At 51.2% G+C, this 113814-nt stretch overlaps 1 protein-coding gene across 5 annotated transcripts; it reads right to left on the bottom strand.

The window, feature by feature from the left end:
* Positions 1 to 7485: 7485 nt before the first annotated feature.
* On the bottom strand, positions 7486 to 103496 carry IGF2BP2 (insulin like growth factor 2 mRNA binding protein 2). Of its 5 annotated transcripts, none has more exons than XM_065410382.1 (16): positions 103319 to 103496; positions 102034 to 102094; positions 51087 to 51135; positions 49638 to 49689; positions 45850 to 45913; positions 41882 to 42154; positions 38603 to 38737; positions 37602 to 37724; positions 36998 to 37133; positions 36586 to 36714; positions 36207 to 36221; positions 21848 to 21952; positions 14272 to 14346; positions 12461 to 12592; positions 11404 to 11517; positions 7486 to 8753 (listed from the first exon to the last, which is right to left on the bottom strand). In XM_065410382.1, the coding sequence occupies exons 1-16, from the start codon at positions 103494 to 103496 to the stop codon at positions 8658 to 8660; spliced, it is 1737 nt and encodes a 578-aa protein (XP_065266454.1). In that variant the 3' UTR covers positions 7486 to 8657. The 5 variants fall into 5 exon arrangements, with proteins under 5 accessions (XP_065266454.1, XP_065266455.1, XP_065266452.1 ...); XM_065410383.1 differs by lacking the exon at positions 36207 to 36221 and adding an exon at positions 27350 to 27359 and having other exon boundaries at positions 21848 to 21957; XM_065410380.1 differs by lacking the exon at positions 36207 to 36221 and adding an exon at positions 26789 to 26857 and having other exon boundaries at positions 21848 to 21964.
* Positions 103497 to 113814: the final 10318 nt, after the last annotated feature.

The raw sequence follows: 113814 nt of genomic DNA, 5'->3' as shown, positions 1-113814 counted from the left end.
TGTGCATGTTCGTTGCTCTTTGCCTGGGTCCTGCCAGGGTTTCTTTTGCATTTGTTGTCTTTGCTTTCAGGGTACTTGGGCAGCTAATTCCTTTTGATTTCAATGGAAGTAGGGGCCTAAATACCTTTTGAGGAGCTGGGCCTGGTTTAAGATCTATTTCAAAAGCCAAGTGCAGACTCAAATTGTTCTGAAACTTGCTATGCCTCATCAGCAAGGCCACAATGTTAGCACAGCAATATTTAGCATATTTCAGGGCAGGGGTGTGGGGAAAAATGATTAGTTATGGAGAGGTCACCAAATGTAGTTTTCATGACATCTGCATACACAAGTATATAGTGGGGGCATTAGAGTGAGCCCTGCACCATGGGGCCTGGCTCCCCATTTCAGGCACTGCTGCCCAGGGTCACAGCACCTCTCAGCCTTGGCTCATCTGCGCCTCCTTCTCCATCTACAGTGGGGCAGATGGGCCAAACCAGTGTGGCATTGTGACCTACCGCAAGGAGTCATAACACCACTTGGATGAATCCAATGTCTTTTTACAGCCATTTCCAAGATTTCAGACTTTATTCAACTTCATGATTTCTGTGATATCTGATAAAACTCTAGCCCCAGCAGGGCCCTGGGTGCAAGTTTGGGGTCATGTGGTCCAATGATTACTCAGGTAAAGCTTCCCATAGCAGTAATATTCTAAAACCTGTAGGTGCTGTGAGATTTTCTTGAAAATTGTTGTTCCCCAACAGAGATGGGCTAGAGCTGGGACTTATTTACATGTGACACTTTACTGCTGCAACTCCTGTGTGGACACTCCTGGCTCAGAAAGTGGGATAAGCTATGTTGGACAAAAGAACTCTGACTGGTCCAGGGGATGTTCTCTCTATGTAACTGTACCAGTAAATTTCTCCCTGTACCCATGAGCTTTGTGAGAAGAACAGCCAGTGAGATGAATAGGTCAGTTTCCCACCTCTGCACTATTGTATGGCTGTATTCATCTCCAGCCTGTGGTTATTTGTGTGGGGATGTTAGTGAGTTGATACCTCTCAGAGCCTCATGCTGTGGAGGTTTGTGCAAAGCCTGTTCCCACTTGCTGCCTCTAGCTTGTAATTGTTCTCAGAGACCACCTCCCCCCATGAATCTTAGATGCTGCCATTGTCTTCCCTCTCTGGATGATATAATCCTAATCCTTTAATCAGCCCAAAACACTGGTGTGGCCACAGCCTCCTGCTCATGGTGAAGACTGACAGAGGGAGGCTATGCTGCTATCCCATAAGAATGGCCGTACGGGGTCAGACCAAAGATCCATCTAGCCCAGTATCCTGTCTACTGACAGTGGCCAATGCCAGGTGCCCCAGAGGGAGTGGACCTAACCGGCAATGATCAAGTGGTCTCTCTCCTGCCATCCATCTCCATCCTCTGACAAACAGAGGCTAGGGACACCATTCCTTACCCATCGTGGCTAATAGCCATTAATGGACTTAACCACCATGAATTTATCCAGTTCTCTTTTAACTCTGTTATAGTCCTAGCCTTCACAACCTTCTCAGGTAAGGAGTTCCACAAGTTGACTGTGTGCTGCGTGAAGAACTTCCTTGTATTTGTTTTAAACCTGCTGCCTATTAATTTCATTTGGTGACCCCTAGTTCTTGTATTATGGGAATAAGTAAATAACTTTTCCTTATCCACTTTATCTACATCACTCATGATTTTATTTACTTCTATCATATCCCCCCTTAGTCTTCTCTTTTCCAAGCTGAAGAGTCCTAGCCTCTTTAATCTCTCCTCATATGGGACCCGTTCCAAACCCTTAATCATTTTAGTTGCCCTTTTCTGAACCTTTAATAGTGCCAGTAGATCTTTTTTGAGATGAGGAGACCACATCTGTACGCAGTATTCGAGATGTGGTCGTACCATCGATTTATATAAGGGCAATAATATATTCTCAGTCTTATTCTCTATCCCTTTTTTAATGATTCCTAACATCCTGTTTGCTTTTTTGACCGCCTCTGCACACTGCGTGGACATCTTCAGAGAACTATCCACGATGACTCCAAGATCTTTTTCCTGACTTGTTGTAGCTAAATTAGCCCCCATCATATTGTATGTATAGTTGGGGTTATTTTTTCCAATGTGCATTACTTTACATTTATCCACATTAAATTTCATTTGCCATTTTGTTTCCCAATCACTTAGTTTTGTGAGATCTTTTTCAAGTTCTTCACAGTCTGCTTTGGTCTTAACTATCTTGAGCAGTTTAGTATCATCTGCAAACTTTGCAACCTCACTGTTTACCCCTTTCTCCAGATCATTTATGAATAAGTTGAATAGGATCGGTCCGAGGACTGACCCTTGGGGAACACCACTAGTTACCCCTCTCCATTCTGAGAATTTACCATTAATTCCTACCCTTTGTTCCCAGTCTTTTAACCAGTTCTCAATCCATGAAAGGACCTTCCCTTTTATCCCATGACAGCTTAATTTACGTAAGAGCCTTTGGTGAGGGACCTTGTCAAAGGCTTTCTGGAAATCTAAGTACACTATGTCCACTGGATCCCCCCTTGTCCACATGTTTGTTGACCCCTTCAAAGAACTCTAATAGATTAGTAAGACACGATTTCCCTTTACAGAAACCATGTTGACTATTGCTCAACAGTTTGTTTTTCTATGTGTCTGACAATTTTATTCTTAACTATTATTTCGACTAATTTGCCTGGTACCGACGTTAGACTTACCGGTCTGTAATTGCCGGGATCACCTCTAGAGCACTTTTTAAATATTGGTGTTGCATTAGCTAACTTCCAGTCATTGGGTACAGAAGCCAATTTAAAGAACAGGTTACAAACCTTAGTTAATAGTTCTGCAACTTCACATTTGAGTTCTTTCAGAACTCTTGGGTGAGTGCCATCTGGTCCCGGTGACTTGTTAACGTTAAGTTTATCAATTAATTCCAAAACCTCCTCTAGTGACACTCCAATCTGTGACAGTTCCTCAGGTTTGTCACCTACAAAAGCCGGCTCAGGTTTGGGAATCTCCTTAACATCCTCAGCCGTGAAGACTGAAGCAAAGAATCCATTTAGTTTCTCCGCAATGACTTTATCGTCTTTAAGCGCTCCTTTTGTATCTCGATCATCAAGGGGCCCCACTGGTTGTTTAGCAGGCTTCCTGCTTGAGATATACTTAAAAAACACTTTGTTATTACCTTTGGAGTTTTTGGCTAGCCGTTCTTCAAACTCCTCTTTGGCTTTTCTTATTACATTCTTGCACTTAATTTGGCAGTGTTTATGCTCCTTTCTATCTGCCTCACTAGGATTTGACTTCCACTTTTTAAAGGAAGTCTTTTTATCTCTCACTGCTTCTTTTACGTGGTTGTTAAGCCACGGTGGCTCTTTTTTAGTTGCATTCAATCTCCGGAAAGCTGCTGCGTACTGTTGCCACCTGAAATGTCAGCCTTGATTCAAACCTGGCCAAGAAAGGCCCAGGATCTCTGGAAACCGAGATGGCTGCTTTGTGGGAGGGGAAGAGAGCCTTGCTGCTGGTGGAAGAGTTTGACTTTGCCATGAGTTGCTCTTCTCTACATTGGAGCCTGGGCTGCTGGTTTATTTGTGTCTCATCCCTCTTCTTTTCTGAGCCCCTTTCCTCCTCAGAGGAAAAATGAAAGGAAGAGCAGTGCATTATCTGTCACAGGGCGGGTACCTGTGTATGTATTTCAGAGTAGCAGCCGTGTTAGTCTGTATCCGCAAAAATAACAGGAGTACTTGTGGCACCTTAGAGACTAACAAATTTATTAGAGCATAAGCTTTCGTGGGCTACAACCCACTTCTTCGGATGAAGTGGGTTGTAGCCCACGAAAGCTTATGCTCTAATAAATTTGTTAGTCTCTAAGGTGCCACAAGTACTCCTGATATGCATCCGAAGAAGTGGGTTGTAGCCCACGAAAGCTTATGCTCTAATAAATTTGTTAGTCTCTAAGGTGCCACAAGTACTCCTGTTATTTTTGTGTATGTATTGCCCCTCAGTGGTCCAGCAAGGGCACCCACTCAGGTTTCTGGCTCCCTTGGCTCTCACCTCTCTTGGATGCTGCCCCCTTCTGACTGGGGTACTTCCAGGCTGTACAGTTCCCTGGTCGTCAGCTGCCAGGCCTCAGCCTGTTTGTTGCGGGTATTTTAAGTATGTCATAGCCAGGGCAGGGCTTCTGTGACGTTTTGTTTATTGCCCACGTCATGTACATGTGACTTTTACTAAAAATACCCAGACAAAAACCTTACTCTTACTGCTCGTCATTATGACATGGGCTTGAGGGCAGGTCACAGCCCAAGCTGCTTGGGCACTGCCTCCCCACTGGCGGCCGGGGGCTAGCACAGGTGCAGCAGATGCAGGCTGGTGGCAGACACAGCTGTCCAGGAGTTGCTTATATCTTGAGGCCAACAGGCTGTGTGAATGAGTCTCGGCCGCCCTGGTTTTGGTCAGAAACACCTCGATGCCATTGCTGTCTGACTCAACCACAGTAAGTTTTGAATGCTGCAGCAGCTCGCTTCCAAACTGTCTGGGAATGGGTGCAGCTTCAGGGACCAGAACACCAGCAGGCGCCTGAAAGAAGAGAATGGCGGGGGTGGGGGACAGAGATGAACAAAGTGAGGGAGGGGAAATGGGGGGGACCCTGGTATGGGGGGCAGGGGAGAGGGATAGAGGGGCACACAGAGCCCCCTTGCATGGGGGGGGGGAGGAGAGGGTTTAGACTGGGCTGGGCATGGATGGAGAATGGGGGACCCTGGGATGGGGGAAATGGAAATGGAACTGGGGTGCACAGAACTAAGCCTTGGCAGAGACAGGTGTCTACAGGCCAGTGATTACTGCCTGTCCCTCGTGCAGTACCGGGGCAGCAGAGATCGGTGCTGGGATGGTGGGTGGTCCTGTATCATCAGGCAGCGGTGCCTAGGAGACCGGGATCTGTGCTAAGGTGATCTTAGGTGGGAGGCTGGCTGGTACCAGGAGCGCGAGGATCAGTGCCTCGATTCCAGCAATCTGTGCCTGGGGGAAGGAGAGCGCAGTGCCAGGGACCTGGGCCTTCTAGCCAGCGACCGAGGTTGCGGGACCAGTGTCCTAGGCTGTGGGGATGGGGACGAATGCCTGTGATCCAGAGACCAATGGTATTCCCCTGCCCTTTGGGGACATCCTATGACTGGCTTGCCCTTGGACTCCAGGGCCTTAACCATGGCTGGCGCCTGGCATGGCATTTGCAGTGCTGGCAGGCCTACCAGGTTTTTGGCTGCTTGGACTGGGGCGATGAAGATCCCCATAGGAGCTGGAATCCTCCACTCCTCCCAGGAGTTGGAGGAGGATCCCTGGCTGGACCAGGGGGTCTGTTTGTAGCAGTATTTCCCTACATTTCTGGGGCAGGCATGTGGCCTGAACCAGGTCCTTTGCCTAGCACCCCCCTTCCCCTCCTTGGATGGAGCCAGGGAACCCTTTCCTTTGGTTGCTTCTTGGGCACAGGTGAGAGGGAACAGTGCTGGTAGGATGCCGGTGCCGGCAGGGCACTTTGCACTGATGCCGAGGTGCTAGGAGCGGAGCCCTGGAGGGAGGGCTTGGAGGTTGCGCTGTGCCCGGTGCCTAGCAGGAGGGCTTTCAAGCACATGTCCCTCTCCTTTTGGGATGAAAATTCTTAAATCTGCACTTGTCCTTTATATGGGATTCCCCTAAGCTCTTCAAACAGCTGCTGTGGGGGGCCTGTTGCATGAGGAACACGCCTTGATGCCCTGCTCCAGGGCGAAGCCCCAGCTGGGACTCTTACCACTAAACTTACAATTAAATTGGCTCACTAAGTACCTAAGAACTATATACAAAGGGAATAACAATTGGCTGTTAAGAACTGCTAATGCTTTTGGGATGCAAGACAAAGAGCTCTGACCAACTGTCACGGGTGTAGGGCTGGTGGTGCGTAATATACTGCTGCATGGCCTATCAGAGAGTGCCCCAGATACTGCTAAGGCAAAAATCTCCAACTGCACGTGGGTGTGCACACACCTAGAATGGAAGTGACATGAGCAAGCACTTGAAGAAAAATGAGGGGTTCAGGGTGCAGAGGGGGCTCTGGGCTGGGGATGAGGGGTTTGAACTACAGGAGGGGACTCAGGGCTGGGGCCAAGGGGTTCAGAGTGCAGGAGGGGATTAAGAGCTGGAACAGGGGGTTGGGTGTGGACTCTGGCTAGGGGGTGTGAGCTCTGGGGCCAGGGATGATGGGTTGGGGGGGGGTGCAGGAGGAAGCTCAGGGTTGGGGCTGAGGGGTTCAGAGTGTGTTTGTGTGGGGGGGCTCAGGGGTGGGGCTGAGCGGTTTGGGGCAGGGTGTGGGAGGTGCAGGCTCTGGGGTGGGGCTGGGAATTTTGGGGTGCAAGAGGGGGTTCAGAGTGCAGGATGTGGGAGGGAGTTTGGGTGCTGGAGGGGGCTGGGGAGTGGGTGCAGGCTCCAGCTGGGTGGTGCTTACCTTTGGCAGCTCCAGGACGTGGCCAGCATGTCTGGCTCCTAGGCAGGAGCAGGGGGCTCTGTGCCCTCCCCCTACAGCTCCCATTGGCTGCAGTTCCCGGCTAATGGGAGCTGAGAAGCCAGCGCTCCAGGCGGGGGCAGCACATGGAGCCCCCGTGGCTGCCCCTGCACCTAGGAGCCAGACATGCCAGGAGCTGCATGGCGCCAGGGCAGGCAGGCAGCCTGCCTTACTCCCCGATGGTCTAATTGCTTTGGGGCAGCCACCAATTTCTCCCACTCTTATATCCCCTCTGAGTAATGTTGCCATGTCCCCTCTTTTAGGGCTATTCACTGCCTTACACAGCTCCTGGTGGACCCAATGGTGGTCTGGCTGTGGCTCTAGGGCGCAACTAGGGCCTTTTATATCCCACCCACTGCCCACCCTTCAGCCAAGCTGCGGCCCAGGCTTCTCAGCGCTTACAGCCCTAGTCAATTCCATGACATTAAATGAAAATAAATACCAAAGTGAGGCTCTTGTTAGCTGGATATATTTCTTTTTTTTCACAGAACACTGTTTGCAGTAGAGGAAACTGGCATTGCAGTCTGTTGGTACAATGGTATGTTCACGTAAACCAGTACATGGTCATCCTTTAGCGTAGAAAACTCTAATGGCGTGTGCCCTATCAAAACTCAGGAGTTCTACTTCAATCCTTTCTCTCTCGGGTTGTCTTTTTGTCAGTTTGTTTCTAAGAACATTTTCAAGGTTTCTCCAAAGGAAAGGCCATCGGCTCTCAGCTAGCAGAAAGATAATACAGAGCTGTCGTTGCACACGCGGGACGGCACCTTCTCCCGCTGGGCAGCTGACTTGGTCTAGATTTTTTTCCAACTCATTTTTATTAAAAAAATAAAAAAATGCTCCAACTATCAGTTTTACAAGGCATACAAAATCTCTAAAAGGGAAACACGAGGGCAAGGTGCTGAGGTACGAAAACACCTGAGGTAGTTTTTTTTTTTTTTTTTCTCTTCTTTAAAAAGAAAAAAAAAATTGCAATTTCCATGCCCTGGGCCAACAACATCTTGTAAGTTATTTTTGTCTCCCCTCCCCCCATTTAAAAAATAAAAAGAAAGAAAGAAGCCCCTTCCCCCAATCCTGATGCAGTGTCCTCCCCCCACAGGGGCTGAAGCTTCTGCGTGGCTCGGGGCGCTGAGGTTTCTTGTTTTTCTTTCTTTCTTTTTTTGCAAAAATGCTAGTACAAGTACCATGGTGGCTGGGTTGGGTGATAATCAAAGTGGAAGTTGTGGCTGGGTGTTTCTTGTGTTTGTTTTCGGTGGTGTGTTACTTAGAGCACAGCTGATGTGGTGGTGGAGAGAGAGAGAGCGAGAGAGAGAGAAAGTGAGAGGGAGGGAATAGGACAGGATGCAAAAACCAGTGTGGAATCTGTGAAGCAAAGAGAAACAGGTATGTGAGCTGGACAGAGATATAGAGAGAGATTCCTCTTCTAAGAGACGGTATCCCTTGTGTTGGCACAGACAGACAATCCAAATGCTGCTCTTCCTAAAGCCTTTACGGAAATTGCCACTTTTTACCCTCTTTTAATTTTGCTGCTGGCAGTATCTTGAGTCTATTGTATATTAGATATCCAAGTGGACTTGTTTCTTTCCTTAGATGTCTAAAAAAAGCCTGCTTTTTCGTAAAACAAAAAGCCCCAAAAAACAAGTAAAAAATAAAAAAATTACTTTTTTTTTTCAAAAAAGAAAAATCGGTTAGTTTCGTTAGATATATTAATTCTAAAATATATTAATGCTGCGAGTGCCACCTCGTGCACTGCAGCCCATGCACTGTAAAAACCTTCTCCTCTAGTATGTGCACACATGCACAAAGAGTGGGTCCTAAAGAGCTGTCAGGGGGTTGTTTGCCCCATCTCCGCCTATGTTAGTCCAACTAAAGGGATAGCGTCGCGCTAGTAAATAGAGGAACATGGAGGCTGTGGCCTGGAAGAGTCTGCAGAGCCCCTGCTGCGTGGCATCGTCAGTGTGAGTGGGTTGGAACCCTCCCCCTCCCCACTGTGAGTTCTCTGCACAGCCCAGCCGTGGGCAGACGTTTATGCCTCAGGAGGGTCTTTGGTTGGCTCCCCGATCTGGCGCTCTGGCAGGTGTTGGAAGGGCTACATTCATCGGTTGTTGCTGGCTGGCGTGTCGGAGCCTCACTTGCTGCGCTGTAGGGAAGGGGCTCCCTGAACATGTTTCTGCTCCTGCTGCTTCACCTGCTGTACGATTTCCCTGATCTTGCGCTGTGCAGTCTGCAGGCAAAGCGAGAGAGAGAGAAACAGCTGCAGAGATGGGCCAGGCGCGGTGGGACCCAGTGGGCCAGTGCAATGCCCCCACCTGGTGCAGAGAGGCCTGTGTCTCTCGGGCAGGAGAGAGTCAGGCCTGGGGTTGTGTTGGGGCACACACAGCGAGTTTGCAAACAGCCTTGGCCTGCAATGCTGCCCAGGACATGGGGTTTTCAAATGTGCTCAGTGCTGGGCTGGCTGGGGCTGAATTTCCATTCCTCAGTGCCCTGGCTCAGCTGTACGAAGCAAACCCTTGTGTGCTGGTCATGCCGTCACTTCCACACTGTGACGGTGGTGCCTGCCCCTCACACTGCCTACCCATGCCCTGTATGTCATGGCTCTTGCAGTGATAAAGCCTGGCATGGCCTCGCCTACAGCAGAGCAGGGTTCTACTGGGCCTAGCACGTCAGCCACTGCACAGCTGCTAAATCCTGACTCCCTGTGACCCCATAATTTGAAATTCCTGTGGGTAACCCCAGAACTTGACAGTACTGCAGTCAGCCACCTTGTGTGTCCAGCCACCACTAGCTGAAAACCAAATGCCACAGATCTAGGAATAATCTTAGGCCCTAAAGGGCAAGGCCGTGCAGCTGCATATTTGTGGTTTGCTAATCAGAATGGGAGAAAAGGGCAGAGAGTCAATGCACCATGAGAACGGGAGGCATGTTTGGAGAATCGACCTTGGTTAAGTGCCCCTGACACATATGTTTTGTTGTTGTTATGACTGGAAATACTAGAAATGTTATGATGATGAGAAATAATGAATAGTTTGCTGAAATTAGGGGTTACTATGGTGACCCACCAGGAATCACTATGAGTTATGTGCTTTGTTTAAGTTAGCTATAAAAGTTTAAGCAAAAGGATACATTTTGGAGCAGCCTGAGGAAGCTTTCCTTTGGGCAAGGAGCTGGCACCTAAATTCCCCAGCAGCTGGGTGGAAGGAGGGCACCCGAAAGGCTGGTAGCTGATTCCTGAAAACCATTCCAGACTTTGGGTAAATATAGATGTTTGGGATGCGCTAACCCTGCTGCTACACTACAGTATACGTGTGTATGTATGTATATGTGTGCTTAAGAGCTAATAAAAAGTAGTTTTAGGTAAAAGCTCTCGTTTGTACCAATCATTTATCAGATGGAGGAGCTGTATCCCCACTGATTTATTCCTGACACTACCTAGAGAGAAGCAGTTAAGTTACCACTGCAAGGAGTTCTGAAAACCCTGTGTAATAAATACCCCCCCTCTTCTATCCTGGGTTGTCCTGTGATGTGTGGCCAGGTGAGCAGGACTAAGGAGATGCTCTATTTAGCCTTTAGGGAAGACTCTAATGGCTGCCATTAGCCTAGAGACAGTCAATACAGTCTGGGTGCTGCCCGTGGCGATGACTGGGCAGGTTCTCTCCCCCTTTGCTCTTGCAGCACAAAGAGGCCACAAACTGGGCATCGGCAGGCACTTGTGTGCGCTCATCAGGCCCCTTATGTTTGAAAATCTCGGTTTTAGTCCATAGTTTATAACCAACAAAATCATATACCAGCACGTTCCATCCTTGTCAGCTCGGGTGCGCTCACTGTGGTGCTACGGAACAGGATCTTGCCAACCACGGGGCTGGAACATTCTAGAACAGTGGTTCTCAAACTATTGTACTGGTGACCCCTTTCACATAGCAAGCCTCTGAGTGCGACTCCCCCTTATAAATTAAAAACACTTGTTTATATATTTAACACCATTATAAATGCTGGAGGCAAAGCAGGGTTTGGGGTGGAGGCTGACAGCTCACGACCCCCCATATAATAACCTCATGACCCCATGAGGGGTCCTGACCCCCAGTTTGAGAACCCCTGTTCTAGAAGGATCAGGGAAATAACCACCCATAGCCCTGAGCTCTCCAGGTAGACAGATACGGGCACAGATCTGTATCAAACTAACACTGACAGAATGGCTCCAGTCAGCAGTTGGACCTGTAAGACCCCAGCTGTCACCTGGGGAGGGTGTGAGGGGTAGACTTCTTTTGGGGGGGGGGGGGGGGGGAGAGGAGGGGACGGAGAGGGAGGAAGGAAATTAAATGCAAAATCCTACCCAGATGCAATGTGACTGAGGCAAATTTAAGCAAACTAACGGTCAGGCAACAGAAAGGTTCAGGTGATTACAACTCTGACCTCTTTGCTCATGGGTTAGGTTGTGAAATGTGTGTACGCTGATATCCACAGTGGGACTGATCCAGTTTGCCTTGACATCAGTGCCCAAGTTCCTATTGACTCCAATGGGAACAGGGTGAGAGCTGATGTGTGCAATGTGGGAAAGTTAACAGTATTACAATGGTAACAATCATTTACAAATGAACTGCTTCAGTATCACATGAACAGAGCTGGTTACACATATAGGAAATGAAGTGACTCTGATGTGTGGTACGTACACTTTAAATCTAGGGACAACATACCCAAATGCATGTACTGAAATGGTTTTGTACTTATGGGAAGCCAGGCTTCACACCCTTGTGTCAGAACCAAGAAGGCAGGATTTGTATAGATAATACAGATTTTGTCCCTGATGTGAAGGGGCGGACAGATTTCCCTTCTGCCACAAAATACTTTGGAAATTGAAAAATATTCATGCCCTATACCTGACTGGCAAAGAAATGCCCAATGATTTTAACGACAACTTCCTCATTCTCATCAGGAGTTTGGTCACGGGGGACAATGACTTCTGCACTGGTTAAGTTCTGCAGTTCATTCACCTGTAGCAAGAGAAGTTTTAACAACAGTCTGTGTGCATTTTTAACCACTCCAGCTACTACACCTACCCCCAAGCCAATCCTGGGTTTTCCTCAAAGCCCAGCCAGCAGCAGGACAGCCAGCAGGGGTGTTCTGCTCCTCCTGTGTGTCTGCTCCAGCGGGCTACTCGGGGTGTGGAACAGATGGGCTAGGGCTGTGGTCTATGGATCCTGGACGGGCTGCACCATGCGGACAGACTGGAAGCCATCTCCCTCCTTAGCACCTCCAGGCAAAGCATGTTTACCGGGGCTTTGTTCACTGGAGACTGGACTCTAGACTGTTACCCATAGGCAGAGTCCAATCAGCCGACTGGAGGGATCTCTCCCCTCTTCCCACACGCCTTTGTGCCTTGCTGGGCTTCTCAGATCAGCAGTGGTATGAGCTCAGCTCTGCTTACCCAGTTGTGCCAGTGCCCAGCAATTCCAATACCCTCCCCCTAAGGAATTGGACCATCCCCAAAAGTGGCTGAAGGATGGGTAGCTAATGGCTCTGCAGTGCCTCCAGCTGGCCAATAGGTATAGGGAAGGACTCCGAGAGACACAGTTTTGGCTCCGGCATCAGCAGGACTGGCGCCAGAGGGGGTGATGCCAATCCAACCCAGCAGAGACTCTCCTGCCAGGCTGCTGGTGCAGCTCACTGGGAAAGACCTAATAGCACAGGACCACGGGCCATGTCTGCTGCGGGATCAGGGCTGTTTGTATTACTGAAGGCCCTGAAGTGACCCCGGCTGCTTTGCTGGGTGTGTGTGCAGGGGCATCCTGTCCCATGTGATTTTCTCTCCATGCTGGGTGGCTATAAAAGAGCTACAGAACAATCAGCAAACAAAGCCAAAGGAATTTCAGCTCCACGACTCCCCCGTCTCCTGGGTCTGGCTGGGGCAGACCGCCGTGCTGCTGGCTGACATACCGTTTTGCCACCTTTGCCTATCACGCGTCCAGCTGCAGAGGAAGGCACCTTGATGTGGGCTTCAAGCTTCACTTCTTCTTTGGGATTAAAGAAGTTTTCTTCCTTCAGTTTGCCAAATATCCGGCCCTGGGCCTGGAGAGGAAGAAGATCCCATGGTGAATTCCAGGCTCAAGCTCTGTATTTCTGTGCATGTGGGGCAGGGAAGGGAGAACTGGATTGGGCCACAGTGAGGGAGAAGAGTGGTCTATGGGCTAAACCACCGGACTGGGAGGCAAGGTGAGTTCTTGGCTCCCTCAGCACCCCTGGGGGGCCAAGGCCAGGGTTCAGAGGTGCCCGGCCCGCAGCAGCTCCCAGTTAGGCATCTTGCTGAAGTGGCCAGATTTTCAAATGCTCTTAGTGTCCAGTGACTCTAGATCAGGCCCCTATCCTGGGTACTGAGCACGCTGGGACATCTGGCCCTTCGCCTTCTGGAGCTCGGCTTCCTGCCTGCACAATGGGAACCACCACTCCCTGGGGCTGCCTTGTCTGTGCGGCACCTCGCGCTCCGGGGCTCTGTCCGGGCAGCACTTCACGCGCCGGGGCCCTGCGCTCCTGAAATCCTACATGGCCAGTTCTGTACCACGGGCCCAGAGGGCATTGTGAAGGCCAGAGGAGGATACTGGGATCCCGAGGCAGGACTGTTGGCAGTCTCCTTCCAGTACGTGCAGAGTGGAAGCGGGGGATCGAGGCAGCGCTGCCCCCTGCTGATAGCCCCACTGCCTTTTGCCGAATGCAAATGTTATAGCCCTGTAGGTCTGTAGCTCTTGTGAGTGCAGAGGATACAGCTCTGAGGTGTGCTCTGCCCCTGTTCCTTTCAAGGAGATGTTGACACAGAAGCATAATGACGACATGACACCCATGAATATGGTTAACTGTCTGAGGGCTTGTCTATACTTACCGCGCTGGTTCGGCGGCAGGCAATCGAACTTCTGGGTTCGATTTATCGCGTCTTGTCTGGACACGATAAATTGAACCCAGAAGTGCTCGCTGTCGACTCCGGTAATCCTGCTCGGCGCGAGGAGTACGCGGAGTTGACGGGGGAACCTGCCTGCCGCGTCTGGACCGCGGTAAGTTCGAACTAAGGTACGTCGACGTTGCGTACCTTAGTTCGAATTGGGGGGTTAGTGTAGACCAAGCCTGAGGGTTGATGCTTTTGCAGTGACACTCAGCTGCTCTGGAATTGTAGGGGGAGCCCGAGACTGCAGGCTGAACCCCAATCTGTCCCTATAATGCTGAGCTTTGGCTGCCTGCTGGGCAGCAGCGCCCTCTCCTGGCTGTAAAAGGGTCATGCAGCCCCCCTTCTGGGTGGCCGTCTGCAGGCAGGGGGCCTCCACCCCAGGCCGGGAGCACAGCTGGGCAGTTAGCTCTCTTCATACATGGAGCCTACATGGACGGGACAGAGCAGGCTGCCTCATTAGCAAAGCCAGGCAAGGCATTGTGCCCGTGGCACCCTGCCAGCCCTCCCCCCACTCCTCTGGGGCACAAACAGCCTCTCGGATAGGTGTGAGGACGGGCAGCAGCAGGGCCCCCAACAACACGGCCCTCCCACTGGCAAGGGGGAGGAGATGCTACTGCTGAGCCTCAGCTGCCTTCGCACAGGATCAGGCCCGTCAGTCTGCTCTCTCCCCTCCCTGCTAACCCGGAGTCCTCAGAGCTACTCTTTAAAGCATGTGTTTGCTCTGGCTTCTCCAGGGCTGAGCACCAGGGGGCTTCGAATCTGTACAGTGTCACAGAGCCCCTGCTTCGCTCCGCCCTACCCGCTTCCCACTGACCTTAAACTGGGCTTCCGGGGGCCCGGTGATGATGACCATCCTCTCGCTGGCATCTGGACCCTCTGCTGGTGCGATCTACAAGCCACAGAGAGGCAAGTGATTAGCAGCAACATGAGCCTGGCACTCTCTCCCCAGGCCCCCCGCACCTGACCCTGGGTCTGCCCCCCCATCGGAGCACTCAGACTCAGCGTGTCATGGGGAGCTCAGCCAGATCTCGGGCAGGTGTCAGAGCGTTCAGGGTATTTCATGTTCTTTAATGGATGCAGAGTGGAATTTGCTCGGTCTACAAAAAGCCTGATTTCACACTAGAGTAGTTCAGAACTGGAGCTGGCTGGGAAACGAGGATTTTCCCCAGGAAAAGTTTAGACAAAAATGAATTCCCTCTCCTTTTCATCGGCATTTCCCTTTGAATTTCTGAGGGTTTTCAGCAAAAGGGGACATTGCTTGCAAACTTTTCTGTTGTGCTGACAGTCCCATTCAGCTGGCTTGACAAACTCTGCCGAGATCTGAGCATTTGGATGCTGTGCAGAAGGGCTTGCAGACATGCCCAGCTTGCTAGATCTCTGCCTGCATGTTACTGAAAAAATAACGCAGGCTCTGAACATGCAATTGGCTGCGCTGGACTGGGCCCAGCCCTGTGCCGAGTCCTGCACAAACAGGGAGGTGTGCGGTCACAGTGCCCCTGATGACAGAGGCACCTGGAGGCTTGAGGGGGTCAGTTGCAAGGTGTGATAGCAGATGCTAGCGGGCAGCATGCCTTTATCTAGCCCCCACCGACTTCAGGGGAGCGGCACTGAGGGAAATGGGATCAGACAGGCCCAACACGAGAGTCCAGCAGCAATTTGCCATGGCACTCACACTGCCTTCACATGGGAAGAGTTAAACACTGATTCATGCCTGGAGACTGGCGTTATGTTCACCCTGACTCAGGAATGACACAGCGGCTGACCCATGTTGCGGTGGCCTGGAACCCAGCCCCCAAGTGGTTGTGTGTCTGTCTGCATCACTGAGTCACTGCCCATGAGTATCAGCTGCTCCCTACGGCAAGCTGCTTCCTTGGACCCAGCCACATTCCCCTGAGGGGGTGGTGTGTGTGGGAAGGGGGCACTGTTGTGGGGAGATATTCGGTCTTCGCATGTCAAAAGCCATGTGAACAGACGTGGCTCAGCAGCCGGGGGCTCAGCCTGCCCCTTGCTATGGGCTCCCCCCAGACCCAAGGGGAGGAGCTGTGTCCCCGGTTACAGTGGAATGGGAGCTGACGATGGTGTCTATGTTCAGTATATGCTGGCTCAGCCCAGAGAAGGGAGTGTTCGTTTTTCCTAGGGGAATGAACGAAGAGCAGCCGGTCACCGCTGTCTTCACCGCACAGGTCAGTCTGGTGATCGGCACCTGGGTCTGAGCACCTGGGTGAGCCCAGCCTGGGTGTGGGCACCCCCACGGCAAAGCTCTCCCCCAGCACTCTGTCGCCCTCCTCCTGTATTCCCCGCATCAGCCAGGAGTGATGCTGGAGGTGGGGTAAGCTGAACAAATGGAACCTTATTAAATCCTGTGCACTGTTCTGTCCACGTGGCTGTGTTGCGTCCAGCCCAGCTCCCTGCACTGCCTGGCTTGCTAGTGTCCCCTCAGTGACAGTCCCTCCAGGGAGCATGGGCCCAATGACTCCGGTCCCACTGGTCATGGTCCATCTTCCCGATTTTACAGACATTGTGATACAGCCTGACACCCAGCTCCGGCCCCAGGTCCCTCGGCCAGAAGCTCCTAGCACAGAGCCAAGCTGGGCTTGTCTTTACCCAGACTCAGCTGGTCACAGGCTCTGGAACACACTTTGGTCTCCTCAGCAGGCAACTGCACCAGGAGCGACCTAGCTCTGGCTTCCTGTCACCTCTCTCCAAGCCCAGCAAACTGTCTCTGGAGTCTCCTCCATCCCTGAGGGGTCGGCCTCTGCATGGTTCTGTCCCTCCATTCGGGGGGGATCTCTGTATCGCTGTGGGCTCTCTCTGGGTGCTGTCTCCTCTTCCTTCGGGTCACTAGTCCCTCCTGCACGGTCACCTTGTGTGATCTGTATGCCACTCCACCCCTTACCCCTCCTTGCTAGTACCTGCTTTCTCTGCTTCTTGGCCATCTCCTCTCACAGCATCTCCATTCTTCTGGCTGCAACAGATCTCTCTTTACTTGTAGCAGGGTTTTGGTCCTTCACCCCACTATTTCCTTGGTCTGGACTGTTTGGCACCCCTGTGCGCCAAAAATACTAACGAAGAGGAGGAGGAAGAGGAAACAGCCTTGTGTAACAGTCTCTTAGGTGGAATCAGCCATGAAAACAGCTTTCTATTACTCTGGGGGTATGCTGCATCTGAATAGCGCTGCTTTTCCTTGAAGGTAAATACGTCTGCTCCCACCTTTTCCCACAGGTAGGCTGGCAGCTCACATGGAACAGAGTCTCCTTCTGCTGGCGGCTATCATGTGACAGGCAAGTGTCACATCCTTCTATCCATGGGCAGAGTTGTGTATCCATTCACAACTAGTAAATACACTCTCAAGCCAGGCTCAGACAGCTGTCAATGCCCAGGCGTGAGGTGTGTATTTTTTGCCTGACATCCTTCCTTACTGTGGCAAGGACAACAGTTCTCTGTCCTCAAAATATGATTCTGACCTACACTCTCAGTTCATCTTTCATTTGAAAATTTGGTTCTGCTCCTACCAGAAGTTGGCTTTCGTCTTCTGGCCTCCCTGGTTGGGTGTCTTTTTCTGCAGCCTCTTTGGGAGACAGCTCTCCTGCCTGATAGTACTTCAGGGCGGGGGCATCCATTATCGTTTGTTTCAGTGTGTCCAATGCTTGCTGTTGGGGACCTGCCCAGTCCCACTCAATATCCTGCCTCAGGAGCTGTTGTACGGGTTCCGCCACTGCAGCCAGAACTTGGACAGAACATTTTGTCGTTCCTACAAACCATTGTAGCCCTTTCCCACCCACTGGAGCATGCCTTGAGCTTGTTGGGATCTGCTTTCAGTGCCCTTGCTGTGAGCTGATGTCCAGTGTATGGCACCTCATGCTGTTTGAGTGGCTTCTTTTCTAAGATGAGTTTTATGTTTTTGTCCCAGCATCATTGTAGAAAAGCCTGTAGTTTTCTGTCATTGTCTTGTTCAGCTTCTGTATTGTTGCTCTCTTCACCTACAATGAGGATATCTGCAATTATTTTCACCCCAGGCAGTCCTTCCAGCACTTGGGTGAGTCTTCTCTGGAACACATCTGGTGCTGGGCTTATGCCCATGCAAAGGTTGTCAGCCAGCTTATTTGCCAAAACCCATTCCTTAAATCAGAGACCATAAAGATTCGCCTTTGGAGAGTTCTAGCAAGATGGCATCAATGGTGGGCAGTGGATAGTGTCACATCTTTTCAATCCCTGGTTCAGTGGCTTTGGGTCTATGCAGATGTGTAATTTGCCTGATGGCTTCTGTACACCTCCATGCTGCTTACCGAGGCTATGCTGGCCTCTGCATGTGCTATGATACCCCCACTCTGCAGACTGTTGAGCTCCTTGTGCCCCGGATTACACAGTGCTACCAGAGCTGTCCTTTGTGCTAAGCGCATAGGTTCCATAGTGGGGTCTATTTCCAGGAATAGCTTTCCTGCTAGGCCCCCGTTGCCCTGGAAAACATCCCCATATGCTTTTGCCATTGCCTCCATCATCCATGGGACTCCCCCTTTTTCTTCTTGCTCTGCAGCTGTGAAATTCTGATGCTGCCCTCGATCACATCCAGGGCTTGTACGGCTGTATGCCCCAAGAGGGGTCTGTGGTGCTTGCCATCTGCCACCACAAACTTCAGCTGGCCCCGGCTGTTGTTTTCCAGGCTTGTTACTATGAGGTGACATATTTTTCTATGGGCTGCATTGTGCTCTGATTATTACATTTTAGATTGCACCTGCTCTTTCTGATGGGTGTGTGAGTCCAATTCACCCTGAGGAATCACATTCCAGGAGGCCCCACTCTTCAGCTGAAATTGCACAGGGTGTTTCCTTGTTAACATTGCTACATGCACGAAGGTTGGTACTGTCCGTTCCTGCTTTCCTGTCCCAACAGCCTGAGCCCAATATGCCCATCTTGTACAAGTCTGACTGAATCTTTGGGGACCTTTGTCTGCTTTGCCCACACTGGTTCAGTTTGTCTTGTTCCTTGCAGTGCAATCCTAGCGCAGAGCCCATCTCTACCTGCTCATGCCGTCTCCCTTGGTAAATTCACCTCATGGAGCCCTGGCCACCTGCTCGCCTTTGCTGTTGTCTCATTGTACGTACTTCTGGGGCTGTTGTGCCTCCTAGGGCTGTCATCCTTTCTCTTGCCGCTTCCATTGCACGTCCCATGTGTAAGCATCTGTCTAGTCTGAGATCGCATTCCTGGAGCAGCCGCTTCCGCAGGCGGGATCCCAAGTGCTGCAGACTGTCCTGTCCTGAATCAGGGAGTCTGACAAGTCCCCAGAATCGCATGTGGCAGCCAGTGTGCGCAAGGCAGTAGCATAGGGGTCCATCCCCTTCCCTTAGGATGGGTCTCTAGTCACTCTGCAGTTCTGCATTGGGGAGCAATAGGTTGTTGCTGTCAGGCTTGAGGCCATGGTGAGCTTCAGAGTGGTGCCGACCTCTCTGCTCTGTTCCCTAGTATGGTAAAGTAGCAGTTTCACTTTCCTGCTGTTGTCATCCTCCTGCTTGGCCAGGTCTGTGCACAGCTCAGCTCCTCCTTCCCCCGGGTCCATCGCTGAGCTAGGTTTGTGTCTGCACAATCCAGGGCTGGGGGTGTCAGACCGAGTGCCACGGCTCAGGCTGCCAGCTGCTGTGCTGCAGAGAACTCACCGCTCCGGTGCTGCCACCGCGTTTCATTTGCAAAGAGTGAGGTTGGAGGCAGGTAAGCTGAACCCTTTATTAAACCTTGTGCACTGCTCTGTCCACATGGCCGCGTTGCTTCCAGCCCAGCTCCCCGCACTGCCTGTTCTGCTGGTGTCCCGTCACTAATAGTCCCTCCAGGGAATATGGGTGCTCTGACTCCAGTGTGTCTGGAGGCACTCTCCATGGGTCTTCGTGCGGAGACTCTAGGATTAATTCCCAGGCAATTGTGATGAATGCAGACAAACTTGTCTGTTCCTTTTTTGGGGGGGAGGGGGCAGAAAGGGGGGATTGTGGGAAGGGATTGGAGGCCTATCAGCACTTGAGTGATTTAGCCTGTGTCCTCACTACAAAGCGGGAAGGTTCCAGCCTGAGCTAAAGTGGAGACTGGGCTCTACCTACCCCTGGGTCAGCTAGCCCGGACTTAAAGGACCTCCAGACCCAGGGCAGAGGTTATTGTGTGTGGTAGGGAGCCTGATTTAACTGTGCAGTGACGACAGACCCTCACGTAGTAAACTGGTGCTCAGCACCCTCTAGATAGCTGCCATGCATATTCCATGCCACCCCATGCAGCACTGCACAGTGGGCAGAGAACACTGCTCTGAGAGCATGGATGGGGGTGCTCCACAGGTCACCCCCCCAATGTAGGGTTCAGTAGGAGCATGGGAAGTGGATGGGAAGCAACTAAGAACATAAGAACGGCCATACTGGGTCAAACCAAAGGTCCATCTAGCCCAGTATCCTGTCTTCTGACAGTGGCCAATGCCAGGTGACCCAGAGGGAATGAACAGAACAGGTAATCATCAAGTGATCCATCCCGTCGCCCATTCCCAGCTTCTGGCAAACAGAGCCTAGGGACACCATCCCTGCCCATCCTGGCTAATAGCCATTGATAGACCTATCCTCCATGAACTTATCTAGTTCTTTTTTGAACCCTGTCATCCTCTTGGCCTTCACAACATCCTCTGACAAAGAGTTCCATAGGTTGACTGTGATTTGTGTGAAGAAATACTTCTTTTTGTTTGTTTTAAACCTGCTGCCTATTAATTTCATTTGGTGGCCCCTAGTTCTTGTGTTATGAGAAGGAGTAAATAACACTTCCTTATTTACTTTCTCCACACCAGTCATGATTTTATAGCCCTCTATCATATTCCCCCTTAGTCGTCTCTTTTCCAAGCTGAAAAGTCAGTCTTATTAATCGCTTCTCATATGGAAGCCGTTCCATACCCCTAATAATTTTTGTTGCCTCTTTGTGTACCTTTTCCAATTCCAATATATCTTTTCTGAGATAAGAAAAACTAAGAAAAAAAGAGATGGAGAGATGTCCTCCAAAAGTAGGGAGTAGGGGTGCTGTGCTGCCCCCCATTTTATTTGCGGGGTGTCCTGCCGGCTCTTCCACGGGTGCACTTTCACCATGAAAAATGTACTGGGTTGTACCCTATCCTTCTGCTGCAGCCTTGTGACAGGCAAAAATAAATGATTCCTGGTGAGCAAGTGGAGGAGTCCTTCACACCAGGAAAGGGGACTCCCTGTCTCCCATTACAGTGATTCAACCACGGCAAGCTATTTTATCTTCCAAGTGACCCTGCTTTTTCTAAAGGATCTGAGGGGGGCTTGACCTGTGAGTCAGAGCTCTAGAGCGGTCTTGGGCTGTGTCGAGCATTAAATATCCCTGTCCATTCAGCTTTCCTGATGGTTTTATAACTGTGCACTGGAAAGCACATGGGGGCTATTCCATTAGAGAAGTATTTGTGTTCACAGCCTTCTTGTTCAACCAGAAACACACACTGCACACAGGACGCCACTCTGAGGGGTTCACACGGGCATGCTTTTCCCCAAAGCTCCTTAGCACCCGGACACTGGTCAGATTGAACTCTGGTTTCTCCCCAAGCGGCTCCAGTAAAACAAGGACTGGATCGATGGGGAAGGAAGCGGCACTGAAGAGACAGGCGTCAATGGTAGCATGTGTGTGTCACCCCTGGTGTGGGTTAGTATGTCTAGTGGTTAGAGTAGGACTGGGAAGCAGGAGATCCTGGCCTCGTCACCAGTGGCCTTACTCAAATCACTTCAAACTTCTGGCCAACAATTTCAAATGGGGGGAATCAAATTAGGCAGCTAGGTCCATACTGTCAGAGTGGCTCAGTACCTGCAGCTCCTGTCACCTTCAGTGGGGACTGGCTGAAAATGGAGCCATTCTGACAAATGTCTCATTTTGAAGTGGTCAAGTTTGAATACTGCATTTCCCTAGCGGTGTGGTGGGGACCATCCCATTCACCCACCGGGGGCCAGCAGCGCTGGTACAATGGCCACCTGCGAGTAGTCAGCTAATCACCATTGCGGCGGTATTCCCCACATCAGAAGAGCTGTACAGGTTTCAGCACCACTCCCTGGAGCTCACGGAAGCTGAGAGATTTGGGGATGGCAGACGCCCTGGAGTGACATCCCCCTGCTGGCTCACGAGAGGATGTCGCCATCAACAGACGATGCGTGAGCGGAGAGATCAGAGCCCTCAGGGGGACAGAGATGAAGAAAAGAAGCATTTGGCACCAGAGCCTGAAATGGATTTAGGTGCCTGACTGCTGGGGTTCTGAGCCCCAGTGTGTCAAGGTACCGATTCCTTTCTCCATGTCAGCTTGGCAGTTGGCTGGCAGACACCCAAGAGGAGGAGGAGGGTGGGGATGAAGGCAGCCAGCCAGGGTCTTTGCTTACCTTGATAGAGGCGCCAGCAAATCTCGCCAGCTGTTTAATGTGTTGGCCCTTCTTCCCAATGATGGCACCCACTGCCTGCGTTGGGATGAATAAATTCACAACCTCCTGTGCTGGCAACTGAGAGGAGAGAGACAAACACAGAGATCTCAGTCGAAACCCGGCCTGCCTGATGCTTTCCCAGCCGCTTGCCAGGCAGGGCAGGGCAGAGCGTCATTTCACGGCTCTTGAATGCAAGCAATCGGGGTACAGCTGATTTGCCCCCTGCGGGAGAAATGAAATCTGTAAAGCTGAGCGTGTCTAAAATGCCCATGAAACCATGCTCCTCTCCTACGACGGGGGTGGGAGGGTTTCTCTTATTATTATGCATTTCACTGCTTATGAAGACCTAGATATTTGAAATGTCACACCCCAGGAAGGCATCTAAATATCTGAACAGGCATTTGAGTTTTCAGATGATGCGTAAACAAGCGGGCACACAGAGCAGCATGCAAGAGATGCGATCTGCGTGTGGCACAGTGCAGCGAGCGACAGGGCAGGAGAGAGAAGCGTGGAGGCAGCTGCGATGCAAACGAAATCCTCACTCACACGTATGTGGACAGCTTCCATGTGCTCTGACCCGCACAGCCCAGAAAAATGAGATTCCTGGGCTGGAAGGCTGGACGGGCTCAGCCCGAGCGCCTGCATAGAACAGACCAGAGACCCCTGTGGGTGCGAACTAGAGACGATCTCCTAGAAAATGCCAGTCTTGATCCTAACATAGGTACGAGGACAGCTAGACTGATCTCGTGACTTAGCAAAGAGAGGCTGGGGTGGGGGATCAGGATGCCAGGCTCCTCCTTGATCCATCACAGAGCTGCCACGGGTAAGACGCCAGCCCCTGGGTAAGACGCTAGGGCCCCCGGGATCTAAATGTCTTTAATTCTGGCTTTGAGAAAGGGTCTCTACTCCCCTACTGTGCTGCCAGGCAGGGCTTTGCTGAAAGACCTGGACGCAGGCTGGCGCTAATGCTGTACCAAAGCTGGGTCCCGTCCCCTCGCCAGCACCAGGGCCAGGCTAAAAAATTTTGGGGCCTTGTGCACTATGGTAATTGGAGGCCCCTTTTTCCCTGCCCCTGGGGGTGGGAGGCACGGGGTGTGTCGGAGAGTGAGCCTACCCCACGTTCACTGCACCATGGCTCCCCACTCTGGCCATCAGCTCTCACCCCAGCACGCAGGCAGGTCGCCCCCACCCACTGCCTGGCCCTGGGTTGGGTTTTGTGTGTCCAGCAGCTAGTCCTGACTCCGGTGCAGTGCCCAGCGGCAGAGCAGTAACTGTCCCCATGTGAGAATATGATGGCTCAGGCCCCATGTGAGAATATGATGGGAAGTGCTGGTGGAAGGTCTAGGAGAGCCATTTCCATAAACAATCATCTGAAGCACTGCTGTGTATGCCTGCGGAGCTAGCTGATGGCAGCCAAGCATATTCTGAGCATCGCTTAAATGAACCCCCTTGCTTTTCAAAGAGGCTGACTGAATCAGGGCTCATTTGGGAGGCTGAGCCTGACTGCCCTGAGCACACCTGTGTGTTACTCTGCAAACCCCCGAGAAATGCTAGAGCCCCCAGAACGCAGTGCGATGGCTAGAAACCTAGACCGATTCCCGGATACGATCATGCAGGAAATGCTGGGGTGTTGCTACGACTGGTCATGGAAACATGCGTCTCTGGACACATGGCCCTTCCCCCTTCTGAAAGCCCTGTGATGCACCTGCATTCTCAGACTAGCTGACCCAAGTGATGTGAATACAGAGGCCGCTGTGATCTACCCCCCGCCCCCAATTCCATGTCACACCACACTCATTCCCAGGGCAGCCAGGGGGCCACACTCACACACAGCGGGTGAGCATGGATGCACACATCACAGCCCTGCTCTCCTGCTGGATTTGCGGGGGGGGGACACCACCTTGCTCAGCAGGCTTTAACAGTGCCCCCTCTGCTGCTCTGGCTTAGAAGACCCTTGAAGATGCAGTGTCCTCAAGTACATGTGCATCCCAGCGCTCAGAGAAGGACGGGCTGGAGGAAGGGCAGTGTTGCCAGCTCCTGTGATTTTGGCATGGTGGTGAGGGAAATCTTAGCCTGCTACAAGCACAGCAGCCCCTGCCCTGGTGCTGAAGGGCTTTGATCTCCAGAGCTGGCAATTTCTGTTTCAAAAAGCAAAAATCACCTCTCTGAAGCAGAAGCCACACCCACAGCTTTGGCCGTGGTTTCTATGCACACATAGCAATGTGGCCTCCCCCTCTGACTGCAGCTCCCACCAGCCAATGGTTTTATGACCTTATTCGGGGGCCACTCCACATCCACCAAGGCCAGGCAACTGGTCCCTTTTCAGAAGTCCCTAGTTAGTGCTGACATGTTCAGCACAGAATCTGGAGCACACTTAATAGACCTGCCAGTTCTTAATCCAAACTTCCCTAGGATCCTCGAGATCCATCTAGTAGCACGTGGCCGCCCCAGGCCTGTGAACATTCTCTCCTGGTGGCTTCTTGGCTTTTACCATCTGCATTTCCCATCTCGGCTGCTTCACGCAACATTTCGATTTGGTAAAACCAACAATCCAATCGTGCCATGTTTAAAAGGTTCAACAATCCAACCCACCGCTGAGCGTTTCTCAAAGCCTCCTCCCCTAAGTGCTAGAAAGAAGAGCATTTGCCAGAGGATGGGTCCACTGTGTGTGTCTCTGACTGGCTAAAACACCATAATCATCATTAAACACTGCCAGTGTGGTGAAAGAGGGAGGGAAAAAAAGGCCCCCAGGTAGGGCTTACAGCAGATTTAGAGGCCATTTCTGCTGTCCTGGTAGCTCAGATGCCCCTGGTAAAAGCAAGTACGATTTGAGGCTGCTCGACACAGTTTTGATTCTGATTTAGCTATTTTGGGTAGGGCTGGGAGTTTATATGGGTGTAGTGAAAGCGCTAGGACCCCTAATACAGACGCAGTTGTACTGGCACAAAACCGACATGCAGAGCAGCCAGTGGTGCGTGCTGCAGGAAGACACCGAGTAGGTGCCAGTCCTGGTCTCCTCATCCAAGGGGCTGCACCCATCATTCACTCCAAGGCCCATTCCAAACCCAGCAACAATGGACACTGGCCCTTCTTCAGAGGGCTGAGTGGGGCTGTAGTAGTGAAGCGTGAGGCTCCTCTCTGGGGAAATGCTGACTCTTGGTCTTTTCCCGACTCCGCCAGGGCTCAGCACAGGATCCCAGGTCACACTCCTTTCCTCCCAGGATCTGCATGTGGCTCTACCCCCAATGGGCACAAACCCCCACAACTTCTCCCCCAGGTGAACAGCCTGGCCCAGAGGGGTGTGTCCATTATCTAGCACCTCACCTGGGGCAGCTCCCAGCCCAGGGTTCTGCCCCCCGGAAAGGGCACAGGCACAAAGACGGCAGCAGCAACAAGCTGCCCAGGAGAGCTGCCGTAGCAGCTCCCATGTGCAGCGGAGGAACAGAGAAACAGCCTGTGGCCACAGCCATGTGCAAATGCGCGCTTGGAGCCTGGAGCATGCGACAGCTTTACAACCTCCCCAGGCATCAGCTGGCTCAGGAGATGGAAGTACCCAGCCCGCTCTGTGGGGGCCATGCCTGATTCCAGCCCAGGCTGGTAGCATTAGGGGCCTACATGAACTGAGTGGGTGGGCTCGGTCCATCTCTCACTGGGGATGGGGGGGTGGTGAGTGTGTGTGTATGTGGCTGGCTGGCTCAGTGTCCCAGCCTGGAGCCACGCAGGGAAAGGGCCAGTGCCAGCAGGTGGGGTTAAGGTGCTCAGGGCGCTGTGTGGAGAGGCTGGCACTGTGCCAGGGCAGTAGATGAAGGGGCAGTGGCATCTCCAGACAGACGGTCCAACAGGGTAAATCGTGAGGCAATGGCAGGGGCGGCAGCAGGCCGTTTTCAGGGAGTCGCTTATCTCTGGTTTGTCTGTAAAGGCTGCGAGGCCTTCACGGAGCCCTAGGCCAGTGGTTCCCATGAGGAGAACACACACTGCCTTAGCCAGAGGTTGGGGCTCTTGCCGGGGATCTCTTGGCTTGAGGCAGACGGTGCCTCCTCCTGAGGCTTTGTCCTGCAGCCCAATATACAGGCAGAGGCGGCTTCAGCCCCCGTCTGTGTTTCAGCCTTGGCTGGCCAGATCTCCGAACTGCTAGCTCCGTCCTCATCCTGGGACCGGGTAGCGCTGGGGAAGGGGCTCAGGGTCAGGGAGAGCCTGGCAATGAACCACTCTCAGGGGCAAAGCCCAGGAGCATAAGCCCAAACCCACGCTCCGCACTGGGGCAGACTCTCGGGGAGGCCAGCACTACAGACCCTGCTCCGGAGGGGACCCCAGGGCTGCATAAGGTGGGGTGGGGGGAGGAGCCACCAGGGCTCCCCACCCATGAGTCTCCTGTGGAGGATCTGGGCTGGAATTGCCTTGCTGCCCACACGTGCAGAGCAGCAACACCAGGGACCCAGTGCTCTCCTTGCGGCTCTCTGCATGCTTGTCAGGAGCACCTGGTGCCGCACTGCATCAGCCATCCCTCCCTTGCAGCAGCCGTACCCGCATGCCCCTTGCAGGGAAAGGGCCCCCAGCACTCTGCACCCCGGCACGGGGAAGGTGCTGCCATGTGTCCTTGACCTGCCCTTTAAAAGGCTCAGTTCATCACCCCCCTTCCCCACTGCGCGGGCGCCGATGTGCTGGCTTGTGCAGAGGGGAGCGGGAACACACTCTGAAGAGGACTCAATGTTTCCCTGCAGGCGTCTGGATTCCACAGCCTCATTTCCAGCGGCCGCGTCACTGCCGCCGGCTGCCAGGAGGGCACTGACCTGGCACGCTCGCTGCAATGGCAGAGCAGCACCGGACAGAATCACAGCCAAGAGAGGAACGCGGCAGCCAAGCAGGGCGAGCGGTGCCAGCACGGGCAGAGTGGGCACTTACAGAGTGCTGCTGTGGGAAGGCGCCAATGGGGGAGGCTCCGTACAGACCCGAGAGGTATGCCGAGGGGCTCTACGGCAGGAAAGAAAACACAGTCAGTGCAGGTTCCCAGACAGCACGGTCCATACATACCGCGCCTGTGCTACGTCCGGGGGCTGGCTGCTGGGGATCTACCCACAGCACCTCGCAGCGTGCATGTACACCGGCTTCCCTGCATCCCCTGCCATTGCACATGCCGTACTTCCTAACACGGGGGCCCGAGACAGACCGAGAACCAGGCCTGAGGAACAACCAAAAACCCTGCCGGGGCCCCAGCAGAAATGTTGGCCCCCTCCCCCAGGCAAATCAAAGCTCTGGGGCTGATGTAAACGAGCCCAGCTCCACTGAAACTGATGGAGACGACCATGCAAACCTGGAGCATATCCTGACAACCCCCTGGAGGACCCCCATTCACAGCATGGCTGTGGCTGGTTTCTGCAGCTCTTTAGCCCTCAGTGGCTCACCCAATGGTACGCTGGGGAGGGTGCTCCCCAGTGACGCTAGAATCGCTGTACACTGCTCTACAGGGAGCTCTCTTGCGTTCCTGCTAGCACAATATTTCCAGGAAAATACACTAGTCAGCCACACCTGGCGTATGACAGCGTCCCCCTGGGGAGAGCCAGGCACCACAGGAGGGGTCCCAAGGCTGGAGCCTTGTTGTGAAGTGGAGAACGAGACAAGAGACAAAGAGAGAGAACAGCCAGGGTTGTGCAGGGGCTGGCACCCAGAGTCTGCAGGATGCTGCCCCATGAACACACCATGACAGCGCTCCTGGTATGAGGGATGTACGTGGGGGTAACTGATAAGGGCCTGACCCTGCTCCCACTGAGCTCAGTGGCATGGGACAGCTCACACTCAGACCTTGCAGCTGACCTGGAGTGCACAGCTAAGCCATGCGGTGGAGTTATGGCCTGGCTGCTGATGGGATCAGGACTGTAATAAAACGTATCACCAACTGGTCCAAAGGAGGCAGCAAAAGGCAGGAGGAACCTTATACTTTGGCGAATGGCCCTGAGGAGGGAGCAGGCTGCACTAGCCACCTGGTCCTGCAGAGAGGAGGAAGTTGGGCATGAGGACAGAGTGAAAACAGCGTGATCTCGATCACCTGTAGCACTCCCTCCCAGGAGGAAGAGATTCACACAGGCAGGTCTAGCCCTAGGCACAGTTAAACTTGGGGGACATGAGGAAAGGCAGCAGAACCAGAGAAGGGACCAGGGTTAAGGTGTGTGAGAAACTGAGGTCTGGGCTACACTACAGCTGCCTTACATCGACCTATGTCAGTGTCTACACTACAGCCTTGCTCCCGCCGATGTAAGTGCCCTGCTACACCGACATGATAACTCCACCTCCACGAGAGGCGTAGGGCTTATGTGGTGTCGTTAGGTCGATGCAGTGTCTCTGTAGATGCTGCCTTACCTCAGCTGTTGTTTGTCAATGTCACAGGTCCACACTGAAGCTGTGAAATTGACAAGAAAGGCTGGTAGGTTCCCTGTTGTGAACCCCCTGCCGGGCTCACAGCTGGGGCTGTCGCCCCAGGGCGTGTGGGGGCTCCAGCTGTGAACCCGGATACCGCCTGGGCTCTCAGCTCCCCACAGAGCTAACCAGCTGGAACCCGCTGGAAGCCTGATAGCCACCCCAGCTCTGGACGCTGAGCTCCCCACTGCGAGCCCCACTCCCTGCTGGGAGAAGGGCAGACACCTGGGCTCCAGGCACAGAGCTCCACACTTGGATCCTGGGCAGCTGCTGGACTCCTGAGAGCCAGGGGTGGGGGTAAGCTCGGGCTCTCAGCCCCCCACACTACCCCTCTTCAGTCAGTGGAAGTCTGCCTGGTGAGGACACACACCACCGACAGCAGGGTAGTGTGGATATGAAAAATAGCAGTAAACACTGCTGTAAATCGAACTAACACAGGTTGACTTAATTTTGTAGTGTAGACAAGTTCTGAGTGTGAATCTCCAGCTGCTGCAGCAGAGCCGGGGCATAGCAGGCTGGCTGGGATTACAGAGCTTTGCGTGTGACAGCAGCAAGGTAACCATGCTGTGCTCAGCACTGGCTCCCACCCTATCCGTTCCTGCCACACACTCAGCTCTCTGGGCCACAGGCCCAGCCCTCAGCTCCGCATGGGCCTCCTGTGCAGGCTGGGCGTTGGGTGTGCACTCAGGGGGAGACAGTCTGGTCCCTTGGCTGGTACGTTCCATCCCTGCTCCTACCCTGTCTGGTCTGTGTAGACTGCAGCCTTTTCCATCCAGATGGGCTGTCCATCCAGTGCCAGGTACAATGGGTCTGGGACCACAAGGCACTACTGCAAGCCACAGAACACACTCTACAGAAGGGAAACTGAGGCACAGAGTTGAAGCGACTTGCCTACGGTCACCCAGCAGGTGAGTGGCAGAGCCAGAACCAGAACCAGGACTCCTGATTTCCAAGCCACTGGCCTACCCACCAGGCCATGCGGCCGGCCGCCACGCTGTCCTACATGCTCACACCCATAAACACACACAGCAGAGGGGCCTGCTGTCCACCAAGGGTCTGTCTCCAAACACCCCACAGACAAACAGCATCCGAACAAAGCCCATAGCCATTCTCAGTGCATTCACCCTCCCGGGGGAAGCTATTAGAGATTGAATAGTTTGGAGGTATGTAACCCCTTTGGGGTTTAGAAAGCATGGCCCCTTTAAATTTTTTTTCTAGGGGGGAGGGGGAGAGTGAGGAAAAAAGGAGGGAAACTTCAGGGGGTGGCGCTGGAGCTCGGAGGGAGAGAGAGGCAGCAGCCCACAGGCCCTGGAAAAGGAAGCAGCAGAGAACCTGCCTGAAGCCTGGGAGGGACAGGGCGGCCGATCGGGGACACCCCAGGACAGGAGCCAGGAGGAGCACTGGGCCAGGGAGGAATTACCCAAGAAGGACAGGCTGGATCTGAACCCAGTATCAGCTGCGAGTACTGGGGCTTGTGACTCTGCATTGGGAACAAGGAGGGAGGCTGTAGCTAGTTAAGTGGGGAGGTGGTCGCTCTGTGTGGCTTTGTAGAGAGCGGCAGAAGAGGGCACCGGAGGGGTTTGTTGGGGGAAAGTTCACTGGTGCCGAAGACGACCAGGAGCACCCAAGACTCACCACTGGACTGAAACTTTGCTCAGGACTTTTGAACGTTGTGTGCAGACACACTGCTCAGTGTCTGCCCTTCCAGACTGTGCTACCACTGGGCCTTGGTTTGGATGCAACCCTGTTTTACTGCTCCCCCTATATTTTCCCTTGTTGTTTTTTTCCTCTCATTACTTTGTAAATAAATATTTCCCTTTCTTATATCCATTGTACTTTTCCTGTGGGTGTGGGTGTTTACTTTGGGGGTTGGAACAGGTGCCCCTGGGGTGGAAGGGATTTCTCCTGCTGCATTCCTGTGCGCACCTTCTCTTGGCCAGAGCTGCCTGCAGAGCAGACTCTATCTTAGCCACGAGGGCGTTAAAGTTACACTTGGTGGCCCGTACGGGGACTTTGCAGTACACAAACGCGCACACCTACGTTGCGCACCCTGGGCTCTCCTTCACAGAGCAAAGAAACTCCTGAGTGACTTTCATCTCCGTTTCAAAAAAATAAAAATAAAAATGGAGAGAGGATTACTAGAAGACCTGTGCCGAGGGGCACGAATCCTAGTAACCAAAGCTGTGCTGGTGGCGGGGTTCCCAGAAGAGATGGAACCAAATGAAATTGAGGAGAGCCTAGATGCAGCTGAAATACTGGGGAGGGTAAAGGTCCACACCCTTATTTACAACCACAAAGTGAAGGGCATGGTAGCACTATGTTCTCACTCCAAGGAAACAGATCTTGATAAAGTGCCCAAAGAGGTGCAAGTAGAAGGTATCCCCTGGACAATTCTGGGGGAAGAGCAGTCCCCTCCTAGTGTGCCTGTGTCACTTGAGGTGAATTCTTTAGTGCAGAAATTGCAAGCTCTGATGGTGGATGAGAAGCGGACAAGAAAAGAATTAATTTTGGCATCAGGAGGAGCTCCAATACCTGCAGCACCCAGCCTGGTGGGATGGGCCAAAGAGCTGGGAAACGCTCTCAAAGATGCATTAAAGCCGGCATATGAAAGTGCTCCATACAAGCAGTTACGTTCTTTCTCGGGGGTGTCACCTGTACCCTCAGGGGAGGATGATTACGAGACCTGGAGGGATTTTACGGTGCCACTTGTCCAAGAGTGGGAATGCTCTGATGCTGAGAAGCGGAAACGTGTGCTTGAGAGTCTGAGGGGACCTGCCATGCGAATTATCCGAGCCCTGAAAGACTCCCAACCAGCTGCCACAGTGCAAGACTATTTAACCGCTCTTGAGCGTGTCTACGGTGCTACTAATAGCAGTGAAAACCTGTATTATCGTTTCCGCTATACCTATCAGGAGCCCCACGAACGATTGTCGGATTTCATCAGGAGACTAGAGGATTTGCTAGGAATTTCTCCAGCTGCATTCCTGCGCGCACCTTCTCTTGGCCAGAGCTGCCTTCAGAGCAGACTCCATCTTGGCCACGAGGGCGCTAAAGTTACAGGTACAAGAAACAGACGACTTGATGTGTGCACGTATTGATGAATACAAGACATGTGTGTGCCCCACCGAACAGTGCTTTTGTGGGAGACCCGCACAGCTCTGCTGAGACATCCTTGCCTGCTCTCGTTATGTATTTCATTAAGTCCATTTTTGCAATACCCTCAACAGAAACATTGCACAGCTCTGTGGGGCTTTTGCTGATCTGCAGCAGCCTCAGATGGTGTCACCTGATATTACTGTGTGCGACTGACACAGGTGTCTGCGTTGCCTGCCATATCACTCGCTAGTGGAAGAAATCTCTGTCTGAACACGGGGAGTGCCTGGCCCTCCAGGAGCGAAGACTGCAAACAAAAATGGCTTCTCCATGTCCTGGCTTATTAGAAGGGATTTAAAGCCACCAAGTGAAACATCTAAGCTTTGATTCCAGGAGCATTAATTCCCTTCAACTTTTCAGTCACCCAAGCATCTCCAAGCAGGCATATTTGATATCAAAGTGCACATGGATGTATTATTTGGCCTTAATTTGCAATAGGATTTCCGCAGAGGATTCTCTCCCTTTTGGTTGACTGAACTTTATACAATAGATGTTTGCAAATCACCTTACAAAGGCTTTGATAAAAAACCAAACAGAGCCCAGTTCGTTGGGCAGGAGGGTGAATTTTCCATGTTTTAGCCCTTTTTCTAAAACAGCGTGCATCAGATCTTCGGGGGGCTGATCACGAGCAGCTGTCACCCTCACTCATCGCAGGAGATCTGCAGGGTACAGCCAGGCGTTTGCAGCTCTTTCACGTCTGCTATGACTGTACAGAGCGACACAAGTGACAGGCTCAGAATGCACAGTGACTAACGATGCTAGTTGCTTGCAGGGCAATTTGTCTGGGCGGATGGAGGCAGAACGGTACCCCTCAGACAGAAATGCACATGCACAGCACTAATACATAAGGCTGCATCCCCCCATCCTCCCGCACACACCACCCATGCACACACATGCACCCTCTGCTTCCCAGGTACATTCTTTCAATACTATGCCCTGTCTCTAATTTCACTCCGTTCCCCACCTGTTGTGCATATACAGCTAGAGGTTGCGTAACCTACAGATGTCAGACTGGGAATAGGGCTTTTTACCCTTCCTCCCCCTTTGCCCAAGAAACATTACAGAAGGGAAGGAAGTAGCTTAGTGTGAGAGCTCTCCACTCGTGGTTAGACTGACAAGGAGAGGGCAGGGAGCCAACGCTTGGCCTGGAGCACTTTTTATATTTGGCATAATAAATCATTTAATTTTTCTCTAAAAATAAACTGCCAAGTAGCCTTGCTGGGGCTTTGGGGTCACAGGAGTTTGCTGGGAATGTACACTCCTCCCTTATATCATGTGCACGTTCCCAAAGTAATGCACCAGTCCTAAGAAATGTGAACATCGACATGCAGTGTTCATGAGGAAAACACACACACACACAAATACACCACGCAGAAAAGCATGGACACAGTCAGGGCTTTGGAGCTGTGCTCCGGCTCCGCTCCAGCTCCAGGCAAAAACCTGCAGCTCCACTGCTCCGGAGCTGCTCCGGGCTCTGCTCCAAAGCCCTGACAGATTCACACACACGCTGGTTTTGCAGTCAACATTTTGTGTCCTTTCTGCACCATCACCCAAGTATTTCAACTCTGAACGGTGTAAAACTCACCATCCCTCTCCGATCACTTGGCCGCTATGGTTTTCAGAAAAAATAATAAAAGTAAATAGACTTGTTCTCGGTTCCAAATACAGTTACAGCAGCTGAACTGAAATGGTGACACGGAGTGTTAGATACGCCGTAGATCAGGGGTTTATCTGCAGGAGTTAAAAGCCATCTCTGTGATTTCCTGCAGTGCTATCCAAAATCAAGAAGTTATGAAATAATCACTCCATAGCAGCAAATCAAGCTGATCGCACAGCTTCCATTGTCAATCCTCTCAACATGCTCTATCTATGCATCTCTGTCCGCCTACCGTGCAGGCAGATTAGGAAGAACGCAGCTCAGAATACGCAGTCACTTATCATATACAGCTCTGGGCTCTCTATCAACTTTCACAAACGGATGTCAAGGTACTTGTCCCAACTCTGGACACACAGGCACAGAGAGCGAAGTGTCCACTCCAAGGCGTGTCTGGCACCTGCCGGCACCTGTCTGCCTGGGCCCAGGCAGGCCCAGCAGCGGCACAGCCGGGGCAGTTTTCGAAAACTGCCCCGATTGGGTTGGTTTTGCCTCACGTGTCCAGAGAGTGCAGTGGCTGTGCGTGTCGTCACAATCCCACCCCTGGAAAGGCACTGCTGCACCGTTAATGGGGCAACTCCAGCATGGCTGGTTAAAAAATGATCCCACTCGTTTTGAAACAGTCAAGTAATAAACACAGTTCCCATGAACTGACATCAAAGTTGTCTGACACCCGACAAACGTACAGCCCTCCTCCAGGATGAAACCATTCCTCAGAGGGATGGTGTATTACTCAGCATTACTCACACTAGCTATGTCTGCTTTATGGTATTTCATCCACTTCCAAGCCAAGGGCTGCTCTTCACCCCTGCAGGAGCCTTTCCCAATTCTCTCTCGCTGCCACCTCAAAGAGCCTGGCCCTGCTTCCTGAGAATCACCCTGCATGGGCTCTGTTGGGGTACTCAGATCCCGGCTTAGCCAGAGCTAGGATGGGCATCGCCAGGCAGGCTGTTTCCGAGGTAACCCACCCCAAGTAATCCAGGCTTTTACAGAGGACAGCGCACTTAGAGTTGCACCAGAAATGGGTTGGGAGGCAGTGCAGAATGAAGAGCGCAGAAGTCATGTGTCTGTCAGCCCACCCCACTTGAGAGCTGGCCGTAGCACATGAAGCTTCTGAGTGACCTTCAGCTGTAGAGCATGTTACACCAGGAGAGCATGGAAGAGCCAAAGTCACAGCTGAAGCCTGCCCCTAACAGGCCACCCCAGATAAAGGGCTCCCCGGGGTAGCACTGCCCCGTGGGAGTTCCGGAGCGGTGATGGACACACACAAAGGCTGTGAAGACCCCTCACAAGGAGGAGGAAAGATTCACAATCTTCTTCATAGAACCACCAAAATGCGGGGCTGGAAGGACCTCGAGAGGTCATTAAGTCCAGCCCCCTGCGCTGAGACGGGATCAAGTAAACCTAGATCATCCCTGACAGATGTTTGTCCAACCGGTTATTAAACACCTCCAGTGATGGGGATTCTACAACCTCCCTTGGAAGCCTGTTCTGGAGCTCAACTACCCTTATAGGTAGAAAGTTTTTCTTCATATCTAACCTAAATCTCCCTTGCTGCAGATTGAACTTCTTGTCCTACCTTCAGTGGACATGGAGAACAAGTGATCGCTTTATAACAGCCCTTAACATATTTGAAGACTATCGGGTCCCCCCTCAGTCTTCTTTTCTCAAGACTAAATAAGCCCAGTTTTTTTAACCTTTCCTCATAGGCCAGGTTTTCTAAATCTTTAATAATTTTTGTTGCTCTCCTCTGGACTCCCTACAATTTCTCCAGTACTGCAGCTGGGGCCTCACCAGTGCCGAGTAGAGCAGTACTATCACGTCCCGTGTTTTACATAGGAGATGCCTGTCAATACACCCGAGATTGATGATAGCTTTTTTTGCAGCTGCATCACACTGTTGACTAGAATCCCAGATCCTTTTCAGCAGCACCGACACCTAGCCAGCTAGTCCCCATTTTGTACTTGTGTGTTTGATTTTTCCCTCCTAAGTGTCGTACTCAGCACTTGTCTTTATTGAATTCCGTCTGTTTGAATTCAGACCAATTCTCCAATTTGGCAAGGTCGTTTTGAATTCTAATCTTGTCCTCCAAAGTGCTGGCAGCCCCTCCCACAATGGTGTCACCCCCAAATTTTATAAGCACTCTCTCCACTTCATTATCCAAGTCATTAATGAAAATATTGAATAGCACCAGACCCAGGACTGAGCTGTACGTGTCTCACTAAATACGCCCTCCCAGTCTGACAGCATACCATTAATAACGACTCTGAGTAGGTCTTTCAACCAGTTGTTCACCCACCTTTATAGGAATTCCATCTAGACCCCATTTCCCTAGCTGGCTTATAGGAACGTCATGTGGGACTGTGTCAAAGCCTTACTAAAATCAAGCTCTCTCATGGCTCCTGCTCCTGCCCATGCACTCAGCCAGTAACCTTGCTCTGCTCCTGCCCAGCTGCACCATCTCTGTTTGGGATGAGCTTTCGCCTAGGAACCTCACTCACCCAGGCACTAGGAAAGCAAGCAGGCTCCAGAACCTGGCTTCACACTGAGCTGAGAATCACCAGCTGGCCAAGTCTCACAGCCTACAGTGGGATGGGGAGAGATGAGCGAATCCAGAGGGTGCTGGATTTGGTTCATCACTACCTCCTTTAACTGTTCCATAGCCCGAATCCTGGCCTTGTTACTGTTTTTAATTCTGACTGACTTCTGCCTAAGCAGCTGCTGAGTATGGACACCAGGTCTGGGCCCTGTGTAGGAGTGTGTTTGACGTGAACGCCAAGTGTGCTTATTTCAGGGTTTGCAGGGGTGTGTGCAGAGCCTGGGATCACCCACCACCAATACGTGCTATTCTACAAGCTTGTCACCCGCAGACATGCAGACCCCAGCCCCGCCCCCACCCCATTCCGCAGGCCAGCTGGGTAAGGGAGCACGCTCTGCATGGGGGGAAGCACAAGGTGCATTGCTCCTGCTGGCGCAGTGCAGGTCCATGCTGCCCCAAACGCAGGCCAGAGATTTAAAGCCACAGCAAGCCCTTAAAGGAAAAAATGTGTACAAAAGTACTGCCCTAGGCCTAACTGGGAGGGATTATACACAAGTCTATACAGTGCTGGGGCACTGCTTCTCCTTTCTGGGTCCCCAGCCCCAAATATAGCATGTGAGGCCCCATCCTGCTGGGAGAGCGAAATCTCCGCAGGCTGAGGAAAGCTGCGGGCGCCTGAAGAGCTCGTACTCCAGCAAGAAGCAGGATCTCCCTGGTGCTGGGGCCCCAGGGGGGAGGGATCGGGGTATAAACAAATCCTCCCAAAACCATCAAGAAAAAATCAGTGCTCTTATACAAGAGTGTATACAGGACACCTCCTGCCAAAGCCATACCTGTCCTCACTAGAGGGTTAGCGTGAGAGTGTCTCCTCCTAACCCCACTGAGCTAGGGGAACACACCCCGCATGCACACACACACAGGCCTGGCCTGCCGGGTACTCACCGCAAAGGGGTTGTAGGAGGCAGCTGCAGCAGCTCCGCGGGCCCCTGCTGCAGAGGGCAGCATGGACAGCCCCGTGGAGAAGATCCCCAGTGCGCTGAGGTTCAGCCCTGGGATCAGGTTGGCTTGTTGCTAGAAATGCAAAACACAGAGACGTGGGAAACATGGAACAAAGGGGGGAGGGAGGGAAGAAGAGGGGAAGTCACACGCGCCAAAGTGCCCAATGACTCCTACACGTCCGCCCAGACAGCTCGATCCAGTGGGGCCCGTTCTGCATCAGCCCCATGATGAGCAGAACCGCCTGCAAACACCCTGGGGCCAACTTCACCAGCTCCCACTGGACTAACTCTGGCTCTGGCCCTGACATTTGAGGTCTCTACTGGGAGGATGGGAGCCGCGGGAAAGGGGTGCTTACGTTGACAGCGACAATGTCATTCTCATAGGCCTCTCGCAACTTCTTCATGATCTCCACTTCGGCATTGGAGCAGGCCTCGATGCTGCCCTTCACCGTGATGGTCCGTTCAGGGTTATAAATGGTTAAATCCTGTAAACTAAGCAGTTACGGACAGGTGAAACTGCTGCCATCAAGGCAACAGAAAAGCAAGCTGCCTTCACCCTCCTGCTTAGAGCAGGGAACCTTCTCCTTGCAGCCAGAAAGAACCCAGGGCTGCAGATTATCCCCCACCGGCCAGCCACTTCCACTGGCCATTGTGCAGGGGAGCATAGCCTGGATGTCCTGTTTCCATTCCAGACCTTCCCAACATGGCTTGCTTTACTGGCATCCATGTCTTCACCAGTGCCGGGCTGGGTGGAGCACCCCTGCCTGTGTCTGTGCACCTTTGGAGGAGTCCTACGCTGGCTCCACACGCTCACCAGCGTGTACCCTGAGGGCTGGCCTCAGCAGCTCCCCTGACGCTTGCCTCCCGCAGCCAGAGAGCAAGGAACCCGGTTTTGGACCATGCAGTAGCTCTCTGTGCTGGAGGCGGGTTGTTCTCCTCCGCCAGGATATCACAACTTACGGAGAGATGGTGATCTTGGTCCCTGTGTCTTGCTCAATTTTCTTCAGGTTTCGTCCCTCTTTGCCGATCAGTCTCCCAACCAGACTGTTGTGTGCTAAGATTTTCAAGGGAACCTCTTCGGCGCTAAAATAAACAAAAGGCGTTTGGTGTTTTTTGTAAGTTCCTTTTCCCCCCTGTTCTCCTATCACCAGTATGCTCCAAACCGTGGAGTTCTCCTGGCCAGGAACACACACAAAAAGAAAAGAAAAGTAGGACAAAAACATCATATGGACTTTTTTCATTGCAAAACCTGTATGTTTGTAGAGTCCTTGTCATGTAAAGAATCTGAAATGAGTCCTCTCCACACTTACAGAAAATCCAGACAAATAGCTCCTCCTGCAGCTAACCGTTTGGGACAGGAGGGGAATCAAAATAACCCTGATCTAGAAAGACTGATTACAACTGGGGATGGTCGACAATGGGTTGGTATTTTCCCATGAAAAAATTCAAACCACACAAAAAAATTTTTTCATTTGGTTCAAACTTCTTTAAGGGATTTTAAAACTTTTTCAATGAAACGAGTGAATTGCTACTATTTGTTTCAAATTGCTGTTTGGAAAAAAAGAAATCGACCTGAATCTCCGGAACACAGGAAATGGACTCCAATTCCAGCAGGGAGAAGGGGAGAGAAAAAGCAAAGCATTGAAAGCATGGGTCCTAAGGCATTACTAAAAGCCTGAGGCTTTACATGTGGGCTGGTTTCCTTTGCTGTCAAACCAGGCATGTTCTAGTAACCAAAACCTTACATCAGTTAGTTGTGCTGACTAAGCCTTTTAAATACACAAACGTATTAAACCAAATCCCCATTCTTTTACATAGGCAACTATTACATTTTCTCTGCTGGACCTCTGGGGATTTATTCCTCAAACCGGCTCATTACTCTCCATCATTGTTTCTCCCCGCCTGATGCATGTGGCTGCAGGAATCCTCCTCCTGTGGAGTGCTCTGTGCGGAACACTTACGATTTAGTCTCGTCCGCTTCTTTCTGCATGATATCGAGGATCATGCGGCACGCTTCAGAGCAGCCTTCGGGGCTGGCGTGGATGGTGATTGGCTTCTCAGCAGCACCGGCATTCTCCTTCCGATGGATGTCTACCCTGCACCAAGAGAATCAGCACAGAGAAGCCCGAGATCAGGCTGACGTCATAACAAGGCACTTCAACGCAGCATCAAAGATAGTGCATCTATTTGCGTTACATTGCGTTTACACTGCTGTCTACAGACAGTACCTCTGAACCAGGAGTCATGCTCACGCTGCTGAAACCAGCTCTGAACCAACCGTCCTAAAGGGACCAGAATTCAGCAAGTGGCTGCACTGACAGTTGTGCAGAACCGTGGAAAACTCACCAGATGCACTCACCATTCAGGACAAGTTTGTTTCAAGGTTTGTTAAACTTTTTGCAGGAATCCGGGCCTAAGTTTTGAATGATTGACGGCCCAGGTTTGCATGAACCCAGACTGACTTCTACTAAACACAGGGTTTCAAACAGTGTTGGCACTAAACCAGGTTCAACTCAGATTTGACTTTCTTTAGCTTTAAGATTTGGGGTTCATTTGCAAGTGAAAATCAAAGAGAATGAGTGGGTGGGGGGAGCTGAGCCAACACAGATCAGCACAGAGCCGGTCCCTAAGACGCAGAGCAGAGTTTTTCCGGTTCCAGCAGGTGCCAGTACTGCTATACGTTCTTCTCCTCAGCTTCTTCGGGATCCACCAGAACACGGCAGGGCAACGGAGCTCTGCTGCGGCACCTACAGGCCTGAGGGCAGGGAGAGGCGTCACAGCCGCTGCACAGTGCAAGTGGTATGTTAAAAACCAAAAGGGTAAAGTGAGTGCGTGAGTGTGTGTCTCTGCACGTGTGTGCGCTTGTGTGTGTGTCCCCGTCCCAGCTGGAGAGGATGACCCCACTCTGTGTGCATGTGTGAGCGCTGCTCTCTTTGTTAGGAAATGTCTTGTATATTACAGAGGAATAGTCACACTTAGGCAGCATCACATAGGAAAAGAATTACACCAAGAGAGGGATTTGGCCTTCAGTTTTGGTACTCTTGGAGATAGCTGTATCTTAATTAGGGCTTTCACCTTCCCACAGCTGATTGTGACATGACAGGAACAGACCAGGGGTCCATTTAGCCCAGCTAGCCTTCTCCAACAGCAGCTTGTACTGGATGCTTTCGAAGGAGACCAAATATCCCCCTAATGCACTTGGCCATATCTGCAACTCTTGTTCTCTCAGACCCTGGCTGGAGATCAGCTCACACCAGCAGGCTGGACTGTGGCTTCACTCCACAGCCTGCATTTTGGGGCTCCAGGAGGTGTACCGGGGAGGGCTGTGCTGCAGAGGGAGCCTGGGAAGCATTTGGGCTGCTAGCCAGGGTGCAGCATGCATTTCCCCCACTCCACACCCCCATATTGGCTCGGCTCTGCTGGCCAGTGCGTGGCTACAGACTGGTCCTCATACTGCCCACTCTGGTGTGGCTGATGCTGTTGAGAACACTAGCCTGGAGCAGCTCTTGTGCTCACTCAGGGTGCAGGAGAGCTGTGGCTGAGTCGTGCTCAGGGGGGCGGGATGGGGAAAGTGCCACGCACCCTCTCCTCCCACATAGGGCTGATCACAATTCGTGATAGCTGCTACATGGCATTCGGTTACTCCGTGTAACCCAGGACGTTAGTCTCCCTCAAAACAGGTCTAATCCTGTTCAGGCTCTTGAGAAGATCAATAATTTAATGATAACCTGTGGGACTTGCTGATGCAGTGTAACCAGATAATTGTATGTCACATTAATGCTGAGTACTGTGATGGATCTGGTAGCAGCATCTTCTCTTATGACTGCCAGGCTGAAGCTACAAAGATTAGCAATCCTCAGTGTGTTTCAGAGTGAGCTGAATACCAGCTGGGGTCAAGACATTTTTTTGCCCAAGTAGGTGTATTATCAGGATTTGCACATTTTCCTCTGACGCTGCTGTCAGAAGGAGGACATCTCGAGAAACTAAATGGATTGTGGATCAGTTCTGGGATGATAATTTCTTTGTCCTGCTATGTCTTCGTGTACAGAGTCAGGCGGCAGATGATGACTGATGAATTTTGGGTTAAACACAAATAGCTTTGGGCAATAACAAACTGGAGAGGGAAAACTGTGAAGAAAATCAGAATGTTACATACATGTTCAGCATTAGGGAGGCAGATCTGAAAACCCCCACCAGCAGCAGACTCCTTCTTTAAACAACACAAGATTAGAGCAGGGGGAAAGCGTTAAAGTCGGATGCACAGCCTGGGCGCTGCAATCTACTAGCAATTCTCCCATTTCCACGTAATGTACCCCTGACACCGAGCTCTCCTCTGAAGCCTCTATTTCTCACGTCAGGGATTTTATAAAGTGCCCTAAAGGCATCGCTCAGGAGGGCCTTGCTCACTAATCCTGGGATCAGCCTCATGCCACTTGGTTTCTTCCCAGTTTGTGTGTTCCTTGCTAGAGCAATGGGCTGAGATGACCTGACTCTTGGCCTATCTATGCTTGTGGGCCCTGCTCCTGTGCTGCGACGTGTGCCAGCATCGCACAGCAGCGGCAGGGCTCGGTCTTTGAACGCGCACAGCCCGGGAAGAGCTGCCTCCTGGTTCTGGCTGCCGGCGGTGCTCAGGCGTCCGGCCGTTACGTATCTTTTCGGATACAACACACGCTCTGATCAGAAGTAAGGGGCCCTGTTACTGACCTCATCCGAGAAGAGACTCCCCCTCTCATGGGCCAATGTGAATGGTTTGGGAACTGTGTCCCCAGGCAGGGGATGATCTTGTGACCAGACACCAATTTAATTCAAACTAGGGTGTTCAGTCACTGGCCAGCACTGCATGCGGTGCCGAGCCAGCCTGCCCCAAAAGGAGCTTGGGAATGGACGGTGTAGCACGGAGGCATGGTCCCTCCCCTAGCAGCAGGGTGAATGCATGAGGCACCAGCTCTGAGAATTGGGCCACTTATTCCTGCGCCTAATTTCAGGCTCCCAGGTTGGACCGTTCTGGCCAATGTACTATTATGGCGTGATGGCCAGCACTGCCGTGCTGTGCGCCCCCTGCTGCTCTGACTGCTACCATCCTAGACATCAGAGTGAGACAGCATTGCATTAACGGCACGGGCAATGACACATTCCTGGCATACAGGCGAGCGCACTCTAGCGCACCCAATCTGAGCTGGGCAGCTACAGGCCACCTGCAGAGTCCTGGGGAAGGAAACACAACCGTTCGCGGTACTTACTTGGACTGGGTTTGCTTAGTGAGGTTCTTTATGGTCAAGCCCTCCTTTCCTATGATCGCACCAACAAACTGCGTGGGGACCAGGATCCGCAGTGGGAAATCGAGCTGTTTGGGCTGTGAGGAGCCCCCCGGGGAGGGGCCCCGCTCCCTGGAGGCACGGCCCCCCCGGCGGGACCGCTGAGGGGGCGGAGGGGAGCTCACCTCTTCATCCGGGATGTAGGAAATCTTGAAGGAATAGTTCTCAAACTGGTGGCCGCTGAGCTTCTCAATTGCTCTGAAAGGTAGAGAAAAGAAGCCACTGGTTAAGCCCTGCACCAGCTGCGGGTGCCAGGCCTGAGCACCTTTGCCAGGAGACGAGCCACTGACCTGACCAGGTGCAGAGACTGTCCCCGTCCCTGTGGACTGGGTAAATGTCCACACTGTCTGGCCATGGTCCAAGGTCTCTCCTAGGAGCACGGGCGTTCCTAGAGCAGAGATCTCACGGCTCCCCAAGCCTGGGCCTTCGCCCCTGTCAGAGACATCCAAATGCCTCAGACAGTCACAATGTGTCCAAAGGGTGTGTGTAACCCACTGCCACTTGGCAGGGCTCTGTTCTCCTCGAGGGCGCGTCCCGCACCCCTGCTCTGCGCCCCTTAAGGGCATGTCCTCTGTGCAGCGCTCTATCACCCAACCCCTGCTCCTCAAGGCACATCCCCCACCCCTGCTCCCCGCAGAGCTCTGTGCCCCCGGAACACGGCGGGGATGATGAGCTTACTGCAGCTTTGGCTAACTGATGGCTGGTGTGATCCCAGCACAGCTGATGGAGCTGCACTGCGGAGGCATTAGTGCAACATTGACTCAGTAGCTCTTTCCCAGCCCCTCCCAGGGCTGCCCAAGTCCCACCCTGGAGGAGAGAGACAGCCTCACCTTCTCCATTCCTCAGCAAGGGACCACACCAGCTCCATCCCAGCCTGGCAGGAGACAGGCAGGCCAGATGGAACTCGCACAAGTAGGGGTCCTGGCTGGTTCTCCCTCCCCGCAGCTCCAGGAGCGCCCTCCACCCCAGCTCTGTAACCCCCAAACACCCCTGGAGACTCCCCAGGCAACAGCCACCTGGTAACAGCACTTTCCTAAGCCCACCGTCCAGGGGTGAAAGTAACTTAAAGGACTTACTGGTACGCTGGAATCCTTAGCAGGGGGGCGGGGCCTCAACTGGAAGGGGGCGGGGCCTAACACTGGAAGAGGCATGGCCTTTAAATCTGGCCGCTGCTACCGCAGTGGAGCCCCAGGCCCTTTAAATCACTGCCAGAGCCCCACTGCTGGAGCCCCAGGGTAGCGGAGGCGGCTTAAAGAGTCTGGGGCGGTGATTTAAAGGGCCGCTGCTACCCCAGGGCTCTGGCAGTGATTTAAAGGGCCCGGGGCTCCGGCCACTGCCGGGAGCCCCGGGCCCTTTAAATTGCGGGCTGGTGGACGCTGAGTCCTGCTGGTATGGTCAGCTGTGTACCGGCTCTTGCCAGTACGCCATACCGGACCATACCGGCTTACTTTCACCTCTGCCACCATCTGGCTAGCTGTGCTCCGCCGGCATACACCTTCCCTGTGGAGCCCTGCCGGACAGCGGGAGCCTAGCAGCAAATCAAGTGTCGCCAGTGGCTGGAGCCACCCTGAGCACAACAGCCCTCAGCGTACATGGAGAGCACTGGGTTTAATCTTCCTTATACATCCTAAAGCAGCTGATCGGCTCTGCATTCCTGGCCCTCTGCACAGAGGGGGCATAGGCTGTGGGACAGCGTCCAGGATAGGGGCTGCTCTACCTAACCAGCATAGGCGGGGCCAGGAGTCACGGGGCTGGAAAGCTGCCCACGCTCTACTTCACACGCATGCTGTAAGGCGCTGTATAGAACAGTCCATGTCCCAAACCGGACCCCGGTTCAAGGGACAGGGTGAGATTTTATGGGGTGCTTCACTTGGACCGCTCTCTGGGGCCAGCCCCACCCCCTGACTGCAGAGCAAGGCCAACACTGAGCCCCTCTGAAAATCCAGTCGGCACCCGGCTCTTTGTGGGCTGCCTGCAGTTCCTGCTCCTGGAGCTGGGGCAGGTTCTGTGACCAGCGGCACAGAAAAGGGAGAGCGCTGGGGTGGGGGTGTCTCAGACCAGCTGATGGGGACATGGATCCCATGGATTTCTGGCCCAAAGAACTTTCTAGCCCACTCTGACCCACTGACAATAACTCTGGCAATTCCCCCAAGCCCAGGGCAAATGGATGGGGGGTTTTCCAGTCGGTTACTGAACTCTGACCCGGGAACAGCTCCCTCTTTAGTGCCAGACAAAGCCGGGGGGGATGGGGTTCCGGGTCCTCTTACAATAGCGAGGCTGTAGCAACTGCTCAGTGGGAAGCACTCGAGGATGCTTGTTGAAAGCAGATGACCAACAGAACCACCTCGGATTTGCAGAGCAATGGGAGGTGCTGGGGGAGTGCAAGCCGGATGGGAGATGTCTGATCCTTCCAGATACTCCTTGTTCTCCAGGACACTGAGTTTCTGGGATCTCCAACGTGTGATGGCTTCGGAGTCTCAGCTCATTAAGGGCCTGGCCCTGCTCCCTTTCTCACAATGAGCAGATCACAATGCCCCAGATTGTCCTGTGCGTTTCATGGAGTGGTGGGGAGGGGGCTGAATCAGGCCCTGGCCTGCAGTGACCACTTGTGTGTGACTGGACTTGTGAGCTAACGTGATCTCACCAGCAGGGCTGGCTCCTGGACAGGGCCAGCTGAACCATTCACCCGGGGCAAGTGAAAGACAACGCCAGCGCCGAAGGACTGGTCACAAAGCAACTGGGCATGCAGCCACTGGGTGGGCACAGTGCCCCAGCCTGCATAGCACAGGAGGGAACCAGGAAGGGCCAGATTCTGCCTCCCTTTTGCATGCTGAGCAGTACTTTCCTGGGGAGGGGCTGGGGGGCGGAATCCATTGATTTCAGTGACCCCCCCCAGAGCACCTAGATATGCAGGGACATTTGGAAACACTGCCAGCACCTCCTGCCGGGCTCCCTGCCAAACTGAGCCAATCAGGTGGCTTAGTTTGCTGCGTATTTGGCCAAAGGACTGGCCCTACTGAAGGCAATGGGAGTTTTGTCATCATCTTCAGCGGGGCCAGGATTTCCCCCCTGGATGACACTGAACCTTTCGACTGAGCTCAGGCAAGGGGCAGTGCTAGCTGCTCCGCACCAGGAGCACTGGGATGGACTCCGGGCTTGTCCACGCAGACACTCAGTGTGTGGCCAGCCAGGACGTGAATGAACAGCATGCCAGCCTGCTGCACATTAACTGACCACGTGTATCCTGCTAGCGTGCGCGAAAAGGTCTGCAGTGCACACTGCCATACGGGGCCCAACAAAATCACACTCTCCTATTCATTCAAATCGCCTTGGACTGTCAGCGGGAACAAAAACTAGCGAAAGAGTCCTAAAGAAGAATGGGTCTTAGTCGACAGCTTCATTAATGATCTAGAGAAAGGAGGAAACTCAGTTTATACTAAATTATGAGACAGAAAATAAAACCAGGAGGCCTAGTAAGACAGGACGAACTGGCAGAGCGGTAACAGCATGAACAGAATCTGGAAAAATGCAATCTGAACATCTAGGAGAAATAATTTGGGAAAAATGAGGCTGAATTTCAAGGAAAATCTTCCTGAGAGCAAGATCAGTAACCGCTATGGGATCAGCGACGCCCCTCTCGCGTGGCACATCCCAAACAGGGCCTTCAGGACCTAAGTCTTTCCCCTCCCCCGAGTCGAGGGGTAGCTCACCGCCAGCATGTCAGAACCCCGGGTCAGTCGCAGGCAACCCCACTATTCCTTACATGGAAATAAATGAGCCCCGCCCCAGCGAGGTGGAGAGACAAAAGGTGAATGCAAGGAAAGGCACTGCCCGGAGGGAGAAAGAAAGAGAGAGGGTGAAAGGAAGGATGAAAGAGAGCAAGAGCCACTTACACTTTTGCTTCTTCTTTTGTTGCATACGTTACGTTGACAACGGCCGTTTCTGTGTCTGTGTTGACTAAGGGGAAAGCAACACACGCTGGCATTAGCTTGTGGACGGAGAAGGTCTTCGTCACCTTTTCCTGGGTGACAGTTGCTAAGCCTGTCAGCTGTTCCTGGCCAGGGGTGGGTTTGATTGCTCTTTACAGTGAGAGGCTGGGAGGGAAGCCATTCCCCTGGGCCGGATGCCTGCGATGGTGGGCTTGGCTAATCTTTGCTCACTGGCTGATCTATGCCCCCTGTGGATACTAAGTTCAGGAGTAGCTGGGTGTGGGCCTCATTCTTGGAGCTGCACACTCTGCTACTGCCATCTGAGGCCTGTCCTGCGCACCAGCTGGGTCACAGCGGGGTGCGTGTCGCTCTGTCTGGCTGTGGGCGGAGGTGAATGAGTGTCCACTGTTAACTGTGATGAGAACTCCAAACTCATTTTCTTTGTGACCTGGTCAGCAGTTTTTAACCATCGTCTCTAGGTGCTGCGCCAGTGATTTAGTGTCCCCAGCTTGTTACGCTGGTAAACAATTCTGCTCTTTGATGGGGCTGAAGAACACCTGCATCCAGGGGAGGATGAGCATTGATGCATGGTTAATGCAGGGTTCTGCCTACTGCTGAAGGCTAACAGAAGGGATCGCCTCTCTCCAGGAGTTCTTGGAGACAGCTCTCTAGCCCAGCTTCACCCCATGGCCAGGATGTTTTGTATAGACACTAAATTGCAAAGGGAAACTTTTCTATTTCCTACTGTGAGTGGGCCAGGCAGTCCAGCCCTTTGATCACTGCTGCCCAGGCTGGCAGGCACTGGCTCTGTGCCGCGTGACACAGCTGAGGAGAGCTGAGCGTAGCTAAGTGAAGTGGCCCAGAGAACAAGGGGCAACAGAAAAACAAGATGCCCCTGGTTGGCGTCCTGTGGCATTACCAGGAGCCCAAGTGCCCCCCACGCTGGCTCTGAGCAGCTGGTGAATGACTGCTTGGGGCTCTCTCTCATGTGCCCACGGGAAGATTCACATTCTTGGTAGGGCAGGATTTCTAGCGGAGTGCAGTGATGCTAGAGGGACGCCCCTACCCTTTGGGAGAGAAGCGAAGCTCTTATCTGAATCAACAGCAGTTGCCGGGAGCTAGGAGGGGCCTCTCCTGGGCGCTGCCTGGCACGGACCTGCTGGGGCGCTGGGGAGGGCTCTTGGCCAAGCTTCTCTGCTGTCTGGCTGCCTGTGACTCTTCTCTTCATGTCCTGTGCTGTCTGGGGACCTGCCCCTCTGCCCCCACACCGCGTGAAACATCGCAGGGCTTTCTCCAGCCCTCTCCCATCTGGGTGGGATGAGTCAGGTCTGTGCTAGGCTAGTCGCTGCCATCACCCTTTACCCTACGGTTTCACAGCCGCGTGGGAGCTGCACCTGCAACAGCTGGGGAGATGGGAGTCTTGGGTTCTAATCCAGGCTAGGCCACTGATCTGCTGTGGGATTTCAGGCAAGTCACTTAGACAATCTGTGCCTCGGTTTCTCCACCTGAGCATCACACTACCCTAATTCACAGAACTGTTGCAAGGGCTAACAGAGGCTCAATGGATCTCAGAGAAAAGGCAGTAGACAAAGGCCAAGCAGTGTTACTGTTATGCAGTTACAGCACCCCCCTGGTGGCAGGGGTGGGCAAACTTTTTGGCCAGAGGGCCACATGTGGGAATAGAAATTGTATGGTAGGCCATGAATGCTCAGAAAATTGGGGTTGGGGTGTGGGAGGGGTGTGAGGGCTCTGGTTGGGGGTGCGGGATCCGGGGTGGGGCCAGAAATGAGGCATTCAGGGTGCGGGAGGGGGCTCTGGGCTGGGGCAGGGGGTTGAGGTGTGCGGAGAGGCTCAGGGGTGCAGGCTCCGGCTGGGGGTGCAGGCTCTGGGGTGGGGCTGAAGAGTTTGGGGTGCAGGAGGGTGCTCTGGGCTGGGATGAGGGGTTCAGAGGGCAGGAGGGGGATCAAGGCTGGGGCAGGGGGTTGAGGTGTGGGGAGAGGCTCAGGGGTGCAGGATCTGAGCGGCGCTTACCTTAAGCAGCTCCCAGAAGTAGCGGCATGTCCCTTCTCTGGCTCCTACGCAGAGGTGCAGCCAGGTGGCTCTGCATGCTGCCCCATCCACAGGCACCACCTGTGCAGCTCCCATTGGAGCGCCGAAGAGGGCCACTGGAGTGCATAGGAGCCAGAGCGGGGCCATGCCGCGGCTTCCGGGAGCCGCGCAGCGCGGCCCCAACCCTGTGCCCCGGCTGGAGCGTGGAGCGGGGCAAGCCCCAGACCCCACTCCCCAGCGGGAGCTCGCGGGCCGGCATAAAAAGGCTAGTGGGCCGTAGTTTGCCCACCCCTGCTTTAAAGGGTGGTTTATACTCAGAAGCTGATTCCCAAAGCTGCCCAGGGGACCTAGATGCCCTTGAGGGGTTTGAGATACTCTGCCAGAGCGCCCAGTCCTGAAATCCTCTCTCAGGCAAAAATCCCACTGACTTAATGGGGCCATTTATCCTGTGGCATGGATCTGATCCTGTTCTAGGCTCAGCTCAACAGGGAGCCTGGGGGATTTCTCTTGCACTGATCTCTCAGGCGCTGCTGAGAGCTCACACCCAACGCATCGCTGACATCACAGAGAGGGGCTCCGGGACAGCTCTGGTAAATGCCTTGCACTCTGAGTACAAAGTACGGAAAAGTCTCATTAAAAATCAGCCATAAAAATACTGCTCCTGCCCACCATGTGCAACTGCCCCAGGAACGGCCTAGCAGAAAACAAAGGCACCCTTTTAGTATGCTAACAGGGCTTTTGGGACATGCTCTGGGTAGCTGCTAAGCCCTGCATCCCTGTGGTGCAGTCTTGCAAGATCATGTGTACACACGTGTGTGTGTGTGTGTGTGTGCGCGCGCGTGTGTGCGCGTGTGTATTGCCTTGGAGAACACTTTGCAAATCTCCATCACTTGCTTGAGCACAATGGGGCGCAGCTCTGATGAGTGCAGGATTTCGTGGTGCCCCCAGGGCCAGAAGCTGGCAGCCTCATGCAGGGGGACTAGGCCTTTACCCCGTAAACAGACCCAGTAGGACTGCCAGAGAAATGAGGCACTCCTACTCAACAGCAGCTAGTGCTGATGGCAGGATCAGGCCCCAAGCCACCCATGGCTTTATCAGATGAGCCCAAGCACTATCAGCAAAAGCCGAACCGCTGCCTGGTCTCAGGCAGGCCTGGGGCTTGCCCTGTGTGGGCAGCCCCATGCCTGGCAATGTGGAAGCACGGAAAGAGGAGCTGGCTGGGTGAGGATAGGTTTGGGGATTTCCTGGCATTCCAGGTGCTGTCTAGATGGCTTCTGGATTCCAATGGCCTTTTACTGCCAACCCACACTGCTCCCGAGTCAAAGGGCTGCTGGCCAGTCAGCTCCGGTCTGCACAACAGCCAGAATCCCAGATAACGGGACTCATGGCTGTAGCACTGAGCGGGCCTGTGTCCTGCAAGGCGGCATGCCACCATCCCAGCCCCGCCCTGCCAGATGGCATGGGCTTTTCTCCCCTCCTCGCCTACAGGCTAGGTAGGGGGTAGCTTGGAAACCCACCTACTGGCAATACAGCCGAGCTAGGAGCACTTTGTCCCCCTTTGGCCCGGTCCACAATGACCAGGCAAAACAGGATCACGTATCTGAAGAGATGGGTTGGGCTGGGACTGAGCATAGAAATTTCCAAGGGAGGGGATGAAGTCTCCTAAGCGGAGGGGCGGACGATGCCACCTACCCATTTCTTACCTTGTTCCACATTCTCCACAGTCCCATACTGAGCTAAAAGTCCATCTAGCACCTGAAAGAGAAAGCATCAAGCAATGCAGGGTGAGTCAGCCTGGAAAGGCTCCCAGGGTTAAAGACCTAGCGATAGGGACCCTCCCCTGTGCGTCTGGCTGACCTGGGGAGCAGAGCAGAGTTCCGGCTCTACCTACACAAGACAAGTATCAGAGGGGTAGCCGTGTTAGTCTGTATCCACAAAAACAGTAGTTCTCAGATTTTTGTACTGGTGACCCCTTTCACACAGCAAGCCTCTGAGTGCGACCACCCCTTATACATTAAAAACACTTCTTAATATATTTAACACCACTATAAATGCTGGATGCAAAGCGGGATTTGGGGTGGAGGCTGACAGCTTGCGACCCCCCATGTAATAACCTTGCGACCCCCGAGGGGTCCTGACCCCCAGTTTGAGAACCCCTGCACAAAAACAACGAGAAGTCCAGTGGCACCTTAAAGACTAACAGATTTATTTGGGCATAAGCTTTCGTGGGTAAAAAACCCACTTCTTCAGCATCTTCAGGTTTTTTACCCACGAAAGCTTATGCCCAAATAAATCTGTTAGTCTTTAAGGTGCCACCAGACTCCTCGTTGTTTTTACACAAGACAAGTGACTGGTTGCTGACTGTCTCTCCTCAGCCCTTGTCGCCTGAGGTTCAACACGCCCGGCTGCTGGGCTGGACGGACCAAATCACTTTCCGATTCCCGGCAGAGCGCGCCCTCAGGCACGTTCTTGGAGGGAGCGCTGACAATGGTTGGGCCTGGCCTTCTGAGTGGGGAAAGACGTCCTTTTCCTAGTGTAAACAGACACTGAAGCCCAAATGAACCTGCAGCTGAGTCTCTCGAGCACACTGTCCCTATGGCAGCTATTGCTGGCATCAGAATTGGACTCGGCTGCCTCCAGACCTTCTGGGTCACCCCAGCGAACATCGCCACGGCAGGAACAGAGAGGAAACGCCACCTCCGAAGAAACCCTGGAAGATGCTGGAGGTACTTCCCCAAAGCCCATCACGTCAGCTCCATGCTGGGTCTGGCTTTGGCCAGCTGATGGCAAGGAACCCAGGGCGCTCCCCAACATGAGCCACTCCCCAGCCTGGCACCTGGTGCCAGGCAGAAGCAGCAGGTGAATTATTTTCACAAGGCAGCTCCTCTCCTGGGACTGCGATTCTGTAGCCACTTTGAGGAGATGGGACATCTTGAGCTATAGCCAAGCCACACCCACGCCGTGCGCCTCAGGCTAGGAAACACGTCACCGGAACAGCCTTCTGCAAAGGCTGCTTTCTGCTTCCCTCCTCAAACCACCGGGAAGATGCCACAGGACAAAGCTCAGACTGCGCTTGCAGCTCCTGCCCAGCCTCCAACGTTTATTCAGATGCAATGACAGGGGGACTTTGTAGGAAGCGGGAATCTACTTACCTCCCACTGTAGGTGAGGGGGGATGTTCCGGATCTGAATCTTCCTGCTCCTGTGAAGAAACCAGCACAGATTAGCCCAAACACCACTCCAGCTCCTGGGGGCCAATGCCCCTCACTAACTCTCCAGCCAGGATGTACCCTGTGAGATGCGCCACCCCATGATTCCCCTCAGGCCTGGTCTACATTACGACTTTAATTCGGATTTAGCTGCTTTAATTCGAATTAACGCTTGACCCGTCCACACAACGAAGCCATTTAATTCGAATTAAAGAGCCCTTTAATTCGATTTCTGTACTCCTCCTCGATGAGAGGAGTAGCGTCAAAATCGGTATTGTTAATCCGAATTAAGGTTAGTGTGGCCGCAATTCGATGTTATTGGCAATTCGATGTTATTGGCTACCCACAATGCAACGCTCTGGAAATCGATGCTACTACGGTAGCTTGGACGCACACCACCGAATTAATGGTGCCTAGTGTGGCCGAATACATTCGAATATATAAAATCGGTTTCCTAAATTCGAATTATATAAATTCGGATTAATCCTGTAGTGTAGACATACCCTCACTTACTCACTTGTTTCACAATTAACGTGGAGGAAAAAATCCCAACCCTGCCCCTCCCCCGCTGCAAAGCAGTAACCCCCGTCTGCTAAAGGAACAGGTATGATGCCATTTTACAGAGCACGAAGCAAACCCAGTAGCAGGGTAAAACGCTGCCTGGGTGTCGTTAGGAGTACAAAAAGAGCTCCAGTGCTCCCAGACAGTTCTCTGAGAGCAGGAGCCTTGTCTGTTTCAATCTCCTGTGTTCTCCCGAAACCCAGGAAAGCGGATGGAAGGCTGGCACATGTGCGTATCTGCAATTACACACGCACCCGTGCTCCAGGGTTTGGTGAGCAGGTCGCTCCCAGGAGGAGTCGAAATTTTACCAACAATTTGTCCCTTCCTTTGGAGCCACATGCAAGTCTTTTGCATTGGAACCAACAACGTGGGGCACAGCAAAGGGGAGGAGGCCCAGGAGGCAGTAAGAATGCTGGGCCAGGAAAACCATGGCAGCATTTCCTTAGACACAACTGCAGTGATAGCAAATTCTGCCAAGACAAAGCCCATGGTGCTGCAGCTGCACCCAGGGCCAAGGAGGCAGAGGCCTCTACCACTGGAGCCACTGGCAGGCGCGACTTGGGAACAACACATTGTTAGAGGAGACAGGCTGCAGCTGAAGGAAAGGGGACTTGCTAATTTAATGCCAGCCAGCGCAGGGCAGTCACCAGGCACTTAGCAGAGGGTGTGCCTACACTGGACCTGGAGGTAGAATTTCCAGCTCAGACAGACATACCCACGTTAGTGCTGATCCAGCAGTGCGGATGGCAGGAGGGGCTGGCTGCCCCCATACACAGAGTTTCACACAGGATCATGCTCTCGGGGCGACCAAGCCATGCTACTGTTTTTAGCATGCTACGGCGAGCACATCTGCCTGAACTGGGAATTATGGCGCCAGCTCCCATGAAGCTATACCCAGAGAGATGGGGTGGGGAAAGCAAACCTTGTCCAGACTCTCAGACTGCCATGGGCATTAGCAATCCCACTGTGAGACCCCGGCGGAAACTAGGCGCGGGAGTGTTTACTGCAATGTGGCTAGGCGAGGTCATATCCTGGTGGGCAGGGGGTATAGTGTTGACCTCTTGGTAAAACCTACCAGCACCTTGCCTTCACTAGGGTTTTACAGCGGGACAGCTCATGCACATTGGTTATCCTGCTGTAAACCCCCCTCCACTGACAGCGAAGATATAGCCGGAGACAACGCCACGGCAGTGCCTCGGGCGGAACTCTCACACGACGGAGATTTTCCACTGAGGGGACCTGACCTCTGCACGGCCTGGTGGAGGAACCGCGATTGGATCGGAGCTGAGCCAGTTTCAAAGAACACTGCAGGGTTCGCCTCTGTGCAACAACCAAACCAGGGAAGGACGATCCCGCCAGACCCCCCAGGCAGGACAAGTTGCTGCACTGCAGCAGGCACAGAGCAGTGTCCACTGAAGTCCACTGTAGACAATACTGCAAATCTGACTTCCTAGACACACCATTCATATACTATGGCGATGGCAGAGGGCAGCTAGGAAACCACAAGATGTCAGAGCTAGCCACACATTTCAGGGTGTCTCCTCCAGCACCTCTCCCTTGGCTTTCTGTCCTGGGTGAGAGCCCCACTGTCATCAAAGTTCAGATTCCAGCCATGAAAAGCCAGCGCTGATGACAGACATGCAGTGACATCATCATTATTAATCAGCCCTCCTGAACAAGCTCATTGGGTGCATCACAACGTTAGGACAACACGCTGCCTGGAAATGTCGTGGGAGAGAAGCCGGGATGACACAGGGGCCTGGGATCACTCAGGGGCGTTGCAGGAGGGAATGAAAAGCAGATGATCTCAGTCGGTGGGGGGTAGATAAAGTGTATCTTCCATGCCCTGGATACTGATGAGGTGTTTGCTACGGCTTGACTGCGCCCAGCCCTGCACGGGTGTGCCGGGGGTGAGCAGAGCCTTCCTCTCCCTTGCGCATCAGTGCGGAGGCTGAGCAGAGGGCACGCAGCCATGGCCCATCCCCACTACTCCATCGGTTCCTGCAATCCTGTGAGGTCTGGGGGGCCCTAAGCCGCCTGTGCTAGGCACAACGGGCCAGATTTACAAAGGGATTTCAGTGTCTAATGGGATTTACATAAGCGCCTAAGCAGGTTAGGTGCCTAACTCCCTCTGTCAATCTGGCGCAGTGCCCCAGAAGTGCCCACTTTAGGCACAGTGCCATCACACCGCTGGCCACCAGGAAGCCCTCACCAGGTACTCATCTCTCCTGCTCTGAAAGGGGATCTAACATCACCGCAGCTTCTGAAAGCACCTCCAGTCTCTGCAGCAAGGCTGCTGGTTCCTGCTGCTAGCTGTGTTCTTCGGTGACTCCGAACCAGCATCGCTTACACCTCCTCCAGCAGCAGGGCAATTAGGGCAACTCCTCTGTCCTCCTCCAGCAGTGGGGGGCAACAACGGTTTGATCAGAGCACGGAGAGCGCAGCACACTAAGGAAACACGGCCTGGCTTTGCCAGTGCCCCGCCACCCCAGGGCACACAACGGGGAGCTGACAAACTGCCTTGGAAATGATTCAAACCCCCGTCAGCCGAGCCAGTGGAAATTCACAGCTCCTGCAGGTTAGTGGGGGGTGGGGGAGGGAGGAACATTTTCTGTTCTCCCCTCAACTATTTTCCCAACCCCCAAAGCAGTGCTCAGAGGTGGGAAACCTAGGGTGACCAGATGTCCAGATTTTATAGGGACAGTCCCGATTTTTGGGTCTTTTTCTTATATATGCTCCTATTACCCCCACCCCGTCCGGATTTTTCACATATTCTGTCTGGTCACCCTAGGGAAACCAATTGTGCTGCAAGGAAAACCGGCTGCCTTGTACACCTCCCCTGTCTGGGGGATGCATGCCTGGGGCTGGGAGAGGGGCATTTATCCCTTGCTCCCCTTCCACCAAGGCACAAGGATGACCAAGAGATGCACCGCTAAGCAGAGGTGCCACACGTGATCAGACCCGCTCTGCTGCAGAAACAGATACCAGGCACGGAAAAGACACAGCCTTGGGAGGTGGTGTAATAGAGTTTGGGAGAGGCACAGTACTTCTGAGCAGCAACACCACACAGACCTCACACCTGAGAGACGCAACTGGCACTGACTGCCCCACATCTGCTCCTGGGAGTATCGCAGATCAGGGACTTGCACCTGCATTTCCCCTCAGAGGTCCAGCAAGAGCCCCCAATCCCCCCAGCTCCCTAGCTGTTGCCTTTCCTGGGTGGAGTCCAGCGCCTCTCTCCCTTCTGTCTGGGGTATTTCCAGGCTGCACAGTTGCCGGCCTTCACTGTGTTATCCCCAGCACAGACAGCCCAGCTTGATTTCTCGTCAGAGACTGGTAACAATGATTGCTCCAGATGTGTTGCTACCCAGCTCTTTCTAAGCCAGCCCACTCTATTCTTCAGGTAAAATGCCTTACAGAGAAAAGACTCAAAAACAATACAACAACCTGCACCCCTGCTAACAGCTCACCAGGCATCAGTCCCTCTCTCATCCCCCCGGGGACATCTTTGTGGTCACTAATTCATCACAGCTTCAGCTCAGAACAAGGAACCAGTCTTACGAGTTCATTAGCATCGCCCTCCCTACTCCAGAAGGTATGTCAGATCCAGTCTGGCAAGTCCTGTATTCACATCCTCTGCCCTTAAAACCAAGGTCCCAGGGTCCCTTCCATCTGCTACCTGGTGCTTTCGGGATTTCTCCTCCCATCTCGAGCCCTAGAACAGTTCCGCTCACTCCTGCAGCCAGCGCAGTCAGAGAGGAGCAGCTAACAGTTCCAACCTGCCAAGGATTCCCCACCAAGCACATTTCCTTGAGGCCGGGGCTAGTGGTGCTTCTGGATTGGCCCTGGTACTGCTGGTCAGTGTCTCCCGGACCACACTGGCAATGCAGAGAAGAGCAGAGAACAGGCTGATTTGTCTAGAAATCCTTGGTTCTGGGGAATCCGTTCGTTCACGCTGACAGAACTGTCCAGCGAAGCGGCTGGAGCACAGTGCTCCATGGACTGAACTTCATTTGCCCTTTTGCCTTCACAGGCACAATTCCTGGGCTTGTCGGGACTCCACTCACTTTGACTTACTAGTGTCCTGACATGCTGTCACAATGCGAGATGAGCCGCATTAGCACCCAAAGCGAGGGCAGGGCACTGGTGATTTTTATATGTTTATATCGCAGCCAAACCTGACTGGAATTTCATGGGACAAGGAGAAGACACTTCCCTGGCCTCAGGGCTCTGTTTCTGCTAAATTTCAGAGGCCTGCTGCAAAGGAAACCTCTCATTTCTAAAGTCAAGAAAAAAACAGAGAGAGAAAAGTCCCTTTTCCCCTGCCATGGGCTGGCTCCTGAGGTCCTTCCTCAGGAGGAATGTTCATCAACTGCAGTCGCTCCCAAGGATTAGTGGATGTCCGCATAATGGTATGGAGCCCCCTCCCGGCACTGCGGCCAAGGTCTAGGGCTTGGGGAAGGGACTCACTCGCTCCCCCTTCCTTGCAGGAGTATGCTGTGCTCCTCCCCCCCACTACGGAGAACAGAGCTGCTGCTGAGAAGGTGTCAGTGTAACCATCACTTGTGTCACCTGAAAAGCTGGTCCCTCGGTCCTGAGCCAGGTGTTTCCATGGCTCCCATCAGTGGAGGCCACTGAGTGGAGCATCCACTGCCTGAGGACCCTTGTAAAGTCCAGCCATTCTCCCGCCTGACAGTCCTAGTGGCGTCACGGCCTGTCTCCGATAACCTGCCCCACTCTGCCAATAGATATCATATAGCTGGAGCGCTCCAGAGTGCCGAGCGACATACCCTGGGTGCAGCACAACAGCCGGGGCACAGAGGCCTTCTTCCCCCACAGCCACAAAGACCAGAAACATCAGCGCTCCCAGTATCTCAGCCAGCAGACAATGACCACAAGAAAAGACCCTCACCCCAAGTCATGCCTGGGAATGCGCCCCCTCCTCAAACAGATGGCATCTGCAGTGTGCCTGGAAGGTCACCAAATCTGGGGTATTTTGGACCAAGTTCCAGAGCCCGAACACCCTGCCAGCTGCCCCCTCCCTTGGATAACGAGGGAGAGCCAGCTGTGGCAGCGTGGCATGGGGCAAAGGTGATCCCTCAGGTAGGCCGATCCCAGGCCACATAGGGTTCTATGGGTCAGAACCAGCCCCCTGGTTAATAACATTCCTGGGTCCGTTAACTTTGGAGGGCAGAGCATCCAACCAGACCCTTGCCCTGGCAGAGAGATGCTCCAATCTCAAAGCGCAGGAGGCAACGGCTGCTGACCCGGGGCTAACTTCCACCTGCCTTACCTCCAATGCCAACCCAAAAGCCAGGTCCCGGGTGTGACCAGCTGCATGAGCTGAGCCAGTGGCTACTTGGGATAGGCCGGGAGATTTGGACCTGGCTCAGAAAACTCATCCTGGGCATGCAGAAGGAAGTAACTGAGAACAATCGATCTCTGGGTGTCTGTTGCCACTGCCATGGGATGCAGAGGGGGCAGCACAGTGGGGCGAGTGGAAAATGGCCGCCAGGGATCATCATGCTCAGTGGCACACTCATCAGTTCCCATTTTGGAGGGGGAAGCCTCCTACCCCAGAGATCGGATGCAGTTACCCTGCTTTAGTCCCTGCCGTACCAGGTACCCAAAGCAGGCCCAGCATCAGCTGCCCGGTTTGGGGCACACATGCCCAAGCAGCTAGCCACCATGAGCGCAGTTCACACCAGTGCAAGGAAGGAGCCCTTGGTGGCTCAGCATGGGCTGAAACGGCCCTCTCTGGACCTTGGGCCCTTCACTTGTCGTGCCACTGGAATGACTCTCTCTAACTTGGCCTGTCCCCCTACTACCTGCTTTGAACACAGCACATGCCCACCACCACCACCTGCCTCAGGAACCCTCTGCCCGTCATCTGCCATATGCCTTGCCTCCACTACCGCCGCTCCCTCTCGGCGGCCTCCCCTTGGGTCCATGTGCCAGCTCCAGGCCGGTCAGAGTGCTGCCCTCCCCCGTCCTCTCTGTCTAGAGCGATGCAGTCATGTCTCCTCAGCCCTCCTCCTGGACGCTTCCAGCACCGCTTTGCCTGCGAGTCCTCCTCCTCCACCACCTCAGGGATCTCACCTCCACTACGGCCTCAGCCCTCTCCTCTCTGCTCGCAGTGCCTGAGGCTCTTCCACAGATGGCCCAGTGGCTGCTGTTGCTCCATGGAATTGTCTGCCTAACGCTCTCCATTCCACTAAGCTCAAACCCCACCTTCCATGCTGCCTGCAACCAGCAAACAGCCAGCTGCTTCCCACACCAGCATGGCCCTTCCTTGTGGGCTGCCCCACCCAGGCCCATCCTTTCTGACTGGACTGCCATCATTCTAGCTGTCGTGTTCACGGCACATTTCACACTGAAATGGAATCGTCTTCTGGAGAGCCAGGAGCCTCAGCAGCGAAGGCCAAGACAAGGCTTCAAAGATCAGGATGATTTCCATTTCTCCCCCCACCAAATTCTTGGAAAAGCCCCTTGCACCCCTCTACTTTTGCACGTGAGCTGCGAGTTGAGGAGAATGTCAGACGGCCTTTGGGAGGAATCAGAGGTGGCTCCGGAGAGACAAGGCTTAGAAAACAAAGCTGCTCGCTCTGGAGAAAGTCGCCCAACTTTTTCGGTCACCTCGTCGCTGGGAAGAAGCCTGGCCTATAAACTTCCCATCAGTTTCCTTCAGGAGCCTTTTGCTAGACTGAGCATACAAGGCTAGTTCTGAAAGCCATGGCCCTTATTCCGAGAGCTATTCACTTCCAAAACCAGCCCGCGTGAATTCTCTGTCGCCTTCGGTGAACTTTAGACCATTTACCAAAGGCCTGACAGGCTTCTCCCATGTAGATATGTTCCCCATAAAGACTCAGCATGCTCTGCCAAGCTGGAAGGCCCACAAGGACTCCTGCAGAGATTATAACACCTGCAAAACTGCTGCCACAGAGATTACAGGCTGTGTCTGAACTCCTGCTCCTTTCGCGAAGAGCTAAACTCTGCCACGCTTACTCATGGCCAGCAGCATCTTAATTTGCACGTGGCTCGGTCTACTCACAAAGTAAGGCACTGCTCAGAGTGAGTAAGAGTGGCAGAGGGTAGCTCATAGCTACAATTGTCTCCAAGTTTCCTCCCAAGCCCAACCTGAAAACGCACAGCTGGAAGATACAGGAATTCTCCATCAACTTCCCGCAAACTGGTGGCAGAGGTCTGACTGCCATTACGCACACCCCGTAGTGTCTTACACTCTCTTCGGTGGGACCACTCACCGAGTAATGTGCTACTCATTATGCAGCTTCCAATTGACAAACAACTTTGCCAATGGCATGGCGAACCTGTCAAAACATCACAAAATGACAGACTTGAATAGGTCAGAAAAGTTGCCCCAGTGCAAGTTCGGGACTTGTCTATGCCTGCGAGCACGCGTGTGCGTGTGAGAGAATGAACTTTCAAGCTCTGCCCAATTCACCAGCCTAGCTCAATTTTTTCCCTCGTCATACTCAGGAAGGTTTATTTTTCTCAAGGAAACTCTATTAGAACTTCCCATACAGGCTAAGCAAAGAATGCATAGCACAGCAGATGCTGGTCTGATCCGGCAGCAGAGGAGAGCTGTATTGAAGCCCTGTTGAAGTTTGCTTCCATAAAGTTTCTATCAAAAATTCTCTCAGAACAACTGAGGATTCATTCCTATAACTCCTTTAAAGAACAATGATCTCTGATCCAAAACCTCCTGCAAGTAAAACACTCCAAGTCCAAACAAAAACACTTGCACCGTAGAAAGTTGTGATTAGTATAAAAACAGACACCATAGAAAACGGTTAGTCAGGGCAGCCCTCTCCAGTTGGTACAGCACTACAGTTAAGCAGCTGGAAATTAAACCTTTCTGCTTCTGCCAATCTGAGGCTTGGTCTACGCTTAAAAATTAGACCAATGTAGCTATATCACTCAGGGCTGTGAAAAATTTCACACCCTGAGAACCGTATTAGGTCAACCTAACCTCTAGCGTAGATGCAGTTAGGAGAGATAGATTAACTACAGTTGACAGAAAAACCCCTTCCATCACGGTAGGAAGTGTCAACACAGTAGCTGGGCCACTGTAGCGGTGGCAGTGTAGCTGCGCTGAGCTAAAAGACAGGCAGAGTCTTGGCAAATTTAAACCGTCGTATCAGTCAGGAAACAGGCTGGGGGACAGGGCATAGGTGACGTGTAAGGGGGACATGCAGGGCCAAGGCCCCCCCCCCCCCGATTTCTGCTTGGCCTGCCGTGGGGGAAGGGAGAGGGGATTTGTCCTTCTCCCGCTGCACCTGCCCCCCTGCACGCTCGGCCCCTGTCCCTGGCAGCTGGGCCCAGGCAGGGAGCAGAAGGGGCAGGACCAGCCACGTCTCATGCCAGCCACCCTGGGTTGCTGCTCTGTGCAGTGTGATGGATGCCTGTGAGAGCCCAACTGAGGAGGTGGCGATGTCAGCAGGCCCCCCCGCCCCCCCCCAGTCCCGGGGACCAGAGCTGAGTGAGTCGGAGTCCCCTCTCCCTCCCGGCACGTTTCCGGCTCACTTGGCCCGTCCCCGGCAACCGGCCCCTGTTGGGGGCGGCAGGGCTACCACCGCCTCCCCAGCCGGGCTCTCTGAGGCAGCTGCTGTGCTGCACAGAGCAGCCACCCCAGCGGTCAGTTCCAGTCCTGTGAGAAGTGGCTCCCTCCCGCTCCCTGCCCAGGCGCCAGGGAGAGCAGCCGAATGTGCTGGGGCGGAGGCACAGTGGGAGAAGGACAGAGCCTCCCCACCCCCCACAGGTAACGTGGGGCGGGGAAAGCATGGCAGCCCTGGGCTGGGTGCAGGTGTCACTGGGCAGAGGAGACACATGGGGCAGTCACGTGTCTTCCCCTTTGATTGTACCCCTCCAGTATCGGAGGCACGAGTCGTCTATGTGACATGCATGCAACTGGGAAAGACAGCAATGTGCTAGGGAAATGGAAAGCACTGGAGAGAAAAATGCAGGGGCTTCCCTGGAACAGAAATCCACAATCACCTGATCCCAGGGAACAAACAGAGTAATAAAAAGAGAAAAAGACTGAAGGACAAATGCCACAGCTAACTCCAGAGACAGAGGGGTACACTTGGGGCCCAGGTCTGCTCTTGCCCACTGATTTCAATGGGAGGCAGAGGCAGGTAAAGTGAGAGCAGAACCTGCCTCTGAAAGTCAACACAGAAGAGGCATGGAAGCCAGATGAGAATGAGGAAGGACTGCTGAAATAACCGGGGGGACTAACACGGAATATACAGAAGAGAGGAGAGAAAGACAAGGGGAGAGGAACAAGTGAGGGGGGCAGAGAGCAAAAAGTGGGGATTGGTCCTGCCCCGCTACGGTCAATGGGAGCTGTACTGCTGGCTGGACTGGGAGCAAGACAAGGGAAAAAGGACCGGAGAATGGGAAAAAGCCCAAAGCAACCCGGCCCAGGCAGCCAGCACAGTGTGTGAAAGGCCTATTTACACACAGTGATTGATCGGTTATAAATGCCAGCAATATTACCTCTTTCTAGGGAAGGTTTCTAGAGACAAGAAGAACCCAGGTGTGTGAGATCCAGCAGTTTGTGTGTCCATCACCAGCATCCTGACATCTCCCCATTTGGCCACAAGAGGGCGCATGATCCACAACATCAGTGCAGGAGAGTGCGGACTGTGGGCAAACCTCTATGGTGCATGTGTATTTTCCCTGGAGCAGAGTTTGGGTGTGCTGGGTGCACACACTTCTTGGGTGGCAGCAGACACTTTGGTCCCAGGTGAAGACACTAGGGACACTTGGGAATCTGGTACAAGCACCACCTTGTGCGGGATTAGGACTCCCGCAGCTCAGCAACTATGCCTGGCAGGAAATGCGCCACACCCACCAATGGCAACACATTTTAAACTGGGAAAGTAATTAACCATTGGAAGAATTCACCAAGGGTCTCAGAGGATTCTCCATCACGGACAATGTTTAAATCAGGATCGGATGTTTTGCTAAAAGCTCTGCTGAAGTTCTAACAGGCTTTAATTCAGGGCAGTCCTAGGGCCTGTGTTGTGTAGGGGGTCAGACTAGATGTTCATGGTCTGGGAATCTATGACTCTGTGAGAAGCCAGGAAGGTCCCATGACTTCAGGGAACATGCTGGTGCCTATTCACTCAGAGCCCCTCGAAGTACCGGGAAGCCAATTCAACCTTAGCCTCACTTGGAGGGACTGATGTTCCCCAGAGCATCTGAGCCCAGCAACAGGATCAAGCTCACATCAGTCAGCCTGATGCTGCCAATGGAACAGCTCCCTCCTTGTAAAGCCGTGCAGACCGGCTCCACACCCCAGGTTGGGATGCAGTGGGAGCGCACAGAGCCAGGACAGTTCTGGAGGCAACCTCATCTCCAGGGTCCTGGCAGTGTGGGAGCAAAAGAGCCATTGGCCTCTCACGGTTCAGTGAGGAAGGGACTTCAACGCTGGGTGGCTGGCAGCTACCACAGAAGGCAGCACCAGGCCTAGCTCAGCACCCAGGGCAGCACCGGGCCTGGCTCAGCGCCCAGGACAGCTCCGGGCCTGGCTCAGCGCCCAGGACAGCTCCGGGCCTGGCTCAGCACCACGTTAGACAGGATCCATCGCTCCCAGAGAAACTGCTTTCCAACTCCTGCTGGTGGCAGGAGGGTAACCCTGAGGTCACCGTGAGGAGCTGTCAGCCTGGGGATGCCAAAGGGGGGGGGGGGTTTCTCCACAAGTCCCAGTAGCCCAGCACCCAGCTGGCTGGGAAATCCTGTCCCCACAAGGACACTCACTGCCTGGGGCTGGTTGAGAAGACGGGGACACAGGGTAGGACCTGAGCGCACTCTGTGCCAGCCACACTGGGTGGGAGCACAGCAACTCAGGGGCCTATGCCAGGACTGGGCCCCTGTCCCCAGCCACTGACAGGTCCGGTTCTGGCCACCAGGCTGAAGGCCCACTGTAAAGGAGCTGGGAGTTCCCCCTTCCCCAGCGGGATGGAGCAGAAGGGGAGCAGGGAAATGAGACTCACTGGGTACAGAATTATTTAGCTGCAAACAAATATGATGACTTTCCACAGCCTGTGGCTGGCCCCTCCAGGGCCGAGGGTCCACTTGGGCCGGCTGGCGGCCATTCCTGGGGCAGCACAGCAGGGCTTAAGCTGCGACTGCCCAGCTGACCTGGTCTGTGGAGAAAAGCCCCCTCAGCTCCCTGTGCTGCCGGCCCTGCCCCAAGAGCTCCCTGACAATGCACGGCGCAGGGAAGGGTCCTGGACTTGATTGAAAGCCTGCTGCAAAACAGAAGCCCTGCCTGGGAGCTCGACAGCACAGAGCAAGGGGTGACCTCCGTTCCAGGCCTAGCGGGTGGGAAGCACAGCCCAGCTGAGATGAAACCACCAGTCAGCAGCAATGCCGAGGACAGTGCAGGAAATGAGTCAACCAACTTTCATTCCCTCCCCTAGGGCAGGAAACCATCAGGCAGAGACACCCACAAACAAAACCAGGTCACTGAGGGGAGAGGCCAGCAGAGCCTGAGCAAATCAGCCGGGCACGAAGGTACAGCAGTGCCAGGGGTGGGGTGCAGGGCCACACAAGCCAGTGTCCTTCACAGCTGGGCTCTGCCTCCAGCCTGCTGGTGGTTTGCTCCCATGACTTGGGTGTGTGCCCCACGCCAGCCAGGGTGTCTCTCCTCCCAGCTTCCCCCTCACTGGCAGTTAAGGGTGGCCATCAGCAGGGTGTTTGCTGTCAGTCTGCCTTGCCCCAGACGCCCCAATCCCTGCTTGCTGGAACATGGGAGCAGGGCTCCGGGTGGGTCAGTGCCAAGGGGAGATGAGCAGTTCTACATTTCATGCCCTGCTAGGATCGCTAGGGCAGCAGCCAGGTTATGCGCAGAGGAGGAGAAGTGTCTGCGGGGGAGCAGGGCTGTGGTGGTCACTCTGTCCCTGTATTGAACATCCCAGCACGGACTAGCTCTGCGTGTCAGCTGGGAGCTTCTGATGTGGGACCCTTGGCCAGGCACAGCATGAGCAAAGTGGCTGGATGCTGGCAGCGCCTCACAGGCAGCGGGAGAAGTGGCGTCCCCCTGCCATGGAGCAGTAGCATAGCCATGACAGTGCTTGTGTCCCATGCCGGGTGGGAGGGTGGCTGGTGCATCCAGAGTGGCAGGGATGCGCAGGGTAGGGTAACCACCCGTCCCGAACTGGGCAGGACAGTCCTGAAATGCAGAGTTCAAGTCCCGGTCCCGGGCTGGATGACTCCGGGACAGCATTTGTCCCAGATTCCATGGGCTCAGGGGCAGCACTAGCATCTTCCTGGGGGGCAAGGGGGATGGCGCTGAGATGGGCTTTAGCCCCCCCCCCCCCACCATGAGGCCCCACCCCCTGCTCCTCCTCTCCCTCGAGACCCTGCCACCTGGCCAAGCCGCAAACTGGTGCCAAGTCATGTTAAGAGCCGCCCTGGGGGCAGGGACACAAACAGGGGCTGTTCTCAGGCACCCCAGTGCAGGTGGAGGGTCCGTGGCTCCCCACAGTGACCCAGGCTCCCTGAGTGGCTCTTACCACTGCCTGGCTTTGGCTTCTGGCCTGGCCAGGGGGCGGGGCCTCAGGGGGAAGAGAAGCAAGGGGCGGGGCTAGGGAGGGGGGCCAGGCCCCTGCATGTGTCCAGTTTTTGAATTTTGAAAAGATAGTCACCCTAGTGTAGGACTCTCCTCACGTTGGCACTCGGCACACTCCCGTGCTCGGGATCCCCAGTCCTGCTCCCTGTGCTGTGTGGCGTGGGGTTTGCCGTGCCCCAAGAGTAGGGGCAGCACTGGCACCTAGCGTGTGCTGGGCGTTTCTTGCTCGGGCCATGAAAACAAGCTGGGGGCTGCAGCCCTGCCTTCGCTAGCCCTTACCCAGCTGCCCGCCCTGCGGCTGCACTGCCCACAGCATTTCTGTCAGACAGGGACTCGGCGCTTGGTGCAGACCAGGCCTCCCAGTGCTTTGTGGGGACTCCTGGAGGGGCCCTCTTCCCTTGGAGCAGTGGCTGTGACCGTCCTGAGGCTATGTGGGCACTGCTCCGCAAAGCGCCACCTGCTGGGCACCCGGGCGCACAAGGCCATGCTTTGCCTCTTCCTTCTCCCTGTAACTTTGTCCCATCCGTTCAGACCCCAGTCAGTGTGCTGGCGTCGACCAAGGGCTGCGGGTTACTAGCGAAGGTACGGCTGAACATGATGACCCAGGAGGTACTACAGGCGACACACAGATTTTGTTCTTATTGAACTCTTGGTTAGGGGTGTGATTTTCTACCAAACAGTCCAGCCCCGCGTGTGGCTGCAATTATCCCAGCATAAAGGAGCCTTCTCCCAGTATAGTTTATTCCCCAGTCCCGTCCAGGAGCAGCTATCCTGGTACAAAGCACCTTTACACTGGTAACTGCATCTACACCGCTTGAACTAGGCCAGGGTAGTGAAAGGCGTACACACAGCCTGTGTGTGGACCAGCCCTTCGTGAGCTGGGTTTCAGCTGTGACTGTACAATAGAACCTGACTAACCTGTACAGCTCCTGGCTCCCAGCCCTTTCCTTCGGTTTGTCAGCAGGGCTGGACAGCACAGTGCTGCAGGGATGTCTCGGATGCCCCATCTACACAAAGCAAACAGCTCTGGTTACACAAAGGGCCAAAGCAGGTTCTAACACAGCTTGGCCAGTGAATGTGGCTGGGCTTGAAGTGTGTTAGAACTGGGCTCCTCCACAACTGTGTTAAATGCCTGCTGCAGAGAGGCCCTAAGACTTCACTGCTGATATAGACATGTACCAATGCACCCAACAGCCGATGAAACATTCTCCTAAACAATTAACCCTGTGCTACACTGATCAAATACATGAGCAAAATCAATTCGGGGCTGCGTGTGGCTGTGAGCTCTCCACTGCTCTGTTCGCAGACCAGCCTCTATCCAATAGCCCATTCCAGCACCCTTGCAGGCAAAGTCACTGCTACAACAGCTCACACCGCGCTCCAAACGTCGGAACTGTACTGGCTTTGGAAGCATTTGCATCTTTTCCATTCCCTTCGAGCGCCATTCTGAAAGCACCACAATGACTGGCTTCACACCCCGTACAAGGGACAGCGCGGGAAGTCACTCGCAGTGACTGTTGATGCACCGAAACCTGGCGTGGCGAGAGGAACCTGCAAGTCCCTGTTCAGCAAAACAGCTGCCAATGCCATCGGGGGCTCGCCTGCTTATACACAGAGCAGGGCCTTGGTGCCTGGTCATGGGAGTGGCTCCGGATTTACACTCATACAACAGAACAGAAGCTGACTGCAGGACTTTGTGCCAACGTCCACTGAGGGGCTTCTCCACCCCCACCTCACCTTACGGCAGGAAACCAAAGAGGAGGCTGATGTTGCTCCCCAGTCCTGGGGGAAATGCTGAGAGGTGGCTGGAGCAGCTCCCTCATCCCTGGGCAGTGATGAGAGGCAGCACTTACTACGGAGTGTGAACATGCTGGAGCACCAGCGTTGGCCTAGGCGCCCCAGAGCAAGCTGTGTTATACATACCCTTGCCCCACTGATCAGCGGTACTGGCCTGGTCAACTGGAAATGCAGCTCAAGGGACAGCGATAACTGATAATGGACGTAAAAACCAGCTTGTGATAAACAGGCAGCTGGGTAGAGAGGCTGCCACCATGTTTTGGCTTAACTCCAGTAAAAGCAAGTATTTTAAACCAACAAACCATCCCTCCCCTGCATCTAAAACCCCAATCACTGCAGCACTGAGCACCTGAGAGTGAAACCAACTTGGAGAGAAAGTGAAAGTGACTTCCTGCTGGGAGAAAGGCAAGCACCTTTGCAGGGAAAACACGCAAGCTGGATGTTAAAAGCTCTTCCACTTCTCACGATCTACAATGTTATTAGTAAGATAGGTAACACAATGTGCTGTGTTTACGATGTGCCTTGATCAGCAGTGAAATAGTTAACAGTGTTGACATTTAAGTCGTCATCATTAGGCTTCTGAGTTAACACACCAACGAGATGAATGGGACATTTTGTAACTCTATGGGCTTTTGTTTCTAGCTGTCTGTAGACTCAGGCATCAGTGACACTCTGGTTCACACTCTGAAGATTTATTCATAACCATGAAGGTGAGAGTCTAATTTATAAAACAAACAAACAAAAAAACACCCCAAACACAGTTTCTGGAACCATAGAGAGCCGCCTCCAGGAAAAAGCTCTAGGCTCACCAAGCCACTGTGACATAGGCCTGATAAAACCAGGGGGCAAACTCAGACCTAAGAAGGTGGAGATTTTTATGCTCCTTGATCAGGGGTAGGCAACCTGCGGCACGCAAGCTGATTTTCAGCGGCACCAGTCTGGGGGTCTCTGCATTTTAATTTCATTTAAAATGAAGCTTCTTAAACATTTAAAAAATCTTATTTACTTTACATACAACAATAGTTTAGTTACATATTACAGACTTCTAGAAAGAGACCTTCTAAAAACGTTAAAATGTATTACTGGCACGCGAAACCTTAAATCAGAGTGAATAAGTGAAGACTCGGCACCCCACTTCTGAAAGGTTGCTGACCCCTGCCCGTGATAAATACTGGTAGAATGTCGCCACCAGCAACTTATCATGCAGTGTCATTTCTTGCATCTCCCCATGGTCAGGGGACGTTTTAACGTGCAAGCACAACATTGCAAGCCCCTATGTACCCACAAAATTACCTCTCTAGACAGAAAACTGCCTGATTTGTGACTGCAGTCCAGAAGTGAGGCTTAGTTATAGATGCAACTGCAGAGGCAAATAGCCACCCACATTTCACACCTGCATTTCATTTCAGGCAGAAAACAGTCTGCAATATCGGAGGCTGTACATTACGCTAAATGCCTGTGCTTGCTGTTTAAAAACCCATCGCCTTGTCACTAGAAAAATCAAATCAGTGTTGTGTATGACAAAAAAATCAAATCAGTGTTGTGTATGTAGGACCTACAATGTGTCGTACTGAGGACTTAAAATACTGCTGCCAAGCCAGCAAAAGGCACAAAAATACAGTCATAAACCCTCCTTCCAAAGTCGTACTGCAGCCATCATTGATGATGCTCAGACAAGAAGGGAGCGGTGTTTATTCCACCTGGGGTACGTCTTCACTACCCGCCGTATCGGCGGGTAGCAATCGATTTATCCGGGATCAATATATCGCGTCTTGTTAAGACACGATATATCGATCCCCGAACGCGCTCACCGTCGACTCCGGAACTCCACCAGAGCGAGCGGCGGTAGCGCAGTCGACGGGGGAGCCGCAGCCATCGATCCCGCGCCGTCTGGACCCCAGGTAATTCAATCCAAGATACTTTGACTTCAGCTACGCTATTCGCGTAGCTGAAGTTGCGTATCTTGGATCGATCCCCCCCCAGTGTAGACCAGCCCCTGGTGTCAAGTATCAGAGGGGTAGCCATGTTAGTCTGAATCTGTAAAAGGCAACAGAGGGTCCTGTGGCACCTTTAAGACTAACAGAAGTATTGGAGCATAAGCTTCGTGGGTGAATGCCCACTTCATCAGTCTTGCGTCTGATGAAGTGGGCATTCACCCACGAAAGCTTATGCTCCAATACTTCTGTTAGTCTTAAAGGTGCCACAGGACCCTCTGTTGCTTATTCCACCTGGGTGACTCTGGTTCCAACCCTGGTTCTGACCTGCTCATGAGTGAGTTCAGCTCTACTCATCACTGAGTAGAAACAAGACTCTCAATTGCCTCTGATTACTAAAGGAAGATGATCTAAGATTCATTAAACAAACTCCACATACCCCAAATAATAACACCCATCCCCACCCACTCTTCTACTTGAGTTTTGCTACTCCCTGCTTAGCAAGTGTGGTTAGAGTTAGGCTGACCCCCTCAATTAGGCTATATTAAGTGCAGTTCTGCTGCCCTTTATACACACAATAAGGATAACAATGTTTTATTACCTGTGCATTTAAGACTAAAATGAATTTTAACCCAAACAGCCAAAATTGAACGCTTTGGCAAGGCAGATCTGTCAGCTGATCAACTAGGCAGAGTAGGTGTGTCTATGCAAATACAGTCTGCTCCTGAGGCCTTTTCACCCAGTTCATCACTAGAGGGCAGGGGAGAGCTTATTCAGAACCTGGCTTACAGGGACAAACACTTGCCAGGATCTAGGCTGATACCACCTAATGCATCTCCCTTTGTGACCTGTGTTTCCCCTAAGAATGTCCCTAGAGGTAGCCTGTTTCACTTCCAGGAAGGTTAGCAAGTATAACGAGAGAGGGAGGCTTCTTCTCCGCAGCTGTACAGGTTTCTCGTGCCCCATTGTGATCATCTCCACCATGTCGATATGTTCTCATCATTGCTCTGATCCGACTGCATTTTACAGTCCAACCGGTTCTCTGCCCAGATATCACAGTGCTGGGGGGAATGCTACTAACAGTTTCATCTTTGCACCTGGTGCAACAACCATGCCAGAGCAGAGGGAAATCATCACCTGCAGCCACGTTTGGGGCATGGAGAGCCTGCTTGCCGCTCTCGCAGAGCGTTGGATGGAGGGTGTTCCTGGAGCTGGGACACTTCAGTTCCCTGGCACCAAACACCTACAGAAATGAGGACGAGGGATATAAACCCATGTGCATTAGGGCATCCTGCTGTCAGGGAGCCATCCCCCACAGCAGGTCATTTCATCCTCAACCACTGGGGGGGCCCCTTGCGCCTTCCTCTATGGGGCAGCAGGCTGGGCTAGATGGAGCAGAACTGGATTTGGCCTGGCAGCATCCCAGCTCGGGGGCTGTTTTCTCCTCTCCCTGTTGGCATAGAAAGCTCATGGGCTCACCTGGGGTACATGAATACTCACAGCGCTGAAATTCACCCCAACAGCATGGCACCTGGCACAGGGCCCTCCCCACCAATCAGGCCAATCTGGGGAGGGCTGGTCCATGGTGTGCCAGACCTGGAGACTCCCCTCTTCACTGAGAGCAATTTCCAACTGGTGGTTTTTTAAACTCCACCTGGGCACTATGGGTGGGATGCAATGGCAGGTGGCACAGAGCTGCCTAGGGCATCTCCCCTGGCAGAGTCTAAGAACATACACCCCTGCCTTCGCCGGACCTCTGTGCTGGGCAGTTTTGTCATCCTGTTTCCTGGAAATGCAGACAATGGCACTTGAGTGAGTGGCACTGGCAGAGGGCAGAGTGAGGCCACGTTAGGTAGGGAGATCTCTATTCTTGGATGCTCTCCAAGTGGTTTAATGACCTTAAATACACATTCCCTACTCAAGACAAGAGGGCATGAGCAATTCTTTGGCACAAGCCACCCAGGGTTTGTTTGGGGAGATGAAGGTTATGAGTTTACTCCCAAGCGGGTGGTTTCATTGACAATAGAGGTGTCTATCTGGATTATATTTAGAGAGAGTAAAATGCTTTCCAAAAGCAACAGGACATGGTAAAACTCTACAAGCCAAACTTCCCAGAAGGAGTATACAGACATCGTGTATCTACACACTTCACTCACTATTGTTTGTGCCTTCAGTAGCACCCAGTCAGATGTCTAACTACCTTACTTGCAGTTGCATATGATTATTTTATAGGATCCTATTATGCTTTTCACCTGGGTTAAAAATTGGGGTAAAAACTATCTATGAAAAGTGCGGAGCTAGGCTGAGGTTATGGAGTGAGGATCACGCTTCAGCCCCACTCTGGGGACCAGGCATTCTTTATCCACTCCGCCCCTCTACTGCTCTCCCACCATGTCAAACATCACGAGTCAGACCCCCAAAATCATAAGATACAAACAAACAAACAAACAAACAAACAAACCAACCACTTCATGATTTTGGGGCCAAAGATTGTAATGTGTTTTTGGGAGTGTTTGGGGATTTTGACAAACGTGTGTGTGCGTGCGCGCCCGCCCATGGCACACAGCATCCAGCTTCTCCCCAAACCCCAACATTCTAACTCATTAATTCTGTGTCCTGCCCTCCCCAGCCCACGTCTGCCCCCCAGCCCAATAAACTATACACCCCCTGCCCCCACATCAGTGCTAACCCCCCTGATCTGCCCCTTTCCCCCAGCCCCACAATTCACTCTGAGCCCCACATCTGTCCCTTGCCCCATCAGCACGAGGTTGAAATTGGCAAGAGGGCTGGAGCTTCTCAATCATTGTGAGACTGGCTCCAGCTCTGGCCAAGTCGCACTCCTGGAGAGGACATTGTGAGAGCTGGCCACACTGGGCAGCAGCCCTGGAGCTTCCTGCAGCTGCAAGAGGTTGCCAGAGGTGGAGGTGGGTTTGATCTCCCCTGTGCTGCTGGGAGTGCCCTGCAGCCAGGGCAGGTACCTGGAGGTGGGTCTGATCTCCCCCTGAAAGTGGCTGTGCAGGGGAAGAGCAAGTCCTGTCCCTCCCCAGCCCTGTCAGGACTAGCAGCTAGGAGTCCCCGGCTGGGGCGCTCCCAGCAGCATGGGGGAGATCAGACCCACCGCCACCTGGGAGATGGGACCCACAGCAGTGCAGAAGTGAGGGTGGCAATCCTGTGATCCCTCTACAACAGGTTTGCAATCCCCCCACAACCCCCTTTTGGGTTGTGATCTCCACGCTTACAACACCCTGAAATTTCAGATGTAAACATCTGAAAATGTGAAACTGACTAATTTTCAAATCCTATGGCTGTGAAATTGACCAGCATGGACCATGAATCTGGTAGGGCCCTAGTTATGACAACACCTTCCATTTCCTTGGCCCAAGATGCACTCACTTACCTGTGCTCTAGGAAGCGCTGTTGAACAGCGCTCACCCTAGGGAAGTAATATTGATACAATACTGCTGCATGATACCTTCATAATTCTGCTGGCTGGCTAGTTAAAATCATCCTCTTCTTTTTACCCTTTTTCCTTCAGAGATGAACACCCACAGAGTGTGCCTGGATTACAACAGAGCTCATACTCTCCGATGTGTGCGCTGAAAGCTTGTCCTCTAAATCCCTACTACTTGGGCACTGAAATAGGTGTCCTGGTTTTCAGAACTCGCACTGAAATCAAAGCGGAGTCAGTGTTTTAAACTAACCTGTCCCTGGTCAGCAGCTGCAAACACAGCACACGAGGTCACTCAAAGATCCTGCTGTTTGTGTTCAAATTAGACTGGCGAAGCTCCAAATGTTCTGCCTGGAACAGCATCTCAGAGCTGGATCCTTATTCGCATAGATGTGCTCTGGAATCTCCCAAGCATCGGCTGCTAGCATCTAGTACTTCCTGCTGTCCCCCGGAGAGACACACCAATGAGCAGTGTCTTGTTACGTCTCTTTCGGAGCCCAGATGAAATGTGTGCTTGTTCAGGGCTCTGAGCTGCAGAATCCGGATTTGGGCTGGAGCGCACCTCATCCGTGTGGACAGGGCTCACCAGCCTCCTCCCTCCTGGGTTGGGAGCGCAGGCCCCAAGAGGCTCTGCTGACTCTTGCTCCTTCTGCGTGGGCCCACCCGCATTCCAGCCGGAGGCCGATGGGAGGCAAGACATTGTGATAAGGCACTCATGGGATGAATTCTTCCTTTCTGAGTAGTGCTGTCAGGACACATCCTGGGGTAACAGCTGAGCCAAAGGGCCCTGCCTCTGAGCTGGCGAACCCCCAGATAGGGAGCACAGCAGCAGGGAGGGCTGAGGGCAGAGTACACCTGAGGCACAGAAGGGAAGCCCCAGCTGGCTACAATCAGAGCCTCCCAACCAACCAAATCCAACAGCTCAGTTGAGCCCTGCCTCAGGCACTGTAAAATATCCCATTTGTTTTCTACAGCCAGAGACAACAGAGAGAGGCCCTTGGTCCTGCTGCTGGAGGAGATGCCGAGAGGGAAACACGAAACACAACATTCTAATCAGGTGACAGAAACAGCGTCGGGGCCGGAAGTTTGATCATTATTGGTACAAAACCAGATTTTACTTGGGGGGAAAAAGGCTCACAAATCAGTGGACCCATCTATCCTGGTTCCCATCAGCCCATAAGGACAGGTGAATGGGATCTCAGCAGGCACACAATCATGTGTGCCCATTTCCCATCAGACGCCAAGTCCCTTGCTTTCCCGGCCCTCCAGATGTGTCTTCCGTCTCCCAGGGACGGGTGGGTCTCTGCCACAGAACAGTGGGGCAGACTGGTGCAGGAAAATGGCATATTTCACAGGGTAACATGAACATCTCCCAAACCCATTTGAAGGGCCAGGAGCAACCCGGTAATACTTTGGGAGGTGCTCAAACACCTGCAGAGACAGACACAGAACTCCCATTCATTTGTTAGCTTGTTGGGGCTTTTCTCTGAAAAACAACCAGAACCAGCCAGACAGTAACGGGTGGGTGATTAGTTCAAAAACGTAATGAAGGTCAACAAGACCAACATCAATATGCTGGACCTTCTACTGCAAGAAGGCTTGTATGTGAGTGATGAGCACACTGAACCACAAGCAAAATCCAAGACAGCGTGCGCCTGGGTTTATCAGTTAGCGGTGCAATACAAAGGGGAAATGCTCTTTCATCGCTTGCACTATGGACAACTCACTACAGAGTCTATCCCAACTTGGGGATCTTGTTCTGCTTCTTCCCTCCAAGTAGGCAGGTTTCGGGGATTTCCCCCAAATTGGCAGCTTCAGACATCTTAGCCTAAGAGATTTGGATACCCAGTTCCCAGGACACTTAAGGGAATTGTGTCTCCAAACCCCTTAGGCAGCATTGGAAACCTCAGCCACAGATCCTGACTAGTGCTTTGCTAGGTGTACTGTCCTCCTCAGAAGCTGGTGTGCTGGAACACAGCTGATCTATCACCTGTGCCAGCCGATCTATCACCTGTGCCAGCCAGGGCAGCAGCCTTGAAGACTGAAAACTCACCCTGCTGTAAAGAACCATTCGGCTGGCTGAGCACCGCCCCCACTCCTATCCCGTTCTGTACCTCTCTCTCACACATCCTGCAGTTGTGCTCCGGGGAGTTGTCACACTGGGTCTGGGTTCAAGCAGTCCTGGTGCATTTTGCAGCTCTACATTAGGGGATTCCCTGGTGACTGTAGGAAAGCGGCAGAACTAGGAAAGCAGCAGGCAAAGGACAGAAGCTAGAAAGCAGCAAATAGCCACCCTCTCCTTGGAGGGCACAGCGCTGCCTCCTGTTGCTCATGGGGTTGGCTGGCAGCTTGGCCCCAGACCCCAAGAGCAGGGCAGCTGGCTCCAGGCAAGGCCCCAGCTGCCAGTTCTCTCATGCCTACGTCAGCGGATTGCAGGATCACGCACACCGCTCCCATGACGAACGGGGCAGAGTTTGGATCTCAGCCTTTGCTAAGGACAGCTAAAGTTTTCACGGGAAAGATTCAGTTTCACACGCTTTGGACTATCTGATCCCCCTAACTCGCGACACTGGATGGCTGGTGTCTGTGTGCTAGCCCGGCTCTGGCAGGGGGGTGCCCTGCCCAAGGCGGTTCCTCCAGGCATCAGCTCAGGCGGATGTTACTGAACGTGAAGTAGGCACTAAGAGTGCCTGGAGTGGAAACGTGCTTGGGGGCAGGTGAGCAGAGAGACAGATACTGAAAACTGCCCTCGATAGAGCTTCAGCGGCTGGCGTGGACGGCGCTCAGACCATGGCATCAGACCCTCCTCAGCACAGGATAGACTTGACTCAACCCCAGCTGTCCCATCATGGAGGGCGGACTTGTAGATCAGGTGCTGGGCTCAATCCCATGCTCTCCCAGCCTCCCTCTGTGACCTGTGGGACTTTCAGAGCTGCCTTGGCCACTTGGGAATTCATGGAAATTGGGCAGTTGGTACAATGGGGTTACAGCCAGGGCCGGCTTTAGGAAGTGCGGGGCCCGATTTGAATACCCGCCGGCGGTCCAGGTCTTTGCTGCGGAAGACCCAGAGCGAGTGAAGGATGTGCCGCCGAAGACCTGGACCGCCGCCGGGCGAGTAAAAAAATTAAAAAGGCGCCTAAGTTAGGCGCTCTTCTTTAGAGCGCAGGGCCCTCTTAGGCACGGGGCCCGATTCCGGGGAATCGGGGGAATCCGCCTAAAGCCGGCCCTGGTTACAGCCCTTCCCGGTCTTGCAGGGGGTGAGAGGCTGAATTTACCCAGCCCATCCAATGCTCTGGCCTTGCTGAAGAAAGCTACATTAGACAGAGAATTGCAAAGGCTTACATGGTCCCTGAATTAGCAGCCATGTGGCTATTTTCAGGCCGCCAGCGGCTGATTGCTCTGCAGTTTCCATCGCAACTTCATTGCAAGGAAATCATTGTCCTTCCTGACCTCTTGGGACTATAAATACAACCCATCTCACTCCATCTTCAGAAAAGGGTCCCTTGCTTTCTTTGTGCCAAGCATCATCTCTGACAGCGCCACTCAACAGCAGGTCAGCTTCTGACACAGAGCCCAGTTCCTCCCGCGGCTCTCCACAAAGCTCAGGAGGAAAACCCAAAAGACAAGCAAGGTCACGGGCAAAAGGCAGCTAAATAACTTGACTCAGTGAGATCGAAACACCAGTGACTTGGTTTTTCAACAAAGTCAATCACCTCCAGCTCCTACGGACGTTAGCGGGAGATGGAAGTGCTCAGCCAGTTTGAAAATCTGGCCAAAGTGTATGTCAGCAGTGGAAACAATTCATCCAGTACCTAGACAGCCTACAAAAACAACCTCCCCTCCCCCCCACACACACACACTCGCACATGCACACAGGCATGTAGAGAGGCACAGGTTGTACCATCTTTGTTAATTTCATGCAGCAGATGTCACTGGTAAATATTTCTTTGCAATGGACACTTTCTTTTTCTCTGCAGCTGCTGCACTGAACCTAAAGAAAGGAAGAACAAGGAGAGGATGAAAAGAGGAAAAAGATGAACCCAGAAAGAGGAGACAAAAGGGAGCAGAGATATTAACCTGGCACGTGGTGAACTGCAGTAACGCTCGGGGGAACAGCTGGTACCACACACCTGTAATAGCTCTGCACAGGGCATTTTACCTGGCAGGTTCATTCTAGCTCTTCGGCAGCGTGCAGGTGGAAGAGGAAACCTGGACCTGCTCTCCCTTCACTGGTGTCTGACAGGAGTAACACCACTGAAGGAAACAGAGTTTCTATTCCAACCTGGGCTTGTCCAGGGTGTTGCATCATTGCCATATAATTGTTCTTATGATCTTAAATTATCCTGGGGTTGGTTGCGTACTAGGCTCCTTTGGCTCACCAGCCCCCTGCTCAGTCCGGACTAGTGACCTCTGTCTATTATTAAATTCACAAGCGATTGGTATCTCAAATCCCCAGTGTAATTTACAATATTTGGACAGAACGGGTGCGGAGGCTGGAGGAAGACAGCAGATGGGAGTTTACCAGGTCTGATCCGGACCCTTCTGACATGAAGTCACCAGGCATTTTGCCATTGCCAAAGGGAGCTGGATCGGACCCAAAGAGGAAGTACTTAAAGTGCTCAGATGACAGGTAGAAAGCGATCAGCCTGGGTTGGAGGGGGTTGACTCTATTGTCTTTCCCCTTTGTAACCCCCCCACTCATAATGAAAGATCAAAAAATGGGTTTCAGTGAATTTTGCCCCGTCCTTGTTGTCAGCCTACAGAGTATGTGAAACAGCAGCTTGCGGCAGTGGTGCTGGAAGGGTTAATGGCTGCCATCAAGCATGCGTTTGATAGGCAGTCACAGATCCTGTTAAAGCTGATGAGCATATGCCGGCCACCCTTCATTTGGACCAAATAGAAGAAGCAATTGAGCTCCTTGATGCAGTCAGATCACTGGGGACAGTGGAAGCCAACGCCCAAGGCACTAGGCTACATGCAAAGCCGATGAGCAGCCCAGCCACATAGACCAACCTTGGGGCTGGGGATTGACTGGGGGCAATTGCATGTGTCAGCAGCAGCAAGGGACCAGAAAGCCAAGAGGAAGCAGCGGACAGTGAGAGCAGCAGTGGTGAGCACGGCCCTGAGAGGGAGCAGGCAGAGCTCCTTGGAGCATAGGACTGGCTCAAGGGGAGGCTTGGGAATTGCCAGCATGGAAACTGCTGGCTGTCGGTTGCTCCTGCTGGGTCCAGGGGAACAGGACTTGATGGACGTGCTCTGTAAATGCACAGGATTGCTCCAGAGAAACACCTGACTTAGAATCACAGAATCATAGAATATCAGGGTTGGAAGGGACCTCAGGAGGTCATCTAGTCCAACCCCCTGCTCAAAGCAGGACCAATTCCCAACTAAATCATCTAAATCTAAATAAATTGAATAACCCAGTCTCCTCCTGACCCAAACAGCCTGGTAAGGTTCCAGATAACCACTCAGGCGAAAGGGAGTAGTAAATGGCCAGGCATTTGGTGGCTCTTCACAGCCGTAACCGCGGTCCCTGGGAGCACACCCGAGGCCAGAGCAGGGTCTCTCCCAGGCATACGAGCCACAGAAGCGCTTTCTGTTCTGGTCGTGGCTCAAGGCTGCACTGATCTCGATGGTCAATGACATAAAGCAAAGTGGTGTCCATGGCAATGGTTCTTGACCGTTCAGCAGACACCAGTGTTACTGCATCTGATGGCTGTGATGCTCGGGTGCTGGTGAGAGATCTGGCAGGCTGGCGTTGCTCTTCCCTGACTCCTTTCCTTCCTGCTGGTGTGTGATGCTGAGCAGGATGGGAGCTCACTGGTGCTCTGGAAGGGATATTTTTTCAATGCCTTTCCCCCCCTTCAGAGAAAACAGCCTAAACTCCACCAGGATTCATAGACGTGCCCAGCGGCTGTGAGCTAAAGGCCTCCCAGTTTGTGAGGGGGGTTATTATATGTCAGTGTAGCTAGATGCCCCTGGGTGGGCTGTTGGCAGTGGGCATTGAACCTGGAGACCTCTGGTTCTAAATGCAGGAGCCTCTCTCTACTGTCTGGGCTAAAAGGCCCCACTCTGTTAGCCAAAGCTCTAGCAGACTCATCAACCTCTGTATGCTCAGGCCACTAGAGGGGCCCCAATCACCACACTGGGTTCGCTCAGGTTACATCAGCACCTCTGAAAATCAAGACACACATCTGGATTCTGGGTGTAGGCACCCAAGGCTCACCAATTTGGTCATTTTGGTCTACGTGACTTACCCAAGACGAGCTCAGCCCAGACTGCCTGAATGCCAATCGCAGGGTCAAAGCTCTACACCACACCTTGTAAGCAATCTAATCTCTGCACCACACTCAACTCAGACCTCATCTATCCAGAGTAACAATCTCATGAGTAGACTGAATATCAGAAAATACAACTATGCGCAGTGGTGCTGGAGGTGCTGCTGTCCCCCTGGCCTGAAGTAGTAACAACAAACACCATCAGCAGCACCCCCACTATAAAAATTGTTCCGGCGCCCATGCGACAGGGAAGGAAGCAAATCAAGATATCGCTGCTCTCAGAACTCTTCACCCGAGCACTGCTCCTGCCAGACAAAGCTGTCCAATCTATAACGATACTGCACCCCACTAGAACCATCTGCCGGAGTTGCTCTTAATAGGCCAAATTCTCTGCTGGTGTCAACCGGCCCTACTGGCTTCAGTGGAGGAGCACCAGTTTAATCCAAGGGGGGATGTGACCCAATGGTATATCCTACTTTGGCACCTTCCCAGATAAGCAATGCTGTCTGCAGCTGAAAGATCCGTCATTCTTTCCAGACAGAACTGCAGGGCCCTCCAGAAGCCACGACACTTCTCTTCTGCCGTGGCCTTCACACATGGACAAAAGTTGGGCAGAGAAGCACCCTCACTGCACCTCCGGAGGGAATGCTGGGCCAGTCCTTGGCGCTGTGTGACAGAACGCTGAGAAGGCAGGGCCAAAGAAGAGTGCCAGACCAGGACATGGCCACACAGAAAAAGGAGCTTGCGAGTCCAAAATGGAGGGGAGGCAATACAAATAGCTCAAAAGGAGACTCACAAACCCACCTGGATATTAACCAAGGCTTCAAGACTGAAGTGTGGGCTTTGGTGAAGGTCTCAAGAGGGAGCCACTGCTGGAAAGATCCCAGTGGAAGGCACCATCCTACCTACAGCACTCTTCTCCTGATGGCCCAAGGCACCAGCACAGACTGGGGAATTCTGGGGTGCTGTTCCTTTGTCTGGACCCTCGCTAAGAAACTGTAGAACATGCCCAGCAGAGGCATTTGTGGCCCGAGCTGCTCTTCTCGACCCTGGGGTACATACGACAGGGATGCAGCTGCCCATCACCTTCTTGGTGTAACACCACCACTTCTAGCTCTTCCTGCTCTCTCATCCGGCCTTGAGAGGAGGTACTGCAGGGTCTGAATGACTGGCTGATGCGTATGTCAGAAGGTGCTACATGAAAGGGAAATGATGAAGTCATGGCTATCTGCATTGGGTCAGCACCAGAGCTGGCTGGGTTCTGTTGCAAAATGCCATTTCAGGGAAGTAACTTTTTTTTGGAATGGCCTGTCGACATTGATGAAACCTCCTATGGAACTAAACATTGGAAGAAACATTTTTTTAATTTGGGGAAAAAATTAAAATTTCATCTAAATATGACATTTTATTCAAAAGTGATTTTATTTTTTCATTTTAAAAAAGAATTGTATTTGTTTTAATTCATAAATTTGAATAATTATTTAATTGCCTATTATTTTAATTTTAGTACTTAGAGTGAAGTATCTTATTTTCTAGAATATCCTTGGAAAACGCTTCCAGACTGACACAAAGATATTGAAAACAGCTACTTCTCTAATTAGTACATTGTCTTCTTTTTTTTGTTCAAAACATCAAAGTGCCAAACTATTTCATTACCATGCAAACAGGAGACACTTTTATCTAGAAAATAAGATGTCTTCATCAGTATTAAGTAGCACTGCCCTTAATAATTTTAAAAATAAAATAAAACAGAATACTTTTACTGTATGATGTTGTAGGAGAACAGTCACGTCATACTATGCACTATTTGTACTGACAGCATAAAATAATGCAAACACAATAAAATAATATAAAAGTGGGGGAAATAATTTTCTAAACAAACATTTCATTTTGCAATTTTTCCAGAACGCAATTTGCTAAACAAAATTTTTTGGGGGGGAAGTTCTGCTTTGAGGCACATTGCAGCAACAGGGATTTCATTCCAGTTCCAAAAGAAAAGAAATTTTTAAATGTCAAAATTTCCTGCCAAAGAGAAAGAGTGTGTGTGTGTTGCATGGGGTGGGGCTGTCTGTCTGCTGGAAACCTGTGACTAGACCCATTCACTTGCATTGCAAGGTAACTCCTTATACTAAACTTCCTGCCCTAAGAGACACTAGAGGAGGCTCCCAGTGTGCAGCCTTGTTCTCTGTCCTGCAGCTGCCAAGAAGAAAGGCCAGAACTACCCACAGTCACAGACAAGTCCATTCATTACAGCTGCTTCTCAGCGCAGGTGTGTGATTGGGGAGTAGAAATGGCAGAGTATTTCCAGGGTCTACTGTGCTCTCTCTACAGCCTCAATAAGAACATGGTGATTTCCTTCCATTCCCAGCAATGACTTTCCAAGTCTCTGGCTGTGGGCACAGAGAAATCGAACCACTAGGGTTACTGCAGTAAATGGTCAATAATCAATAAAGGAACGAGGAGTGATGGGCCAGCCCCAGGGGAGGGCTGGGATTAGTTTGCAAGTGGATGCCATGGAGTCTCAGACCAGGCAGCCCCAGACAGAGAGAGAGCGCCCAAAGTTGATGAAGAAGGGAAAGCGTCATTTCAGGCCATCGGAGACTGATTGGAACATGCAGCACGGACCGGGGAGCCTAAGAATTTATTTGAAATCAATGGCTTAACCGAAACAAGTGACGCTGCCCCTTTCCAATTCGCTCCACTCTTTCCCTGCCCCCATACCCTTGGTTGGAGTAACTGAGTTTCAGGTGAAGCCCTGATCCCGTGCCTGGTATGCAGCTGGCACATGCACTGCCTCCACTGGCACAGCAGCAATGGCTGGCAGCTCCCACCGCTGTCTTGGCCTCGGGATTCCCACGTCACTCAGAAGGATGCTCCTCCGCCAGAGGTGGGAGTGAGCGTTACCGGTCTGCTACTGTGGCTGGAACAGGCTCCGTGCCAGGGGAGCAGTCAGTGAGAGTTACAACCTGGCTGCAATAACGGAAAGGGCAGCATCCACCTTCCCAATGAAATAACCCAGCTAAGACTCACCCAGGCCCCAGAGCTGCGAACCTGGAGCTGCATGTCGTCAGGCCGTGCACTCGCTCTATTGACACGAACGGCACAGAGGTCCGTGCTGGAAGCCGTGCACAGGGGCTGGGGCACAGAAGCCCAGTGCGGGTGGCAGGCAGAGGGAAAATACAATCTTGTCAGCCCAGATCCTGCGCTCAGCACTTCGGGCTCGCTCTCTCTCTCAGTGTAAGCCCCCTCCTCAAGCCCAGGGGTGTGGTGCGAGGAACTGGGGCCGCGTGCGAGCCATCACAGCAGCACAGCCATCAAGTTTCTTTAAGGTGCCACCTGATTCCTTGTTGGTTTTGATGGAAAAACCCAGCAGTTGAATGCTTCTGGCGGCTCCTGCCTGGTCATGGGCAGCAGCATCCTGGCTCGCGCTCCGTCAAAATTGGAACCCACAAGCGGATCAGATCTCGTGGTCCCTTCTGGCCTTAAACTCTATGACTCTAACTCCAGGTTATGTAGCGTCGCACACACTCAGTGCCAACTGTCTGCACCTGGCCACTTCCCCACCCTGGCCCCCCATCGCTGCCCTACCCATGCATCTACCTGCACTCCAGGGGCCACAGCAGGGCTGGCCCAGTGCACTTGTGAGTGAAAGAGGAAGGCCACAGCCCACCCAACAGGGGAGCTCTAACCTTGGGGGGAACCCGCAGGGGAGACCGTGAGTCCCTGTGAGCAGAGCTGCGCTGAGGGGAGCGTGGCATACACCCTTCCCAGAGTGCAGCACGTCCCCCGGCTCAGCGTGCACCCCAGTGCAGGGGGCAGCACTCCACACAAAGGCATGATGCTAGTAGGGGGCTTAGACTGGAAGATCTCTGGGGCAGGGACCATCTCTTTGTTCTGCCTTTGTCCATGGTCCTGATCTGTGACTGGGGCTCCAGTAACACAAATCATGAATACCGGTGCCCATCCTCCCCACCCCCACCCCCAAGCGCAAAGAGCTCTTGCTCTGCTCTGAGCAGAGGAGGCAAGCCCAAAAGCCGTCAGTACCCAGTGCCAGCCATCAGGGCTGAGGCATGCGCGCAGCAGGAGGAACACAGCTAGTGCCGCAGTGTCACTCCACAGGCAGGTTGGATCACACCCTGGCCCGGGGTGCTCGTGGAGGGCTACCCTAACTGAAAGAACAAGCCAGCTCCAGAAGGATCAGTTCCTAAGAAGAGACTAAGGAAACCCAGCAGAATGCAAGTCCCCCCACCCCCAATCCCAGCAGTTGGTTGGTGTCTGAAGGATGGCGCTAAGCCACTGAAACCAGAACCTGTCTGGGAAGGAGAGCTGGGATGCATGTTATGATTTCCGCTCCCCCAAATCCCCATGACTTCTGTTCACAGGCACATGTTACAGGCCAGCCGAGAACAACAGGCTGCTAGTCAACAAACGCTGCATTTCAGCTAGACAAGGTTCCACTTTCCTCCACTAAAATATGCTGGGATTCATCCCAGCCTTTAAAAGTCCTTCCTGGAAATCTACACAATGCCTGCAACCTGCCAGCCTCCTACCAAATGCCTCTTACTCTATGAAGCCATGGATTCCCCAGGCCAGAAGGGACCATTGGATCATCTTGCCTGACACCTCCTGCATAGCCCAGGCCAGAAAACCTCACCCAGGAACTTCTGCATCACACCCAGGACTTGTGAGTGAACCAGCGCAGTTCTTCTAGAAAGACCCCAAGTCTTTATATCAAGACCAGGTGTGACAGAGAATCCACCACATCCCTCGGTCAGTTGTTCCACTGGTTAATTCCCCTCAGTGTTAAAAATTTGCACAGTACTTCTGGTCTGAATTTGTCTAGCTTCAGCTTCGGGATCTTTCTCTGCTAGAGTGAGAAGCCCTCTGCTAACAGAAATCTCTCCCCCATGTAGGTCCTGAGAGCGAGCAAGTCAACTTGGGTAAAATGTTCAAAAATGTTTAAGTGTACGTCTACCCATCGTGCAGAGCACATACACATCACACCCCCTTGTACTGGTACAGAGAGTAGTGTAGACGGTGAGGTCTGAACCCTGTGGGGAGGTACCCAGGTGCATCCCACGGGGCCCAAGCAGTGCTATTCTTAGCAACACAATGTCCCGTTGCCAGAGCCTTTCCCCACTGCCACAGGGAAAGACTCCAGCAGTACAGAAGGCTCTGGCAGAGGGCAGACAGCAGGGAAAAGGCTTAGCTCTCCCCTGCCAGAGCCTTTCACCGACACGTGTAGCTACACACTGCAGTGTGGACTCAGCCTGCTTTTCATTGTGGCATGTAGTGACACTCTGAACATGCTGCCGCAAGAGGTGTGCTCTGTAGACGTAGGCTACGTCCACACTTCAAATGCTACAGCTTCAGCGTAGACACCTACGCCAGCGACAGGCATTCTCCCGTCGCTGTAGTCTGCCCGTACATCTCCCCGAGAGGCAGTAGCTAAGTCAATGGAAAGATTCTTCCATCGCCCTGTGCTGTCTACCACCCAGAGCGACGCAGCTATGCCGATGTACATTTCCAGGGCAGACCAGCTCGTAGCCTAAGTCCCATTTTCAGAAGTGAGACAGCCCTGAACAGCCCATGTCCCACTGAAAGGCAATTGGACTCGGGCTTTAACAGGCAAGAGTTACAAGGGCATCGCATGGGATTGACAACAGCACCGAAGCAGGTCAGGTGCCCAACTCCCAATGGGGAGTTCCATCTCTGCTCTGTTCCCAATGGGAGTTAGGCACCTAACCTGCTTCGGTGATTTTGTCAATCCCCCAAGGCACCCATCTGCAGCCTTAAGAGCCTAAATCCCTACATCACTTCTGAAAATGGGGTTTGGGCTCCTGGGTCCCTTAAGGGCTGTTGACAGAGTTACCCCCCTTAACCTTTGCTTGGACAAACTCCGTGTGCAGGGGTCAAGCGAGACTATCATAATGGCCCTTCTTGGCCCCCAATCTATGACTGTCTGATGTCCAGGGTCCTGGCTATGCAGATCTTGTGTCTCTGTGCAGCACATAGGCCCTGCTGTGATAAACGGGCTCTACAGAAACCCTTAGAGGGATCATTTGCCTTTAAGTGCCAGACATAAGATGTCCATTGTGGGCCAGATGCCTCTCCTGCTGGGGACCCCGTCAGCAGCTGGAGGCAGGCGATACATGCTCCTGGCGAACAGCCGAATGCTGGCGGCGTTAAAAGTTAAGGGCAAAGTCTGAGGCCAACTCCTCAAAATGTAGAATTTCCCATGATTTCCAGAGTGCGACAGTGAGGATTGTGGAGCAGAAAAGGGTCTTATATTCCTCATCTCTTCTTCTCCTCTTTCCCTCTCTGCCCAGTCATTCTCCAAGCCATGCTAACAGCGAAAGTTACATATAGCCCCCAGCTAGGAGTGCATCAACTGTCTAATTTTAGTATTCAGAGAAAGCCAAACACAAAATCAAAGAATAACCATAATGATAAACCAAGAGTTGCATTACATCTGACCTGTTTTGTAGCAGAATAAAACCAGTAACTACAGGCATACAGCAGGAGGCTACAGTTTACAGAAAAATACTTACAGTTGCAATTAGCACTGCAATAGTTAGCCGACCTCAGTGTAGGAACACAAACACAAAAATTGTGGGGTTCAACATTTTTCCATTTCTTCATTCTGTTCTCTTTCTCTCCTTCCAACTCTGAGTTCCTTCCTTACTTTTATTTCCAACCTTTTTTTATTTCTCTGCCTTCCCTTTTCGCTCTTTGCTTCTGCCCCATCGCCCCCTGCCTCCATTCCAGACTCACAGGGTATTGTGGTTCTCCCCTGCTGCCCCGGCCCCAGGGTGATCTCGCAGAGCATCTTTGGCTCCGTGTTCTGCAGACTGCCAGTTGTGAGTTTGTGAAATAGCCGCTAGGAGCCCCTGCAGTGCATAGCTACTGTGGAGTCACCTGAATCTCTTGGACCCTCCATCTGTACACCCTACATTGGATCTCTGTGAAAGGGCAATTGGGGTGTTTTCCCCCGTCTACGCACCCAAGTACGACAATGCCATTCATTAACTACATAGCTAGGCAAACCCTTCCTTGCATCGCAAGGCCTGGGAATCACAATGCTGATCAAGCTGGATTCGTTCCTGACGTTCTAGGCCTGCAGACGTGAGTTCTCTGAACACTCTACAGTCTTTCTTGCGAGTGCAGTTCCAGTCAGAAATATGGTCAATGTAGAAAAAGGCACAGTCCTATTTCACAGCCCAGCCACCTGTGCGTGTCTGAATCCGATCTGCTCCCTTTCCCGAGAACACAGCAGCTGGCTATGGTTAGCACGCTAGCACTAACACCGCCACGCAGATGGTAAAGCAGGAGGGGGAAATGGCGGTGCTGCTGCCATGAAGCATGCCCAGTCTCCAACCACCAGGGTCGGGTCTGTCCAGCAGAGGACAGTGCAGACAAGGACATGGCAGCTGATCCCTTATTCCAAGCAGCCGTACCCGGCAGTTTACCAACATGAGGCCGACGTGGTAGGTCCGAGTTAGGTGATCCCCGCTCAGGGCCCAGGGGACATTCTTGGGGACATGGGAAGCTACAGGACCAGGCTGTATTAGGACTAAAGCCAATGCCAACGGCCCCAGTGGGGAAGGAGAGACGCAGACTCCTCCCTAATGGAAGCACAGGAGGAATGCTGCCTCCCCGACGGGCCCTTGGCAGGGGTTAATCCTCAGCCCTACCCTGTGGGAGATCCAGAGAGGATCTGAACAGGGTGGGGCTCTTGTATGCAGGGCCCAGTGCTGACCACAGCCCCAGGAGTACCCACAGCAGATCAGGTGCTGTATCCAGGCACTGGGGGGCATAGCCAGGAGCCCCCGTTTGCTCTCCATGCATCTGGCAGCTCTGCTCTAGGGCGAGGTCCTGCTGACACAGAGGCCGGGCAGAGGAGGGGTTAGGCTCAGACCAGTGGATCTACAACTCCTCTGAGGCTCTGCTTACACTGACAATGCTACCCTGTGAGGGTCCCAGAGCCCAGTCTCTGGCATGAGCCTGAACCTCTACACTGCAATTAAGCAGCCCCTTAGCCCAAGCCAGTTGGCATGGGCCAGCCACAGGTGTCCAATTGCAGGGAAGACATACCCACTGAGTGCTTTTACCTCCGTCCCCTGGAACAGGGCGTGGGGGCAGGCATAGGGGATGGCACTTGCCCTTAACTTATCTGCAGTGCAATATCTTGTCCTGTTGCAACCTAGTGCATGTCACGTACTGACAGCTCAAGGTTATTACTTGGGATTGAAAGTTCCTAGAATGTTTTGTGTTAAACTGCACTCTGGGGCATCTTCCTTTTCCAGACCTGCTCAGCGACCCTCCTGGCCTCTTCTCTCTCCATGAGCCTCCCTTATTCAATCCCTGCTGCTCCCTCACTTTTCTGTGTGATCAACAGGACAATTCTACTTTGGGGGGAAAGAGAGGCTGTGCCAGACTGTCTCAGGCCCAGTCTACACATCAAAGGTTTGCCGGCACCATCTTGCTTATGTTGGTTAGGAGTGTGACTGTTTGCTGACCTGGCTGTGCCGGCACAAGCCCTAGTGTAGGCACAGCTATGCCAGCAACACACTCCTGCGCTGGTATAACTGATTTGCTCAGGGAATTGGAATAACTCACACCAGACAAAGCATTTATTGCTACTAGATCATCATCTGCGCTGGGAGGGTTTGCTGGTAGAAGTACAGACAAGGCCTAATGTTTTGAGCAATCAAATCAACAATGGAGCTGAAAGAGCTGAAGCAATGAAAGCCGCATTCTCTTACTGCTGCGCTCCCAGGGCTCATTTTAGGTGCAATCAGATAAATTTTCTGTCATCTTAAAACTGTGCGCGCACACATACACACACACACACACACTCTCTTAGAGAATTGCTGCAAAGTCAAGGCTTGGTCTTCTTTTTCAGTGGTAGAATGCTGAACCCAAATAGACCCTTTCACATTGTATTTGACTTTGAAAGGAATCTGGCCACCAGTACAGGACAGTAAGTGGCACCTTTCATGGAAAATCTGTGATTAAAAAAAGATAGATAGATACATTTTCCACTTATAGGCCATGTCTAACCACAACAGAGCAGAACTGGAAAAATGAGACCTCACCCAGTTACAAAGATGGCAAAACAATTCTGGCAGCTGGTAGAGGAATTGTGTGTAAAAAGTCTTAATCTTCATTAGAGGGGAGAGAGGGAGCGATCTTTGGTTATTGGGCAAACAAAAATATAAAACAAGCGAGAGATAATCTCCATGCACCTGGCATACGATAGCTGGCTAGATCTGTAGACAATAAAAGCAAATGAAATAACACAAGCTGGCCAGTGCAAAGGCTGTTCGATGTACTCTGGAACAGAAACAAGCCACTTCTCTGCGGAAAAACCACAAATGCTATCAAAACATCCAGGGACTGCAAACAGGTACAAACAATAGAGTCACCTAAATGGCTGTACTCAGCAACCATCTTGTTGATTTCATCTAACATGTGAGGTTGGTTTTTTTAAAGATACGTATGGATTTTTAAACACACTATGAAAACAAGGCTATTTACATACAGAATTTATTAAAATTAGGACTAGATGCTATCATGGCATCTCTCTTGCTACACTTTCCTTTCATTCAAGTGTAACTATTGGTAAGAATTTAGTAACATTTCTTTCATAAACCTTTATTTAGAGGTATGAATTTGACTGTAAAAATTAGGCTGAAATATAGCAGTGGAAGTGTCAAACTGAGCTAGGGATAAATATAACGCAGATACACAGATGTGCTCGGTACCAATTTCCTTCACACTCTAGACGCCCACTGCAGTTTGCAATCAAGGAATTTGAAGAGCAGCCAGGAAGGGCATATTGGACCCATAGAGATCTCAATGCACATTTATCAGAAAAGCTGTTTTTCTATCAGATAAATTTAACAAAGAAACATCACAGTGAGAACGGTGGTTACGTGCTGCACAGAAAGTATCTGTCAATTCTATTGCAGTCTTATTCCTGTGGCACCATAATCCAGAAAGGAAGGAGTATATTTCACAGCACTCTTCAGCTACAGTCCTGATGTAAGAAATAAATTCATAGATTCCAAGGCCAGAAGGGACCATTGTGATCATCTAGTCTGACCTCCTGTGTAACACAGGCCAGAGAACTTCTCCAGAATCATTCCTAGAGCAGAGCTTTTAGAAAAACAGCCAATTTCAAAGTTATCGGTGATGGAGAATCCACCACGACCTTTGGTAAATTGTTCCAATGGTTAATTACTCTCACTCTTAAAAATTTACATCTTATTTCCAGTCTGAATTTGTCTCGCTTCAACTTCCAGCCATTGGATTGTATTAGACATTTCTCTGCTAGACTGAAGAGCCCATTAGTAAATATTTGTTCCCCAGATAGGTACTTATAGACTGTGATCAAGTCAACCCTTAACATGCTCTCTGTTAAACTAAATAGACTAAGCTCCTTGAGTCTATCGCTATAAGTTGTCTACTAATCCTTTAATCATGCTTGTGGCTCTTCTCTGACCCTCTCCAATTTACCAAAATCCTTCTTGAATTGTGGGCACCAGAACTGGACATAGGATTCCAGCGGCCATCGCACCAGTGCCAAATACAGAGATAAAATAACCTGTCTACTCCTACTTGAGATTCCCCTGTTCATGCATCCCAGGATCGCATTAGCCCTTTTGGCCACAGCATCGCACTGGGAGCTCACGTTCAGCTGAATATCTACCACAACCACAAATCTTTTTTGGAGTCACTGCTTTCCAGAAGAGAGTCCCCCATCCTGCAAGTATGGCCTGCATGCTTTGTTCCTAGCTGTATACATTTACATTTAGCTATATTAAAATGCACATTGTTTGCCTGTGCCCAGTTTGCCAAGCAATTCAGATTGCTCTGTGCCAGTGACCTGCCCTCTTCATTATTTACCACTATCCCAACTTTTGTGTCAGCTGCAAACTTTATCAGTGATGATTTTAAGTTTTCTTCCGGGTTTTTAATAAAAATGTAAAAGAGCATAGGGCCAAGAACTGATCTTTGCAGGACCTCACTGGAAACACACCTGTTCAATGCAATTCCCGTGTACAGTTACATTTTTGAGATTCATCAAGCCTGCTTTTAATCCATTTAATGTGTGCCACCTCAATTTGATATCTTTCTAGTTTTTTTTAAACAAAATGTCATGCAATACCAAGTCACACACATTACAGAAGTGTATTACATCAACACTATTACAAGTTTATTGATAAAGGTAATTTCATCAAAAAAGGTATCAAGTTAGTTTGACAGGATCTATTGCCATAATCTCACACTGATTGACATTCATTATATTATCCTCCTTTAATTCTTTATTAATCATGTCCTTTATCTTGCTCAGGATCAATGCCAAACTGACAGGCCTACAATTCCATGGGTGATCATATTTACCCTTTTAAAATATTGGCACAACATTAGCTTTCTTCCAGTCTTCTGGAAGTTCCAAGACTTATTGAAAATCAACATTAATGATCCAGCAAGCTCCTCAGCCAGCTCTTTTAAAACTCTTGGATGCAAGTTTTTTTAGACCTGCTTTTTTTTTTTGAAATGTCTAATTTTAGTAGCTGCTGTTTAACATCCTCCAAAGAGACTAGTAGAATGGAAAGAGTGTTATCACTATCACATGAGACTGCATCATCTGTTTTTTCTCCAGATACAGAACAGAAATATTTATTGAACACTTCTGCCTTTTCTGCATTATTATTGATAATTCTATCATTTCCATCTAGTAACAGACCAGTACCATTGTCAGGATCCTTTTTGTTCTGAATATACTTTAAAAATCTCCTTATTGTTTTTAACTCTGTTGGCCATGGATTTCTCCTTGTCTCCCTTCGGGTCCCTTATCAAATTTCTACAATTCCTAGCTTCTGATTTATACTCATTACTGTCAACTTCCCCTTTCTTCCATTTGTATATGTGCATACACACACACACACAGTTTTGTACAGCTGCCTTCACTTCCCTGCTAAACCAGGTCAATTTTAAAACCAATATGGCCTTCTTCCTCAATTGTGGCGTTTTGGGCATCTAGTAAGTGTTCTTAAACAATTCCCAGTTATCATTCACATTTTTCTGATTAAATTCTTCCTCCCAACTGATTTGGATCATAATTGTTTTCAGCTTTGTGAAACTGGCCCTTTTAAAGCACCAAGTATGTGTGCATATAGATATATACAAACTGGTTTGGACTTTGTAACTGACTTGTGACAACTCCCATTGTTACAAAATTTCGAGATTGCTGCACATCGGAATAATGGTGTTTCTGATTTACTCTTTAATAGTTCATTAATGGTGAATATATACCAAAATATATACTGTGTTTTCACTTAGGCATCTTCCCTGTATCTTATACCAGATCTAAGATTTTCAGTGGTATCAGAAAATACTACACTCTGCAACACCAATTATGTGCTGTACAGACACCGAAGAGTCCAGAGACAGAAGCAGATCTCCTTCAGTAATCTGCTTGTGACGGTGTGGGACTCACCCCTGTGGCACCTCCTGCTGGTCTCTCAGGGAATTAGCTCGTCCAGTGTCCTCTGCAGGCCAGTATCCCGCTGCCGCTGCCCCCCCGTGTCCCTCCCGGACCTGGTGCCCCGTTATCTGGGGTGCTGCCCCCTGGCAGTAACCCCTCACTCTCAGGGTCTCCCCTCCCCGGGGAACCCCCACCCACTATCCCCACCTCTCCTCAGTCGTAAGGCTACTGCCAGTCATCGTCTAGCCCCCGCGCCCTGGGGCAGACTGCAGTATCAGCCTACTCATCACTGGCAAAGTTGGGTTTGGACCTGCTGCCTTTGCCTACCCCTGGGCTGTCCACTGCAACCCCTAGTACCCGTTGGCCTTCTGCTAGGCCGCAGCCTGGGGCTCTCCAGGCTCGAGCTCCCCAGCCCTGCTCCACTCAGGTACTCTGCTCAGGTCCCTGCAGCCAGGTCCATCTCTCTCTACAGCTAGAGAGAGACTCTCTGCCAGCTCCTGGCTCACTGGCCTTTTATAGGACCAGCTGTGGCCTGATTGGGGCGTGGCCACAGCTGTGGCTGTTTCCCCAATCAGCGGAGGCTTGCTGCTTTCCTATCAGCAGGCCTCTCACAGTCTCAGCCCTCTCCCAGGGCTGATTTCAAGCCCTTCAGGGCAGGAGCAGGTGACCACCCCGCTACACTGATACATGTCAATACACAGAGAAGTCTGCACTTTCAAGAAGCACGTGGTTAGAGTCCCTCTTTGTACATTCCACTTGGAAAACAAGGAATGTATCTTCTAGTGTCATCAGGAATTCAATATTCTCTGCTCACCTGAGATTCCTGCCAAAATGTTGTGTCAAGTATTTCAGTGTAAGAATAGCTCTGGAGTAACCCAGAAGTCCTTGTCATTCACTTAGGATTCAGAATGCCATTTTCCCTTCTCAAACCGTTTTTTCTTTTTTTTCTTTTGGGGGGTGGGGGGGAAGGTTAATTTGGTAGCATGTATTTTCTTGATCATATCCACATCAAACCATCCGGCTGTGTTTGTTCTTTGCCTGACTTTCACAGGCCCTGCTAATGTCAAGCCTTTGAGGAAACAGAATTTTCAAACTCCGCTGTTTGCATAACAATGTCAGCTCCTCCCTGCCCCCCCCCCGTACCTCCCCCCCAAACACACATTCATTCAGTAGCTTGCAATGTCACAAAGGCCACATTGCACTGTTTCATTCTCAAGCTGTCTAAGGCCATTCATAAAATTACACTCCTAAAATGTACAGTTGGGAGTTCAGGATTCCATAATTAAGGGCTGGCGAATGGATATTAATCGACAAGCACCTTGCAGGATTCCTCATGCTACACAATAAAGGGCCACTGCTCTGGAGATTATGGCCATAGGCTCACAAACAAGATGTAGTCCCTGCCCCAGGGAGCTTGCAATCTAGGAGCTGGGTCGTGCCATTAAGGCATAGCCCTGGGTAGGCAGTGATACAGGAGGCCGTGTTTCCCCTGGAATTCCTAGGGGGCAGCGTTTTATGGCATCATGCACTGCATGAGCTCCCCCAGTGCCAGCTGTGCTAATGGGTGCGAAGCCATCTCAACCCTCCCTGACCCTTTCAGGCGGCTGAGCTACAGCGGTGCCCACAGTCTGGGGTGGCCTCTGTGCTTGCTGAGCCCGGGCACCAATGTCTTGGGGGGGAAACGCGCTTCCTCCACTCCCTGTCCTCCCTCACCCCTCAACCCCACACACCCACCTAGGGGCCAGCCAAAGAGAACCAGGAAAAACCACGTGGAGACACCATGCCCAGGAAGGCCGGTGGGCAAGGGCTCTATCCCTCGAGGGAGCCAGTCTCAGACGACGAGGGGCGTGGCAGCACCTTACCGCAGTGGGCAATTACTGGTGTCCAAGGAATGAGTTCTAAGGGGGATTCTGAATGCAGGGGGCTCACCTGGTATCATGGAGATGGGAGGGAGCTGCAAGCACAAGGTGCCAGTCTCTGCTTCACTACAGCCCCTTAGAGCAGCTCTGCCGGCACACAGAGGACAGGAACCTGGCGCTTCTGGCCAGCTGGGAACTGGCCCTGTCTAGGGAGAAACCCCAGGTGGCACAGAGCTAGCATAATGGCTCCCCCGAGCAGGGCATGTGGCCAGAACCTGACTCACGCACTGGCAAGTCATTTGGGAAGGGTGACAAGGCAGAAGCCAGGTGGCAGAGGGGCCCAAAAGGAAATGAGAGGGGAGAAGGTCAAGGCTGGGGCTGTGGATGGCACATTTGGGGACAAGAGGGGAGGAGGGAAATGGGATGATGTTTGGAGAGGGAGGTGGAAACAAGGGCACAGGAAAACATCCAGGAAGGTAGTTGGAAGTGAAGGGGGAAGCAAGAAGAGCCTGCAGGTGGAGGAGATAGGGTCTGGGGTCAGAGAGAAACCTCAGTGTCAGGAACCAGAATGAAGGAGGAGAGGGTGGAGCAGGGTGACAGGAAGTAGCTCGCACCAGATCCAGTCACTTCTCTCCACAGATGCTGGTGAGGTGGACAAAGCAGAGGGGCAGGGTGAGCAGAGGGGGTTGGGGCTGGGCATGCAGGACTCGCTGAGGGTGACAGAACTGGGCTCAAGGGGGGGGGAGGGTTGCTGTAAAAAAAAGGGGGAACAAGCTGACAGAAGAGGACGTGAGCAAGGAGCCTGCGTTTTCTCCAGCACGCTCAGCAGAGGGCGCGCAGGAGGCAGCCATGCCAGGACTGAAGGGCAGTGAGAGCAGGGCAGTTAGGGAGGAGTTCCCCCTAGCAACCGGAGAATGGAAGGAGGAGAGGGCTGGTGCTCAGAGGGGCTGACCACACAGACTATCCTTGATATGGCAGTCCTGGGAGAAGGGGGAAAGAGGAAGAACAAAGAGAAGAAAGATGAGGCCAGGAAGAGGGAACTCAGAGCAGTGACTGGTAAAGCCAGGTCTAAAGAGCAAGGAGGGCAGTGAGCTGCTTGACCCAGGCCTGGGGGGCCAATAAGGAAGCCAGGGAGAGGCAGGAAGAACCAGCTGAGTCTGGAGGGTGGGAGCTGACCTTGCCCAGGCTAAGGGCAGATTACTTGGATGGAGGCAGAGAGGTATGAGCAGGGAGGGGAAGACAGACAGGAGCGAAAGGCTTGTGCAGGCAGAGAGGCTGGAAGGCGTGTGAGCAGCCTGGCTGTAGAAGGTGCAGGAGAGGCCCCCAGGAGCCAGTGCGGGAGCAAGGAGGTGGCAAGAGAATGGGATCCTGACACTGTGAGTGGGGGTTAATTTGCTGGAGCCGGAGCAGGCATCCGGAGGCAGCAGAGGCAAAGGGAGGAGGAGAGAAGGAAAGGTGCCAAGTGTGCTGTGGATCTGGAGAAGAGGCGTTGCGAGGGCACATGTCACTCCAGGCTAAACAGCTTCCACTCTAATCAGAGCAGGAGCTCATCAAGCAAGGATTCCTGTAACACTTCTCCTCTGACCAGGGCAGTGAGCAGCCTCCGCAGCCCGCCCTACAGGCACAGCCGGCAGCAGAAGAGCCCGGCTGCATGCCACCTTGTAAAAACCATAGCAGAGGTTCCACTAGCAGCCTGCTAGCTATCTGCGGGTCACCCTGCCACCATCTCCACACCGTACCCCAGGCCTAGGGAATCGGACAGCAGTGACAAGCAGCTCTGTGGGAAACCAGCCGTGTCCTCAACCCTGACCATCCACATCAGCATTAAACTGCTCACTGGCCCCTGAGAATTTGGGTGGAGAAACAGGAGTGCCAGCTGCATGCAACAGTTCCCTCAATGTGGAATGAAAACCTTTGCTTCTTACTTAGGCATTTCTCATCTGAACAAATCTTGCATGTCTGCAGACTTCACTGCAGCAAGCGGCACGTCTCCCCAGAAGGATGTAGCTGGCTGGATCTCTCGCTAGCAATACACCCCCCAAGCATCAAGCTTATAGCCACTGGGACTTGGTATTCTGATTGTCTGACAGTAGTGCCACACACTGTGCTTGGTGCTGTACACATACAAAATAAGAGATATTCCCTCCCTAAACAGCTCTTAGGCTGAACAAACAGGACAGATGGGGGGGGGGGGGGAGGAAGAGAGAAAATAATATTGTTATCCCTATTGTACAGCTAGGGAGGTATATGAAATAGAGAGAAATAGAGATCAATCTATATCAAACAAATTGCATCAGTGCACATAGCTATAACATACCAGAGAGATTCCTTCGAGGAAGGAATCAAGTTCCTCCAAATTACAGATGCCAGCTTTTGCTGGCTTGGGCAAAAACTCCCTGTAATGTTAGTTTTTAACCATTACTAAATATAGGTGCTTTACCCCTCCTCCTCCCCCCGTCTACGGAAAAGATTGCCATTCCAGAGCTATAGTACCACAACAACATTGCATGCAACCAATCAAAGCAGGTCACTTTGTAGAGAGAGTCTCTAATACAATTACACTGAAAGCTGTTTGGAGATCATTTAAACTAGCTACCTGAGATAGGAACTAAGGTGGCCTGGGTGGACATTTCCTTGTAGCTCTCTAGTCTGTATTTTGCCTCCAGATTAGATCAATATACCGTATGTATAAAATTTCCAGCAACCGTGTGCTTAAGTGACTTAATGAGCTTATTAATTTAGGATTGGCGTTTACCACAGCTTCTAGAACAAACTATCCACTACTGACTTTATAAAAATAAGTGATTTTTTTCTTATGCTATCTGAAGGCAAAGGGATGGGGAGATGGATGGGAGTACAATATAAACTGCTTGTTCTCTCAATTTTACTTCCAATTCTCACACCTCAACAGCAACACAAAGAGGAAAATGGGGAAAGAACAGGCTAATGGAGAAGTGACACGTGAAAACCTGTCATCACTACCAGTATCTTTCACCGACCTGAAGAAGAGCTCTGGGCAAGCTGGAAAGCTCGTCTCTTTCCCCACAGAAGTTGGTCCAATAAAATACATGTTCTCACCCACCTTGTCTCTCTGTTGCCAGTACAATTTACTTTGCTGAACTACTTTTTCATGAGCTCCTTCCTCACATTTCACAGAACTTTCAGCCCCAGACACCCCCACGTAAGGCATTTGGAGAAAACTGTGTGTTGCTCTTTAGGAATTGTAACACACTACTCCTATTCCCAGTAGACACCTTTCCTGATTATGACAGGAGAATACATCCATGCACACAAATCAGAGCCCTATCAAGACATAACCTTCCACATGCTGGTGATAGGAAGAGAGGAGGAACACATACAAATATTGTGGCTCATCTGTTGTGTGTATAGATGTATTTCTGAGATAGATTCTTCAAGAGTTTACTTTTTGCTTTAAACAAGCAGCGAGAGAACGCTAAACTATAGATTCAGAGGTTCAGCAGGTGTATTTACAATAGTCTGTCTGTGCAAATAGGTGTTCATGGGTTTCCAGCAAGCTGATAAATATAAAGATTGGTATGTTTTACACAGCGGTCTAATCTCCTCTTCATAAACATGTGTACCTGACACTCAAAAAAGTTACACACACATAGTAAAAGGAGAATAGCTGCCTATACACAGTGACACGGAGACTTGTAACTTAATTCCATTCTAGACATTTAGACTTCTTCAGCAGCATGTGGAATGCTTATAAAAAAAAAAAAAAAAGAGAACTTCTTGTCATCAAGAAACAAACCCCAGCATACTAGAATATGGCACAGATAAGCATCACGTAAGGCATAATTTGAAATGAAGAAAACCTCTTGGAAAAGTACATTTCACTATTTTAAAATGGACTATCCTGCCTGATGAAATGGCATTTACTACAAGCAAGGTCTGAAGCAAGATAATGGAGCAAACACTCAAGCTTTTTTCCTCCATTTGGGAATCCCATGTGATAGACTCTGCAGTTCTCTCCCACAGCATCGTACACAAAAATTGCAACTATTCCCTCTCACTGGTACAATATGTGGAAAACCAGAATGAAGTTCACAATCAGAAGAGGAAAAAGAAAACCTTAAAAATAATGCTGGAAGAACATTGCAATTTGGCTGCCCAAAATAGAACCCATACGTGCCACCAAATGTAAATTATAAGTTTGCAAAAGCAACCAGTGGAATTATAAAGTAAAAGAGCTTTTTAAAAAGTGTTTTAATGACAGTGAGCTTTGGGGGGGAAATAAATATTTTCAGTGCTGGGTCCCGCTAAGTGTCATTCTGTTTTGCTAATAATAATAATAATACTCGGCACATGCAGCAATTCACATTTTCAAAACACAGTCCAAATGCCAACTAATTACAATTCCCTACACTGCTATAGGGTAGGTAAGTATTATTTTTAAAATACATTCAATGTCATCATTCTTCCATAAACCAGTTAACTCATGTCTAACTGTGACTAAATCACGGCTGTTTAAGAAGATATAAATGATACTCCATATACAGTTAGCTGTGCTCTGTAGACAGAGCGCAAATTGGTTTGAGACTCAGTTCACACAACAGCCAGAAGACCCTCTCGGTGTCTATGTGAATCCTTTGATTCCATTTTGTAAAATTCTTGGGTATATTTTTTAAACACTAAATGACTCAGGTCCATCCTGCCCCTTTCTAGAAATCCAGAAGGGCAGCTGACATTTAAATCTTTGATTAATATTTGAAAAATGTGGCATGAATGGGCTTTGGAAAAAGTCAAACATTCCCAGATCAGAAAAGTCATATTTCTTTCATTGCATCCCACACAGAATTACTTGTGTGTGTGTATGTGTAAGAAGGAGGCAAGCGGGAGAACCTAAAGATGTAAAAGTGTCAGTCATGTCTCCTGATTGGACTTCTGTTGATCAAGGGTGAGGTTCCTTAGCTAAAGCACTAAACAGGATCATTTTCCATGTAAATCATTTTTGTCACAATTATGCATGTCAGGGACAAACAAAACAACAACCGGATGGTCATGATATTAGCCCTCTGGTAGTCCACACTTTGTGCCATGTGAATCTGCCCCTTGATATAGCAGTACTAAAATATTTAACAACCACTGCTATCCCAACACTCTGCCCCCTCTATTCTTTTTTAAAAAAAATACATATTGCTTTATTTCAAACTACCACCACCAAAATGAATCATGAAAATTACACACAAAGTTCAGACCAGAGTCTCTAACCACTTGGGGCAGTTGTGAACATTCAGTTTCAGGCTAGAATGGTGATTCACACTTAAACATCAAATAGTTTGAAGTTTCAAAAATAAAATCTACCTCTAAAATGGACATTTTTCTTTGTAAAAACCTCTGTGTTTTGATTATTTATTTCAACAACTAAAGCAAATACCTAGATATATTTAAACCATTTGCACAGTTTTCTATTTCAGAATTCATTTGTACACCATATTAATGCTCCTTTTCCTCTTAAAAAGAGTAGCAAACTGTTTAATGGGGGATTCCAGCACTACAGAGACACAGTAGCTTTCAGCCTTGAATTTTCTAATTTGATATTTTAAAAGTAGCTAAGATCTAGGGTTTCCTTTTGAAAATTGTGAAAGATCACTGTTCCCCTAGTCATTCGGAGATTAGATTCACAAGTGTAATTCTGGCAGATATTCCTTGCCCCTATCTCCTGAACAACTGTTCCATATTCACAGAAAACACAAAAAGAGGATCAGGACATGCATGGGCAAGGAAGGATTTTAAATGAAGACAAGTTTCATAAAAGTGCAGCAGGTTTCCAGATTATTAGAAACAGGGTCTTTTTTTAAAAATTGCATTGCTTTGATTGAATTGCAAAAATCTAGATCTGTATGCATTAGACATTTGTATTTGTTAAAGTAAATCAGAAAAGTAATATTCTACCGAAGTTTTGCCATTAAATAGAATAGTAAAATATTTTTAAATGTTCTACTAAATTAGATTTGAAGACTTCTCTAATTAGCTCACCCAGTGCATTGTTCTAGATTATACTAATGTTATACATTTTGATTTTTAAAAATAATATTGAAAACATAAAAGAAGACTTTTCAAATAAAGGAACTGGAAATTTAAAACATTGTGAACATTAAATTGAGTTATTTAAACTAATCTGTTTTATTTCTGCCAAATACACATTACATGAAAGTTAGCATTAACAGATTTTTGTTTTGTCTGTATTTCATAATTCACAGTTTTCTAATGTTTATTATTATTAACTATGTATTCCGCATCTGCAGTTAAGAATCAAAGTTTTCAATGTATTACATGTCTGCATAAAAAGGATAATTACAGGACCTTTTTTTTTTTTTTTTTTTAAAAAAAAAAAACACAGCTTCTCATTCAGCAAATTCTTGAAACAATATGATTTTAAGCAAATGAAGCATTCTCTGTTACCAGAGAATTTAAAGTTTACATGATAAAAAGTGGGTTTTTTTAAATTAGTTTGTCTATACACAATGTAGTACATACAAACAAAAAACAATTGGGATACTGTTTTCTTTAACATTCTTATAGGAGGCAAAAATCACTTGAAGTAGAGAGAACACAATTACTGATTTTTAACTCATGAAAGACAAATTCATAAGCTCTCCTGCACTACTTCATGCTATTTCTCACTACCTCCAGCCCTGTAACCTCCAATCCTTCTACATTACCATGAGGAGGTGTACAGAAAGTGGAGTTTTCAGTGCTACTTCTGACTATTTTACACTATTTCTTAGCTACATAAAGACATACAGATGAAAATGAGGGTTATTTTTGTTTGTGTTTTTGAAATCTAATTCCTGAAAAGGTTCAAGGAAATTTTAACTAAACACAGTAGTGAGAATAAAACTTATTATTTACACATCAAGAGATATTTCAGACACATTTCAATAACAGGCATAACAGAGGTTTTCCCTCTTTATTAAATCCAAACACTACAATGCTACACATTCAGTCCAAACATATAATAACATAAAAAGTATCAAACAAAACCATAAAACACAAAACAAATTTGGACCAAAAGATTTTAAAATAATACATATAATTAACCTGGTACAAAGCTAGCATTTAGGGGAAGTTCTCTGCAGTTTTATTCAATAGTTTTACATTCACATAGCATCAGAACTGTAGGACAGTATCAGCTTGTGTGTAACATGGAAAGTTTTCAGATCCTACACAGCTAACTCAGACAAAACTCCCTACAAAGTCACTGGCAATTTTGCCAGAGCAAGGGGCGTTGGGCAGGGTCCTGTGCGTGCAGATTAAGGGTCCCCAAATATTGGTGCTGTTGACATCAATGGAAGTCACTGCACAAATTCTAATTCTTACAAGCATTAGAATAGTTTGTGGGTTTTCTACAAAGAAAAACTAAATGTAAGCCTGTGTAAGCCTTTATTCCATGATAAAACCATGTTATAAAAAACAGGATGAAATGTCCAAGCTAACTAATATTAGGCCAAAGACACCTTTATATTAACAACAGCTTTTTCAGAGATCAAAAAATGACATGATCAAATCCAAACACGAACTCAACAATCTGAGGAAACCAAGTAACCAGACTGAAATAGAACCCTCAGGGACAGCTGAACATATAGCAGAAAAAGGCAAAAGAAATATTAGATTCTCTCTCTCGACTGTTCAATGATTTTTTTTCAGAGATCCCCAAGCTTTTACTGCAGGTAAAGAGGAATTCACTGTTCCCATCTTTTTGCTTTAATGTAACATATGTAACAGACCTGGAAGCTAATACATCCCCAGAGAACTGCCCTTCTAACTAACTGGGCTCTAGCTCGATCATTCTTAAAGAAGTCCTAAGAGTGCAAGAACACTGAGAAAAACTTACTGCAAAGATTTAACTGCTTTGAAATATTTGAGAGTTACTCTTTTTTATTTCCAGGTAAAATTCTGCATGCTCATTGCATAAGAAACCAGAACACTGTCACATCTTTCACATATGTGCATTAGCAACAACCAACAATATCAACCCCGGTGCCAGACATTAGCCATTTCTCACCAAACTTCATCAAGCTGCCTAAGTTAATTTTCCATGTACCCGTATTTTAAAAATAATACTTGACAGTCAATCACACTGAAAAGACCCAGCATGAAGCTAAAGAAGCAGCATCAGCAAATTAACACATTCAAGAAGAGCCTTTGCATACAATTTGTATAGTGAGCCTGCGTTTTCACTGAGTTCCACTTCAGACATTTCACAGGAGCACATGTTCAAAAAACACTCTGACTGCTGAGCTATATAATAAATTCTAGACTTTTTTTTTTTAATTACACATTCTACACACCTGGTTAAAAGATTCATTTCAAAGACACTTCAAATCAGCAACATAAATATATTTAGTGTTTATTGTTCTAAAAGAGAACAAGGAAGGAGAAACTTCAGCTTGCAGAAACAAAAGCCTGGATTATTTTTCTTTTGCTAAGACCTCTTTACAAAGCTGGCATTTAATGCAAGCCGCATTTTGCAGCCTACTGTGTTCTCCGTTAGGCAACCAAACCATTTTCAATGTGAAATTTGCTTTAAAGCTTTCCCTTTACACACTGCTGGGGGAGGGGACTCAGAGCAGGAACAGAACCAACAAGCTGCACATTAAAAGATGCCCTGCCCCACGCCCTCTGAGCATTGTGAAGTTCACGTCTCGTGACACTTAAAAATAACATACACCAGATAATATTGCAAATCCTCCATTGCAAAAGGTTTTGCATCTGACTATCAACATGCAAACTATACAAACTCTCTAAAACACCTTTTCCCCTTATAATAACAGTTCAACTGTACCATCCCTGCAAGAGGCAGGCCTCTCAGAAAAATCACTACTGCCTTTCTATACCACTGCAGATCTGTGACAGAGCTTGCAATTATATTTCTCAAGGTAAAAAATGCCCACCACTATGTTAGAAGTTTAGAAAGAGATGGCAGCAGATCTTGTACATTTATAAAAGTTTGTGTTAAACAGCTGCCCTAGTAAAATACTACAAGTTGTTTACCTGACAGTATAACAAATTAGTCAGTACATTGGATTTATTTGGATCAAGGGCTTCACACTCATAACCAAAATGACCACAAAAAGTTTTTATGAATATGCTGCGTCCTGAGGGAACAATAGTGACAAAGCGAAGAAGTGTCATACGGCGCAATCAGAATAAAAACTAATTCAAGGAAAATGCAAATAGTAAGTCAGTGACAGAAGAGACCCCCATCTGCCCACGCATGAACAGACCACTCTGCAGCCATCTAAATGGCATGCATTAGATTCTATGCCATCCCCAGAAAGTTCTGTTTACACACGTCCCATACTAGTGCCTTTTGGTTACAAACATTTCAGAACTTTGGCTCATAAGCAGCTGCCACGCCAAAAAGGGCTTTTAACTTCTTTAACTCTCAAAACAAATCAAGATGTTGCTCCAAAGCCTTGCGAGATATTGACTAACTTATCCAAAGGACATTTTGTTACCCTCAGCAGACAGCACTTCAGAGGAAAGAAAAGCAAAAACTAACGAATTGTAATTTTAGCTAGGGAATTTCAGCTGACACAGTAAATATTTACTACTTACTTGCCACAGGAAGTCTTCCACAAAGCCTTTGTTACCATTGTGATCTTTAAAAGGGGGGGGGGGGGGCTTTTGGCATTTGGTAAACAAGTTACTGCACTGGGAAGAAATGCTTTCCATCCCAACCCGCGTAGAGAGAGGAAAGCCCATCAGACTTCAAAAGTAAATCAATGGCTAGGGCACGCAGCTAGCCATAATGAAAGTAAAAATGCAACTATTGCAACTACCTTCAGCACCCTTGCAAACAACCCCGCTGCCAAGGAGCCAGAGCCGTTCTGGGACTCGACGCCCCGCACACGGACGCGAGACAGAGAACGCATGGAAAGGGATTTTACCTTAGCTTTTTAGGGACGGAGTAATCCACCTCCATGACTTTGCCATGCAGCTCCACTTTACCTTTAAAACACAACAACAACAGAGACTCAGCATCGTCCGAAGCACGGTCTGGGAGCTAGGGCAGGAAATCTACCCAAAAGTCGGCGACTGCCCTGCAGCCCGAACTGCGTGGAGAGCTCTGGGATAGGGGGCCAGCCTGCTGGGGGGTCAGGGGGTGCTGCCCGAGGGCGGGAGGGCGCCCAGCGGTCCCCGCCGGGGACCCCTGACAACAGTACAGTCATTTTCACAAGCAGCACCAAATGGAGAGGCTGGAGTCCGTAGCCCTCAAAATGAAGGACTGGGGCAGCCATGCTTCCACTCCCAGGGCTCCTGCCGCCCACTCCGCTAACCAGAGCTAGCAGGACTTCGCGGGGCTGCGCTCGCTTGCTCGCGGAACACCATGGCAATCTCCCGGCAGCCAAGCCCCACATGCCTCCTCTCCTGCTCTCCTCCTGCCTCTCCTTTCCCCCTACCCGGCACGGGGCGCCAGCTCGGCCGGAGTGGCCCGCCGGGGCTGCCAGAGGGTCCCCTGTGTTTGGGGCTGCGTTGGCCTGGCGCTGCCGTGTGGCTCCTACTCCCTGGCTGGGCTGCAGTTCGCTCGGGGCCCCCCAGCTGCCTCTCGGCCGCTCTTTGCTCCGCGCCCCCGGCGAGTTGGGGCAGGGCACCTCGTAAAAAGGTGCCCGAGGCCGGGAGGGTGGCAAGGGGGCGGCCGGGCGGCGGACCCCGGGCCCCGGCTCCTCTCAATAAAATCGGAGAAAAAAATCAGGGAAAAATAGCCCGGCTGGAGGGAAGCGAGGGAGCGGGGCGGGAGCGGCTGGTCCCGCAGGGCCGGGGCGAGAGGGGACCCGGGTGCCGCGGGCGGGGAGTCGGGGGTCACGGGGCGAGGGAGAAGACCCCCGAGGGGCTGGGGGCCAGCAGGGCGTGGGGAGCTGAGTGGATTCCTGCGGCGGATCCCCGGGGGGAGGGAGCCGGGGGTCGCGGAGGGGGGTCAGGAAGGGATCCCGGGAGGGGCGGGGATGGTCCCTGGAGCTCCCTGGGGAGGGGGCGCTGGATCCGGGGGGCGAGCGGGAGAGGGGCGCGCTGAGGCTCCCCGGGGAGAGGGGTCCTCGGGCAGCTGGGGTGCCCCGGGGCAGGGCTGGGAGGGTCCGGGCAGGGCTCGTGGGCGCTCCCCAGCGAGGTTCGGGGGAGCCGGCGGGGGAGCGGGGCACCGCGGGTCCCCTGACCTCGGTGCACCCGGGCGCTTACCCGAGAGGGTCTCAATGGCCCGGATGGCCCAGTTCTGGTCCGGGTAATCCACGAAGGCGTAGCCGGACTTGAGCAGGACCTGGCCGGCTAGGGGCAGCTTCCTGTCCCCGAAGAGCTGCCGGAGCTCGTCGGCGGTGGCGGCGGGGCTCAGGTTCCCTATGTAGAGCTTGTTCATCATCCGCCTCTTCGCGGGGAGCCCGCGGCCCCTCCTGCCCGCCGCCGGCACAGACCCGGGCACCGCGCTGCGCCACCCGCCCGCCCGCCGGAGCCTGCAACAGCGCCCCGCAGCCGGGCAGCGGGCGGAGCCGAGCCGAGCCCAGCCCGCGTGTGCCGCCTCCCCCCGCCCTCCCCGGGGACACCGCGCCGAGGGCAGCCGCGCCGGCTCCTCCCGCAGCCGCTAGCCCGCCGGGGGCGCAGCGGGGCTCTCCCCTGCCGGCGCCGGGATCCAGCGCCCTCCCCGCCGCCTGGGCGGGCACCATGTGCGGGACGGGCTGGGCTCGCGCGGCGCCCGCTGGCCGAGCCCCGCTTCCGCCGGCCGGGCAGCTGCTCCGCGCCCCGGAGCTGGGGAGAGGGGTGCCCAGGGGCACCGTGCGGGACTAGCTCCGGGCCCCGCGGGCTGGGCCATGGGGAGTCCCCTCGGGGCTAGCCACGGGCGGGACGGGTTTCAGGAAAGCCCTTTCCCGCCCAGCTCTGGGCTCGGTGAGCGCTGGAGGCCCCGGGGGCCCAGGGCTGTGAGAGCGCAACGGCCGCCCTGCGCCCCTCGGAGGTGCTGGCAACTCCGGTGTGGGGCCGGGCCCCTGTGGAGCTGGGAGAGCACCTGGCTCACTGGCGGGGGGACCGAGGGGTAGGCAGCCGAGCTATTCGAGGTAGGGTTGGATCTCCTCCGTTGGACACAACAAGCATCCCTCCCCGGATCTCTCCGCACAGCTGGGATTTAGATGCCATTTAAAACACCTGGGATGATCGCAGCAATTTCCCATCCCTTTCACACTGCTCTTGCTTTGCTTGTGATGCTCTGCAGTGGGTGCATAGACCTTCGCTCTCCCTCCTTGGAGAAGGTCTGGTCCGATGACTTGGCACAAATTATTCATGCATCACTTGATGTTCTTGATTTCTTCTTCTTCTACTGCCACTATTATAACATCGAGAGGCCCCTGCTGACATCAGGGCCCCGTTGTGCTAGGCCTGTATAGACAACAGTAAGATAGTACCCATCCCAAAGAGCTTAAATCTAAATGTACAAAAGTTCGTAATGGGCAAAGGCTCTTTATCTGAGCACTCCCTCCTCAATCTGTTGAGGCTTGCCAGTCCCCACCTTTCTCACAGGAGGCTCTCAGCATGCTCTCTTCCAGCCCATCAAAGTTCGCTGAGCCCAACTCTCATTTTAAATAGATGTAAAACCCTGTCTGGTCTAAGGTTTAAATGATTATTTTCCACTAAGGAGCCATTGGCAATGAGCAGGGAAGGAAAGAGGAGAAAATTTTGATTAATTTTTTAACAGTTCCAGTCATAATTGTAGCTAAACATTTGATAGTAAACTGTCTGAAGAAAGATGATTTTCTGTCTATTTGGATTTCAGTCTTTTTTTAGTTGCTGGCCTCCAGAAAAGAGACCCAGGCTGTCAGAGTAGACTAAGGAGAATGGGGAGCCACCGGACATACCAGTCACATCCACAGCAGATGACCAAATAGGTTTATTTGAAGAACCTGGCAAAGGATTTTATTTTATGCCAATGATTTATTTTGCTAAGCACCTGTTGTAACACAGAGGCTCCTTGGCAAAGGGTCTCCTGTTTTTTGCAAATAACTTTCACCTTGGACCAAAGCTCACCACACCAAAAATGTCTTACAAGAGATTTATCTGTAAAGAGGAATGTGTTGGTATCTACAGAAAGCTCGTAACTTGTCAAGACCCATAATCATTGTGAGATACGTGTGCGAGTAATGTTTATGGAATACTGTATTTATAATGAAAGTCTGCTTTATGGACTTGGAGTAGAAATTAGTCACAGGAGTAATGTGTCTCGGTGATGACCCTTTCAAGCAAGAGGGAGTCATCACCCCTCTGTAGTCAGCCAGTGAGGTAATGCAAGGTTCTATTGTCTACCCTTGCCACATCCCAGAACAGTCAATGGAAAACCAAGTGCAAATGATATAAACCATGGGGAGGTGAACCAGACCATTACAGTGGAGTGCCCTGGCCAAGACAAAAGGCTTTTTCAATATAACAGAATGTAGGGAGAGGCACTCTGGATCCATTCACTGAGAAACCCCTTGAGGAGCAGGGGGGTTTCATGAATGTTTTGATCCTGGTTCTTGTGAAACCAGGCAGCTGTGGAACAGACCGAACTTTGGGGGGGGGAGGGGAAGGGGGGAAGAAGCCTACTTTATTAGCTAGGAAAGGGAACTATTGAGACATGTAGATCCAGCGTCACATTTTTTGAGTTTGTTTTATGTTGTAACCATTTGTTTCCATCATTTTCTCTCACTTCTAGTTACATCTTTATTCCTGCTTAAATAAACCTACCTTTGTTGTATTATAAGTGCTCACAAGCGCTGTGTGTTTTACAGGAGTGGTGATTTAAGGCAGGGGTCTCCAAACTTTATGAGACGAGGGCCATATTAGAGTTTTGAAGGGACTTTGCGGGCTGAAGCGACTGTGAAAAAGTTAAATATATGCAAAATCATTAAAAAAAGAAATATTATTTTAGGATTAGTGAGACATATGGTACTGATGTTTTTCTGACAAAATTGCATTTAGCTGTGGTTCAAAGTTAGTGTTCCCTATCATCAAAATTGATTGTAAATGTTCATCAGACAAGGTCGATCTGTAATTGGATTTCACATATTTCATCATCGAAAATGTTTTTTTCACACACATAAGTAGTGCCAAACACTGACATTAATCCATGTTTTTTACATGAGCATATTGATCACTTGGCTGGCATTTATAGAACTCTACCAGATTTCCTTCCTTATATTTGTCCTTCAACAAGTCATTGGATTGCAGGTCAATCACTTCCATTTGAAGTTCAGGTGGCAGTTTTTCGAGATCACAATCAAATGGGTTTTGGAAGATCCGTATTTCTCCTGCATTCACATCAAGGTCAGAGAAACGCTCCTGGAACTGTAGTTTCAGATCAGAAATGATTTCTTGTGCAAACCTAGTTGGGAATCGTGATTCAGTTTCTTGGTTGAACTTCTCACAACATGTAAAATGAGCAAAGCAGTCCCTCATCAGTTGGGACTCGAAAAGAACTAGTTTTTGCCTGAATGCGTTCACCTGGGTGTACATGTCACAGATAAGCCCGTTTTCCCCTTGTAGTCTAAGATTGAAGTCATTCATGTGCTTGGTAGTGCAAAGCCATTCACTGTTTGTGAGTAAAGGTAGAGGTCGTTTTTTTTTATTTAAGAACATTTCAATTGCAGTTCTAAGCTCGAAAAATCGCGACAAAACCTTTCCACAGCTAAGCCATCGAACTGAAGTGTGGTAGGGCAAATCGTGTTATTCTGATTCTATTTCCACCAGAAATGCTTGGAACTGACGATGGTTAAGTCCATGCGAGCGAATGAAATTCACGGTTGAAACTACGGGTTCCTTAACACATGACAAATCCAAATATTTCCTGCACAATGCTTGCTGATGAAGAATGAATGAAGAATCATAGACTTGGGACAGCCCGCACTTTCACAAGCTTTGTAGATTTGTCCAACCAAACCTTTTTTTGAACCGCACATGTTTCTACCTCCATCAGTTGTAACACACTTCAGTTGTTTCCATTGCAGGTTGTATTGAGAAAGTGACTTTTCAACTTCTTTGAAAATCTCTTCACCTGTGGTTGTTCCATGCATACTATGCACAGAAGCTAGTTCTTCCGTAACTTCAAAATTACTGCCGACCCTGCGAATAAACAACAGCAGTGAGGAACAGCAGTTAATAAGTAAGGTATTTCCTGGGTGGGAAAGACTCATAGAAAAAGATGAAGAGTTAATGACATCTTGTGTACAGTCCCTCCAGAATAATGTCTCATTGACCTCAGTGTGTGAGCAAACTCAGGCTCTCACCCAGAATGTAATCATGGGAATGATTCGGCAAGCCATAGCAGGACACATTCCCATGGAGGCAATCAACTTGATTTGGTCCCATGTAACGGAGGAAAAATTAGTCCTCCGGCCCTGGTGGAGACTAGTTAATGCTTCATACAATCAACACCAGCAAAGCTTGCAGTTATTCCTGATAATTGTGGCAGGCAAAGAAATTAGAGTAATCCACCCAGTAGTCCCACTGGGATTACAGATTAATGATAACTCAGTAATGTACTCCAGAGATCCTAACACTTGGGCCTGGCAGAAAAATAATGTGTGGAACACAGTAAATGTAAAAGGGTGTAGGAGAAAAGCAGGTTTGGGCTATAGCTGTGAAGACCAAGCATTGGAGGAACCTGATGAATGCTTCTTCCCACAACCTGGGAATACGTCTCCCTGTTCTTTCGATGTTATCCAGGAAGAGGGGTCTGTTATTGTCTATGTTAGTAAATCATGTGTGTGTGTAAGAACAAGATGTAATATTGTATTGATTAATGAACTTTGGATTCAACCCATGGTGCCTTACTTTAAACAGTGTTTCTGTAATATAACTACTATTGTTAGTAAGTTTACTGTGCCTATATGGACTGTACAACATTTGAAAGCCTATCCTGAGCTCTACAAGGAGGATTCCTCCATTTCACTGGGAATGGGTCTCACTGCCATTAAGGGACTATTAACTCATCCCTCCTTACAAATTGAGCTGCAGAAGCTCCAAACTTTGGGGGAGAATGGCAAACTCGAGATTCAACACCACAACCAGTAGATCTCTAGGCTAGCAGCTACAGTTAAAACACAGGCCATCATTCCTGGTGGGAGACTTTGCTTGGGTGGGGCCCCAGTGCAATAGGTCTTTTGAATATCATGCTTCACCCCATTGTGGTGATTTTCGGTTTCCAAATTATACTAGCAATTGGTCTGGTTCTAGTGGTTCGCTCGATCCAGCGACTGATGCGGCTGCTGCAATGGATTGAAGATCAGACCCGGTACCACGGAGTAAGGATGTGATGGGGATACTCACTTAGCGCAAGCACCCCATCAATAGGGGGACTTGTTACCTATCACCTCTGTGTTCTTGGGGAACCAGGGTGCAGTACCCAGCCTCTCTGATTCACGAAAGACCTTCCCTCACCCAGCCTCTGCTTGAACCAAAGCCGATCAGAAGAAAGACTTACAAAAAGCAATGAAAAGGCAGTGGGAGGCACACCTAAACCCCTCCGGACAAGGGTGACAGGATTAAGGAAACTCCCCTAGCCTCATTTGTATCAAAGATGGGAAAGGGAGGCATCTCCATTAACATACAGAATGGAGAACAGAGATTCCAAAGCAAGAACCGCACTGAACCCTGGGACCAGAAAAGCAGGAAAGCACTGCATGATGGGGGATCTCTGCTCCAGATGTTAATGAACCCATGCCTGCACACACCCAGCTCAGTAGTTATCAGACCAATTCTAGTAATAAATCCTTTATTGGTATCCAAAATACTGAAGCTGCCTAATTATATTGTGAGCTACCTCGAAGGAACACCGCCCATAGCCAGGAATGATCAGTTCCTATTGTCTAGCCTGAACAAAATAACTTTAGTGTACTCCATTGAGCCATCAGTTTACCCACAAACAAATCTAGTGTTCTCCCTTGAACCATTGTTCTTTCCCTACAAAAACCCCTATGCATTCTCAAGTAAGTGTTCTGATGCCTGGATCCAAAATCTGCATCAGTTCCATTGGGACTTCATCTTCTCCTGACTGATAATGCTGGGGGCTCTGCTTGTCTCCAGCACTCCGTACCACCAGCTACCACCACCACATGGGAACCCCAATCGATTCAAGCTTCACCGAGTGGTGAGAACCCAGCTCTCTCTCTCTCTCTCCATATAGCCTTCTGACCCTGACTTGTGTGATCAGTTATAGTTTTCTAAACCTGACTTTTATAGTCAAATTTAAGTTAGATTTACTATTATAACTGTTTTGTTTGTTTGACTCTACTTGTATGGTTATTACCTGGCAATAAATAACTTTTATGGTTAAGCTGGTTGCCTTTCTCTCTCTCTCGCATTCCCCCTTGTGGGTGTTTTTTGGATTCCCCATTCGCTCTGCAGCAACGCTCCTCGTACCTAAGTTAAAGATCCCTGCAGTGCCCCAAAATCTTGTGTGATTTGCTCATCAAGTGGGTTACTACCAGAAAAATTGTAATGTGAAAGTGGGGATAGGGACGTGCTGAACCTGGGACATATGAGTGTGACAGCTTGGAGGTGCTGTTCAACCCAGCTTGCTGAGTCCAAAGGCATATAAGGGGGTCAGCCTGGGAGTGCTGATTAATCCGGTCCTCTCAGACATGCTCTGTTAATGTGTGTGTGTGTGTGTGTTTGTCTGATTCTGGGGCTGGAAGAACCCAGCCCTGGGGAACCTAGGTCCTGCAGGATAGCTCCACTGGGAGGGAACTTGCAGCAGGGAGAAGTAGAGCTCCATATGAGAACACAAGTGACACAAGCAGTACATTGATAGAATTACAGAACCCCCTCCTCCCCTGAAGAGTAACCCTAATAAATGAACATACCCCAAAGTAATGGGAAAATCTGGTAACATTTCTTTCTTCTCCTATGCGCTATATAAAAATGGAGCATGAGATTGACCGATTTATTTTAATGGCCGGGTCTACCTTTCCTCTAATGGCAGGCTCTCTGGTGGAGTATTGGGCCGACATCACCAGAGGCTGAACCAAGAGGCACAGCAATGCTGGAGAAGACATTTCTTCTTGGAATGGAATATCACATCCTAATGTGCTCGATGAGCCAAAATCTGCTACATGGGAGTCAGCTGATGATTCAGGGCCATCTCCCACTTCCCGGGTTGTAAACTGTGTTGCTGGGCAATTAAAAAAATATCTAATATTTCCCTGGTAATGTGGTGACTTCCCCCATCTCATGGTGAGCGCTTAGTGAAGGTGGTTATGCACTGGATGGTGTAGGAATAGCAGTGACTGTTTCTTGCTGCCACGTACATAGCAGAAATAGATGGGATTGAACCGTGATAATGCAAAGCAGGAAGAATTCATCCATCTCCAGTCTCTTGTTTTGTGCATTCAGTGCACTTTGGGCCATGCTACCATTCAGCAGCGGTGGTAGTAGCTCTATCTTCCACAGTCCAAGCCAACTATTCTGCTTGGATGCTGCAGCAGCTGAAAGTGGTCCCCTGGATCCGTGGCACTCATTGACGTTTCCCCTTTCACTGAGCACCTTTGGCACTGAACGCAGCATGACAGGGCTCCTCAGGGCTGTGGGGAAGCAAGCTTCCAAACAACTGATGTAAACTCTCTCCTCCGGGCATTCAAGCTCAGCCAGTGAACTTCCCACTTTTCCTTTAGAGACCTCCCACAACAGCAGAATCACCTAGGTTTTCAGTGTGGAAGATAACCCATGTTACAACATGATCTTTCCTATATAACCCAGGACACGTTGTTTCTTGGCATGGCCTTAAACTGAGAGACAATACTGCCTTGACTAACTAGTACACCCTACACAAGTTAGTTATACTTATTAGAATTCAAAAACATTTGTCAAATGTAGCCTTTTTTGTACACACAAATATTCTGTCCGAATATAGCAGTGGTCCCAAAACCGTGGGGTGCCCCCGCCCTTCGGGGACACGGAGGAACATTAGGGGGACGCAGCAGGACAGGCCAGCCCCTACAGGGGCAGGGAGGGAACGAGTGCCACCCAGCCCTGCTCTGCCCCCAGCTCCGTTTTGGCTCCCAGCTGTGGCCCTAGCCACAGCCACAGCCTCAGCCTCCGGCTCCTGGCCCCATTCTCAGCCCCCGGGGGTGTGTGCGCAGACAGATTACATTATGGGCAAGGGGGGAAATAGCATAAAAAGTTTGGGGACCAGTTGAATATAGACTAAATGATCAGCAAATCTCTAAGTGCCTTTTATCTATTCTGCTGTATATGTACTTGAGGCATTAATTTTCCAAGACACTAGCATTCCATTTTTTAAATCATTTCCCCTAATTTAGGGCATGTTTTTCTTTTCCAGTGAGAAGCTGCCAACTGTCTTGCAACTACTAACAGATCAGAGGGGCAGTCCTTATTTCAGCGAGTGAGACCATTGCCAATAGAAAACCCCAGAAGGTTTACCCAGAGGTTCACTGGGTAATTAATGTCTAACAGGTTGCAATATTAGGTTATGAACTGCATCTCAATATTCTTTACTAACTGGACATGTCCACCACATAGGCATAATAACCACCTCTTACTTTACAGTTTCTCCACCATCTAGCCCACGCCCAGCCAATCTGAACTTTTTTTTTTTAAACCTTGCTGGAGTAAGAGATAACTGAAACAATATCTAAAGAAATGTTCCCCGATTGTGTTACAGATCAAGGTCTTCTTTCCAAAAGAAGCCCATTTCGCTGGGGTAGCGTGTCTAGAAATACAGGCAGTCCTCGGACTTACGACACAATTGTTTCCTGAAAATCGGGTCTTAAGTTGAAATGTCGTAACTCGATTTTCCCATAGGAACAATGTCAGATGGAGCGTCATAAAGTCAAAACCGACGTCGGAAAGTTGAAACAGGATGTCAATTTATAAAGGTTGTAAATGCCGTTCGTCATAACTCAAACGTCGTAAAGTCGAGGGCTGCCTGTACTCACAACATCCCAGAGTACTTGTTCAATGAAGACCAGTATTTGTCTGCATTAGCGTGCCCGATCCACCATTGCATTGTGGTGCCTGGTTTGATAACAGCAATCCCATCCTGCATCACCGCTGTCAGCCGTCTTCTATTCCATATCTAGTCTGGCTGCGCTCTCCACGTACCCACAGGAGGATGATTGGAGGGCATGTGGGTAGTGAAACTGCCTCATCACTGGGAAACCCCACCCAGAAGGGTAGAGCGTCTCCTGGCAGGGCCGGTGCCAGCTGAGCTCAGTTTGCCAGCGAGACGGGCCCTGCTGGATAGCTGGGGGTGGAGGACTGTGTCCCTTCCCTTGAAGATCCTGGAGTCCTTGTTGGGTTGGGGGAGTGACCCCTCATGCAGGACCTCCTGGAGATGGGGAGAGGGCAGCTGGTCACCCCCTGAACACAGCAGAAGGGTGTGGAGCCCACTGCCCCCCCAGCAGATGCCTGTAGTAAGGGGAATCTGGGGGCTCAGGTGGGAATAGGACCGGGGAGGAAAGGGACCAGCACAAAGGGCTTGAGAGGTCATCAGATGGGGGCAGGAGCACTTGGGGATAGCAGGGGTCAAGCTACATGAGGAGATTGGGAGCAGCAGAATGTGCATGAAGAGTCCATCGTAAGGGGGTGAGGGTTCTGGGTGCCTCAGCCCTGGCCTGAGGGCAGCAGCAGTATCTTCACCCTGCTCAGTGCTAGTAAGTGAGGCCAGGGGCAGGGAGAGCTGTGGGGAGTGGAGCTGACCCAGTCAGATCTCAGCTCAAAGGGCCAAGTGCCTCCCCAATGCCCTAGCCAGGGGACAGGCGCGCTGCCTGCTACACACACCGGGTGACCAGACTGTCCATCAGCCTGTGCCCCTGCTTGGATTGGCTGCTCTTTCCTACTGGACAGGGGAAGCAAAGGGAACTGCCCTGCAGGCTGCTCCCGACCTGCCCTATACGAGGGCTGGAAAACCCAGTGTCTGCAGGGAGAACCTGGAGGGCTGGCAGGCCTGGGAGCAAGTGTGTTTGTGTGTGAGAGACAGAGAGAGACACAATGGGCAACAGGTACATGTACATTTATGCAAATTCATGTACATTTATGCAAATTAAAACCTACAGGTTTTTGTTGTGCAAATGTTGGTAGATAGGTGTAACATGTACAAACTCATTGTGTTCTCTAGATTCCCTAACACTGGTCTGGCCTTAACAAATCCAGCTTGCTCTGGGTGAGTATAAATGGCCACCCAGCATTGCAAACAGGTAGCTAGCATTTTTGCTAAGCCCTTTAGAGCATGAGTCAGCACGGAGTCATCGATCCAGAGAGTTTAAGGCCAGAAGGGACCATTCGATCTTCTAGTCCAACCTCCTACATAATTTGGCAGGGCCCTATAGGGTCCATGTGAGGTGAGGTCATCTCCATCTTCAGGGAGAATCCCAACAGTAGCTTCCTTCCTACATGGAGGAAGTTCTTCCCCTAACAGAACAGCATGAAAGGAATCCCTTACGGGACCTACTACTCATTCCTCCTTAAAATCCATCTGCAAAGCCATGAGCCCTGGGGTTTTGCCATTTTGCAGGCTCTCTGTTGCCTCTAAGACTTTCTCTTCTGTTAATTCTTCCAACTGAAAGTTCTTTACCAACCTCATGACTTTTGCAAAGCCTGCTGCTTCCGGGTGTGATACTCTATATCTTGGGAAAGTGCCCAGTAAACCCTATTCCTCATTTATATAGAATTGTGATCTTGCATATAAAGCATGGCATGTG

This window comes from Emys orbicularis, chromosome 9 (assembly GCF_028017835.1).
Source record: "Emys orbicularis isolate rEmyOrb1 chromosome 9, rEmyOrb1.hap1, whole genome shotgun sequence".
NCBI lineage: Eukaryota > Metazoa > Chordata > Testudines > Emydidae > Emys > Emys orbicularis.
The sequence above is the reverse complement of the archived record's forward strand: the minus strand, read 5'-3'. Positions and strand labels throughout refer to the sequence as shown.

Bases quoted from the DNA above. Each gene is read 5' to 3' on its own strand.
- IGF2BP2 (XM_065410380.1), bottom strand. From the start codon at position 103,496: ATGATGAACAAGCTCTACATAGGGAACCTGAGCCCCGCCGCCACCGCC. The intron at 26,858-36,585 runs GTGAGTACCCGG...TTCCTGCCGTAG, and splicing joins CCTCCTACAACCCCTTTGCG to AGCCCCTCGGCATACCTCTC. The intron at 14,347-21,847 runs GTAAGCAAAGAC...TGTGGCTTGTAG, and splicing joins TTGCTGGCGCCTCTATCAAG to ATCGCACCAGCAGAGGGTCC.